Source organism: Vanacampus margaritifer, chromosome 4 (genome assembly GCF_051991255.1).
Source record: "Vanacampus margaritifer isolate UIUO_Vmar chromosome 4, RoL_Vmar_1.0, whole genome shotgun sequence".
Classification (NCBI taxonomy): Eukaryota; Metazoa; Chordata; class Actinopteri; order Syngnathiformes; family Syngnathidae; genus Vanacampus; species Vanacampus margaritifer.
The window spans coordinates 22,361,261-22,505,439 of NC_135435.1; the positions used below are offsets into that span (position 1 = coordinate 22,361,261).

The window sequence follows — 144,179 nt, forward strand, 5'->3', positions numbered from 1 at the left end:
GTTATTTCTACCTATTCTGCATTCTTCACAGAATGCATTGTGTGGTGCCGTTAATGAAGTTATAAGGACGTTAATCCTTTTCATATGTGTAGTTGAATGTGTCTCTTATTCAGCACGTTTGTGTTTGATTTATGTTGGTCTATGTTTATTTTTAAAACAAACTAACTTTAAATTGCATGTAAAATAATGACATCCAGAGCAAATTTGTGTACACGTTGTGAAATGACGAATTTAGGCCCTATATGCTTTGATTGTGGCCGGACGATTAATTGGTCCGACATTGCTCTCTTTTTGTTTAGTTTTTTTACTTTACAAAATAATCTTGCTAGCTTTATTGAGCGAAAGACTGTGCGTTAGGTTTGTGAGCAGTTATGGCCAGAACAGCTACACATTGGTTTTCATATGTCATTTCATGTGTCATTTGTCACAATTGTTGGTTGTACCGTTATAGTCTTAAAGTGACAGTGTGCATTATTTAGTGCCATCTAGTAGTGAAGTAATAGAATGCAATTATTTTTTAAACCACACTTCGCAAGTCTACCACAATTACTACCAATTTTTTTTTCCCCCAGCGATTGGCTGGCAACTAGTTCAGGGTGAGTCGGCGGGGATAGACTCCAGTGCCCCTAGTAGGACTAAGCGGTTAAGAAAATGGATGGATGGATATTTTTAAACCACACTTCGCAAGGCTACCACAATCACTACTGAAGGTATTAGTTGATCACTATATTAAGTGTAATCTTTGCGTGTTCAAAATAATTGGATAAGAGATCTGATGAAAAAGCCTTCTTTGCAAAGAGTTTATTTTAGAAGCTTCTAAAAGACACCAGAGAAAATGCTTACATTCGAAATTTGATGTTAAGCCTCGAGAGTGTCAATATGAAAACACACAGTCGTTTTATAGATGAAAAAAGCATACTCCTCCTCTGAGGCTGGACAAAGGGTTAGTAATTATAATAGACAGACAAGTGATTTACTGACATGTTTACTCCAGTTCCCCGTCCAAGCCGGAAATATATGATTAGACAGGTAATGCCATTAGACCTAGACTCCCTCAGCCCAACAGTGTTATCTACATGAGAACTTGAGAATTTTACTCCCATCACATTCCTATCTCACCAGCTGGCAGGGAGTGAAAAAGTTCCAATATACTTCACAACAACATCATCACAGTTATATTCATTACAATACAGTTATATTCCAATATATGTTTATAAGTAAATTCCTAAACAGTAAAAATATAAATTGAAAATGTTAAATGTCTTCACTACCAATTATTATTTGGAGTGGTCAAGCGAGTGAGCAGCGTAGCAAGCAGGAAGCGGCGAGCAATAGTGGCTAGCAAGAACTAGCTAGAGCTGCTAACGAGTGGCTAGCGGGAAAAGATAGCAAGAGCAAAGCAGAGGGAGACAAGCGGCGGGAGCCCGAATTACAGAACTCAGATCACCTGCAGGCCCCAGCTGTGAAAGGTAAGCGGCGGTCAACCCATTGTATCCAATATTAGCGGAAAGCACCACCAGAGGCTAACTACGTTTACAAAGTTCAAGTATCTGTAGCAGAAAGACGGTGGTCAAACATGTTAGCCTCTTCGAAGCAATATAATTAGCCATTATTAGACCTACGATTGTATAAAAAACGTAGGTTGATGTGATAGAAAATACTATTTGCCTCACGACTCTGGCTGGAAGTGTTCGGTTTAGGTGAACGGTATGGGATTTTTTAATAGGTTTTAGGTGAACTAATGAATACACACACACACTCACACGCACGCACATACATATACTCACCCACATACAAAAAAAAGAAAAAAAAGAGAGAGAGCAATGATGATGACCGAATGAACAATACTGAGCTCTCCAGGAAAAAAAAGAAGAAAATACTATTTGCATACTATTGGAATTAATATTGGATTTTTAAAATACATTTAAGTTCACCACTATATGGTGCTAAATAATACACACGCTATCTTTAATAGCAACTTCTCTCACAACATCCGACAACAATGTCGGAGTTGTGGTCATATGAAAAAGAGTCGGCCAAAAAAGCCACACGCAAAAAAGAAGAAAGAATCAAAAGTCAAATAATGCAGTAATCTTTTGATGTCAGCTAAAATTAGATATTGCAAAGCGAATCACACATTTTGACAGTTCAATCCAGATGACAATTAAACCTTATTTTTCTCAAGAACTCTTACATTGAAAGAGCTTCCGGGTCTTTGACTTTGAAGAGACCAATGTATTTATTTGCTAACCTATGTCTGACCCTCCAAAAGTTGACATGCAGTAACTCACATTAAAAGCCACGTCACGCAACATGACACTTATCCGTCGCGACGGACACAGGAGCTTCATCGCGACTCTCTCGTGGTGTGCCGTGAGTGTTTTCCACATTGGCCGTGACACACTTTTAATGAGCCGCCACCACGGCTTCCATATGAAAAAGTACAGATGGAGCAATTCAGCGGGGGATTGGTTGTGGTGATATATCACACGAGCGTACGAGATAGGGAGCCTACAGCCTTCAGTGTTGAGCAGGATGTTAGTCATTGAGGCCCTGTGGCCATTTCATTACCCTACATCTTCAACCCGTTTTGATTTGGGATGATATAGTAGCTGGATATTTATCCCAGAATACACTTTAAAAACACGGGCTACAAACCACTGCACCATGTGGTCATACAAATGAAAAAGTAGTGCAAATGCTTGGTGAATGGATGCGATAAGTGGTATGTAGTCATATAGTTGGACACCCAATTTCCCATCTGTCGCTTCCAGGAAGTGCTGTAATAGTCACAATTACAGCTGAATCCGTAAAATGAATCACCCCGAGTTTAAACAAATTGGAGCTCAACCAATATTTTGGGAAATATTATGTCTCCAAAGTCAAATAAACATTTTGAGTTTGAACCACCGTAATGCTTGGCAACAAAAGGAGACCTGCGCGTGAGGCATGAGCACAACAATTCTATTAATTAATCATTAAGAATTACTGCAATCATGTGGAATTGTTGATTAATCGTGTCTTCAAGAACCCTGATTTCCCATCTGCTCTTTTTGGAGTCACAATTACTGGTGGATACCCTTGAGTTTGAACAAATGTTAAAAACAACAAAAACTCCTCTAAAGTGGCATACAAATTCTCAACGGCTTCGAACTGCCAAATCGTTGAAATCACTCAAGCCCTCTTTAAATACCGGCATAACAGTCCTTTAATTGATTGTTAACTCATTCAAACCCAAAAATGTATAAATACGTTTTTATAATACTTTGTCCTTCACTTATACGTCATTTGTTTGTTTGTTTGTTTAGTTGTTTATGCTAGCGCATAGAGAAGTCTTTGATGCAACTTCTGACCTCAAGAAGTCGCGTCGCTTAAAGCAATGGTAGTTTATTTATTTTTTTTTTTTTAGTAGTATTTATTACAAAAAACGGCCAGCATGTGGCAGCAGAGTATAAGAGATCAGCCAGGGTCATGTTTCTCCGAGCTCTTTTCACAGGTTTGTGAATAATGATGAGACTTAGCTGTATGCTAATGCTAATTGTTGCAAAACAGAAACAGATAGAAATATACTTATTTTCCTGATGAAAGAAGAGACTTTAATCTTTCTTTTGGTAGGTTCCATGTTTTTATAGCAATAGAATATAATATTCTGTGGATCTTGCAAAATCTGTCTAAATCCAGTAAAACAGCCAGGAGCGAAGGGGGTTGCTTTAGTGAAAATGGCTGGGAGTGAATGAGTTAAGAATCTTCTCAATTGTGTGTAGTTGTTGATTGTTTATCCTGAATGCTTTTATTTTGAAGGTCTGAATTTTGGCATGATTTTACGCAGATGTTGCCTGAGCGATGCAGGGCAGAAAGAGAGGTAGTCTTCAGATTTAGACGGGGGAAAAAAATATGGAAAACTGAAAATTAGGTCACATAAAAACTGAAGTTCAACTGCATTTTATTAAGCCAAAAATCGTCGCCAAAGTAAAATCGAAAAAATAGTCTCATCATTAACACTTCTTCAGACCTTTAGGGTTTGTTCTTTATCCAAGCCGGAAGATATTAAAAGTGACCCGAGGTGCTTGAAGGAGCTGGGGTGAAATGTCAGCGCAGTCATTGCTTTTTTTTTCATCACTGCCAATGAGCGATGGGCTTGCCTAATGGCTGCTTTGCGCTCACCTCATCAAAAATACATTGTGTTGTCCATGCTTCCAAGTTATCTTGTCGGGTCAATACGAAAATGGCCTCAAGAAGACTCGCAATGACCTCTTGCTGCAATTAGAATTCGGGAAGAGCCTCCATTAGTGCCCTTTTGTTATACGCAGTGACATGCTCCCAGTGGAGACGGTCTGGTTTGTCAGGCACTTTTGGAAGGGCCTCAACCTCTTGGCTTTCAGTAATTCTTAACTTTCGTATAACTCTTGAAAATATTTTAAAAAGCTTGAGGAGACAGGGTCAATCCAATGACTTGCATGCCATATGCAGTTTGAAGAATGATTCACTATGTTATGGTTTACTTACGATTTTGATGTATTTGCTTGACCAAGCTTGTAAGTCAATTTACTTATCTATGCTGTACAATCAATGCTAGTCATGGAAAATAACTCAAATACCATTAATTAGTTCCAGCATCCCCAAAACAGAATATAAAGAAATGAACTGATTTTATGCATTACTGTAGTTTGGAACAAATTTAGTCACAAAAACAACTTTAGTGTTGGATGTGTGCCTTTAAGGGGTGTGTGGTCTAGTGAGTGATGTCAGGATGTGAGTTTGGTCCACTGTAGCTACAAAATGAGCTTTCTCATTTTGTATTTGTGTGTTTGACTGTCTATATCTTTGCACAAATGGCTGAAAATGCATCAGTGAGTGTCGCTCTTCTTTTTTCAACTTCACTCAAGTGGCGGCCTATCTGACGTCTGCTCATAACTCAAATTTTGTCTCAAAGCGAACATTCAACCAAGTTAGATTTCTGAAGTCAGCTTTTATTTATAGATATTAACATCATGATCTGATCCACAATTTAGGATTATTGTAATGAACCATCGTACGTATATACCTGGGTTTTAACGACTGTTGCATCCTTTGGTGTGGTTTTGTCCTTTGACTCCATTAATTGTGACGTGAACGGAAGGTAGGGATGTAACGATAACGGCCATATCGTGATATCACGATATTAAAACTGCCACAATAACGTCATCGTCATGTCACGATATTAAAAGCAGCATATCTGTTAACATTTTCATTTGTGCAGTTCTAGCACCTTCTGGTGGCTAATTTTTAATTGTTAATTTTCACAAGGCATGTTTGGCCCTTCTATGTTTAAAATCCACGCTAATGGTCAGATGAAGGGGAACGTAATATGCTTGTGAACCGAGTCGATGTGTGCATGCATTAGTATGAGCTATTCTTTTTACAATATTGTGACCTTTTTTTATGTCGCCAACTTCTCCACAATATCGTGATAATTACCGTATTGTGACATTCAAGCCAATCAAAGAAGTGTCCTGACTGAGAAACAAGGAAGTGGCCATACATAAAACAAAATAATAATTAAAGAAAAAACTTTTCCTGCCCTGTTTGTATAAAAATGGGTTCACCAGTCGGCAAGAAATATTTTTCATTGATAGTCCTTTTTAATGACATCATTCTACAACACTCCGGTCTATGGTGCCTTCGGAACTTTACTCAGGAAAATCAGCACAACATTTCCGGTAGTTAAAGTTCTTCGTTTATGTTAGATCACATGGGATCACGGGCGATTTCTTCAAAGTCATTCACCAGAATAAGAATGGCAAGTAGAAGCGTTTGCAACCGCACAGTAGTTACCAGATAAGCTAACAGTTAGCCTAGCTTCTTCTATTTCTTCTTCTACTTCTTGACTTTCTTCACCTTGATGCCACGCTGCCTCTCACAGGTCAGTCTTGATACTACAACACACATTTTGGTGTGCCGAGTACACCACACACTTTGAGAGCAGTAAGAACGTACATGGTGATTTATTTTTTTTAATCATGTGTGGTGTCCGTTTTTCAAATCAGTTAAGATGTTAAAAATCGGTATGTGTGTACAGTAGCCTGTTTAAGACCAATCACTATTATTGAAGCTTTACATACATGGCGTTGGAAAGCTGTAATAAATTACAGAGGCCCACATTGATCCACAATCGAGTGATTTCAGCTGGAAAAAATATGACACAAACCCCCACTCTACATGATGAGGCCGCCGACCCTCCCAGGCCATGAACATGCCCCCCCCCCCCCCCCCCCCGGGACTATCATTCGCCACCGTTGGGTTGGAGAACTAAATGAGAAATCAATCAAACACTTAAGCCTCATTTCATTGTGTAAGAGAACTGATCCATCACGGGGGGGGGGGGGGTTATGGTTGTAGGCAGTCTGCGGCTCGAGCGCCGCCAAAAAAATGCAAACATGCGGGATCTCAGGTGGAAATATTAAAAGGTCAGCAGGCATGCAAGAAGTGTCCTTAACGATCTGTCCGACCACTGGCAGCTTCAGTACATCTGGCCATGCAACATGCAGATGCCAGCTGCGCTTTAGCCTCGTAAATCACTACTCTCAGTGAGCCAACATTTGTAAAAAATAAATAAATAAATAAATAAAAAATATGTATATATAAATATATATATATATGTGTGTGTGTGTGTGTGTGTGTATTACCATGACAATGAGAATAAAAAGTGTGATTGTGAGCGTACTCTCGGTGGAAATTAGACACATTTAGTCATGAACTGCATATGCATTCAAAATGGAAATGAATCCTTCTTTGATCATTTATCATGTTATCTTGGGGGTTCCTCAAACAGTTGGCTTGTAACAATAAACATTTCTGAACTCTGCTTGAATACGAAAGAACAACCCTCCATCCATTTTCTATAGCCCTTGTCCTAGTTGATTGATACACGGATTACCTCGGCCTGGTTGCCAGCCAATCACAGGGCACATAGAAAATTACAATGCATCTGATATTGTTATTGGATTTACATTTTTCATTGGAACCACTTTCCATAACACGATGGCATCTCTCCAAAGTGGAACATAATGTGTTCTGTTGGCTTCCAAGTTGTTATGGTTTTAAGACAATTTTTATATAGGAAATATTGTAAAATAAAATGACATTATTATAAAACCTTTGCATAGTTTAGCATACTTTATCTTCGCATTTACTTGGTAAAATGAATTTCTGCATGTTACGTTATGTTGAAAAACAATTTTGTTCATATTTTATACTCATCACCAGAGACAGTTTTGCTAAGTGCCACTTGCTACTCTATGGTCCTCATCACACTTGGGTGATTGGTGATACTGAAATGTTTTCTTGACTTTTGATTGTGTGTTTACAAATGCAGCGGAGGACAAAGAATTATTAAGCAGGAATGTTTGATAGCACTTTTTTTCTGACAAATATCGATAAATACTTTTAATACATAATATTTATAGATAATTTCAAAGAAAGACCTATATCCCAATATTGCATTTTCCTTAAAAGTAGTGGTACCTCGGCTCACGAACGCTTCAGCTCACAAACTTTTCGCCTCACGAACATTAAATTCGTGAGCATTTTGTCTCGGCTGACGAACTAGTTTTCGGCGGACGAACCAAATCTCGCGACACGAGAAATCACGAGAAGCTGACGCACGCTCACGGCGTCCCAGTTCGTCGCCCCCTTTGTTTGACGTGGTTTGTGTTCGGTAGACATTTTGGATCATTTTGGAGTACTTTTGCTACCATGGGACCAAAAAAGACCCCACAAAAGGCTAGTGTTAAGCCTAAGAAGACATTGAAGAAAATTACGGTCGAGCAGAAGAAGGAGATCATCGACAAACACGAACGAGGTGCGCGTTTGTCAGCATCAAGTGAGAGCATCAAGACCATGTTAGCAAAGTGGAGTGATGTGCAGGATTTTGTCAAACAGTACCATTCAGAAAAGACTGTGGCTATGAGAATCATCAACATGATGAATGATAATGATGATGCCTCAGTTTCGTAAGACCTTACAACTCAGAAAGCAACAGGTGTCAATTAAGAGGTTTTTAGTCAGCAACAAGGATAAAGAGTCTCCTAAGAAGCAAAGAAGAGAAGCCACACCGGAGGACTCTCCTTCCAAACAGTAACTCCCTCCCTCCCTCCTCCTCCCACTCCATTCCATCAAGCCTTCAACTACTGTACCATCACAAAGGCAAGTTGCAAGTTTTGCAAATAAAAACACTTTATTATACAGTACAGTGTATTTCTTTAATTACAATACAATAGCACATTTATTATACATAAAATAAGGTATATTTTGTGTAGTTTTAAGGCTTTTTTAGTAGAAAATTGTGTTTTATGGGGACCTGGGAACGGATTATTCTCATTTCAATGGTTTCCTATGGGAAATACTTGTTTGGAAGACGAACTTTTCGGCTCACATACTCTCTGTGGGAACCAATTAAGTTCGTGAGCCAAGGTACTTGAAATTAATGGCCATTTTCTATTCTTCTAATTTCCCATTTCTAGTTCCTGATCATAAAATGTCACTGTCGCTAGTATGGACACCTTGAAATCAGGTGCTTTACCTGGTAAATTCTAAATCCTTTTTTTTCTCTAAAATTTTTTTCCCCTAGCATCCATGCTAGTCAATCCTTTTGAAAATGTAGCCTACAGCTTAACAATAACAATTTTTTCTCTTCTTTGTGACTTTAGGACACACTTCCACGGTTAAAGCTACAACCATTTCAATGTTTCTACTGCTGTGTCTGGTTGACATTGGAGAATCAGCTTATGAGCACTTTCTTTTTTTTTTTTTTTAATGAAGGGTCCGAGCTTCTAGGGCTTTCAACAGTCTTTTGGGAGGTAATTGATTATATTGAGCATTAAAGCGAAGAGTGATGAATTGCTAGAGAATTTTTTTTGTGCTGGCTGTGTACCAAAAAAACAAAAAAAAACAGTGAGTGCAATGCTAGATTTGTTTTATATTTGAACAAGTGAAAATCCTCAATAAATTGATTGACACCAAAAATTGAAGAAGACAAGTAAACACATTCATGCTATATCTTCTGAAAGAAGTTAATATTTTAAAATACATTGATGTAAATGTTTAAAAAGCAAGTCTGTGTTTCGATGAATGAAACAAGTGCATTTTAACACCAAAACTGAATTTTCCTTTCACTTATGACTGACAAATATAAAAATAGGCTAATACTGCTGTGTTTTGCTAGACTGTGTCAATAAACACAGCTGAATAGCCTAAGCGTGATAATCTTCAATGTGGGTCAAAAATAGTAAACGAGTATGACTGTGATTGTGAAGACCATTCACAAGAAGGGAAATCTAGTCTGTTTTAATGAAACTTTCATTTTACTTAGCCATCCTTTCATCTATTTTCTTATTCATTTGTCCTCATTATGGTCTGCAAAATTCAAACCTAAGAGCTGTACACTAACCACTCATCCACGGTGCTGCCCTCAAAATTACTCTACATACATATTTTTTTTGCTAAACAAATGAATTGTTCGACTTGAACCGAATGAACGGCAACGATATAGAACATGTGACCACAAATGCGCAAGTCTTTGGGTGGAAAAAAAAACAACAACAATGAGAGATATGCCATCGCGAGGGGGCTGCACACAAAAGGCGCATCCTGAGCTTTTTTTTTGGGCGGGGGGTGTAATTCTTTGCCTTAGGGCACATCAACAGCAACCAGTACTAATTTCCATCGTTTTGGTCTGTGGGTCTTAAAGCACAATCTGATCCCTGACTGAGATACTTCACACTCCCCTTTTTTTTGTTTTGTTTCGGAGTCATTGTATAAGGATGCATGTATGATGTAAGGATCTATAGTTTGTAAGCTCTACACATAAATCAATCTGTACAGCGATTTAAACCGGCTTTATCATGTGAATACATGAATACATATGAGTGGAACCTTTAAGGTTACATGATTTAGAATTCAATCCAAATCTTTGAGGAAAATAAGACTCTAAACAGAATATGGAAATAATGTGAAAAAGCTAACTTTGCCAGTACTTTTGAAAATTGTTTTCGTGATGGGGGACAGTTTGACACGGGAACATTTCTTTTTCCATTTTTGCCTATGGGAGAATTGTTTTGACATCAGTTGAACGTCTGCCGCAGATTATTTCCGACCTAACGCTTTCCCTGTAATACAGTCCTACCTAGAAAAACAACAACAAAATAATAATACATCAAAGAAATGGCCCACTCAAACGTATTATTTTTCAATGTTGTTAGAAAGTGTGTACTTAAAGTCTGTCTGCCCATGTAATCAAAGGCTGCATGTTGCAAGAAGAACATCTGTATTGATTGCTGGCACTCGCACTCTGTCTCCATTATAATACAAAATAAATCCTCTGGACATTTTGTTACAGTGGCTGCCAACCCGGTGACTTTAGTGAAGTGAAAGAAAAATCATGTAAATAAAAATCCTCAGTTCTTTATCTATCCAATTCTCTATTTAAAAGTGGAGGTATTATCACTGGCGGAGCCAGAGGGGGAGGCCGGGGTGGCACTAGCCTGGCAAGAACCACTGGACAGGCGTCCGTAGACAGAGATTCGGCACCGACCTAAAACAGGCCGGCCAATCAAATTTGTCTATTTGTGCGAGGTTGTCTTCGTGAGCAACGTCACTCTTCAAGTTTTTCCCGCAACAACGACATAAGTCATTCACTACTGTCTTTCTTCGGCTAGTAGCCATGTTGGATTTTTACTCCACCAAAAAAATCAAAAAAAAACTAGTCACTTTTCTGACGCCACGTTCGCTCTTCGCTCATTGGTTCATTCCGCTGTCTGTTAGCTCAGGTTTGCCCCGCCTCAGAAATGCGACTGAGAGGGCGGTTGACCAGACTCTCACTCGGCAAAGCCACAAGTGGGTCTGGATTTCCAGGCTAGGGTAGCTAGGTAGGGTTTTCCCGTGAGACGTAATTGACTGTTTAAATTTAAATAACTTTTATGTTCAGTCTTGTTCAGTTAACGTTTTGCACAAGTCCAAAATGAACAGGAAACAGGAGTATGGAGCGGCCTTCCAAATTAAAAGCATAGATTTCAAAATAAGATATTTAAACATCACACACAAAACAGCTTTAATAACACTTAGTATATACTGTATGCCCTAACGTTTTTAATCTAGAAATTGGGGATTTAATAACATTAGTAATATTATGTGGCTTTTATAGTTTATTAGTTTTTTCATAGGGTGTGTGGACAATGAAATAAGGTGACAAAATATTACTTGTTCCTTAAACAAATTAAACTAAACAAGTGCATGCGTGCAAATATTATTCATGTTAAACACTGATGTTAATTGTTCCATAGACTTGTTTTTGTACATTGTTAATTGTGAATGATGAAGATCAACCAGGACGTAAGAATGATAACTGAGAAACGCCCATTGCCTGTTGCAGAGCACACCAGGTCAACAGATACGACTACAATCTTGAACCACATGCATAAATTCCAGCTTTTGCATCCCCCCCCATCGCCCGTCACAACCAACACTAGTCATCTGGAGTAGACCACACATTATAAGTAAGAGCAGTGAGCTCACATGCTTTGTTATTCGTTGTGCAGAGTCTCACATTTGAAAAATCGACTGAGATGTTAAAAATTCATATGTGGGTAACCCACTTTATATCAGTACCCAGTAAAGCAGTTCCCAATGTTTGTGCTCTAATGTTTTTTTCGACACTTTTATGCTTGTTTATGAGACCCGTGCCCAACTAGAAAAATTACATTCCATAAAAAAAAGGCATGGCGCAATCATTCCAAGGAAATATTAAGTGCAAGCCATATTATTCTGGACCCAGTCCAGATTCCGTGTAATAAAGAAAACACACCAGACGGTATGACCTTAACATAAAAGAAAAAGATTTTACGTGAGGGAAATAATCAATTTCCCTTCCCCATGAAGGCGTCACTGGCATGAAGCTATCTGCGCTGTGCACCTGGGTCTTTTCCACGGGGATGTCGTTTAGTCGTAAACGCCCTCTAATACGGGCTGCTCTGCTAAACACGACTTGCAAAAAAAAAAGCACGAGAAAAAGGTTTTGCAATGTCGAGCAAAAAGAAAACGGTTGTCATAAAAAGTGCCAAAGAACGGAGCCTCCTCGTTTGATGCTGTGAAGGTGGAGGAAAAAAATGCTCAAGGACATCTGTTTCTCGCAGTCACATGAGCAGCCTGTCTGCAATGTTACACTCGAAAACCAATACTTCATAGATCACACTCTTTGTATGTATTTAACAAACCTAACTTTGAATGTAAGTTTGTTTTTTTGGTGAGGATCTCTTCGTTATTTAATAGTCAAAGGAAAGATACATAGGGATTTGATTGATTGCAAAATATTCAATCCCCTCCAATTAACCTTTCTGCATCAGCACAGCATCTGCGATTCTAGGACACCAGACCAAACTAATCTGCATAGAAAATCCACATAACCTGAATCCCACTTTACAATTATGCTAAGGAATGCACACAGCCTCTGGCTGTTCTGCTCGGTTATCTAACAAACAAACCCAAAAAGGCCACTGGAAAGGAGCATTTATTTTGCTAGAAGTTATTATTGGATGTTCTATCCATCCATTTGCAAACTGCTAATCTCTTTCAGGGTCACCTATGATTTTGGAGTCAATGCTAGTTGACCTTGGGCGAGAGGTGGGGTACAGCCTTGGACTGGTCACCAGGCAGCACTTGACATTCTCTACCATACAATTGTGGAAGCCAACCACAGTCGCAAAGTTAAGGAATTCTTTTAATTTTTGTAACCGTTTCTTATTGACTTCACTACTGTGTTAACATAATGTCCGCTAGAGTCTGTTCCAATTTATGTCAAACTTCTGGTTACAAGTTTCATAGGAGCAGAACTCTAATGTAAGTCGAGGATCCCCTGTGGGCTAAATTGTAGCAGGCGTATCCTCCAGTCTGGTCATGCAGTCGAAACAGCCAGGACATGAAACCACGGTGTGTCTTGCCAACCCACTCGAAATAACTTAGACGACATGTACCTAAAACTAGAGTATCCGGTGAAAACCCAACATGAATGCAAGGAGAACGGACAAACTCCTCCTTAATTGGAATAGCCGTTAGAAAGCTTTTTTCAAGCCACTACATCGTGATAACTTACATTGATGTTTCTGCATTTGGCAATTTATTATTATATTATATTATTAGTATGGGATTTTTTTTTTAATGGGCTTTAGGTGAACTGATGAATACACACACGCACGCACATACTCACCCACATTAAAAAAAAAAGTGTGTATATATATATATATATATATATATATATATATATATATATATATATATATATATATATATATATATATATGTGTGTGTGTGTATATGTATATATATGTATATATATTTAAAAAATAAAAGAAAAAAGAAAAAAAAAAGAGAAAAAAAAACAATTTTTTTTTTAATTAATTTTTTTTAAAAAAGGAGAGCAATGATGATGTCAAATCGAATGAACAATAAAAAAAAAAAACAAAAAACGTTTTTTTAACAGTAGCCTCTAGAGCATCCATGCAGAGTGAAAACTTATCAAGAAGACCCAACACAAAACCTGCCTTCAATAGCAGAGATGTGAGGCAAGCTGCGTCTTGATAGCCCCGCGCCTGGCTGGGTAGGAAGACCTCATCCTGAGAGAAAACATGGTCTAAGCAGGTAGTGATTTTGGAGGGAACCGGAGTACCTACTGAAAATACAAAGGAACCTCAACTGATGCTCAAAGCACAAGTTTAGTGCCGTACTAGATTGTGAAGACGCAGACTTTTCTATCTCCAAGCTCCTCAAACACAAAGCTTCTTTGTATATCAATTATTTTGGGTACCCTCTGCCATTCCTGGCAGTACTGGAAGTCTTCATCTACAACAGGTAAAAAGGAGTGTTGGCGAGACTAAAACTTTCTAATGAGGAGGACATTGGCAGTCTCCAGGATGGGGTAATCAAAGACCAACCCGCCTTGTAAGCAATGATTTTATGTACTCTGGACCTTGAGACCACTAAATGTCCTGATGTAGAAAGTCTTTATCCCAATTCAAGTGAGAATTGCTGACAGAAGAGCCTTCACGGTGGGGTTGGAGGACCCAAATGCAGGGAGGCAGGAGAACCACGGCAGGGAAGCATGTTATACTGAAAACGATTTATTTAACTAAAAACACTAACAGGTGTACTGGGTGAACAAAACCAACAAAGATCTGAAAAGACCACAAATCAAAGTAACAACAAAACACCAGTGGTGACAGCCACAATGATGCAACAAAGACTGAACAAAACCAGGGAACTAAATACAAGCCAACTGACGAGACAACGAGAGACACCTGGCTGACACAAGTGGCTGGGGGAGATGATTGGCTGACACAAGGGAACAGGATGACGAGTACAGGTGCAAACAAAACCTTACAAGTCAGACAGGACACCAATCATAACATTCGATTAGCCAAGTGCGCATGGTTTTGGAATGTGGCGGAAAACCAGACTACCCGGTGACATCCAAGCAAGGAGAGAAATAGGAACTCAACACAGAAAGGTCCGAGCCAAGATTTACACACTAGGCCGCCTTATTGCGGATTGACTTAAGTGTATCTCTACCAGGTATACAAACACCAACCAATCTTGTATACCAATGTATTTTGGAGATCCTCCTTCTTGAGATTACCTAGCCTAGTAGTAAAGGAAGTCTAGTAAAGCAACACTCTACATACGCTATAAAACTGCCACAACAGTAGTAGTGGATCATAGGATGCGAAAGTTAAACTTTCTAATCAAGAGGACATTTTGTCTCCCAGGTGAGGTACTCAAACATGAACCTGCCTTTTGCACACCCGACACATTGTGCCCGCCAGGCCTTGCAGTGTGACTTCATCCCGATCTATTCAGGAGACAGAAAGAAAACTTCCACGGCAAGCTTCAGATGCCGGCAAAAGAGGAGCCAGGTAGAGGTGCGAGGGTGTAAGATCTGCGCCTTTAAAAGCACCAGACTCCTCCTCCACTGAGTGGAAGCGAAGAGCCGAGTGGTGCTGGCAGGAGTCTGAGCCACATGATAAACTCTGGCATCAGCTTGCCTTCATCCGGCAGCCAGAGAGGACACGGCTAGTGTGCAGGGGGCAGAGAGACGGTAGAAAGAGCAAGCGTGACAGAAGGCGGGGGGAGAGAGTGACTGAAAGAGAGAGAGCGAGAGAGAGAGACTAGGGTGTTCGAGGTGGGGGTCTTGGTGGTCAGAGCGATGAGACGAGGCGGATAGACGAGCGAGGAGAAGCTGTCATCTGCGCGCAGCTCCCCTTTTTTTCGCAGCTTTTGCCCCGTCTGTCGGCTGCCTCGCGACGGCAGGCGAACGCCAGCGGGGGATGACGGGTGGCTCGTTTTCAGTGGCTCGGTTATTGGAGTGACGCTCGCAGCGGCGCTGACAGCATCGGAGGCGGCGGCGTCTTCTCTGGCCACTTCGGGCTCCGTCAACAGACTGCCGATTGCTCTCTCTCGCCTCCTCCTGCCCGTCCTCCACACAGCCTCATCTCCCTCTTCCTGATGAGCCTGAGAGTGAAAGACCCCTGCTGATAGAGGCTTCTCTCTGTCAAGACAGTAAGTAGGGGGAGGGAGGGAACTGTGTGAGAGAGAGAGTGGTTGAGAAAGTGTGCAAGAGAGAAGAAGAAGAAGAAGAAGAAGAGAGGTTGTGTGTGGCTCTGAATGCCAAGGATGTGCATGGACAGTTTGCTCCGGGCACAGCAACAGTAACGTGATGTGCGGAAAAGGTAAGTCTGTGTGTGTGTGTGTGTGTGGGTACATGTGTGATGATGCTTTCTGACACCAGCTTCTAGTTAATCCCTTCCGCTTTTTGTCCTGTTCACTCTATCGCATGTTGAATGTGCTGAGAGAGAGTGAGAGAATAAGTGATTGTTTATCCCCACCCTCCATCCCTGTCTCTCCAGGTGTCATGTGCGGTTGGACGGCGCGCCCCGTGGCAGCGGCGTTGCCCCGGATCTGGTGGGAAGCGCTTCCCCTTGCTCATTCTCCGGGGCTCCGCCGGGAATCTTTTCTTGGATTTAACCCATCCTGTTGGATGGCGGTGAGCTTCTTGCCTCTCTGAAAGAAGAGTCCGCATAGGAAACCACACGGATAAGAAGTAAAATAATTATCCAATCACTGCAAGGGGAGGCAGACCCGGTTCCCTTAGCAACAACTGAGGGAGATAGAGGAGAGTCACTTTCTCTTTTTGCTCTTTTGGGTTTTTATGTGTTGGAGGGGGGGGGACACCCCTGTGGACTGCCGTTGGCATCAAGTGCCACCCAGATTCTCAAAGAAGTCGCTCCTTTGCCCCAGAGTCTCCCGTAACTGTGTCTCATCCATGTGATTTTTTTTTAACCAGTTTTCACCACGAGTCACGTATCGTAGGGTCAGGAATTAATTCATCCTGATCCTACGCCACCTGGAATAAATCCTTCTTTTGGGAAGAGGGATTGGATTCTCTAGGAAAAGACCTCCAACAGGACATTTACCTTCTCCCAGACAACAACTGAAATACGTCATTATTAAGTTATCATCTGCAAAGAAATGGAGATCTCAAGTTTATTTTGACATGACCTCTGACGTCGAAGAAAGGAATATCCACTTTTTTTCCTGTAACCAACATTAAGCTCCCTTACAAAATCCATAAAAGACACTAATTGGGGGAGTTGTATTTTTCTATCTCCATAGGAGAGTGGGTATGTATCGACTTTTGTAATGGTAGCATGACTATGTTTTTCAAGTGCAAGAGGGAAAAGCTCTTTCCCAAGTATAGAACAGCGTTTTAAATAGCATCTCTAGAACCATTTGAATTGTACACACTGACACATCAGATGAGTTGGCTCAGTGTGATTATGTAAGATTTTTTTTATTCCAGCTTCGGCACATGTTTTTTTCCAGTTTTTTTTCCCTCTTCAATTTTCCATGGATTTATCGTGTTTGACTTCTCCTGCGCTCACTTTGTCCCCATTTTCGGACGGACGGCATGGCTGCCAGAGAGTGACCCTGTGCCGAGCGTGCGGGCAAGGAAAGGTGTTTTGGTCGTCCAGGTGCTTTTAAGATGTTGAGGTCTCCCTGCGTGGCCGGGGCCCCTGTTCGGATCAGTAGCACTGAGGCTCCTCGTAGCCAAAGACATGGACCCCGACTCGGCTCCCCCACGCCCTCAGCCTGTTGGCCACTGGCCCCACGTCACCTTGTAAAGGATGTCCCTCAGCAGAGCTCCGGCCCGGGACACCTCTGAGACCCCCAGCCCGAGAGAACTCATCCGCAGCCACATGAAGATGGTGATCGACCAGCTGGAAGGAATTCTCAGAGAGCTCAAGGATGTGGCCAAGGAACTTCGGGAGGTGAGCTTGACAATTACACACATGTTCGGCTTTAGGGCTTTGAGAGGTTGTGGGAGAAAGTGGGTTCTAAGTGGGTGTGCTGCCAAGGAAGAGTTCATTTAATTAAGCGTAACATTCCCCTCAAAGTGTGGAGATTGTGATTAAGATTTGAACGCGGGAGCTGACTTTTTTGTTGTGCAGCAGGAGGATATTGTTGATTAGTACCGCAGTGAGGGTGCCGTTCTCCTCATCAAAGATGAGGCAATTACTAACACTACTCGAGTGTTTAAGTTAAGGGGGGGGGGGGGGGTAAACTTGGTTCGAAAACCCGATGAGAAGCAGCAAAGCCTCGCTGTGAGAGGAAAAAGGGCTTAGATAAGATCCAACACTTAGCACCGCAACAGTTATGTAAGCATTTTGTTCAGGATCAACCAGATTCCTGTACTTTTGCAAATGCAGCGTGTCAAGGATTTTTGAAAAGGAGTCAGCAACAGAGAGATTGTTTGGCATTTATCGGGTTGAGCAACTTGAAGTGATGGCGCTAGGTGGAAGACAAAAATGTGTCTTGTGTCTGATAATCGAAGCCGAGAGTACACAATGGCTCTCGTCATCTCTTCCGGATCTTCCCCCTAGCTATGAGCCCGTCTTGTTCAGCTCCTCCTAAAGAGAGCGATAACAGCAGCCGGGGAGACAGAGACGAATGGAAGCTCCGCTAAACCCATCTCGTGTCCTTCCAGTTATTAACCTCCCACCTGTTCCCAGGGAAGCGGAGGAAGGGAAACATGCTTTAAACATGCTGTAAAGGGCCATGCTGGTGCACTGAATGTCCAAAAGACAAGGCAGGGAGGTTTTAAATAGATTTTTCCAAGCTGCCAGGCCATCACATCACAATCCCTTTGCACACATTCTTTCAGACTCCCACCTCTTATGTACTCGGAGGCGCAAGGGCACGGCTCACAGCGAGCCTCCTCTAAAGTGGGACGGAGCGGCCGTGATTGACGATTATGGTGCTACAGCAAGTGGAGTAATGCCGGCCGGAGATATTTATGAACAAACACGCGCCTTGTGCCACTGCCAGCCCCTGACGCCTATTACCATTCTCGTCTCAACGCCCATTAAGGGAGCACGATGACTCGAACGTAACTTTGCAAGAATGTCTCAATCACATATAGACAGCTGGGCTTCATATTAGCCGCTTGTAGTGGGGGAAAATATCTCGATGTGTTGCATCCTCAATTATCCTCTGCTTTTGTTCACCTCTGGAAGCTTACGGATATAGACCAAGTGTAGCAGTACAAGCAGAAACTGTGAAAAGCAGTGTCCACATTCCGAGTGAATCATTTTTCACAAATCACAATCAATTGAGCTGCTTACTACGCTGCTTCCGATTTTGCCTTCTTCTTAACTCATTCACTCACAGCCATTTTCACTGAAGCAACACCCTTCGCTCCCGGTTGTTTTACTGGATTTTGACAGATTTTGCAAGGGCCACAGAATAGCGTGTTCTATTGCAGAATTATTTTTGCTGTGCTTTGTCTGTGTTTGTGTCAACAGATGTACGGAAATAACGAAGGTTGAATGTCCCCAAGGTCGTACGATTCGGAAATCCACCCAAATTTTAGAACGACAAGTCTTTAAAGTTGTAGAAACTATCTGCATTTCAATTGTTTTTGTTTTCAATGTCAGCGTATCATAGCATAGAAGACTTTTCAAAGCATCAAAGGATTCATTCTTTGTTTTGTTTTTCGTTAAACTGCTAAACGTCATGTCTCGAATAGACGGCTACATTTTTCCGAAAATATAATAAGTGTGTTATCCATTTGAGTAAATAAAGGCTTTAACTCATTCACTCCCACTTTTTTTTACTGGATTTTGACTGATTTTGCAAGGGCCACAGAATATTGTGTTCTATTGCTATAAAAACATGGACCTACCAAATGAAACATTATAGTCTCTTCTTTCATCAGGAAAAAAAAGTATATTTCTATCTGTTTCTGTTTTGCAGCAATTAGCATAAGAGTATAGCTACGTTTCATCATTATTCACAAATCTGTTTAAAACAGTGGGGGAAAGAGCTTTTTGCAACATGGCCCTGGCTGATCTCTTATACTCTGCTACAACATAAAATGATGACTGAGAATTTCTGGTATTCTGTCATTTATGTTGTGTGTTTTTTTAAACACTGAGCTTGTGCCTGAAAAATTGTCAATTAGGTAATAGTGTTCCCTCGCCACTTCACGGTTCGATTCTTGCGGCTTCAGTCTATCACTGCGTGTTGTGCAGGTTTACCTCACTATTTCATGACTTTTTGTTCTACTAAGACCATGATCATCACTCAGACTGTTCGGAAACTCGGAACATTGTTCAACTGTGTCATTCAGTCATCCAGAGTTCCCCAGAAAACGGAGTACTCGAACCCATTGTGTTAGGTAGTACAAGAAAAGTAAACACCTGAAGCATGAATTGTTGATTATAGGCTGTGTTGAGAAATTAATCTGAACGGAGCTCGCTCTGCCTCCTGTAGCAGACGAGCCCGACAAAACATACTCTTAATAACTACATTGAAGTTTTTCTTTTTAGTTCAAAATGGCTTCCCTAAACCAGAATCTTGCATCGCAATCAATGTAGTCAAAGGTACAATCCTGGTAGGTTAATGCTCGTTTGGTGCAGTAAATCCTTGTAGTGGAAACCAAAAGCTAGTTCCCATGACTCTTCTTCTTCTTTGGCATTCTTCTTCATCTTTTACATGTAATGGCTTAATAGAGACATAAATCCCACCCCATAAAAAAGGCAACCTCTGCTTAGCGTAAATTCACCGTATTCTGTAGTTTCATGTTCAGTGTTTTTTATACAGAATGTTCTTGGCTCTTGGCTTTACATAGATATCGTGATGGATGCCAATGATTTTCTTCCCAATGATCGACTATCACACAATTGCTATCTTGACCTACTGCAATTTTCACCTATTAGCCACTATGTTATCAGTATCAATATCATGCAATTAACCGACCATGCAATTGCGGATTGGCCGAGGAAACACAAGAGTCACACTCAGATGCTGGATGGCTAATGTTGCGTAAAAAATCGCCCATACTTGGTCTTGTGAAGGGAACAACATAATAGATAACAACCGTCACGTAAATAAATGATGAATTGCCACGTGAAAGCAATGAAATAAATAATTCGGTGAGGGAGCAGTAATGACTGATTATTACCCAGTAGGTCTTTAGGGAGCTGGTGGAACTGCGGCGTTCTCGGGAGTCAAAAGATGACATTCCAGATCACATGCTGCACTGTACAAATGCGGCCTTTCCAGTTTCTTCTTTTGCCTTCCTGACTCGGGCAATTTTCCATGCTCAAAATAACACGTGCAGCAAAGCAAACATAAAAAAAATCTCTTCATTCCAACAACATCAATATTCCATTCAGCAAAGCAATCTGCCTGCAAAACATACTTTGCTTGTTTCTCGTTTTATCAATGTGCACTCATTTCTTATTCCAACCTTCAATCAAACCATTTAGTCGGAGCCTCAACACGAATGAAAATATGAGCTTTCGATTTGTGTGTGTGTTTGTGTGTGTGTGTGTGTGTGGGGGGGGGGGGGTACAACTTGCAGCTGTAATAGCCTTGCACATCAACTCTGAGAAATCAAAATGTTCTGTAGACATTTTAGAGGCAATTCCAAATGTACATTGTACTTTTATTGAATTTCAAGGTTCAGCAAAGTCCAGACCATTTTTATTTCACTTTTAACATAACATGGGGCCAAGGCAAATCTATTCATCACTATAATAAGACCTCACAGAAAATAATTTGGTACACTCTAAAAACAGTTCCGATCAAGAATGGACCGATCCACTTTATGGGTCAATTTGACCCAACTTTCTGCGTTGTTTTATACAAAATTACCCTATTTTTTGACTCAAGTAAAGGATCTGACCAATATTTATGAGTTATTTTAGACAAAAAAATAATAATTCTTGACTCAAAATTGGGTCAAATTGACCCAAGTGGAGGATCGGTCCATTTTTGACCCATGACTGTTTTTAGAGTGTACAGTCTCCCAAGGTGGAAAAGATTACAGTTTACATATGAACACAAGGATTTTTGGCAGGTGTATTCATTCAGAAAAATCTTTTGACGGCGCCCTGCCTATTGATCAAACACGATTCGGAGTAAAAACACAGATACACTCTAATAAACTGTTGGGTCAAAAAGAACCCAACTATGGGTAAAAAATGGACTGATCCTCCACTTGAGTCAGTTTGTTGTTTTATACAAAATGATCCAATTTTTTGACCCAAGTAAAGGATCTAACCAATATTTATGATTTGTTTTACAATAAAAGAGCCATTTATTGATTCAAAGTTGGGTCAAATTGACCCCTAAAGTGGATCGGTTCATTTTTGATCCATAATTGGGTTACTTTTGACCGAACAGTTTTTAGAGTGTACCATTTAAAAAAACAAAACACAAACTAGGGTAGGGGTGAAGGCTCACAATCATTCTCTGGTGATATTTTAACTTGGTACAGTTCCAAACTAAAAATTAATATTAATGAATTCTTAGCTACAAGCAATTTTAGTAACTACGCTTACTGGTTAATTTCTGAGTTGTTCAAAACTATTATTCCCATATGAAATAATGTAAACCTAATTTATTTGTTAATGGATCAAATATCAACAAAAAATCTGGGAACATGGCTCAACAAATAACCTATTTTGGCTGCGGTTCACATTAGACCAAAATACAATTTTAATTCCGTCATTTTCCTTCTAGCCAGACCTTGACCTCACCTCATCCTTTTCCCTTTAGGGGGTTGCTCTCCTCATCGTCTGAAAGGAGGTCACGGAGAGGGTCTTGCCTTCTTGTTTGCCAGAATTCATCAGTCTCATTAGCAAAAGCCCCGTGCCAAATGCGTGCCCCCTAAATTTTTCCAAAGTTCAAACCGCAGAGCTTAATTCTCTTACAAGCTGCGCTCTGTGACGAACCTACGGAGTCATCTGCTATGAAACATTAATCATTGGTGCGCCCCAGTAGCCCGTCGATGGGAAGCGTGCCACGTATCCACAACATCCTTGGCTCTCGAGGTCCTCTGTTGGCTTTCCGTCGTTGCAATAACAGTTTTCAACCATAAAATGTAAATGACGCATCATTCATACTGATTCTGGTACAAACATTCTTTTGAATATGCTGGTACAACAGTACAACGTATGGCTGTGGATAGACTGCTGAATCTATCCTGCACAAGCCAATAACATAATAGCCTCGTGCTGAATAGAATACAATAGAATGCAGCCGTCACAATGACCAAAAATCAGTGATTGGCAGGAGAATATAAACTATAATTTTGTCCTTGCTATTGAATTAGATGACTGTTGAAAACTCAAATTTGATTCTTGGCAACCAGCACGGTCTCCAAAGATTTCAAATAAGAAAGCCTTCGCTACAACAGTTAGTGTGGAATTTTAGATAGCGTTCCATTAAGTAGGCTGGTCGATTGTGTTGAATAGCATGTTGATTAATCACGTACTAATACTTTTGGGCTCAAAATAGAGTGCAGAGTCCTAATTTCCTGTTTAAAAAAAAAAAAAGGAAAAAGTAATGTAAACTATGTCAAGTTGAACCACAGTTAATTCACACTATGGCAAAAAGTCCTTAGGGCAGCATTTTTTTTTTGTACAGTAGGACACTGGCAAAGCGAGATTACAACATTCAGAAAGAAACACGATATTGGATTCATAGTGCCTGGGGTAGATTGCTTCTGACCCCTTTGCTGTTTAACAGTTTTCTAAATGTTGCTGAATGGTGGATTTCATCTGATAGTATTGATTTGATGTATTTTTTTTGTCATTAGTTGTACTAATTATAAAAAAATTCCATCAACGCTATTAATTAGTAGCACATATAAGCTACAGTGGAACCTTTAAAGGCAAGCACCGTGCATTTTACGACATAGTTCAACCACTGATTAATTCATGTTGAGGTTCAATTGGCCTGGTTTGCTAAAATGTAAGACTTTTCTTAAATTGTTCTAGGATAAAATTCAACTTTGAGCTTAGATTTAAACCACAATGTGATGCAGACATGCTAACTACTACTGAAACCAAGACTCATCTAGTTTACTTCCAACACTCAAAAACACTTTGAGACAGGGGGTTTTATTATAATTTTTTGGGCATGCTTCTGTTACGGATTTACATAATCAACAGATGGTTGTTTTACATTGTTCTTGCTCAAATTTTCAGATTGCTTATTTTTAACCTTGAGTTATTTGCGTAAAAACTCAGTTCTTCACTGTTTTGTCACTGTCAAATTTAAAAGTGTGTGTGGCATCTATAGGCATTTTTTAAACTTTTTAAGGGTTTGATGTAAATTACTTGATGACTTTTGCTATTCAAAGTATTCGCTATTTTTGACCTAACCATGTACAGTACGTGATAAAGAACTCGGTAATCTCTTACAACTAAATGCTTACTTTGCGCTTTCTGCATGACATTAATATTCACTATAAGGTGTTGCTGCTGTCTAAGTAAATCTCACGCCCTGTGAAAGTTTTTCCGCCGCGACTGTCGTTGAAAGTCAATTTGGGTGACATACGGCCCCCTCGTAGTCGTGAATCGCATGACAGTCTTTGTGACGAGTCCAATGAGAAGGACATAAAGGAAGGACATTGGACGGTAATACCCCACGATAAAGCGCTCCATTTGTAATAATCACACTGGCAGGAGAGGCGACTCCGCTGGAGAAATCAGTCATTGAGTTGCAACATCAACCTTGGATAGAGGATAAACAAGAAACGTTACATGAATGTTGCGTTGTGACATTTAGATATTCGCTCCAACTAACTTCGGCAGAATAGATGGCATCTGATGGAAGACAATACTTTTTATCGGGCACGTCCAGGCTGGCAAATTGAAATAATGTGATGAAGCACCGAGTGGGGGGGTGGGGGTAGTCGAGATATGCAAGATGAAGCATTTAAAAAGAATAAAAAATGTAGGGAAGGAGGCAGGGATGATGGACTGTTATGACGGCCATTATGCAGACGCATTCGACGGAGCACATCTGTGTTGGGCGCAAGACAAATGAACACGGGGCAGGCAATCAGGACTCCTCAAATACAATAAAGCTCCAAATGAGATGAGGTCAAAAGACGATAAAGAAAGAGCAATTATCACTGGCTGAATGCAGCACATTGGAGGACATTGCCCCTTGACAGGAGGCCTCAGGATAGATTGAGGCTAGTTTTCTCAATAGTTGTCATTACGCTAGACCCTGCCGCTTTATAAATGAGAATGGCCACCGTGCAGGGTGGGGATTATTTAATTAATCTTTGGAAGTGTGTCGTGAATCAAAAACTAGCCGTAGTTATTCATTTGCGAGTGGCAGCAGTTGCGGCCATTTTACCCACCCTCCGTGTTCCATAAATCTAATCTTATAATCTTACCGTACAAAGGAAGCACAAACACGATTGATCGCAAGACTCCAGTCCATGTTTGATTCAATTGTATTTAGTTTTTTGTAGTATGTTTTTTTTTTTTATCCACCCATTTTCTTTGTCACATTTGAGGCATTCGCTTTGACGAATGAGATGGAGCCTCGCCAGCTGACGTTGCACATGGCTTTTCTAGTTTTCGAATTATATGACATGCGGTTCTTTAAAATGTTTAGCTCTGAATGTATTTCACTTATGACACAAACGTGAGCATTAGTCTTGTTTTTTTTTCATTACAGTCAAATTAAGTTGACCATATTTTGATTCCCAAAAAAAGTCCTGCCTCAAGATATTTAAAGGATCTTTGTGCAGTTTGTCCCTTTTTCACTCGAGACCACCTCGCCACCTCTGGCCCAAAGCGTAACTGCAACATCTGTGTCAGGCTCGTTCATGGTGTGTGTGCGAGTACGTACACGATCTTAAAGATTAGGACCGCCCCCTCATTTGAATAACATTTCGATCTGACAGAGCGTCTGCAGCATGAAATAAATCAATGTGAGAGCAGAGCGATTTTATTTATTGATTGATATTTAATTCTATTTATATATTTGTGTATTTATTTCGACATATATTTTTGGATTAAATTTTTTATCATTTTTTTTATTTTTACTCTTATTTATGTATTTAGAGAGATACAATATATATTGTTGTTGTTTTATTTCCATTTCCATTAATTTTGGAATTTTATTATTATTATATTATTAATTTTTTTTATATCCATTTTTATTTTCACTTTTAGTCATTTATTTATTTATTTAGCCATTTTGTTCTCTTTTTTTTATTTTGGCAGTTTTGGTCCTCCATAGTTGGCCAACAAGCTTTATTGTGCACAAAAAATAGCGTAGCTCATCAAAAGAGCTATTCTGCACATGCTCAGCATCATCTCTATTTTGGCAAGTATTAAAATACTTATCTTATCACCTGTTAAAACAGGGTCTTCTTCTTGAAATAAGTGTTGCAAAAAAGTTATATATTTCCATTAAGCCAAATTGAGTTTCCTATTTAGTTTTTTTTACTAATTTCAATTGAATGGCATATGATCCTACTGGCAGCTGTTAGCATAAATCAAGAGATTTATACAAAAAAATGGTATCTCGTCAAATGAGTTGATCTGCTCCAAGTGCAGACGGTCCGCTAAATGCCGGCATTGTTGTTCAAACAGCTGGCCCAGCATCAGTCGTTCTGTTCGCCAGCAAGCCAGCCAGCCAGCTAGCTAGCACCTCCTGTTTGAGACTGACACCAGTTACCACACGTTTCCACGTTTAGAAGGTCCCTGCTGAAACCATCACACTCGGCCCCAAACCAAATTTGTTCCGAACCCAGAAATAGCCTTGGGGATACCAAAATCAAAGAGCCACTTTCTATCTTCAGGGAACTCTTCTTCTCCTTCTCAAGCTCCAACCTAAGCCCTCCCTCCGATATGCAGGGCAGAGCTGAACACTGACTCACTGTGAGAGACATTCTCGTGGCTATATTCAACATTATTAATAAGGACAATGAAAAAATGCCCCGCTCTGTAGTTGGTCATCCAGTGACGAATGCTGTTTACTTGTTTCCAAAGTTTGTTTTGAGCCAGATTTGGTTGATCAAAACACATTTGGCCCTTTCATCACAGCAAGTTTCGTAGAAGTTTTATAATTGTGTACTCATGCTAACAAATTAAATAACTAAAAACAAATTGGTATCTAATTAAGATCTTGCCTTTTGCAATTCGCTTCTTAGTTAGAACTGACAATTTGTAGCCACGGCTGCATGGCAGAATGAATCGTCGAGGTGTCCACATGCATTACCAGAGAGAAATAAACCTGAACTTCCTTAGCATGAACTGAAAGCTAAACCCAAATCAATTTACAGTCTGTTTACATCCAGCACTCACAATAAGCAACTGGGAGATTGAGACGCAGCTAAAATTGTTTTTCTCCCCGTAACGTGGTCTGGAGCTTCATTCCCTAGCAAGTATGGAACGTACCGTGACTTGAGTACTGTTCCATCTCCCCGTTAAAACTCAAGAGAATATAGGTCAGACATCATTAACTGCATGCATATAAATGCTTAGATGCTATATGCACTCACTGTCAAATATTTCCTTGCAAACTTGTTTGAGGCAGCTGCTTGGATCGGTATACTTGAGGGTGGATTGTCTTACTGTAGGTAAGAACATTTCCCCCCTAAAATATTGGGTCCAACTCCACATTTTACAGCAAACACAGTGTACATGTAGACAGTCTAGCATTCATACTTGTATTCAGTCCTACGGGCAATTTAAAGTATGCATGTTTTTGGAATGTATGAGGAAGCCAGAATATGGCGAAAACTCAGGTAAGCATGGTGAGAACATGCTAAGTCATGTGATGCAGTGTTCCAAAAGACATTTGAACTTAAACTCACAAGCCAGATTGATAATTGTGATTCACTCAAAGAAGTTTTCTTCACATTATCAATCTGGAACTTCAACTCGTCAGATCTTGCTGCACGATACTTCGAGCTGATTGGCAGATGCGGCATCTTTGCATGTTTGTTTTGACCAAACAAGGCGACGGATGAAAATGACCGTCTTCGGTCTCGTCTTAGGGGGAGAAAAACAAGCACAAACATCTTTGCCGGATAAAAAATGCACAAAGCGCCTCTCGCTGTTCAACATTCACAAGGAATGGTGAGTAATTTTGCGAGAACAGAATTAATTGCAGCATCTGTTTGTCTGTTAGGTTTGTTTGTTTCCCCCCCCGCCATCGTTGTTTCTTGGTTTCTCAGTTGCAAACGTATCAGCGGGAGCGGTACAAGATGTATTCTCCGGAGTTTGTGAACTCACAAATACCGTGAGAATTCAGCTTGCTGGCAAGGTTAATTTGAACTCAGATCTTCTAACTGTGAGGCGGACTTCCAAACCGCCTAGAGTCTGTAGGGTGACCAGATTTTCAAAATTAAAAACTGCGAGACTACAATTTCTCTGAAAATCAATTATACGATAAATTCTCATCAATAACAAATTCAATCGTTAGTCAATCTGGTGACAGTTAGCTCATGCTAAATGGTATCTTGGTTGACAGTTAAACAGCGCTAAACACATCGATGCACTCACCGTTATCCAACCTCCAATAGCTGGCTGTGCGGCGACCGCAGCATTAGGCTAGTAGGACTACATTTCCCATGACTCTTAGACACGGAAGCAGGAAGTAGTTCTAGTTCTGGTATGACGAAAACACGCTAGCGATAAGCTGAGAATGAGAATTCAAATGTGAAAGTAATTCGGAAGGATTTTAAGAGTTACATTTATTTACATTTAATTGGTTTTTCGTAAGAATCGCTATTACAACTGTGTGATTGACATACACATGGCCCAAACAATTGCCGTAAAAGTCAAACAATTTGCCGGAATCCACAAGGATGTGGCACACGAGGCTTAAAAAATTTGGGACTGTCACATTTAAACGTGGATGTGTGGTCACCCTAAAAGTATGCAGCGTTTCACAATCACATCTATTGCTTTTCTTTTTTTTTTTTTTTAAACCCAACACGTCTTGACTGTTAGGCAGACATGCTAACCACTAATCCACCCTGCCGCTGCAGGGAAACCTCTGGGGAATGTTATTCACACACTCCTCTTACCACTGTCCTCCAAGAAAAAGTTTTGCAAGAAGACAAGGTTAAAACTTTGATGCTGGCTGAAATGAGGTCTACTAATGTGTGGTGACGGCTATGTACAGTCATCCATTTTTTTTTTTTTATAGTGCTTGTCTTTATTAGGGTCAACCCTGAACTGGTCAGCGGACAATCGCAGGGCACCGAAATGTGTACAATGAAGGCATATTTTTTTTTGTTTGAGCTACACACTTTAAGAGCTTCGGGGCATTAAGGAGTATGCGCTGCGCTAGCACTTCTCGCTACAATGACTCAGTATCTTGAGGAGCGCTTGTTAGCTTGCTCCAAGTAAACAATTCCCCTCACCCATTTGACGGGAAACATTAATGCTTCCCATGGCTGAGGTTTTTTTCCCCCGCATTCTAATTTGTCTTAAGAGAGTTGCTCTCTGGTTTTGTCTCATGGTGTTAAGATCTCACAGGCCTCCGAGCACTCGTCGAGGGGGTCGGCGCTCGAACGCAGGCAACACACCGATCAAAGTGCTTTTTCAGCCAAAACACAAAAAACTGGGCCAAAGGGCTGCTTCTCATTAAAAGCCATTTGAGAAGAAGAATGACAAGTACCTGCCTGCTGTGTCTTGTCAATTTGCTCCTCATCGCCTGACCCCATTTTGTGTATGGAAATTAAATTCCTAAATTAAAGCTTGGTGTCGCGCCTCCAGCGCAGTTCTCTTTTCTACGGGGGGAAAAAAAGACAACAAGAACAAGGCACCTTAAGCCTTAAATGTTTTCCGAGCTGAATACAAAACAAGCCTGCCATCTCGTCAGCCCCGAATCACACGCTTTGTTTGGGATTTAATTCAAACTACTGGTTGAAGTCATGCCTTCAGACAGAATTATTTTTGCTGTGCTTTGTCTGTGTTTGTGTCAACAGAAGTACGGAAATAACGAAGGTTGAATGTCCCCAAGGTCGTACGATTCGGAAATCCACCCAAATTTTAGAACGACAAGTCTTTAAAGTTGTAGAAACTATCTGCATTTCAATTGTTTTTGTTTTCAATGTCAGCGTATCATAGCATAGAAGACTTTTCAAAGCATCAAAGGATTCATTCTTTGTTTTGTTTTTTGTTAAACTGCTAAACGTCACGTCTACGACGGCTACATTTTTCCGAAAATATAATAAGTGTGTTATCCATTTGAGTAAATAAAGGCTTTAACTCATTCACTCCCAGCCATTTTCACTGAAGCAACACCCTTCACACCCGGCTGTTTTACTGGATTTTGATTGCTTTTGCAAGGCCTACAGAATAGTGTGTTCTATTGCTATAAAAACATGGAACCTACCAAAAGAAATATTAGAGTCTCTTCTTTCATCAGAAAAAAAAGTATATTTCTATCTGTTTCTGTTTTGCAGCAATTAGCATAAGAATATAGCTACGTTTCATCATTATTCACAAATCTGTTTAAAACAGTGGGGGAAAGAGCTTTTTGCAACATGGCCCTGGTTGATCTCTTATACTCTGCTACAACATAAAGTGATGACTGAGAATTTCAGGTATTCTGTCATTTATGTTGTGTGTTTTTTAAACACTGAGCTTGTGCCTGAAATTTTGTCAATTAGGTAATAGTGTTCCCTCGTCACTTCACGGTTCGATTCTTGCGGCTTCAGTCTATTTCTATCTGTTTTTTCGTTTTGCAGCAACTAGTGTTAGAATATAGCTGCGTTTTATCATTATTCACAAATCTGTTTAGAAGTGTGGGTAAATAAGCTTTTTTTTTTTAAACATGGCCCTGGTTGATCCATTTTGCTCTACTGTCATCTGCTGACCGTTTTTGTAACAACTATGATTTTCTCAAACATTCTCTGCAGTTGAGAGGCTGCATCAAAGCCTTCTGTATGCTCTAGCATTAAAAAAAAAAAAAAACATTAAATAACATGTAAATCTGTCTTTGGGACACTTAAAACATTTAAAACAGAACGTATTCATACGTTTTTGGGAACAAATGAACTAACCTAACAATAAGCCTTAAAGCCAATGTCCATGCTGAGTGTGTGTCTTGTATCAAATGCATTCGAGGATGGACACAGCTTATGTTTTTTAGTGCAAATCCAACACAGTGACGTGATCAACTAGTAGATAAGCAGATATAAATACAACTCGTGTGCGTATCTGTATGCAGTATCATCGCTCAGAGTGTTTTGAAACTAGATTATCAGTCTGAACAGCAAGTAGAGTACACGGCTGGCTAATGTTGCGAGCTGTGCAGAAAGTAAGAGTGTTGCATTCCCGGGAGGCTTCCGCTTTTGGGATGTGGCCCCAACATATTGACCAGCCCATCATGCTTGTAAGACCCACTGGGCCTCCCTCCAGGAACCGTGCACTCAGCATAGACTGTAATGAGGACTCTGCTTTCGACCTCTGCTGAGGTAAACACTCCAAAAAAAAAAAAAAGTGCTAATCTTGCTTTTTGGCTCATTATATATTTACAATAAGGGTACTTACTGTATATACTGCATGTGTTCTGTTATAAACACACAAAAGCTTTATAACTAGTTATTGACAGCTGACTTTCAACAATTGGTGTTAGCTCACTACTCTAAAGCAATGTAATATGTTGTTAGAAAGCAATAAAGAAAACATGTTTTCTCCATTTAAAACAGTTCTTAGGTGTCTTAAGATGTCTGTGACTCTGTAGCGTTCCTAAAGAAACAACATGCAATCGGAAAAGTCACCCTCGCCTACGCCGTGCTCTCGTCATTCACCAGACGCATTCAAGAGTTTTTTGTTTTTTCTCTTCCTGGAGAGCTCAGTATTGTTCATTCGGTAATTTTACCGATTTGACATGTCATCATCATTGCTCTCCTTTTTTTTTTAATATATATATATTTTTTTTATTTTATCAAGAGTTTTGATCGTCTAGTTTAGGAACGCTACGGAGACTTTCCATGCTTTCTTTATGGGCGTTTCACATTGCTCGTCAGAGAGCCATCCGCCATTCTACGTCACACGTGTTGTGACGTAAATAACAATGGCGGCGTATGTCCAAATAAAGTTTCTACGAAATGTATTAAACTAGAAATGATTTTTGAAAAAAAAAATCTCATAGTTATTTTAGTAACAACCAAAAAAAGAATATAGAACAAACTTGTCCTTTTCCACTGGCACTTCGGAAAGCATATCTGCCACCTCATTGGCGGAGAAACCCGATGTGATTATGTAAATGATCCCTCAATTACGCAAGAGTCATGTAACTTGTCTGACACACTTCATATATTAAAGCATGTTTGTATTTATTTAGTTAGAGCAAACATTTACTAACCATTCCGAAGGGTACCCTTGTTAATGAATGGTAATATTTTCATATTGATATGCGGATGTTTGGACTTGGAATTCCGTCATTTTCAGTTGATGAGGGTGGAAAAAAGAGTTTGCCACAGACTGGGTGTAAAAAGCTTTAGATTATTCGTTGCAATCGCACGGGTTCGTGGGCGTGCTGAGAATTGTTTTTGGGCCTATCATTGTGCTGTGAATAAAGCTAGTAGGCAGTAGGTAATGGTGTGAAAAATGGCACCTGTCAAAGTGCACAAGGAAGCCTCCGAGAATAGTTACATCATTTTCATTGTGTCAACGCGTACTGTACACGTAGGAATGGCCGACTCTCCATTAGTTGCCATCAGGCACTTTAAGCAGGTGTGGGATAGTCGCTCAAGCAATTACAAATACAAATGTGATCTGATTTGTGATGTTTCCCGTGTACAGAGCGGCGCTCAGGGCAACGCGAGGCCCACCGACTTCTCTAGTGGGGAAGCTTAGTCTTGCTACAATCTTCATCTGTCTCATTCTGAGGGATCATCTGGAGGCTTTTTTTTTTTTTTGTCCTTTCTTTTATTTTTAGCCCTAGTCTGCGATGCACCATAAATCAACCTTAATATGGAAAAGGTTGGAGACATTTATCTAGCAGAAGTACAGAATACGGATAAGAATACATACAAAATAATAAAACAACAGATTCAAAGATTTTATGTATTGCAAATCCTGCACTTTAAGCTACTGTGAAGTGGCTCCCGCTGTTAACCGATGCCACATTTCAATTAATCAGCATGTACTGTATGTCATCGGCTTGAAGAGCCATATGCAACGTCTCTGCAGATGCCTCTTGGTTTCCCCTCAAATAACACTCTTAACCATATCAATAAATAAATGCCACATTTCAAATCAAAGCCTGCTTTTTTTCCCCTGAAGTAATGTAAATGCCACACCTCAAAATCAACGTCTGCATTTTGCCAACTACAATAAAAAAAAAAAAGTGTAACATTGTATATGCCAGATAAATATGTGAATACCTAGCTGTCCTTCCCTTATTTAGGAAATGTTACAAAAAAAAGCTTGAAAAAAATTAATGCCACACCTCAAAGGTATGCCCCCATAGGATATACAATAATATTGTTTTAAAAAAAAAATTGCACCTCAGATAGATGCCTCCCTTTTTTTTTTAAAAGTGTATCATCCACATGAATAGCGAAATGCCACACCTCAAATAAGCAGTTCTGCCTTTCCGAAGAAAAATCCACTTAAATGAATTCACAAAGCCACACTTCAAACAGGCCACTGTCTTTTTCCTCAGGACAAAAAAAGCAAGAGTGTTCTGAGCACTTGAAAAATGAATGCCACACCTCAAATGTATGCCTCCCTTTTTTCTTCGTATGGAAAAAAAATAGCATCATCCGCAACATGAATAAAAAAAAATGCCACATCTCAAATAGAAAGCTCTCTCTTTCCCCCCAAAAAAATAAAACCCACCTCCAATTGACCCCTCCTCTTGTTTCAACCGCTTGAAAAAACGTAATACCACACCAAAAGCATGCCTCCCTTTTCCCCGTCAGAAAATACAATAACCATGTGTCATTTTTCCTCTCATAAGAAATACAATTGTGTCATCAACTTGAATGTATAAACACCGCACCTCAAACACAATGCTGAAATAAACCGTAAGTTTGACTGACACCGGCTTGTGTCGCGGTATGCCCCCATAGGATATACAATAATATTGTTTAAAAAAAAAAATATGAACCTCAGATAGATGCCTCCCTTTTTTAAAAGTGTATCATCCACATGAATAGCGAAATGCCACACCTCAAATAAGCAGTTCTGCCTTTCCGAAGAAAAATCCACTTAAATGAATTCACAAAGCCACACTTCAAACAGGCCACTGTCTTTTTCCTCAGGACAAAAAAAGCAAGAGTGTTCTGAGCACTTGAAAAATGAATGCCACACCTCAAATGTATGCCTCCCTTTTTTCTTCATATGGAAAAAAAATAGCATCATCCACAACATGAATAAAAAAAAATGCCACATCTCAAATAGAAAGCTCTCTCTTTCCCCCCCCAAAAAATAAAACCCACCTCCAATTGACCCCTCCTCTTGTTTCAACCGCTTGAAAAAACGTAATACCACACCAAAAGCATGCCTCCCTTTTCCCCGTCAGAAAATACAATAACCATGTGTCATTTTTCCTCTCATAAGAAATACAATTGTGTCATCAACTTGAATGTATAAACACCGCACCTCAAACACAATGCTGAAATAAACCGTAAGTTTGACTGACACCGGCTTGTGTCGCGGTATGCCCCCATAGGATATACAATAATATTGTTTAAAAAAAAAAATATGCACCTCAGATAGATGCCTCCCTTTTTTAAAAGTGTATCATCCACATGAATAGCGAAATGCCACACCTCAAATAAGCAGTTCTGCCTTTCCGAAGAAAAATCCACTTAAATTAATTTACAAAGCCACACTTCAAACAGGCCACTGTCTTTTTCCTCAGGACAAAAAAGCAAGAGTGTTCTGAGCACTTGAAAAATGAATGCCACACCTCAAATGTATGCCTCCCTTTTTTCTTCGTATGGAAAAAAAATAGCATCATCCGCAACATGAATAAAAAAAATGCCACATCTCAAATAGAAAGCTCTCTCTTTCCCCCCAAAAAAATAAAACCCACCTCCAATTGACCCCTCCTCTTGTTTCAACCGCTTGAAAAAACGGAATACCACACCAAAAGCATGCCTCCCTTTTCCCCGTCAGAAAATACAATAACCATGTGTCATTTTTCCTCTCATAAGAAATACAATTGTGTCATCAACTTGAATGTATAAACACCGCACCTCAAACACAATGCTGAAATAAACCGTAAGTTTGACTGACACCGGCTTGTGTCGCGGTAGACATCTATACCGCGACACAGATTGTCCTCAGAGCAGACGTGACATCTGTAAAGCTGAAGTGTGGTTTCAATAGAAACTTCTTTTTTCTGCTTTCAGTGACTGATGCTGGCTATAATAGTTTTTAATTAAGTTATCCTTTGAAAGAAATAAACAAGGATGGAGGCTTACTTTTGAGTGTACGCTGTGGAGCATACTAATGTTTAAGAGCGTTGGTGGGGAAAAGAGATAAACAAGCAAAATGGCGGTAATTGAGTTTTTAAAGTCACTGAGCATTTTGCCAGTTTCATAATGAAGAATAACTATTGCCTCATGTTTGATGATTAATGCTGATCTTATCTCGGCAAAGGTAAATACGCAATGATTCTTTAAAGAAGTTGTCAGGAGTATAGATTAGCCTTCCCTCCCCTGACCCCCCCTCACCCCACCCCCCTCCCCCAAGTATACTTAAGTTGCAAATCAACACACACTCAAAGACAAATTGCCATGAAAAAGTCATTTTTAAAAGCACAATCAATTTTGGCACATCTGCTCAGGTTGGGCCATCTTCATTAAGTCTCAGCTTATTGATTGTGTTGGAGATCCGGCAAAAAAAAAAAAAAAAGGCAATTAAAACTGAACATTCATTCACATTCAAGTGACGCGAGGGCTGCTGTATGAATTGTTTAAGTAGTTTGAATGGCTATTAGGGCTTTGTTTTAGTTTGATTAACAGGGTGGAGATAAAGTGCCGTACAGGCCAAGGCTAACAATGTTTCAAAGCTTCTAAATGAGGTATTTTGCAAGCAGATATCAGAGCAGCTGCGGCGTTATCGAGGCCACTGTAAAGTATCAATTTGCGACAGATGCTCTCTGCAAAAGAATTCACGTCTTAATTCAAACAACGGGAGTGAATCGGCTCATCAAATGCGCTTGTGCATAACATCCATGCAGTCGGCTGTCGGGATGAACGTGTCTCTTTTTGCATCTTTAGAAAAGTTTCAGAAGAACTCAAATTGTGACAGTGCCACACCGTATTTCCTGCACTACTGGTCGGGTCCATGTCAGTCACTGTCCCCCACTGAAGACATATAAATGCCTCCCCCTCCCATCAGGAAAAAAATTGTAAGAACCCATAATTATCTCATAGATGCAATCATTCACACAGAGGGCCCTCTTTTTGTCAACGACGTAAATCCGGCACAGCAGGTGGGGTGCAACTTTGTGACAAAAGCGGGTGAGGCCGGTGTTGGTAATTTCGTGGCGCGGTGGATCAGTGGGTGGGCGGGCTGCGCCACCGCGGGAGTGTTTAAAGCGGACTTAAGTCGTCGCCGATCAAAGCTTGCTCCTCTCTTTGAACTTGTGAGCCTGTTTGAACTTGTTACTCACCAAAACAGCAACGGCAAAATCGGCAATTATCACTCAGTGGACTCTACAAATAAAGGCTAATAAATGTCATCTCCCAAAATATGACTAAAAATGGACCACTATTTACAAATGTTGAATTCTAAGCATGTCCGAAATTGTTGCTAACCAAAACAGCAGCACCAGAGTATTCAACACATTCCGCACTTTAAAAACAGTAACCCAAGTATGGCTCAAAAATGGACCGATCCGCTTTATGGGTCAATTTGACCCAACTTTTTGGGTTGTTTTATACAAAATGACCCAATTTTGTGACCCAATTTAAGGATCTGACCAATATTTATGAGTTGTTTAACACTAAAAGACCCATTTCTTGACTCAAAGTTGGGTCAGATTGACCCAAGTAGAGGATCGGTCCATTTTTTTTTACCCACAGTTGGGTTATTTTTGACCCAACTGTTTTTAGAGTGCAGTACAGTGACTTGTGATTGTTTTGCTATGTGCGCACAAATAAAACCTCATTAGATCTTTCCGCCAAAAATCTGCCTAATTTTTTTGCTATTTCTCGGTAATAGTATGTGTAATGTATCACCTGTCACATTGTTTGTTATTATTATTCCAATAATATAGGGGGCTGCACTTGAATTGAGACGCCCCCCCACATGTTTACACTGCACCAACCTGAAGAGTGCTTGTGTCGAGCTTTTCGGAACGACTAAATAAACCGGCTTGAAATAGACCAATAGATTTTTTTAAAAGACATTTAGGCCAGCATTATTGCGGCGGCGGCGGCTCACAAAATGCATCAAATAGTGCAAGCCACAGCATTTAAGCGCCCTGGCAAACACGGGGACAGTTATTCGGGCTGTCAAATTTGCAATTATCCCATTATTGTGACTGAAGAGATTATGCTCGTGTGTCAGGAGTAATGGGCTAATGCAGGACTAATGCACCTCACTATGATTTGCGAGACCTCTAGAAATGCCAAAAACATTGGATTCTCCTCCTGATATTTGCTTCTAATCCGCCTAATTAATGCCAATAAGACAGAGATTTATTTAACATTTAAATGTCATTCATTACTTGCCTCCGTTAGGAGCCTTTAAGGCTGAATATCTGAGCGGAGTGTTTGTGATGGTTCAAGGCTAATCTTCTTGCTTCTGTATTATTGAATTCATATTTTAGTTTTTCCTTCACTTGTTGTTTTGGATATCAGCTAAGAGGATGTGAGTTGTTGTAATGATACAAAACTTGGTTTTGTGTGTGTTCATCCATGAGTTTTTATGGGTATAATGGCAACACAAATGCTTATTCACAATGATCCGTGCTACCACTCCATGGCTTTATTTTTTTTTTTTTAAGTTCTGGCGTCAACAATATTTGAACGTTTAAAACCACAACTACATAAAAATGCCTTTTTCCTTGAGGAAACAAAAGTGTATCAATCACTTGAATAAATAAATGCCTCACCTCAAATATACGCCGTGTGTCAGCCATTTGTATAAATAAATGCAAAAAATAAGAATGTGTATTTACAGTTAACTTAAATAAATAAATGCAAAAAATAAGAATGTGTATTTACAGTTAACTTAAATAAATAAATGCCACACTTTGAATAGACAACTCAATTTATACCATTAGGAGAAAAAAAAAAGCAAACCACAAGAGTAATAAAAGCTCGAGCTCATATTGATGCTTTCCTTTTTTCAATCAGAAAAAAACTGTTATCCACATAAATACCTTGAAATACAAATAAGAAATACAGTATATTCAAATGTAAAATGTAAATGTTCAAATATTAAAATACCTCACCTCAAAGTGATGCCTAAGGAGAAACATTTCTATAGAATAACTAAAGGCTGTACTGCGAAGAAAGTTCTTCCTTTTTCGCCGAAGGAAGAAAATAATAAGATTGTGCCGTTATAATACCTTCAGTAAATAAATTCCACACCTCAAATGATGCCTGCCAGTTCCCCTCAGAAAATAAACTGTCATCCACCTGAACAAAATAACGGCGCAACTCACAAGTCTCAGTTTTCCCCTCAGGCAAGAAATAAGTATGCCATTACAATAATTTGAATAAATTAAGTCCGCACCTCATAGTAACACCTTCTTTTTTCCCTTTGGGAAATAAATAAGTGTGTGATCAATTGAATAAATAAAAGCTGCACCTATAATTTACTCCTCTTTCCCCTCGAAAAGAAAGTGTATCAATCACAAAAATACGGTACCTTGAATTGAAGTCTCATTTTCATCCCGTGTTGTGGTCCACTTGAAGCAAAAAATACCGCACCTCAAATTGATGCCTCCTATTTTCCACTTGAGATTGAACTATGTGTGTGTGTGGTTCACTTGAATAAATGTTATTTTTCTTCTTCAGTTTTTTTGTTTTGATTTTTACACTTAGAAAGTTGTTAGAAAGTCTTTATTCACATAGAGACGAAGGCTATTGAAAAATGCTTTGCATGCCAAGTGTATCTTGCATCGTGCTTGCATTATAGTGTCTACATATGTTTATTTAATATTTATTTTTTGCAGGTTCACTTTATGTAAATGTCTGCGCGGTTGTTGTCGTTTACAGTATACCTTGCTTAATGTTTGCGGAGCATATGTTGTCAGTTGAAATGACAATTACGGAAGCATTATGTTTTGCTTAGCTGCGTTAATGTTTATACGTTTTCCTCACCGTCACTCAGTTGGTTATCACAATGTACACACCGTATGCTCTAACGGGCCACATGTGGCTACAACGGCGTTGTCACAGCGTGTCAATTTCCGCTCTTTACTCCTGCAAATGAAGTCACAGGAGGCTTCGGAGGGAAAAGTATCATCTCCTTACCAGCTGCAGACACAAAGACAACGCATTCGGTAAATGATATACAGGCCAGCCTACCGAAAATATTGCTCTGCGCAATTACACTTTTATATTCTTCTTCTTCTTCTTATTATTATTATTATTATTATTAATATTGTTATTTTGCCCCTTGTTTGTCCTTAAACTTCCACATCTCTTTACAGATTACCACTCTATTAAGAAAATACCATTAGAATGAATGGAAATGTTTTCAAAATGCAAATACTCCTTCCAAATTTGTCTATGGATTCAATTATTTTTCAAATCATTCCAAATTTCAACTGTTTAGCTCATTTGTGACAGATTGGAAACTAAGTAAACATTTGTCCACATTTCTCGACCAGCTTCAACCTGTTCAGCTCATTCAAGACTACAGAATTGTTTCACCTTCCCCAAATTCCCACTTTTTCAATTTTCCACATTTTCCAAGAAGAACATTGAATTATTAGTCCCACATTTCATTCCGGTTTCATTCTGCTCATTTGCTTCCCATTCTCAGGTTACTATTTAGCTGCATGTTAGCATGCCTACTGTTAGCATGCTAGCCTTTGAGCCATTCTCAATAAAAAATAAAATAAAAAAGTACTTAAATAAAGGGCAAGATGTAAAATTTTCATTGATTAAAGTTTCCATCTGTCTTTTTCACTTTCCCAAACATTCACATGTTCTCTCAAAGGTTGCTAACATGTCAAAATGTCGCAACTGACATAGATTCACTGCTCAGCGGGATATGGCTTTTAACAATTCTCATTATACTTAAGTGTTTAAAAAAAATAATAATAATTCTCACAGTCTACATTCCCTACATTTCGTGTAATTCTATCTTCTAATTGCATTTGCTAGTTGTTTTTAACGGGGCTTGAGACACAAAAATACACCACAGTTCCAGTTCTTGCGAATCAGGGTTAGGCAGCCATACACAGAATTGTCAGGTTTGTGGACGGACTTCATTCAATAGTGTTTGTGATTGATTGGTACAGTTTATGGGGCCATGCATTAGACGCACTGTATGGATTGTTTCGCAAAATCCATGTAGGAAAGAGCCAATAAAACAACAACACTGTGACTGGATGAAGGCTTCGAGTGTCACATGCTTTAGTGGCCAATCAGATCACCGAGTAAGCTTCACAGCGCAAGCTTGACAAACGTCTCTTTTTGAAACCAGTCAGGAGTCAGAAATGAAAACGTCACCTGTCATTCTTTATTCGTCTTTTAATGAGCAAATGTCGCCGCAATGCAATAAAAGCTGACGCGTAAATCGAGAGCTGCCGCCTTTATGTACTCAGAAGACTCTGTCATCAACATGTGTATAAAATTGAAACGTAATAAATCTTTTGACAAACTGGAGCCTCACAAGGTTACCCTGACGTTACCTAATTTCCTCTTGGTTTATTTAGACAGATTATATTTTTTCTCTCTATTCTATAGTATTCTATACAGTTAGAGGGCACCTTGAAAAGTGTGCGCCTCGAAATCGCAATATGTTGTTTAAAAATATATCGATACACTGACGGCAGTATCGATATTTTATGACGGCACACCAGCGCAAAGCGCATAATGAATTTACCCCGTCATTCAGACCTGTCAATGAAGTTGGAAACATACTCAACGTTACACGCCGCCTACACCAAGGCTAACTTAAAAAATAAAGCTTTACAAAACGATACATTGATGCCAATGCAATAGCCTTGGTGGGCTTTTACTTTACTTTACGACATGACCGCCGGCTTGACTTCCTTTTTCGACCTGTTGGCTTACATATCAAAGTTTTTATTTAAATTGCATATATTTGACCAACATTATCACAATGCCATCCCGAAAGTATATTTATTCGCTAACTTCGAACGCTAAGAAATCGCCAGTTAATTATGTTGTCATTGTATTCGACATTAGTGGCTAGCAGCTAGTGTTAGCATTAGTGCCTCGCTGGTATGGTGGCCCTGAAGTGCATAAAAGGGCTGGCAACAGTAATTAGTGGCCGCTACCTTACTTGCTTTCTTTACTTTTTCTTGACTTTTTCCCAGGCTACTTTGTAATTCACTCTCCATGTTTAAAGTGTTTTAAATCGCACGTTGTCGTTTTCATTATTTGAAAAAAAAAAAAAGATAATAGAAATTTGTCTTCATTTATTTTATAAAACATATTTTATAATAATAAAAACATTCAACTCAAAATTTCAAATATTGACGTTTACATTTTAGGAAAACAACGTTAAGCCATTAATACCTTGTTTTTTTTATACATGGACCAGGTATAAAATAGGAATGTATCTGTCTCTTATTGCACTTAACTCTTTGACTGCCAAAAACGTTAAATAACGTTTAGTAAAATCCTAGGGAGGAGTGCCAAAGACGTTAAAAGACGTTTGTTTCAAAATAGGTGAAACTAACCATTTTCTATTGTTGATTACTGAAAAACGGAATAAGGTAGAAACAAACTTTTTTCTGATGAAAGATGAGAGTCCAATCTTTCATTTGGTAGTATGTGTGTTTCCATAGTCCAAACACATCATTTTCTGTGGACCTTGAAAGATCAGTCAAAATGCTTAAATCAGCTGGCACCCACGGCATCCCTTTTCTGAAAACGTCTGGCAGTCAAAGAGTTAAAGTTGTGTTCCTAAATCCTAAATGTCCAAATTAAACATTTTGAGTTGATTTTTTAAAGGTGTTTTGTCAAATAAATCAATATAGCTTGTTTTGTTTTCTGATCCAAAAAACAATTCGATCTGTGACTCAAATCCGTGATCCAATCTGAACAATAACTTTTGTCACCGTCAGTACTTAATCTTTCCTGTCCTGCTTGTGGGGGCGCCAATCCCCTAAATGGTGGTAAAGTAGGCAGGGTGGTAAAGTAGGCAGAAGCAGTCACGAAGAACTGGTGTCTAGACACTATTGGCGAAGAACAGTCGGCGAGTTTCCACATATCATTACAGGCCATTTGCATAATGTAAGAGTACTTTGCAATAATATTACAAATATTTTTTAGGGGTGAAAAACTCATTTTTGATTTGCCTTCAACTGTGTTTTAATGTTGGTCATGATGGTAGTTCTTGGAGAGCTAAGTATTTTTATAGGTGGTCCTTGGTGTAAAAGGTTTGAGAAGCACTGGCCTATTCCATTGTTAATGCATCCATTTTGAGTATTCACACTAAAAAAAACCGTCTCAGTAAAGCTTCCTCCGCCTCATTTGTTTCCCTTTTTTTTTTTTTTTTAGCTCGCATGTGCACTTAGCATCAGTCATTGGAAAATACAGCATGTAATGCAAGGCTGGTTGGGGGGCAGGATGAAAGGCAAGATAATTATTATTATGACTCGCAGCAAAGAGCAGATGAGGACAGTCGGTGTCAACAAAATGTTTGGTGATTAATACCCCCCCCCCCCATCACCTGTGCACTTCATGGTCACAAAAATGAGGCTCCAGACGTGTACGCAAAATAGATTATACAGCAAGGGCCGCACTACTGAAAAATGTAATTAAACTTTTTATTTTTTTTTTGTCTTCTCAAGGATATTAACCAGGGATGGCACTCAAGGTTGATGTGGGTTGCGGCAATCTACAGAATGTTCTGCAGGTTCTGATTAGTGTGGGGAAAAAATGAATCCAGAATATAATTAAGTTGAAAAAAAAAAATGTTTGCACATTTGCAACGACTAATAATTAATAATTGCTCTGGATGATCTTAGATAGATGACTTTGCTGCATTTATCCATAAATCTGTTTAAATTTGTATTGTTTTAAACTTCACTTTCCTTTGGGATAAATTGTGACATGGTTTAATATTGTTCTAAAATCCATTGCAACGTGTCACACATAAAGGCCTCCCTCCCCTGTAAAAGATGTCTCTAAACACCCCTGGCCACTATTTGCATAAATACTGCGTTTGATATATATAATAGTGTCAGTGGGCAAATCATGTCCACGATTAATGGCTACTAGTTTAGGGTTGAGCACGGACCCGAGCGAATGCATGTGGGAGGTGCGCGTCAAGTTGTTCTTCTCGTCAGATGAATGTACGGGCATTAAAAAATGGATTTGATGGAGGGCCGAAAATTGCTCGCAGCTGACGAATAACCGCCGGCCTCTTAGCAGCTCGGTTTATGTGCCTCTATTTCAAACGCTGCGCATGCAACATTAAGGTGCAGACAATAACTGTGAAGAGTGCACTATATTAAACGCCAAAGGAATCATAGGAAGGCAAGACACATCTCAATCTGTGCATTTTTCTAATCGAAGCACAAATTCATGCATTTAGCATGTGATGAAGTTCACGGAATTTCGGCCAAGATGTTTTGGTTGTTGGCGTCCACCCATCTTTTGATCCTAAAAAAATACAATTATAATTATAAATTATTTATAAAATTGATTATAAAAATAAAATTATAAATTATTTATAAAAATTGATTATAAAAATAAAATATTTTTTTGTTTGAGTTTTGTAGTCTGTGATTTATCAAGATATTCTACTTAAATTCAATAATGACCATTATTTAATAGTTAAAATTGCAGGATTAGCATGTCTCCGGTTTAAATACTTGGTTGAAGCCTAACCTCATCTAAGATTGTGCAATCCCTCACTAACTGGCAGAGGAGGCTTGTAAGTGGCTGTTTTGGTTTTTCAGACATGTTTGAAATGTACTCAAATTTTCCAGTCAGGCTCATGTTAATGTTTGTGTGTTCGACTTGTGTTTGACTACACAGATCTGATCGGCTGGATCAGATGTGCAGATATTTTGCATTTTATGTAAAATCGGTCATCGGTTTTAATGTCATCATTTGCTGATCGATCAATTACATACCGTATTTTTCGGACTGTAAGTCACACTTTTTTTCATAGGTTGGCTGTTCCTAAGAATTTGCACAGACAGCCACAAACAGGCACTCTAGACTATAATATATTATATATACTTAATGTGACTTATACTCCAGTGTGACTTATGTCTGTTTTTCTCTACCTAATTATGCATTTTTGGCCTAGTGCAATTTATACTTATAGTCCGGAAAATACGGTAATTGATTGGATCGACAAAATAAGACGTTATAGCAAACACAATCTCGTTCTCTCCGGGGACATTCTGTGCTGTCATAGCTAATAATCAAAGGTTTCTCAGCATATAAAGTTGGATTTGTTTGTTTTCAATGTACAGAAAGTTGACATCCTAACTTGAATTTCATATTATCCCACAAATTGATATTAACTCATTCACTCCCAGCCATTTTCACTGAAGCAACCCCCTTCGCTCCCGGCTGTTTTACTGGATTTTGACTGATTTTGCAAGGCCCACAGAATATTGCGTTCTATTGCTATAAAAACATGGAACCTAGACTATATTAGAATATAGCTAAGTTTCATTATTATTCACAAATCTGTTGAAAACACTGGGTAAAAGAGCTTGTTACAACATGGGCCTTGATGATCTCTTATACTCTGCTGCCACCTGCTCGCCATTTTTTGTAAGAACTACCATTGTTTTAAGCGACCTCTTCCGGTCAGAGGCTGCATCAAAGCTTTCTGTATGCGCTAGCATACAAAACGTACAAATGCGTTTTTGGGACCATGGCAAAAATTTTAAATAGAACGCATTTATACGTTTTTGGGAGCAAATGACTTAAGGGTCAACAATCATTTCACTCAAGCTGTATTGTCTAGTAAGTATATTTGTGGTTTAAAAGTGGAAAAGTAACATCATGAATATATCCAACTTGAATTGAAGCCAATATACGAGCGAGAGAAAGTTTAAGTTCCCAGGGTGAGTGAGTAATGTGCTGATCAATATATAAAAAAAAAAAGTTTGGCCCGATGAAAGGAAATAAGTGCTACAGTGCGTATCGACCCGAGACTCACAAGTTTATCATGACTACAATGACCCAGACTGGCCAGCTCTATTCTGTACTGTAGCCCGGCAGCATAAATCATAGCGAGCCAGGATGCACTTTGGGCTTTATTACCAATTCTTAGTACATCTGTGACTTGCCACAAGCGAACTACAAGATGTGACGATTCATCTGCAGCGTCCTTGTTTGGCTTTGTTGCCACTGACACGGATTAGAAAAAATGGAGAAAACCGAGCTGTTTGTCGCCGCGCTGTTGACCTACTGATTGCTTATCAAAGTTGCCACAATCACGAGTCCTTGAATCAGCTCTTCTTCTTGGCGTTGGCAAAGAGGCCAGCGTGATGGAATGCTCTGCACACTGTCATGACTTTGAGAGGCAGGCGAGGGTGACGCTTCCCCGGTCATTCACTGTCACGTTTGAGAGGGGGCTGCTTTAGTCAGCATAAAAGCAAATAGGATCAGGTTGGGGTACCGACTCAGTTCAACGATGACATTCAAAAATGGCTTTTGCCAGGCCGTAAATACACATCTAGACAATTTATAGACAATTTAGTCTACAGTGAACCTCAAAGTGCATTTTTGGGGAATGTGGAAAAAAGCCGGAATAGTCAAGTCCACTGTGCTGCTGTCATTTGATGAAAATTATGTACGTTGATGGTTTACTTGTTATTTAAGAAACAATCCCGTTCATCATGGCCGTAGCCAGTAGGGATAGACCGATTATCGGCCGGGTCTATTATCGGTGCAGCTATTCATTGACATTTCGACAAATATTGGCATTTACCTTTTTACAATACGAAGGGCGATAAAGCTGGTATCCCACCGAGCTGTGAATGCTTGCGAACGCAACAAATTTACGAACCCTGACAAAAAAAACAAATTAGCTAAATGCATTTGTCACTCAATGAGATGCAGGGAACTTTTCATTTATGGATTTATTTACATTTCCACTTTATAAAAAAAAATATGTTGACACTGGGAACTCCCTACACTTTTTTATTAAAATAAATAAATTACTTTTTAGAAAACTTTATTTACAGTAGAATTTTTTAGGTAACTATTGCTTTTTTTTTTTAACTTAGCTTAACACATGCTGATGACCCTGGACGCTCCCTGCAATTTTTGTTATATTTTTTAAACAAAGCTGTCACTTCTTTATAGGTTTGAAATTAAAGTAGCACTAAGGAACTTTTCAACCTTAATAAAATATTTTCTTCACTCTTCTGATAAAACATCGACTTAAAACGAATTGAATGGTACCTTTGTCATGGCCTGATGGGGTCTGTATCATTTTTACTGGCACTAAGCAACTTTGAGGAGGATGGTAGGAACACTGCCACACAAAAAACTACAAATGTGCTGACTGCTTTATGGCATACGTCACTTCCCACTTTCCCCATTCGTTACAAAGACAGAAGTCACTTTGAATGTTGACGCACGATTACTGCTTTCCTGGCTGAAGCTGCAAAACAACTGTAAAGTTTTGTCTGAGGAGACAAAAAAGAAAAAGGAATCTACCCGAATAAAAGAACAGTCAAGGATCAACATTGGCTTGGCTTTCGCTCGCTGGCGTGAGCTGAAAAACGACACGATGTGCTTGTCTTCATGGGAAATGTGGTCTTCCTTCAGGCATAATACTACCACTGCCATAATCAACATAAACTGAAAGTTCCTTAGTGTTGCTAGAAAAGCAAAAGTACATTTAAAAAAAAAAATAATAAATTGACGCTAATATTGTCTCTTTTACTGCAAATGAATATCAACTTGAAATATCGGTTAGCGGCCTCCTTGACTACTAATACTTAGTATCGGCCTTGAAAAAAACATATCGGTCTATCAATACATGTCAGTACCCCAATGTGGCCAAGGTTCCGAAGGCACTTGATAGCTGCTCGTAGCTCTATTATTTGTATGTTTTTGTGTCTAAACCAAACCTTACCTTAACCCCAGTCCAAGGCGTGTAATCTAATTATGTTTGCAACACTAATTCATAACGGCAATGCTTACGTCCCAGAGGGTCGTAACAGACGACTTTTCCGCTCATTTGGACTGGACTACGTGCTCCTCATTGGGGGAGGAAATCAAATGAAAGCAACAGAAGGAAAGAGGACTTATCTGCGGGGCTGCAGACGAGCGCTATTTTTCAGGAGCCGGGTCCCCCCTGAGCGCGGATTGCCTTAGGAAAGCGCACTTCTCTTCGGGGTGAGTAAGCCACAGGGTCAACAGTTCATCCTTGTCATTCTTTATAGCCGCGAGTCAATGGCAGACGCACAACGGTTCCAGAAGCACGTCTAGCTGTTTACCACCTGTCACTTTGGCGTTTGTGTAGGGGGGAGTGACGAGAGCGGTCCCGCTGGCCAGGCCGTATATACGCAAGGGTTCACGTCTGAGCCTCGTCCGTCCATCTGTGTGCACTCATTAACGTTTTTTCAAATTTTTTATTTCACAATATGCGCCTTTTGCCCCAACGAAAGGCCACATTCATCTGTCCCGTGTCAATATTGCTTTGCAGAGTCATTTGTATCAGTAAAAAAAAAAAAAAAAAGATCAGCTTTGCCCAGGTTGGAGTCGATTACCACCATGGCCTAAACTGAGGCATCATTAAATGGGCTGTCAGTTGTAGTAATGAAACGGGTTTCCTTGAAGGGAACACGACCCACAATGCTGAAGAGCCTCATGTAATGTCAAGATATCAACTGCTTACAAGCCAATATTTTTTGGTTGAGTTTGAAGTCTATTTCCAACGTGTATTTATAAAACAAGAACCGAAAAAACAAAAACATAACAAAAATCTATGAATATTCCAAATGAAAACAACATGTACTACTAGTCCAAAAAAGGAAAAGGAAGAAGTCACACCTAATTATTATTTTTAGTATTTTTCAAATTTTTGTATTACCAGTAGATATTTTTTGAAAATTTTGGTAGTTACAGTATATAATCAATATGTAATGGAGAAAAAAAAATTCAAGCTATTATTCATATTTTTGTGTTTAATTTTAACATTGTATCCTATAATTTACTGTACATATATTATTATATCTTAATATATTATTATATTTCGTATTTTGTTTTGATCATATTTATCAAATCTAATAAATTGTATCATATATAAGTGTCTCTCATTTATTGTAATAATGAATCATGATATTAGTAATATGTATTATTAATAATAATGAGAATAGTACTTTATAATAATACTTTATATCTGTATAATATTATAATAATCTGACTATGGCAGGGGTCGCCAACATGATGCCCTGTTCCAAAAATAGCTCATCTGCGATCGGACATTGTGATTTTGAGTGATCAAGTGATCATTTGAAAATGTAAACACTGGCAGACTTTCAATAAAATAAAGTTTTGCATATTGATATGTATCTGTTTCCTAAATATTGAAAGATAATTAACATAAGTGTTAATGTTTATTTAAAGGTAAGTGGAGCAAATGTGCTATTTCAGAAGTGTGTATCAAACTGGTAGTCGGTCGCATTAATTACTACCCCAAGAATTAGCTCTCAGTTTCAAAAAGGTTGGTGACTATGGTGCAATCATAAATAAATTAAAAAAAAATAAAAAGTTATTTTTTAACAGTTTCTATTTGCATTGACTATTTCTGTATATATTTACTGTATATGCATTTGAAGAATTACTTTTGAAATTAAATGTATCATACCATGTACATTTACTTCAATACATGTAAAATATATATTGTTTTAATGTTTAAAGAAATCATCCCAAAATTAACACACACTTTTTTTTATGCTACCTTTAACATAGCCTGTCCATCACAGCCAGAATCTTCCATCATGCATTGTTATCTTTCATATTCATTCATATTCTTACATTATGAAGTCCATATTTTCTGACTGCCTCAATATACCAATGCCTCGTTATTAGGTGCTTTCACTGTGAAAAAGAATAGACGCCTATGGGGGTGACATTTACGCTTCTTAATGCCCATTATTCAAATGTTGCAAAGCGGCAACATCCCAGACATCCCTGTGAATATATTTCTGGACATGTGTTACATAAATGAAAACCTCCTATTAAAAGCCTTTTCTCGGATCAGGGCGCCGCCCTCTCTCTCTCTTTATCGCTCTGTCATGTCCCACAGTGAATTGTTTCCGTTGTGATGGTCCACTTTGATTCCTTCAAAAAATAAAAATAAAAAATGGAGAGGGGATTTCATCTGATCGAAGCTTCATTTCCTTGCGAATTGTGTTTAGAAATTCACACAGTGCTGAATGGATGGTTTAATAACACGGATCAACTCTTTGTGTTGGCTACTCTTTCCAGAAGTCGGCTAAATTGGGGTGTTCATTAGGGGATGTGTCATTAATCAACACGGTGACATATCATTTACTGCCTCTTGGCTACGAAACTCTGTTTTTGGTACTCGACTTTGACATAAGCAGCAGATTGTTTGAACTCAGTACAAGATTGAACAATTGCTACAGTATCATACCCCACATGTAGTGCTCTTTTTTTGCAGTAGATGCCATTGAGATATTATTTTAACCCTGGAGAACCCACGGGGTCAAATTTGGCCCCTATAAATTCTGCTACTCAAATAACAAAGACCTTTTTTTTTTAACAAATTTAACTTCAAAAGTCCAGAGTGCCACTTCTGACCTTTGCATGGGGCCATCTAGTGGATGAATATTGCACTTACATGAGCCAGAGTGGTGGTGACAAGATGGCTGGCAACATGCTGTTTTGTTGAGCTGGAAATCAATTCAAACAAAACCATCTTCTCAGCAAACCATCAGATGGTAAAATTGTGTTTTTTTTTTTTGTCAATCTATTTCGTATCATGTTGCAGAATGCCTAGGAGTATGTTATATATATATATATATATTGATAAATTAGCAACTTTGAGCTAGTTAAAAAAAAAAGGGTTAAAATTGAAAAAACATATATTTTGGTGTTCAGTGAACTTATAGCAGTCATTTAATGTATAATTCATAATTTTCCAAAGAAGAAAAGGGTTCTTGGGTTCTCCAGGGTTAAAATGTGTGAAGAAGCTGTTGGAAATGTTTAAAACAATTAGCTCACCGTATGCCTTGGCCCTACACGCCGCAGTATTAGACTCCACAGTCTCCACTTTTCTGCACTTGTCCATTTCCATCCCGCCCCACATTTTCCTGTCGAATAAAATTTGTCTCCTTAGAGAAGTAAATAAAGGAGGACCTTGTTCTCATCCATTGTCTGCTACTCAAGCGTTCAAAGTGGTGTGTTTTTTGCAATTTTCCTCAGGGGCATTTCGATTTAGAGGTTTCACTTGTGCTCTATTTTTACATCTGTGGATTAAGCACTACATTGACCTACTCCAGGTCCTTCCTCAAAACACTGTACACAAATGGCGGACATATCGAGTGTGCACCAGCTTACCGTTTCCTCTCGGGTACAATTAATCTTGAAACGGGAACTTTGGCTCACCTATACTAACTTTGCTTTGGCCATGTAATAATACGTGACTCCACAGTCTTAACTGGATTCAACTAGTAAGCCAAGCAACTAGAAATGTCACAGCAATGCAACGGCCTAACTCAAGTGAAGTCACCTATTGGCCTAATCTAACAGCCTCCTTACAGATTTAAATACAGGAGATACTGACTACGCTAACTTGCAGGCAATAACCCTCTTAAAACCCAAATATTGGCAATATTCGGGTTTTGTAAGGCCATGTAAACACGCGCAATATCCCGAATATGCTTTTTAGAAACCCAAATAAGACCCCTGGGTTACTCCTTTCATAACCGGAATTCTTGCCCATATAAACACATTCGGAATACCTCGAACGATCAATGTTTTTTTGGTGTGCGCATGCTCACTAATCGTCTTCGTCTTCTTTTCTTCTTCTTCGCTTATTTGACTCACAAGGAATCTTGGTCTTTGTAGTCACGTTCTGTCTGCGCAGCTCCGTCCTACTTGCTAAAGGAGCCTCCCTTGAATACATTGATTTCTCCGCGGCGTTTTCCCGTATTTTGTGTCTCTACGGCAAAAATGCCAGTTTGTGCCTAAATACACATATAGTAAATACAAGTATATAAGTCCGTGCTTCTGGCGTGTGTAACCCACTGGAAATACCCAAACCGTTGTCAACAAACATGACCGCACTTCTGGAGCGAGGGTTGGAAACCGACTACTTTATTTAGCGTGGTGAGTAACCGAACGGGTTACTCCAATCCAGCACAAATGAGCATATAAACGGGAATAACTCTTTGCGCCATGCATGTAAACGTGTTACCTCGATTATTTAAGAAACCGGAATTCTGACCTTAACCCGAATGTTGACTGCATGTAAACGTACACTCTAAAAACAGTTGGGTAAAAAATAACCCAACTATGAGTCAAAAATGGACCGATCCTCTACCCAATTTGAGTCAAGACATTGGTCTTAGTGTAAAACAACTCATAAATATTGGTAAGATCCTTTACTTGGGTAAAAAAAAAAAAAGGTAATTTTGTATAAAACAACCCAGAAAGTTAGTTCAAATTGACCCATAAAGTGGATCGGTCCATTTTTGATCCATAATTGGGTTACTTTTGACCCAACTGTTTTTAGAGTGTATACTCACTCTATCGCCTGTTGTTGTTGTTTGTTAGCATTTCTCGTTCTGACTGATGTATTCAATGCTGCGTGTTTTTTTGCAACTTGCAGCAGTATTTGACTTCACCAACCTTTACCCACACCTTGCATTAAGTTCCTCAGATATTCATATTGACTCTGGACTTCCTCCAGGGTTATAGCCATCATTTCAGAAGCAGGGAGGACACATTTTAGCAGTAAACCGACTTTTTATGAGAAAATTATCATCTCGCCGGAGTGGCCAAAGACTTGTCAAAACTGTCAAGCTCTGGTTAAGTAAAAACACAATGACAGTAAAGACATGCGCAGTCAGATAATTAACTGCCCAATGGCGACACTGTACACAAAAATTCAGCAAGACGTCGAACTTGCCAGCAAACTTATTGCACACAAATTGGAAAGGAAGTCGAGTGTATTTTGAACCATTTTTATTTTGATCTTAAAAAGTCCAAATGAGTTTGGGTTTTGAGAAAGTCTGACTTCAATATGGCTGCTGGTGTTCCGGGCCTCATACGCGGTACAAACGCAGCGGCGTGCTGTTTAGGGCTGCTGAAACAGAAACAGCCCAAAGTCTACAGAAGCCATTTTTCTATTTGGGTTCTTGTAATGAATTACAACGTGCGGCCATTTTACATCATTTGCCAGCTAATGTGCCCTTAAACTAACATGTGACATACTGTATTAATTGCCCTCATTAGTTCTCAAGTTTATTGGCTTGGTAGCACAGTCTGTTGCCCTCTAGGGGTTTGTTCGGCTGGCGGACAGGTTACAACAACTGCATGGCCCTTAGTTGCAGTTTATTTTGTGTTTTAAACATTATTTAAGGCTTTTTCCTCCATGCGGTAATTAAGGTAGGGCATAAATCATATAGATGCACGTCATTTGGTGAGGTTGACGGAATTATTAGTGTAATATTTATTATTTATGTTTCAAGATGAAGTCCTTTCAAAATATTGACTCATTTAAAACGAGGGGCGAAAATTATTATTTTTGTCATTTGGCCCTCGAGTGTGCGTTGTTTTTAATTATGAAGGAGACACCGCCATTAAAAAAAAAAACATACATTAAATTATAGGTTCTCAAAGTGTACGTGGGCGCTCTCGACTGTCACATAAAAGAATCACTGCTCAAGTACAGTTAGTTGTATTCAATTTTAAACGTTCAATACATTTTTAGTTCATCTGTAAGGGTTAGGGTATTGAATCATTATTTATGTACTATACTTTTTTAAAATTCCTCTACCTTTAAGTGCAGTACTAAAACTGCATAATGTTACAGTGGCTGACAATAGTTATAAATATATTTTGTATTTTGCCAATTAATTATGGATTTTAGTGCATAACAACAACAACAAATTACTGTTGTATAACACAAACTGGCCTATATATAATAATAATAATAATAATGCATCCATTTAATACCGCTTATCCGGGGTCAGTCGCGGAGGCAGCAGCTGTAGGAGGGAAACCCAGACTTCTCCCAAGCCACTTCAACCAGCTCCTCCAGCGGGATCCCAAGGTGCTCCAAGGCCAGCCGAGAGACATAATCTCTCCAGCGTGTCCTGGGTCGTCCACGGGGCCTCCCGCCGGTGAGACATACCCGGAACACCTCTCCAGGGAGGCGTCCAGGAGGCATCCGAACCAGATGCCCGAGCCACCTGAACTGGCGCCTCTCAACGTGGAGGAGTAGTGGCTCGACCCTGAGTCCCTCCCGGATGACCGAGCTTCTCACCCTATCTCTAAGGAAGAGCCCGGACACCCTGCGGAGGAAACTCATTTTGGCCGCTTGTATCCGGGATCTTGTTCTTTCGGTCACAACCCACAGCTTGTGACCATAGGGTGAGGGTAGGAACAAACGTAGATCGACAGGTAAATCAAGTGCTTCGCCTTTTGGCTCAGCTCCTTCTTAACCACAAAAGACTGATAAAGAGCCCGCATCACTGCAGACGCTGCGCCGATCCGCCTGTCAATCTCCCGCTCCCTCCTGCCATCACTCGTGAACAAGACCCCAAGATACTTGAACTTCTCCACTTGGGGCAGGATCTCCACCCTTTTCCGACTGAGGACCGTGGTCTCGGTTTTGGAGGTGCTGATCTTCATCCCAACCGCTTCACACTTGGCTGCGAACCGTTCCAGTGAGAGTTGGAGATCACGGCTGGATGAAGCCAACAGCACCACATCATCTGCAAAAAGCAGAGATGCGATACTGAGGCCACCAAACCGGACCCCGTCAACGCTTCGGCTTTGCCTAGAAATTCTGTCAATAAAAGTTATGAACAGAATCGGTGGCAAAGGCCAGCCTTGACCAACCCTCACTGAGAACGAATCCGGCAATGCGGACCAAACTCTGACACCGGTCATATAGGGACCGAAAAGCCCGTACCGGGGGGCTCCCCGTATTCCCAAAGCACCCCCCAACCATAATAATAATAATAATAATAACTGCTTCACTAGGGACAAATGAGGACCGCTTCAGAATTAAAATGATTAAGATTGTTTGCTGTCCGAAGAAGTGTACGCAACATCTCCTGTGAAGTTCAGCTACATCCACGCAGTCTTCATGTTGGATTGGCAATTAAAAGTGAAAAGTGGATGCGAAATTGAAGAAACATCCCCGCTCCACCTCGTCTTCTTCCTCTCTTCCTCTTGCCTTTCACGCCGCATTGTTAAAATAAGTGTCCCGCTGCTACGTGCCTCAGAAACCGCCAGAATACTTGTCGGACTTTGTGGGAGGTGGTGTGTGCTCACAGTATTAGGGAACTACAGAAAGAAACAATTTGGCATAGCCGTTTAATTTAGAAATCTCATTTACTTGACGGAAAAGCACTCCGGCGAGCTGCCCGCCGAGTGCACCGTCGCACAGCGGGCCTAAACAGCACTTGATAGCGAGACTCCATTTTGGAGCAGGAGAGAAAATGTTCTCATGATAAACTCACTGTGAACTTTTGGTGACAGCCACTGGCAGTATTCTTTATCCATTTTCGACATTATTGGATTTCCCTTTCCTTCATCTACTATTTAGCCATGATTTGCGGCAAGAGAGAAGAAATAGACCGTCAGATTCTCTTAATTGGCTGCAGTCATTGTTGAAACGACTGATGTGGAGAATTTCAGATCATTTTTAAGATTTGGAGACGACTTGATTAAGTTGGGCAGAATAGTGTACCTGTGTAGTGATTCCCAACCAGTTCCCAGTGAGAGATCGTCTGTTGTCCCACTGGAACGTTTTTAAAGGTCTGAAAATTAATATTTATTTACTACAAATAATATATATGTCTTTGCTCAGGTACGAGTATGTCGTGACAAGCGGAACAATTAAAAGTTCTTCCACTAGATGGCAGTAGGTACAATTAACCTGTGTAATGTGGATCCTACCAACTTGTTGTCATTCATATGACACAACACTAGCTTTGTGTTCAACTAATCACCCTCAGGGGAGAAAAAAATGCCATGTTTATCGAGCCAATAATACTACAACGTCAAACAAGCATTTTTAATACTCTATTGGTCAATAATTAAAAAAAACACACAGACACAAATAAGGACTAACCAATAGTAAATTAGCTTCTTACGCTAGCCGCTAACTAGCCTGCCACTGACTGCTGGTCACTTGAGTTTGGAATGACATCCTTGTCGTTTCCACTGTTGAGTGTGTAGAAGGGATGAGTGATACACCCTCGACTAACCGCTATAGCACTGCCCAGTTTTACAATATAATGGAATTTCCATTACTTTGATGTCTTACAGAAGTGACAATTGTCTCGCAACCATCCTCGTAGCTACAACCGAACCGCAAAAGTCAATACACGTATGGATAGATGGCAAATAGTGGTCCTGTAAGGCTCAGTTGTTTTAGTACATTTTAAAGCTTTTGACAGTGAGAATCAAACAACTCTGTTGCTTGATGGAACCTGGGCTTTATTCATTTGTAACTATATCTGACACTGTGATAGCTAAGACCAAGGGTCACGTCAGGGCAAAGCTCTTGCTTCAACCCCTCCTCGGTCACAATTTTCAGCCAATCTTCCTGGGAATTCTAGGGATTAATGTTCTATAACAGGACAACCATTTGGCCACTGATGGCTATGTGAGCTAAGGTCACAAAGTCACACATTGCCCAAATCATGATCCTTGCGTGTGCAATCTGCAGATTTACAGGGATTTTTCCGTTTTATAGTCAAGCATGGACATCATTTCACAGGACAGTACAACACTCGCTGAATTTTCATGCGCATGTTGTCATATCTCATCGCAATGTTTCTGCCAAACTTTTCGAGATTATTTGTCATGGTCGGAGAGAAAACTCATTTTTCTCCCTACTATTGAGTGATCGTTTCTCCGCAGCCCCTTTATCACTGCCTGGAGAAGCAGTGAGGCTGTTCTGAATAAACAGCAGACAGAATTGGAGCATGAAGTCAACTTTGGCCGTGTCCCGGCTTCGGAGGCAATATCTAAACAGTATTGAAATAAAGACGGGGTGGCGCCTGTGTTTTAGGGGATTCCAGAATTTCTTTCACTTTAAAATAGTTCTCAGATATCTTAATAACATTTTCTGTGCTATACTTTAATTAAAATATCCCAAGGATCAATACATACTGAATACTGTTGCAGCACAATAATGATGATGATGTCATAGTTTGGGTTGGGTTTTGGTTAGTTTTGTTGTTTTGTTTCTGTCATGGGTTGGGTTTAGTTTGGTTTTTGTTTGATTTTGCCCTCAAGTCTCTTTAGTTAGTCATGATCTGTGATTTGTTTTGTTATCCTGGTGTGTCTGCCCCGGTCTCGTCAAGCTTGATCATGTCCACCTGTGTTTGCCGGCCCTTCCTCGAGTGTCAACCAATCAGTGCCCTCAGCCACTTATATCTTCCCCAGGTGTGTCGCGCTTTTTCAATTAATGTTTGTCTGTTCTTGTTGATCCCTTTTTGTTTCCTCTTGTCCCGCTGCAGCTAGTTTACCCTGTCGTGCCACACTGCCACCACGTCTCGCCTCTCTGGCCTTTTTATTTATTTATTGATTTATTGTACTTTGTTGTTTTTGTTTCCCCAGCCAGTACCTTGTTTACTTCCTCATTTTTGTTGTATTAAATATTTGGTTGGACTCCACCTCTGCTTCCTCGCATTTGGGTCCTCAACCACAAGGTAAACTTGACAGATGATGATGATGATAGTAGTAGTAATAATAATAACCCAAAATTGACCGGCCGTTCGGGAAACACAAACACAAGCTGTATGGGATACAGTATTCCCTCAATATTATTGATTATTTATTATTGCCTATGAATGCAACAAGATGGCGGTGGAGCATTACATTTGTCAAAATAAAACTCTTCAAATAACTTAAGCATAGGTCCATTAGATGGCGCAAAAATAATATATTGTTTTGGCTATAAACAGCAAATAGTGAGTATAAGTTCCCAAAAATAAGCAAATGGGTGAATTTGCAAATGCCAAACCGTTAATATGCGGATGCAGTGTATGTAAATCCAGCTTTACTCTGCAGATCTGTGCATGTGGTCCATACAGTAGACACATCTGCAAACAACAAAATACTCCCTCTCCTGAGCAGGACTTAACTTGTACATGTTTGTTTGTAAATGAATTTTAAAAAAAAAAGCCCTTTTTACAACACGCATTGACCACTGATCTATTCATCCCGACATAAGTGGACAACTAATTGCATAGCTAACGACAGAGACATTTTCAGCTCTTGGTACGAGGGCTCTTGAGATTTGTGTTTGTTTCCATGTTTATTCATACCGCCGATTAAAGTGGCCTTGCAACGCCACACAAGCACTGAAAGTATCACTCATGTGGCGTCCAAGAACGGCCTCTTTGCCAGCCGCTCCATGGCATGTCATTAGAAGCCCGTACGCAGGACTTTGACTCCATTGCCAGAATCGCGGACCCGAGGCAAAAATAAAAAGCCACATATTTCCATCTCCTGATAAGAAGACATCAGTTTGGGTCTGGTCCACTCTGTTTCCAAATTGGAAGAGTGACCCCCTTTTTCTTTTTTACCCCCTCTTCTGCTGGATAAATTTAAACCAGCGTCCTCTGTGCTGTAAATAGAATATTAATCAGGCCAGTGCGGAGCCAGTTTTGCAAGACTTCCACTCCCCCCCCACCCCCCACCCCACCCCTTCCCTGTTCTACCGCATTACAGCGTCCGGAACTTCTCCTGCCATTCTAAGCCGCGTTTTACACACCCAAGGCATTTTGTGACAGATTGAAGTCCGTTAATGCCATGCAGGTTTTCACCGAGCGTGACCAGTAAATTAATACAGCATGCATTGCCTTTTAACTTTAGGCTCTGCAAGTATTACTTATAATTCATTGCCCTGCTTACCTTCTCACATTTCCCTCCGTTCTACATTCAAGAGGGGGGAATACATTTGAGGCCCAATCCATCATTTGTTTGGCTACATACAGTAAATTATTGAGCAGAGGCACTGTTCACATACATAATTAAGGACTTTTTGCCTTTCGGATGGAAAATCAGCATTTTGTGTCTCTCAATCAATCACATTCGGGAACATTTTGAGACATTATTTATAAAGATTGCTCATGTAGAAGAATCTTACTGAATGAGTAAACAGCATATTAGTAAATATTTCAGTAAAGTAGTACAGAGCTGTTACAAGCGATTTTTTCCTTGTTTCCGTGACAAAATGCCATATTTCCTCCATAATGGTCGGCCCTCAAATAGAAACCCTCAGGAAGGAATCAGCTAGTAGCCAACAGTAACTGCAATCACATTAGGTCATAGATGCTATCACTGAAGGGGACATATTACGGAAAATTGACTTTTTAATTGCTTATACAATAGTTGGGTCTCTGGAGTGCCTGCCCGACCCATCAAGAGAAATTACACAACCAAGGAAATATTTTATTTCCTCCTTATTTCTGAAAATATGTGTGGGTGAGATGTGCTGAATTTTGTCTGATTGTGGCATATCAGTGGCTAATTTAGTGTACATACTGAAATACCGCCATCAAATCCAGTTTCTTTGATCCAGACCATGCGGAAGCACTGTGATGCTATATCTAAACGGTAAGAGCTGAGTGCTAACACTGATTAGCATTAGAAACAGCATTATCAGCATTAGCTTCTGTTAGCTAGCATCTACTTGATTGGTAGGCTACTGTTGTACTTTTTGGTTTGATTGTATTATATACTGTATGTGGCCTTGATTCATAAAAAAAATATATTATTATTTTTTTACTGTTATTATGATTTTACTACTGCATTTGCGTAGGTCAGTGATAGACTACGGCACTTTCTGACTTACGTAGGAAGTCTTAGACTAATGACCCACTGTAGACGATTTACAGTGTATCTGTCTGTGAATTGTATTGTTCCTTTAACTAAGTTTTTGAGTTAGTTTGTTGTTGTACACTTTTGGGTTACGTGGAGATAAGGAAGCTGTGTGGCAATCAAATATTGATCAGACCATGCTGTATGGTGGCTCGTACTGACTTACAGTTTCCCAACACATTTTTAAGAATTTGTTCTGATCCAAGAGAGGGATTTTGGAAAAACATTCTTACTTAGTGATGCTTTCACCATATCCTTGTTCAGTTGTTTTTTGGTTTGGATTGTCTGCCATTAAGCAGAAAAATGCATGCCCTATAGGGTTTATGTCTGGAGAATGACTTGGGTGCAAATATTTAACAAAGTCAATGTGTCACAGGCTTGATGCAGTTATTGTAACAAAAGTCCTTAGCACAAGTCTGCTTATGTGAGTGATAAACGACTACGTATTCTAACTTATTTACAAATTCAAAGGAGGTCACTGAAGAGGCATCGCAAACTGAGAAGCTACGGGATTTTATTCCTTCGTTGAGTCTTCAGATGACCCTGGGTCAATGTCTTTTCTAAAAAAGCGAGACAGAAACCAATTGAAAGCCAAATCTAAAATAAGAAGAAGCGGTAACCGGGACACTCTAGGAGGATATTTAGGGCATCGCGCTGCGTATGTTTTGGTGTGCTAAGTCACTCTAGGTCAGGATGGATCATATCTGTGCTTATGCAGTGATTCAAATTGAAGTCGAGCGTCATGGCAGAAGCAGCCTCTTGTTTTTTTCCAGGGAGCTTCTTTCTGTCCTCGATCACTGGAGCCCCCCTGAGTCAATAGAGACGCTTCACTCGGGGGGCTCTGGAGTCTGCCAAGTCGCCCCCCCCCCCCCCTCACCACCACCGCCGCTGCCACGTGTCAGCACTGTACTTGTTTTGGCCTTGGTCGAGAGTGAGGAAGGTTAGGATAAAGGAGGAGGGGAGGGGAGGGGAGAGTCAAGGTGCTTTATCATCTCCCGTGACAACTACACAGCCTGCGAAAGCGAAGTGCATGTCCACTTACGATGTGCAACCTTATCCCAGCCGGTTGCCAGCCTAGCGGTCACCTCGCAGACGTCTGGCCAAACCCCATCTATTAACCCGTAGCAGCTGGCCGGTTTCCAGACCCATCCGCCGGGTTTTTAATTGTGTTTTTTGTACGGGGGTGGGGGCGACAGGAAATAAGGGATTTTCCCCAGTTACTTTAACTATACTATACTATACTATATAGTGGTGCTACGGATCACAAAAGTCACGGTTCGGATCGGATCACGAATCTGAGTCACGAATCGGATCGTTTTTCGGATCAGAAAATAAATAAAAAAGGAACACTACTTTAAGTGCAATATGAGGCAGAAACATTCCTATGTTTACATGGTCCATTTGTAAAATAACAAAGTATTAATATATATATAAAATATATACTTTTTATTTAAAAATAAAAAAATAAATACAATTAAGAAATTATGTTGAAATTTTGGAAAACTTTATTTACAGTAGAAAACCTTAGGGAACTATTTACTTACTTAGGTTTTTAATTTAACTTAACACATGCTGATGACCCTGGAAGCTCCCTGCAATTTTTGTTATCATTTTTAAACAAAGCTGTAAATTCTTTATATATTAAAATTAAATGAAAAGTTTTTTTTTTTTATATATATACATAAATTTATTTTTTTTTTTTATTCCGACGCTAATATGTTCTCTTTTACTGCAAATGAAATATTGGTTATCGGTCTCCTTGACTACTAATAATTGGTATCGGGATTGGCCTTGAAAAAAACATCGGTCTATCATTACTAAATATAACTTTAACTATACCCTCGGGCCCCATATGTTTTGTTTTAGACTAATTCACTTCTTACAAAAACTGTTAAAATGTCATTTAAAACCTTGTCTGTACAGTTAAAGGTTTTATGAAAGTGACATTTTGGGCGAGATGGATTATTCCAAATATAACAGATTTCAATGAAAATATTTATTTTCAGTCATTCAAATGGAGGAAGATGATGTTGTTTTTTTTTACTTTAATAACCTTGACCCATTCAAAGGCTGACTGCTGAATGCTGTCTATGCAGCAGAATGCGTCACATCTACATTATACAACAAAACTAATTTCCCTTCCTCTATTTTTTTCCCTCCAGCTCGGGGAAGATGGAAATAGTCACACAAGCCTTTTGTCCTGAACACGGCATAATCATCCAGGATTTATGTTGGGGGGTGAGATGGAGCACTTGTATCAAATTAATTGTGCACGGAGCGAGAGGGTATCTCATCGGAATGGATGCCGCGGTGTCAATCGCGTAGTTGCACAAAGTCTGCTGAATTCTGAATAGAGCGCGTCGATGTTGAGCAGCGTTACATGGTAGCTCATTTCCGAGCTTGTCAAAGGAACGCCGAGTTTATATTCAAGCTCACGTGTGGGAACGCCGCCTTACGAGGATTGGCTGTAAGTGGGATCACTTGTTTGCAATTAGGCCTAAAAGAATCATTTTGTTTCATAACCTCCAAGGTGGACGACTGGTAAGTTTTTCTAGTTTCAAAGCAATATTTCCCATAGGAAATAATGGTCAAGTCCGCTAATTTGTTCTATCGCTATCGTAAACCTTTATTAACTGTACAGTTAATGTTTGAAAGTACTGTTTTGATATGTGATATCCAAAGAACTTAACAGTGCAAATGTATCATTATACTATTTCACCCTCCTTCGGGACGCACGTTTGAAAAGCCCTGCTTTAGCTACTGAGTTAAAGTCTGCTGATATAGGATGTTGCAAGTCTCCAGCGGAATAATATCGAACGCGGGTCAAGATGCACCGCAGCCTCTTCTGCAAAGGACTTGACAGAAAGCAGCCATTGGAGTAGAGTGACCAGGTCAGCGTTGACGAATGGCTCGCGTCGGAATGAAAAACGAGGAGCGGTTGATGGTAAACCTTGCGTAAATCCATTTGAGAATTTTTTTTTTTTTTCCGAACATGGGAGGCGAGCAGAACTGACAATAGCTGGAGGGTCCAGAGCGCTATGGAGTAAATAGCAAAGCGGAGGAGAGCAGAAATAAATAAAGAATGTGTCACCTAGCGGTAGGAGCAAACCAGGTCGGATCTGTCAGAACTCTAGTGCTGTCTGTGGATGAGATGGAGAGAGTGCGCTAAACATCCTACCCCGATGTGAGTGTCCAATACAGGCATACTGTACATTATGATGAAGGTCACGCGAGTTTCAGGGGAGTTTCCTAATACCAGTTATGTCAACCTTAAACATTTCTTGACAATAATGTTATATGTATCCTCACCAGTCTAAACATGACATTCTGATTAATATTACATTTATGGAATGTGAGTTATGAAGCAAAATCCTGCCATTTTTATCCATCTCACTTGCTGTCGACTGAAGATGACATCACAGTTGCTCAGGGCTCAGGCAACGACCAAGCACAGCTCACCTGTTTTCTGAAGCTGCGCTGTGATTGGTTGTTACCTGAGACCTGAGCAACTATGGTGTCATTTTCACTCGACAGCAAGTGGCAAAATGGCCACCTTCTAATATTGATAGAAACTGCTGGATTTTGCTGCTTAACTCAGATTCCACTAACACAATATAATATAACCAGAATACCGTATTTAGACCCGTGAGGTTACATAGAACATTTTATTGTTTCCCCTTAAACTCATTGACTCGTAGCCATTTTCGCTGAAGCAACACCCTTCGCTCCCGGCTGATTTACTGGATTTTGACTAATTTTGCAAGGCCCACAGAATATTGTGTTCTATTGCTATAAAAACATGGGACCTACCAAAAGAAAGATTAGAGTCTCTTCTTTCATCAGGAAAAAAAGTATATTTCTATCTGTCTATATTTTTATCTTCTCATCATTATTCACAAATCTGTTTCAAACTGTGAGGAAAACAGCTTGTTTCAACATGGCCCTGGTTGATCTCTTATACTCTGCTGCCACCTGCTGGGCGTTTTTGTATTAATTACAATTGCTTCAACCATTCTCTACAGTTCAGAGGCTGCATCAAAGCCTTCTGTATGCTCCAGCATAAAAAAAACAAAAAACTTGTATAAATACGTATTTGGGACACTGGTAATATTTAATAATTTAATTTAATATTTATGGGACCAAATGAGTTAAATTTCGATTAATTTAAGTCATCAGTGGGGAAACTCTGTATTAGGGTGGTTATTGTGTAAATTAGCCCCACTGTACATGAGAGTGGGTTACCAAAAATGGTGTATTTATGTTATGAAGGAGGCGTTCAGGAAAAGCTTGCGTGCAACTATTTTGAGGGAATACGCGTGTTGTGTGTATGACACTTTGTTTATATTTGAGTCAGGGATGAATATAAAAAAAAGAGCAAGAGATTGATGCATGCACGGGCTAAGTGAGTACTAGCGAGATGATATGAGACTGGAGACACAGTGTGTGCGTTTGAGCGTCTGCGGGTGATTACCGTGGGTGTGTGTGCGCTCTCGCCCGAGTGTGCGTTTTGTTTGCGCACGCCTCCCACATCGGATTGATTTGATGGAATGCCAGCGGCGTAGCCCTACCGCGGGTTTTCGTTCACATTGCTCCCGACTGCCGGCGGTGTCGCACATCTCAAATGAAACGACATTAGCTTGTGTTTGCTTCCCGTACGTGAAGGTGGAGATGTGTGCGCTAGCAAACTGCAAGCTAATCAATACCCTTGCATGCATACTTAATGTAAGGTATTTTCTACCAAGGAGCATTAGGGACATACTGAAAAAAATGATATACTGAACATTTCTATAGAGAGTAAAACTGAAAACATATTTGCAGTTTGACATTCATAAATTCGCCATTTCATGGATTGTAGGAGGAGGAAACGATTCCCTGTGCGTTTTTGTGCTCAGGCCAAAGCTGTGTCTAATACAATTTTTACTTTGCTGCCATCTAATGGGAGGAGCTTCTTTTAATAAGATTGCTTTGCCTAATACAAAGTTAGTACTTTGCCACCATCTTAGAGGTTCACTATATGCGTAGTAATATTGCAAGAGCAAAAACACTGTTATGAGGAAAAACAAAAAAAATGCTTATGAAATAAAACATGACAAAAAAAAAATCATGTTTTGTTTTCAAACATGTTTATTTACTGTATCGTTCGGATAATGAATAAATTACCTAGAAAGGAGTATTAGAACCACAGTGAAGAGGAAAACAATTATGAAAGGTTTTGTGTGATGCCTGGTTAATTAAAAATAGAACAATAAAATAAGAAAGTAAATTAGTGCTGCCAAAGTTAAAGTGTTAACTAATTAATTAAGCACAAAAAATATTGCATTAATCATGTATTAACGCAGAATAATCACACTCTTAATTTTGACCGCAGATAATTCTTTAGCTGACAGTGGATCGTAAAGCAAAGCATTTAATAAATGTTTGCATATGACATTCAGAATATTTGTTCATGTCAAACTATAGGGGTCAATTTTTTGCATAAATTATGCAAGTAATTAACTGATTAGGAAAAGGAGGATGAGCATGTGCAGTGTATAAAAACTTTTGAAGACGTCCGCATGACATTAAATGTAAAAAAAAAAAAAACCATAACAGACACAAATACAAAACATGTGCACTTTAAATTTAGGTGGGCAAAAATGTTGATAAAAAAGCGTTTTTAATTAAGCGATTAATCAAAGTTCTAAAATGTGATTAATCTGATTTTAAAAAAAGTATCGTTTGACAGCTCTAAAATAAATAGGATAAAGATTACGGTTTGAACGTGTGCAATGATGCAAATGCAGCGAGGTAAGAGTGCAGAAGAAATAGAAATAAATGTTTGCATATGACATTCAGAATATTTGTTCATGTCAAACTATAGGGGTCAATTTTTTGCATAAATTATGCAAGTAATTAATTGATTAGAAAAAGGAGGATGAGCATGTTCAGTGTATAAAAACATTTTTGAAGACGTCCGCATAACATTAAATGTAAAAAAAAAAAACATAACAGACACAAATACAAAACATGTGCACTTTAAATTTAGGTGGGCAAAAATGTTGATAAAAAAGCGTTTTTAATTAAGCGATTAATCAAAGTTCTAAAATGTGATTAATCTGATTTAAAAAAATTATCGTTTGACAGCTCTAAAATAAATACGATAAAGATTACGGTTTGAACGTGTGCAATGATGCAAATGCAGCGAGGTAAGAGTGCAGAAGAAATAGAAATGCAAGAGACTTAAATTGCGCATGATATTTGCAGGGCCTTTCTAATTGGAAAAAAAAAAAAAAGATGAATCAGCTTGGGGCAAGGCTGCAGAGCGCACTCTACAGTCTAACAGCTTCCAAAAAAATGCTCAAATCTGGCCTGATTTTGTGTCCCCCGCTTTAGGCCAAAAACAATCAACCTTGCCACCCACCACGACAATGACCAACACTGGTCCAATTTTAGTTGCACTGACGTGTTTACATGTATCATAACAGACCCGTTTCTGTGGGACCAGCCCAGTAATTCAATTCACTCTCACACCATATAAATATACTGACTGTTATATTGCCCAACACTGTCCTCCCGCGCTCTCTTCCTCCCGGCTAACAGCAGAACTCTCTCGGCCCGGGCCCGTTATCTCCCCATCCAGCCCTTGTGTCATCAATCACAGCTTAGCCCCGCGAAAAAAGATCTCAGGAAGAAAAAAAAAACAGTGGCCGACTGAGGACACGCACTTACAGCTCGGCGCCGCATTTACGCGCGAACACGTATCGCATGGATTATTAATGACGCGCCTGTTCAAATGTTTCCAGGAAAAGTGCGGCGACTGCCTCTGTAAACATTGCATCATCCAGACAGAGGAAGTGATTTGTTGGCAGGCGGACCAGATGAAGAGTAATACCCAATAAGAAATCAAACTTGATATGGTACACACTTTTCCACATTAACATTGTGGAACATTTTTAGAGCAGGGTTGGGTAACCTACAGTACGGCCCGTGGAAATCATCGAAATGGACGCCCACAACATTATACATTGACTTGGTGTCAGGTCTTACTACACTGTTTTACAACCTTTAGAGAGCCAAGGCATATATTTCACATTAGAATAATCTCATGGCAAACCACTAAAGAAAAAGTATGAATATGGAATTCAGGATGATCTTGTTTCCATTTAATCACAAATGTCATAAATCTGTGCCTGTTTATTAAAACATGAACCTATTACTATGTTGCATGAATGATAACAGGTGGACACAGAGGTTAATCGTTCCTCCTGCCATCTAGAGCTATACCGTGAATTGCCCCAAAAAAAATTGACGCCTACCTCAAAATATTTAGTTTAAAATATACCACAAGACTTAAACAGTATTTCAAACAGCCATTTTAGAGCTCTTTTTTTTCACACAGATTCTACCAAATGAAAGAATACTCTCTCCTATGCCTTTTTCCACTGTTTTGAATGAGCAGGAGAACAAAGGTAGGTTTAACAAAATGCAACCGTTTCTCCCAGTGAACTCCCAAATTACAGTACAGACGCTCCCCACCTTACGAACGAGTTACGTTCCGGACGATCGTTCGTAAGGTGAATTTGTTCGTAAGTTGCTTCAGTGCTATATTTTGTATTATAATTTATGTTTAAAGCCTATATAAGTATATTGAAGGTTTATATAAGTATGTTTAAGGCTTGTACAAGTAACCTGCAATGGTTTGTACTGAAAAAAACTTAATAAAATGGAGAGAATACGTACAGTACTGTACTGTACTACGTATGTTAGAGAGAGAGAGAGACACACACACAGTATGTACATGTACGTAATAAGATAAATAAAATGAAGTTTAACTTACTTTTGGAAGATGTACTCGATGCTTAAGGAGATGATGGAGGAGGAGGAAGAGGAGGATTTTATATCATGAGAGATTCTTCGTCGTCGCTGGAATCGGCTTCAAAAGTTATTTCCTGCTTCGTGGGGACCGGCGTTTCTTCCTCCTCCTCCTCGCCACGTTGCTCAGCCTCCAATGAGCTCTCACAGCGCCAATCGTCGGTATTAGCGGCGGAAAGAAGCACTACGCGCAATACAAAATCGAACTTACAGCATTTCTTTCCAAACATTTTTCGACATACTGTACGCGCAGAAATGTTCGTATGTACCGTTGTTCGCAACTCGAATGTTCGTAAGTAGGGGAGCGTCTGTATGTTGATCTCATATCTAAGATGGGGCATAGCTGCCATCTACTGGTGGTTGTGCATCAGTAAAGTTGTTTTAAAGTTTGAAATTGACATCGGAGCAGCATTAGAGAGCTCCCCGGCACATTCCCGTTGAAAAACACAATTGACAAGTATACTCGTCAACAGATGTGAACGGCTAAAAATAACTATTTGAGATTCTTTCAGGATCGAAAGGACAGAAGCAAGAAGTCATAGAGGCTGTTATGCGTCTACTACTGTGGGCCAAGCCATCTTTAATACAGTACTTTGGCGCCTATTTTAGGAAATACGTTATAACTGTCGGCTTTGGGGTCACTTGTCATTTCTACAGTTCTGAGGTTCGGGGTTCAAATCTACGGTAAAGTTGCATTCGACTTGTGTATTCACGAACCTCCTGTATTCGCTACCCTCACTACAAGAGAATCCTTATAGTGGAAAACTTTCAAACCCGTATCAATAGTGCTTCTTCTCCTAATGTTACATTTTATCTAAAAGATGAATATGCACTACATAGAACCATACATCTTCATAGCTCAGCCGCTTCTATTGTAACAACGACACTATTCATTTTGCCCCTAGTTTAACCGCCAATGATTTAGGGGCCAGAATGTAAGGGGATGGAGGGAGCGTAGATAAGGCTGGGAAAAAATGTCTTGTTGTTGGCGTTCACTATGCGGTGCTCGTTTGTCTGCGCTAATTAGACCTTTTAATTCTCATGGAGGTGGTAGGTAGAGAACCTCATTGTTTTGCTTGTAACAAGGCGGCCCGAGTTGAATGTTGATAATAGGTTGCCTTTGTAACTTCCGCCATTTTCCAGTTTTATTACATTATGTATTTTGGATTTTGAATGATAGAGAAACCTAGAGTTAGTCGGTCATATTGATAGTTTTAACGGATATCGTCAGGCTGTTACAACCACATATCAATTTTCTATAGCACATGCTTTCTTCCAGTTGTGGGTAACTGGAACCCGACCAAGAAGCGGGTCGCCAATCAACCAGCTCAGTGGCCTAGTGGTTGAGTGTCTACCTTGAGACTGGGAGGTTGTGGGTTCAATCCCCAGCCGGGTCATACCCAAAGACTATAAAAATGGGAGCCATTTGCTCCCCTGCTAGACACTCAACATTAAGGGTTGGAATTAGGGGGGTTCGATCACCAAATGATTCCTGAGCGCGTCCCCTGCTGCTGCTCACCGCTCCCTCAGGGGATGGGTCAAATGCGGAGAACGAATTTCGTCCCACTTAGGTGGGTGTGGCAAACAGTGGTACTTTAATCACAGGTCACATAGAGTCAGTCAACCAATCATACTCACATTCACACTTATCAACAATTTAGAGTTTTCAATTAATCTTACCTTCACGTCAAGAACATGCAAACGCCACACAGATCTTCTATAAAATTCTTAAAACCCAGCTCTCCTGACTGGATTGTGACTGGCGACCAGTCCAGCGTGTAAAAGTAGTCAAAGTTAGCTGGGCTAATGTCCAGTTCAACCACAACGCTGATAGGATCTATCCATCCACCCATCCATTTTATTCCCTTTATCTGAGGTCAAGTCGCGGGAGTAGTAGCTTTAGCAGGGAAGCTCAGACATCCCTCTCCCCAGCCTCTTCACCCAGCCAGCTGGGAGTTACTGATAAACTATTCTCTTATTTTCTTGGTCCTCCCCGGGACCTCCTCTCCATGAGATGTGCCTGGAACACCTCACCACAAAGGCATCCAGAAGGCATCCTAACCAGATGCCCTAACCACTTCAACTGGCTACTCTCGATGAGGTGGAGCAGCAGCTGAACTTATTTTTTTCCGAAATATAACCGAGCTTCTCACTCTCCCTGACAAGATAAGCATAAAAAAATGAATGGATGGTTGGATTGACTTGTTTTTTATGTAGTCAGTCATATTGTACTGAGCAGAGATGCATGTACTAAAGGACAAGTAGCGGAGCTAATTCGCATCAGAGACCAAGCCAACTTTGTGCAGTGTTCCTTAACTGCGGTCACACACGGTGAAGGTCCGTTTTTGTCATTATGGAAAATGCTGCTAAATTTCAGATGTTTTTCTTTTGCACTGACCAGTCCGGATAGTCATGCCGATCTACGACTTCCACTTGCCTCGGTTCCTCAATCTCCAAAGTAGCTGGGGCCGGCTCACAGTTCTAAGGTCCTACGTTCAAATCCAGCCTTTCTGTGTGGTATTTGCATATTGTGCCCATGCTTGCATAGATTTTCTTTGTGTACTCCGATTTCCTCCCACGTTGCATAAACATACGTTTGGACGGTGAGTGAGAACATTTTGTGTCTGTTTTTAAATTATAGTGTTCTGTATGTATGCACTCTGCCCAAAGCCAGCTCATTTTTCCTGAAAATGTTCACATTCCAAATTGTACATCTCCATTCAAATAAGAACCTTTTTGTAAATAATGTAAAACAAGAAAAGGTAAGAAGACATCATAGCTTTTTTTTCTATGGAATTTAACATTACTGATTTATTTTTGTTTTAATACCAGAGCCTGCAAGGCTCCACAATGTGAAATAAGATGTTTGTCTCCTTTTAGACTACTCAACTAACACTGCTGATAATCTGGGATGAGTGGGCGGTGTGTATATACAGTATGCGCGTCTGAATAACTGTTAGCCAGGCAGAGATGCGGCACCATAATAACACACCTGCCCACCACTTTGGCATGCTAATGGTTGTCTTCGGTTCTGGATGAGCACTGCGAGGAACTGACTTTCTCTCGGATACAATGTTGATTACTTGCTTTAGTGAGCTTGCTTATTCTTGTCGGAAGGGCTTTTTTTTTTTTTTTCAGGCGCGAGGTCACTCCTCTCCTCACACATCGCTGTGTTTCCCTGCCAACGCTGCGCACACTCCATAATAATCACCGCACACAAACACACACTAAAATACAAATCAAGAGATTTGTCAGGAGTGAAAACGTTCTGCGCGGTTGATCTGAATGGGGAAACATGCGTTTTCGGCATATTTCAGGGAATATGCAAGCAATCAATATGTTTATGAGCTTTTGAGTAATAACTCAATATGTAATTATTTAGGTGCTGATCCATGCACATTGACTAATTGTTCCCACGTTGGGATGACTGGTGAAATCCATCCCTAAAAGCGAGCGAGAGAGGCTTTTATAGCACCTCAATAGAGAAGTGTGCCAGCACATCTGCTTGCTGATGATTTTACTTCATCAAAAGCTGTATTTTTAAATTGGATGAAACCTTGGCATGTTTATAAAAGCAGCGGAATCTTTCGTTTTCATTTTTTTTTTGCAATTATTCTTTGGGGAATCGTGACATCACCAGCAGTCAGCTATGGCCACCGTTTGTATATGAAACGAGACGACTTCTTTTGTTCTGCTGGTGATGTACTTTTATTGAGACGTGAGAACGCTGCGGCGTTAAGATAAGACGCCTGCTTTGGGAGTGCACGTGAGACTCTCAATTCCAATATAAAGAGTTTCAAACGAATGTAAGGAATTCAGAAACAAAGATGCAAAGGAATGATGTCCCAGCTTCCCTTTTTAGAAAACCGTCATATTTATGACGGGGCTGTATTTTGTGCTTGAAACAACCAATCAACCAATGCTTTATCCCATTTATAGCTGTCATCTTAACCTATCATAAATCACAAACAACTAAATTGAATGTGCCTGAGGTTGTGCAATTAAGAATTTGACAAATATAGCATTAAAGTACAGCTGGAAAGTTGCACAAAGGATCTTGTGAGACTTCATTTTGTGAGCTTCAAAACCAAAAGGATTAAAACTTCGCTTTTTCTTTGACATTCTTTTATGTGTATTGAGACTTTATTGACAGTTCCAGTCAATGAAAGGGCAGAAATTTCTTATCTCTGACAGAATTTTGCTTTGTCTTGAGGTGCTTTCGTTTTTGTTACACTTATGTCGCGTTCCAGTCAACTAAAAAGCTTGCTGCTTTGATTCATCTTGTCTATTAGTTTGTTTTACATTGAAAATTTATTGTGCGATCTAGACAAGGAAGTTGGAAATTTCTGTTCTTTGGTGATGCTTATGGTGTATAACAGACAATTAAGATGGTGAAAATGTTGACACTAATATACATCCAATGAGGAAAAATGTACTGAAAGAGCCCCTCAAATTCAGTATTCACCAACTAGCAGCGCATCGATGTACGCTGACACAACTGAGATGAACAAAACTAATGTCAAACGTCAATTAAGAGCACTGTGGCACCTGTGGTAAATGGTCTCCATGGGAATTTGTGTCAAGATATATCACAATATCACCTCAGTACGAAGTTATTTTGTAAAATTATGACAAAAATGTGACGGGGCTGTGCTGAAAACAATTTGAATAGTTCAAAACAAAATGTCCCAGTGAGATTAATTAAATGTGGAAGCTTTTAGTAAAGTGCACAGGCGGTGTTTTTACGTAACATTCTAATAGCACTAGGTTTGGTGTCAACTACTTTTCATTTCATTGTGTGACTAATAAAGATGATCTTATCATAATGCTGAACGACACGCTTATTGTTGAAATCAATTATATTAATGATAAGCCATTATATTCAACAGTAGCAGATGGGCTCACTGATAAGGTATTCATTATTTTTTACTGGCTAACATGCATGGTAAAAGCTGCCACCATCTGCAATGGGCTACAAAGAGATGATTGTGATTTATTTACTTTTTTTAAAAAATTATTATTATGCATGACATCATCCTTTAAAGCCCTCAGCTAAGCGACTATAGAACGATTAACTCTTTGTGCGTTTTGCTTTTTTGACATTCATTCCCAAATTTAAGGATGATGCAAGAACTCTGCATGTCATGCAAAGGCTTGAAGGCTCTACGTGTTTTTACTTTTTCACAAGACTTATTCCCAAGGAAGGACCAGCCTCAACAAAGGCGATTAAGTGTAGAATAATGTGAGAAGGGAATTATTTACATTCTATGGAATGATTTTGTCAAAATCGGTTGATATTAATGGTAAGCCATTATTGTCAATAGAAACAGAGGGGCCTTGTGGCTTACTGCTAAGGTATTCATTTATTTAACTGATACATTATATATAAGATATATTTCACCTCACTTGAGCAATGGCGTATCTGGAGCCCACTCTAGTCAAATTTTGGCTCGCAATGCAAAAGCAACCAAGCGACAACTCATGATTCAAAATACTTGTAAGTTGGAGCAGGCATAAGTCAAGGTATCACGTACCGTAACCTACTGCATTGCAATTCAAGAAAGATTTCAAGAGCGACTATAACCGCTGTGGACCTTATCAAAAATGCAGCAAATGCCTAACAAGCTTGCAAGTGCACGTCTCTATTAGGGCCTCTCAATATCATTCCCCCTGGCTGGGGAGTGCCCGTTCAATAACATAATAGGAGTGATGAGTATTCAGTCAGCACCTCTCTGAGATGAGACTCTAATCACTTTATTGAAAAACCCCGATAACCCGCTGCGGTTCACGGCTGACATCAGCTCGCATTCTGCGGGTGTCGACGTGAAATATACGAAAACGTTGCCGCCCTCGCGAGCCGATATAAGTCAGTGGGGATGGGTTGGATTTCATAACGAACACGAAAAAGACATCAAATGATGTCAAACAATATCACTGGCGGCTTTTCTCTGGCAAGGAGTTGGCCCGTTCTGATAGTCCTACAATGCATTAATCGCCTTTTAGCGGATTTTTCATATAGATTTTGGTTGCTGGTTTTACAATATTAAGGCCTGACCGAATAATCAGCCGCCGATTATTACCCTTCAAAACTCAGTCAAAATAATTGGCCAATCGGGCTAAATGACTGATTGTTTTCCTTTTAAAATGTTAAACTGTAATAAAAAAAAAAAAAAACAACAGAAGTTTCCGACGCTGGGAAAGTACCTTGAATGCACCATTTTGCTTGCGTAGCATTAGCAACTAGCAAGTGTATAAGATGTAATTCTGCTTATTCCGTATTTTCCCTAAACTCCCTGTAAACTGTTTAATGACACCAAAGTTGGAGTTAACTGTAAAACTAAACACTCGACAATAAGAATAACATCCACAGTATAGTTAAATACAAAACATGCTTTGTTTTTTAAAACATCGCTGCCTCGCGCTAATGCTAAAGTGAAGGGAGGATCCCATTCAAATGCTAAGGGCTTCTTAGCATCGACTTCGGGAGTGTTTTTCCTTCAAATAACGAATATTCACACACAAATGTTGTGGGAATACATAGGCCTACCCACCAATCTGTGAAAAATGAGTTATTTTAATATAATTCAATCGCATTATATATTTCCAAAAAATTATCGACAAAAAATGCATATCGGTCAGGCCCTTTACGACATACATTATAGGACAATAATGAAACAGATAAAAATAAATGATGGTTGCAAATTAAAAATGTTTATACACATGACGTTTCTGTGCTTCAACCAACCAACCATTTGTTTAAGTAACTTGTTTAAAATTTCGGACCTCCAGTTGAACGTCAAACTCGAAAGTCACTTCTATTCTGTGTTCTATCATCTAAATTTCTATCAAGATATATCACTCTATCATTTTTGTATGAATTTATTTTGTAGTAGAATAAGAAAAAAAGTGGATCAGTCTGCCAATGGTGATGTTTGTTGTTTCACCATACATGGAATCTTTGGCGTATGACGGTAAGGTTTCAAAATCGGAATATGCGTTGACGGATCACCCGTCAGCGCATCCTTCAGGTAGATTTTGGTTTCTGTTTTTACAAGATGCAGCGTGGGGGTGGCGGACACGAGAGCGTCTATAAATAGAGGCGCTGGTGATGGAGGCAGGTACATGCATGAGGCAGCCAGATGGTGCCTGGTGGGGGAATGTCTCCTGGTGATTTTGTTTGCAAATAGGTCTCTCCGTTAAGAAAAATGCAGCCCGGCATGTCTCCATCAGACTCGCCCATTTTAGCATTGACTTATAAGGAGACGGCACTGGGTATGTCCAAACGCCAGCCGGGAAGAGAGTGAAAGTGACACAGGGTGACAGCTTTTGTCACTCACTGAGGCAAGCGGCCTACAGGTTGTCACAGATAGAAACAGCAGAAGCAGTGACAAATTGTTTTGGGAAGGCAAAAGCGGGAAGAGCGAGTCTCGCCAATATCCGTGGTCTAGCTCTGCAGAGGGAGGAATATTGTAGTTTCCAGGTATCAGGTCAGTCACCCAAAAAGAAGACATTTTGGAAACACTTGGGTAAGGGATTGCAATGCAGTTTTTCTACGGTTTAAAGTTGACGCCTTTTGGATTAAAGATGAAATGTCTTCAACAAACAAGAGCCCAGTTTTCTTGATTCAACTTTTGTGGATCTCAAACAACAACATTATTCAAAAATCAAAACATTCGTTCTCATAAAGCCCTGATTACTAGAATTAACTGTACAGGTCTTTTAACAACCGTTTTTAATATGACCGTGCAAAAAAATGAGAAAATCCTCTTCAAACACTCTCAAATATTAATAAAGGTGATGCACATCAAACGTTTCGTTTTTTTAACTGTCACACAAGATTAGGATGAAAATAACCCCTAATGTGATGAAAAAAACCATACATCAAACACTCTACTTTTTATTCATAAGTGACGAGCATATGGCAGATTGCTAGCATGAGAGTCTACGTCTTCACTCACAGTTCTCCTTCTTGTCAAATGGAGTCAAATGCGTGACACCGGTTTGATCAAAGTTGAAGTCATTTATTCACACAAACACCGACTAAGAGTTCTATCAGGCCACCAAGGATGAGAACAACACGAATAGAGCCTTTCTAGCCTTGTTACCATGCAAAGTGAAGGATGGGTGATTTCACAATACTTTTTTGGACCATCACAATCATCCATCGGAGAGAGAAAGCTTCATGTAAAACCAGAAAGTTCTATCCATCCATTTTCTATAGTGAGTGTCCTTTCTAAGGGTGGGTGAGCTGGAGCCGGTCCCAGCTGATTTTGGGCAAGAGGCAAGGTACACCCTGGGCTGGTAGCCAGCCAGTTGCAGGGCACATATAAACTAACAGCCGTTCCGTATCACATTCACACTCTAGACAATTTAGTCTTCAAGTGAACCATTCATGTTTTTGGAATGTGGGAAGAATCATGGAGAAACAAACAGCACACAGAAGACCCATCATCACATTACATTACAGTAAATGAAATGAAATGTTTGATTGGTCCTGCTGGTTGGCCCTGTATCCCGCAGGGTGCTGTCCGCGGAGTCTTCATGGTGATCAGATATTACAGATATTGTGAATGTGTTGGTGGCATTACAGAATCTGTCGTGAGTTGTTTTCATTCCTGGCTGTACATGTCGGAAAGTTACGGCGTCCCGCAAGGGTCTGTCCTTGGTCCACTTCTGTTCTGTTCACTGTCTTTACACGATTCCCATTCTAAAACACTATATTAATTTGCATTGGTATGGTGTAGGACTGGGCAATAAATATAACTAATTTGATGAATCGTCATTTTAAAAATTGAATCGTTGAAAATTTGCTAAATCGTGAAATTGAGTTTTGTCTTCTGGATTATTAAAAGCTGTTATTCTTATCTTCAGTTCCATCCAATTGTTTTTGTGAGTTGTAATTTTTCCTAATGTGGGTGGTTTACAAGACATGTTTACAATAGCTACCAACTACTTAATTGTGGCATTTAAGCACAAATAATTAATGTTAAAAGGAACCTTGAACGTAATGACAAGTTCGCTCTTTATTATTTATTTAGTTGTTAATAACATAACTATGAGATTCATTTTTCAAAAATAATTTCAGGTTTAATACATTTTGTAGAAACTTTATTTGGACGTACGCCGCCATTGTTATTTACGTCGCAGCGCATTCAGTGTGTAGTGACGTAGAATGCCGGCTGGCTCTCTGCCGAGCAATGTGAAACAGTAAGCAAGGTAAGTCTCCGTAGCGTTCCTAAAGGGACGATCAAAACTCATGAATGCGTTTGGTGAATGACGAGAGCACGGCGTGAGGGAGGGTGACTCTCAAAATGACAATAGCTGTGAAGTACTATAACAGCAATTGTGTTTGTTGTTGTTTGTTAGTTGGAGATAACAAATAAATAGGCAGCGGCATTAAGGATTCTGAATAGTTTCAATAATGCCGTAGTGAGTGGGTTCTTCTTTAGCCTATCTGTCACCCTCTACAAAGTTAAGTAGTAATCCCATTTTTGTTTCCTTGCGGGAATCATTATAAACAGCACTTCTCTTTTACTTGCCTTAGCTTAAAAGGTGTTGGTGACAAGTTGAAGGAGACCAAAGTCACAAGTATGTGCTTGGTGCAGCAACTTTGTGACTCTTGACAACAGCAGTAAACCATACTGGCTTCGGGTACACTTGTCAGAATCCAATTCTGCTGTATATTTGATCTCCACAGATTGTGCAAGTGTGTCTAATGCAGCGACAGTGAGCGCTGATATTCGGCAGAAACTGCGGGCCAGCGCCAGACGTACTTTTATTTGAAATGCCAAAACGCATCACGGAGTCATCGTTGCCGAGCGGACGCGCCGTTGCTTTTGTCTTTGAGCCCGCCGATGCACCGCGTATCATTTCAAGAAATCTGTCCACATAAATCTGCGTCTCTGCCCGCATCACCCGGCCTCCCCTTAATATGCGTCCCGTCATCTCTTTCCTATGCTACGCTTCATGAGGATTATCACCGCTGAAAACGTTATGTGACAACCAGTCATAAAAAGAAGCAGGGTGTCCGTGAACGATAAAAGTCTGTATTTATTTTTTAAGTTACTTCTTATATTACTATTTTCTGTCTTAATTATAAGGAGTGCTATTTTCATGTTGCTGTACATTGGTCCAAATATACAATGTTTGTAGGTTGCAAACGGCACATGAACTATTTTGCCTCGCGGTGTAAAAATGTACCGTCACCCGGCACAAGAATGCACGCCCAGTTACTGCCTTACTTACTGTTTTTCGTTGGATTGTTTATAGCCTAGAAATGTTTTCCATCCAAATATTTACTGTAATTATGACTTTACACTGGGGATTCACCCAAATGAAAATTTGGGGCTGAAACAAAAAAAAACGAAAATGAGAAACGCTTTTTCATCAAGTCAAGTCAAGTCAAGCCATATATATATATATTGCATCTCTTCCAAGTCATGGATGTGGGTGAATGGTCGGTGTAAAATAAAGGTATATTAGTGTATTAAATTAGCCAAATTTTGACATGATAATAGCACTAAAAGTAAATATCTTGCTTAAAGACACAATACCAGAGAGCTTGTAAAAAAAAAAAAAAAAAAAAACTTGGTTGTGTAACTTCACACTTAATGGGAGGGCAGACACCCCTGAGACCCGAATAGGTGTATACAAGCAATTGAAAAGTTCCCTATAAAAACGTACACATAACCTGAGAAAGATGGACCTGAGATAATGCAGCAATGGTTGTTGTCCTACTCAGGGTTAAAAGTAAAAATGTTTATCTTTTATTCAGTCGCAATATCTCCAATTCATTTAAGATCAGGTTATATATATTTTTTGTAAGCAATGATATATGGGTCCACACAAGAAAAGAAAATTGGAGCACACTGCCATTAAGATAAGCGCCACAGCCCAGAGGAAGCCCAGAAATGCCAGCAGCATATTGATTGTGTGGCCTGTATTAATAGAAGGGGGCCAGCCGCTGCTCTCCCAGCCTGGACTTCTTATCCCAAAGTCACGGCCCAGCACCGATCCTAATGAAAACTAAGCTCGTAGCAGAGAAAAATTAAAAGAAAGTTAGAGTCATTTTTCTGTGGATTGCTGTGAAATCGTAAGTGAATGTTGCTAGGTAGCATGAGAACCCCCCACAATCAGGACGGCACTAGAGCAGGTGCAGTGATTATTTATTAACTTTAACTACTGCTCAGTCATCACACCGGGCCATCAATATTGGTTAATTAGCATCATCATCTATGAGTTACTGCGAGGTAGGGAGCGATAACTACTTTGGCCAACTTGCTTTTCAACCGCCTCCTGGAGTTTAAAAGCTTTTTACACATCTGAATCGGACACGCCAGATGTTCGTTTTGCAAATTCGTCTGTGGTAAGAATTGAGGCTCTTTGGGAAACAACTTTCCAAGAAATTCAAATACAAAAAGAACAAGCGGTTAAGGAAATGAATGAATGGATGGATGGATAAATATATATATATATATATATATATATATATATATATATATATATATATATATATATATACAGGGTGTCCATAAAGTCTCTTTACCATTTCAAAAAATTATTAAAAATGCAATTGATTAGATATTTTATTCAGATTTGTTCTGTTGTATTTAGCGTTTATTAAAATTTTTTTTACATCTTTTAATACACTTCTACATGGGCACCATTAGTTGCACGAAGCACATCAATCATTTCTTCCGTACTTAGTTCTGTAGTTTCGCTGAGTCTGCCTATCCGATTTTGTTTCAAAAAACCATGAGACACATTGCGCCTTCTCTTGAGGGTGATAAAAAACTTTAATAAACACTGAATACAATAGAACAAATTTGAATAAAATATCTAATCAATTGCATTTTTAATAAATGTTTTAAATGGTAAAGAGACTTTATGGACACCCTGTATGTGTGTGTGTGTATATATATATATATATATATATATATATATATATATATCCCTCACAATTTTTTAAACACATTAAAGTAACACTAAGGAACTTTAAAACCTTAAAAAAATATTTTCATAACTCTTCTGATGAAACATCAACTTAAAACTAGTTGAATGGTACCTTTGCCATAGCCTGAGGGGTCTGTATCATTTTTACTGGCACTGAACAACTTTGAGGAGGATGGTAGGAACACTGTCACACAAAAAAACTACAAATGTGCTGAATGCTTTATGGCATACGTCACTTTCCCCTTTACCCATTCGTTTTTTTTTTTATTAAAGAATTATAACTGTAATTCAACAAAAGATTCCTCTGCCTAATCTAATATTGGGGTCTAAAGAACTTAGCGATAAAAGAAAAAAGGGGTCTTCAAAGCAGAACATACCGTTCACTTGTTAATTATTTTTTCTTTATTTTTATTTTTTTCCCTTGTTAAAAAATAGTGACCACCCCGCCACAAAACCCACACCCCACCCCCGGCCTTATGCTAACTGCCTACGAGTATATGTCTCTTCTGTACGTATACCGTATAGTTTATACAGTAGTCTGCTGGCGAGTTGGGAGGAGCAAGATGGCCGCTATATCGGCTATCCAGTCATATATTCAGGTCAGTGTATGCCGCTAACTGAGTCACTTGCAGTAATAGTGAAGCTCTTCTTCGTTGATGACTGGATTTTCCTGCTAGCCACGGCACACACAGCTACATTGAATGAATCACGATACACAAACACATGAATTTTTTATCTTCTAATTAATTATGTCATTACTGAATGTTTTTATAAAGTTCAATATTATAGAGCGAGAGAGGTATAGAGAGTTGTTTATTTTTGAGGGGGAGTGGCAAGAACAGATTAATGGCATTTTCATTCATTTCAGTGAGGAAGTATGATTTGAGATGCACGCTTTGAAAACGAGCGAAGAAATTAAATTCCTATCTCAAGACACCACTGTACGTTCCACAAAAAATCATAGCGGGGAACACCGGATTGCTTAAAGTAATAAATGTTGCATAGTGTATAGAAAGTGTATTTACGATGTTTGCTGAACTGAGGTCTTATAAAGTGTACTGAGGTCGCGCAACTTTACAGGTGGTTGTCACCGGTCGCTTCCATTGTCATAACATTTAGTCATGGTTAAATTAGCAAATTGGATCAGTAGCTATTTGGAATCTGACCTCCTCCGTCCTCAACGTCTCCTCCTTTTCTCGTTATTACCCCATTAGCTCGAGGGGCATCTGTCCCATGAGGGTAAATGGCCACATTCATCCTTCATTCTGTCATTTATCTTCGGCAAGACGGTCTTGGAATGACAGCATGCCGCACGGAAGTATCGTGTCCATCGCCAAGGATGGACGCTAATAGAAGCCGTAGCTTTGAATCTGGATTAATGACTTAGGGGGGAGAGAGAAAAAAGAAAGCTTCGCTATGGTAACCCTAGCCACGGATAATGTCTATAAATAGAACTGGCTTTTGGCTGGAGAGGGGTGGGCTAATGGAAATATTTTGCTGAGTTTTGCAGTTCCCTTCCTCAGTCATAAAAGTTGCCGCCAATCTCTCCTTCTGCCCGGGCTGTCCACCTCCTTCTCGCTATCTGCACATAATCCTTCCCTCTGGAAGAAAAAAAAATTCAAATTAAACCTGCGAGCAGCGATGAACAGGCCGGATAGAGGAGCCGATGCGAGTAGGGAGAGTTGGGAAGGCGTTATTGCGTCATCAAACTTTGCCGTCATGCTATGGCCGCACGTGATGACGAAAGCTAAAAAAGTTGAGCAATTCAGGGTGTGGTTCAAAGTTGATTTCGTTCAAGGACAAGTTCGCGTTTCAAGGAGTCGTACTGACTGTAAAAAAGCCCCTTCATTAAAATGGCACACTTCCTATATTCTGGGATTTTTTTAAATTCAGATAAATAATTATATTAATATTTTTGTCAACTTACCTTTAACGCGCCAGGTAAACAATGAAAAATTTTAATATTTTCACCATTTAGCATTATCCATCTGTCGTCTAGTAAAGATGGTTTAAATATGGTGCTAATCGGACAAAAATGTGTAGGGCAAGTTTGCTTTAAAGAGACCCCTAGAAAGGGACAAAATGTCTAAAATGACATCCTCACAACAAAATGTGTCTCCCATTTCTTGGATGGGTTTTTTAGACTTTTTGGTGGGTCTATTCTGTCTATGTAATTTAGCAAGGGTTCTTGAGACTTTTTTTTTTTTGCGAGTCTGCTCATGATACCAACTGTCATGTTGCTACTGGCTTCAGCTGGTCTTAATTTTCTAAATATTCTGGGGTGTGTTATTGAGCCAATCGAATGAGGTGAATATTTTATTGTAGGACAAGCATCGTCATTAAAACCAAAACTGAATCATTAAAATTTTAGAATGAGCACAACAAAAGCTCTTAAATTTTCACAATTTAGGGTCACCCATCTGATGATTATACATGGTTGAAATTTGGTAACAAAATCTCTATTTTTGTCTTTGAAGATGTGTAGAAATGGCCCAAAATGACCTTAAAATGGCCACCTCAAAACAAAATGGCGGATTTCATGTGTGTTTTCGGGCAGGAGTTCTTGTGGGTTTACTCATGATAGACATGAATGCTAAGTGAAACTACCATTGAGGGCATATTTATTTATTTGTTTGTAATACCTACAGAGAACCAAACTATTTTCACCAGCATGAACATGCCAGTGAAATTTAGTACATTTGTAGCTATGCGAAAGTGCTCAAAATGGCGATTTTGACGCTAAGCAGACTGAACATTTAAGTGTGTTAAAATGTCATCCTTATTCTTTTTTGATATGGTCGTGAGTATTCAGGACTGGCACAATCCCTCAAGGGTGTCCTTCCTTTTCACCCCTCACTTTCACGACAGCCGTGCATCACGGCTGTGACGTTGATGAGCGCCCAGCATTCTCTAAAGTGTAATATTGGGATTAAACAGCTGCCCCTCGAAAAAAAACAGGAATAAACAAAATGTTCATATTGCGGGTCAGCGCACACACAAACACACAAAAGACAGAATGAATGTGGCTGGCGTTATCGGCGTCTCTGTGGCTGCATTGCAAACAATCAGTCACCCTCAGTAGACCTGGATGTAATGAAAGCAGCTTTACTACGCCACTAAATCACTCGACCTTTAGTGACGACCTGGAAGCACACACACGTTATCTGGTCTCTGTCGAGTCAGCTAGCCAACTAATGTTTCACTTACTGCGGGCTTTCCCAAAACGAATAAATAGCTTGCGCTGATACGCAAAATGGTTTCACTGGCGCATTCCGGCGCTTTGCTAGCATTGCGTAAAAGGACCTCTGATCCCGTAGTAATCTGTTTGACCGGCATAAAATCCTTCTGAATTGTACAGTCGTGCTTTTTAGGGCTAAATAAATTTAGGGATGCACTATAATGCTATTTTCAACCGATACCGATAAACCAATAATTTAGAAAGTGCCAATGTCGATAACCGATAAGTCAGCCGATATTTATTTGCTGTGTGTATGTGCTGCTTGTCAAGGTGACAACCGGTAACTCATTTTGAGTTTGCCAAAACAAAACAGTCATGTTTTAAAAATGCAACAAAAAACTGCGAGGGTAACAATTTAGGGAGACACAGTAAAGAAAAACCCACACTGGCGACTGCCATGTCGCCATGATGCATCTTCTGTCAACACAAGGTTACGCGCATTATGATGTCACAAATATGCGACACTAAAATAGGCGAAATAGGGCACAACTTGAGCGACAACCACTAGAGATAGACCAACGTGGAATGTCTATTATTATTGGCGGATTTGATAATTGCCGATAATTATCGGCAGATTTTTTTTATCTGTTTGACGTCGAATTGGCCGATAACTACAGATAATTATCGGCCACCAATATTATCGTACATCCCTAAAATAAATACATATATAAATACGAGTAAATCGCATTACGACTATATGGAAGGTACCTTGTTGGAGGTTTAGCTTAAATACATTATTAGCAGTCTAGACTGGACCTCAACATCTCGACCTCTGATCCCATAGGGAACGACGGAAATAGAATTCATTCAGTAGTCAACCTGTGACCAAAAGTGAATACAGACAACCGGATGTAGTCCGTTGGGACAGGGTTCAGATCCCTATAACCCTAAAATGAATAAGCGGTAAAGAAAATGGATGGATGGATGGTACACTCTAAAAATTGATTGGTTAAAACACTACCATTCTTGAGTGGTTGTTCTAACCAAAGGATCAGTCGGACACATAGTTAGCTGGATTGGTCAATTTAACCTTTTTATTTTTTTTTTTGTGGTAAATTTGACCAATCCATTTTCAGGGCCTCGACGTGCTTTTTATACAAATATTTATTGCAGTTATTACTTTACAACTCCATTACAGTAGGTTAGTGCCTCATTCTGATTTAAAAATTATGCTCTTTGGTGGCTCAGACTATTTGAGTTTTCTGGCAATCCTTTCGCAATTTCTGATCCAAGAGGGGTTTTAAAATAGCATTCTTATTTTGTAATGTTTTTACCTCAGCTTCTTTCAGTCTTTTTTCATTTTGTTTGTAAAAATAAAAATAAAAAATGCATGCACTATAGGGTTTAAGTCTGGAGATGATCTTGGGTGCAGAAGTCGGAGGATGTCAATGGGTTTGAGGCTTGATGTAGGTATTATTGAATAACATACTGTAACTTCCTTAGCATAGGTCTGGAAACACTATTTTAGGCTATGAGTGGTTTTTCATACAAATATTTACTGTAATTATGACTTTAGTACTGCATTAGCGTTAGAAATACTCTATGACGACTCTATGAATTTAGCAATGTTTTTTTCCCCTTCCTAAAAGATTCTTCCCAGTGCAGGTACACCAAGCGCACAGAATCACCTCATCATTTTCTACCGTGGTTTCAGACTCACCTGGCTTTATTGGGAAACATCCTGTTGTTAATCTGCGAGGCGAGGCCACGAAGACCAGTCCTTTTGCTCCCGGCATGTGACCTTACAAGATTCAGGTGTAATCTCATGGCTATGTGGAGGAAGTGATGCTCTAGCGTGACATGATCTTTTTTTTTTTTTCTTCCTAGTGATTCCTAGATAAAAGCAATGAAGGACAACTATGAATAAATGCTCATCTCGCATCCAGAAGACCAATTCTATTCCTTCTGTGATTGCAGTAACGTAACCTCTCGGCAAAAAATGCTATTAAAAAGTTGCTTCTTTAATGACTCCAGAAGCCCACCTTCCCTTCCTATAAAGCCCCCAGAGGGATCAACGAGGCCCATTAAGCAGCGAGATTCCCTAATGATGCTTTTGATCAGCGACTTGTCCTCGCGGGCATCACATCGCAGTTTAACACTTTGAGCCCGAGACGAGCTTTTGGAGATGAAAAGGGCAGCATGTGCACGTCCTGATGAAGTTTAAGGCTTATAAAAGATGCTCGTGACAGGATCATTACGACCCTAAGCACTTCAAAGGGACACCTCGTATACGTGCTCGCACCCGTCGTCTGCATCGCACCCATTAAAATGACTTAAATCACGTCACAGGCTTCTTAACTAATGCTCAAGGGAGTCAACGAGATTTGATTCCGGGTTTCGACCAATTCATAAAGGGGAAGTCAACCTTAAACATTTCTTGACAATAATATTACATTTGTAGAATATGCGTTATGCAGCAAAATCCAGCCTTTATCCATCTCAGGGGGCGGCCATTTTGACACTTAAGATGACATTCCAGTTGCTCAAAACGACCAATCACAGCTCACCTTTTTTAAAGCTGAGCTGTGATTGGTTATTAACACCTGAGCAACTGTGATGTCATTTTCACTCTACAGCAAGTGGCAAAATGGCCGCCCCCTGAGATGGATGAAAACTGATGGATTTTACTGCTTAACTCGCTGGGGATTGTTGTCAGTAAGACCACATTTGAACCTTGTGTACTGGACAAATAGGTGATGCTAAATTGCTAAACTTTTGAGTTATTGTCATTACATGTGGCTGGAAAATAAAAAAGAACAAACTGTGAATATAATCTGTCTTTTTTGTATTCAGTCTCTTTTGTTTTGCTTTCCCTCCCGCACAACAGAAGAGAATGCAATAAAATCCAATGACATCATCTGTCGCTCAAAAACGCTCCCAAAATGCAGTTGGAAGGAAAGGTGTTCAAAAGCGAGGACTTTTGTCTTTTGTTTTTTTTTTTTTTGTGGCGAAAAAGTCGGGGATGATAAATGAGCTGCCGGGGGATGAGATAAATCACAACAGCACTATGTGAGTGCTCTATTCACATGTCAAGAATGCGAATGAGGATAGCCAAGACCTATGGTTGTGTTGAGAATACAGCAGTGTGTTGAAAAAAGTGACACTGCATATTGGATTCTGCTGCTCCGGCTTCTTCCGCTCACATTTTAAAGCATGCATATTAAGTTCACTTAAGACTTTAAATTGTCCTTGGGTGTGAATGTGATTGTGAATTGTTGTTTATTGATACAGTATGTGCCCTTGTGGTATTGATTGGCGACTAGTCCGGGGTGTACCCCACCTGTCGCCCAAAGCCAGCTGCGGTAGGCTCCAGCTCACCTGTGACCCTAATGGGGACAAGCGGTATCAAAACTGGGTACATTTTACATTGTATTGTTGAAAAAATAGTGTCGGCTTACTGTATATACTGACAGAAACTATAGGCTGCACTACTTGCTTCTCAAACCCCTTCTGGCCCCTCCCCTAAAATTCCAAAGCACTGTTACTTATTAATAAAAAAAAAAAAAATGGGGGTTGACTTCCTCTCCAAACAGACCCCCCAAAAATGACAGGAGGTTAAACTGTGAACATAAAAATACATTGAAAATGTATGCCAAAATTTAACAGCAGTGTTCTGTAGTGGTGCGTCACGGTTCGGATCGGATCACGGATTTCAGTCACGGATTGGATCAGCCAAAACCCACAAAAAAAAAAAAAGGATAAGTAGTACTTTGTACAGTGCTTTTTCCATAAAAATAAATAAATAAATAAATTCAAAATGTCAAATATAGCCGTGTAGGATTTAGTGTCTTCATTTATTTTGTCAAATGCCTTTTCCCTTAACACAACACAACTTTTAAGTGCAATATGAGGCATAAACTTTCTTGTTTTTAGATGTTCGTGTGTATAATAATAAGGTATTAATGGCTTAAAATTGTGTCCCTATAATCTAAACAGCTACATTTGACATTTTGAGTTGAATGTTTTTCTTTTTTTTTAATGGGCAAAAGTGTTTTATAAAATAAATGCAGACAAAGTTATCTTTATCTTTTTCAAAATAATAATAATAATAATAATAATGAAAAGACCTCAACGTGCGATTTAAGGCACTAAGCTTACAAGCAAGCTTACTTATCAGGCAGCAGTCGTTGGTCATGCTAACAGCTAGCCGCTAGCCACTTACGTCGGAGACTTCTGTTGTGTCCTACAATTACAGTGTGATTAAGTAGTGGTTTCTTAGCGTCCTAAATTAGCGATTGAATATGAGTTTGGGATGGCGTTGTGTTGATGTAGGTCGCTATAGTGTCAATCAACTCTGATAAAGTGACGTCAAAAAGGGAAGTCAAGCTAGCCATCACGTCACGTTGTGGGCGAACTTCAAAGTAAAAGTGTACTAAGTCTACTTGCTTTGCCGTCAATGTATTACTTTGAACGACACTCCACAACTTCTTATTTTCACCTGAGAAATCGCTTCTATAGAACTGTACTAAACTACTGTTTGCAAATACTGTAGTATATTTTCACAATTGTAGGCAATCACGGTGGAAATCAACTACAGGTGCAGCGCCCTCGACACACCGAGCGAGAAATAATGATGCCGATGTGTTTGAATGGCCCCCAGCAAATGCATTTTTCTCCATATTTTCTTCCCCAGGAACCAAACAAAGAAGGCACTAGACGCCGGATTTTTTATAATTAACAAGCGAGCACTACAGAATCTGTGAAAATGACGTGTAGTGCTGGAACAGATGGCGCGGGGCCACTCGAACACAGTAATGAAGTTCACTCCTATGGTGTTTTTTTTTTTTCTGAAGCATTCAGCGAGGGCGTTACGTTTCATTTATCCTGGCAACTCACACCTGATTTATTTACACATGTACCAACTGCGCTGCCAGCAGAGGCCATTTAATTTGCCGATAAATGCTCAAGTATTCAACATTAAGCCCTAACTTGGGAAATGTAATATTCGCTTCATAAGGATCATCTACAACATATTGAAGTTTATTTTTTTTTCATTTAGGGTGGGAATACAAGCCATTTGTGGACCAAGCAAATAACACGTTGCTATACAAGCTGTGCCTGTTTAAAAAGCAGAACTCAAAGCACATTTTGTTTTTTATATATAAACTTGCTTTGCTTGGGGGTTAGCCTAGAGGCTGTAACTACTGTTGTGAAGGTCGGGCCAATTTCTCTGGTCTACGAAAAGCTGGAAATATATAGTGTTTTCCCACATAATCCTAATTCTCGAATCGTTGATTCACATATTTGGACAGGTGGGTGTTTAATCTTTTTTTAAATCAGTGATAAAAATAAAAAAAATTCTAAATATCAGGCAGGTTGAAATGTCAGTTAACTACATTTGAATTATTTGCAACTGATGTGCATGTTCGAATTAAGTACATCCAAAGGAGGGTTTTCTTTTATTATTATTATTATTATTATTATTATTATTATTATTTTAGTGTACGGGCATTTAATTCAGTCAGACATGACAAAAAAACAACAACCTCCAAACCATTGAATCCACACGTTCATAATATATAATAGTAAAGATTTCCCCATAATGATATTCATAGACTTATGCAGTATTACACGTGATCACATTTCCCCATGCTTAATATCCTGTGGCTTTGACACCTCAGGCAGGCTTTAACAAATGCAAAGATTTGCTTTTTCGCAGCTACTAATAGATCTTCGTTTGCTTTTCCATCACACCACTTTGCAACCATGAATCCTTAATGGCGTTTTTTTTTTTTTTTTTTATAACTGTTTTTAAAATGTCATGTAGGCAGGTGTTTAAAAACCTCTGCGGAAAAAGCCTTCGGAAGATAAACGAAAGAAGCCCCCAGCGAAAATCGCACCGGACGTTGTAGTGTCCATGATGCCGCTCTTTTGTTGGCCTGCTCCATGGGAAGCGTATGATGTCGAAGCGTTTCAAACAAGAGTTAACCTCTGCCTTTGTGATCAGCATCCATTGGATGTTTGAGGACGATAGAGCACTTGAACCGGAATCGCACCGCTTTGCCACAACACACACTTGACATTTTGGCACCTTCAAATCAGCCTTGTGCTCTCAATGACAATCCATCGCGAAAATGAAAACACTCAGCGTTCATGTGGTCGTAAATTATGCATCTCTGCTCAGCAATTAAAGCATTTAAAGTATTGCATGTACAAAAAAAAAAGTGCACAATCTGTTCATTTTCACATTGGGTCAGGGAGAGAAACAAGTTTTCTGACAAATGATGTAGATATGACTTGTGCTTGGGACAATTCTGGTCACTAATGCTCCGTAATTAGGCTGACAAATTATGCAAATTTTTTCGCCTAAAACACTTACCAGTGGGTGTTTTACGCCAGGATTCCTGTATGGGATAGTGAGAGCCTAGCAAAGAACGAACTTCATCGTTTGCGTCAACCATTCAGAGTATCATCAATCGTGACTTGCAGAAGTTCACATTTCACAGCGGTTGTTTTTTCTTGTGTCCTTTGCCTTCATTTCTGATTACATGATGCAGACCAACCTTTGAGTAGCACTCGAAAAAATAACTCATGAGAGAAAATTTATATTCACATTCTTATTGATTAAATATGCATTTAGAGCTTCTCCCGCACTTATTTTATACTTATTGGTACAACCGTACACCACACAGGGTGGTATTTTCACTGGAGAGGAATAACGTGAAAATTCGCAATGCAAGATGGCCGCCGCCGGCTTCACTTCTTGCTTCAGCACAGGTTATTATTATTTTTTACCCCCATGCTGTAAGCCTGCGAATCCACCCCAGAGTCTGTGGTCTTTTTGAAGCTTTGAGCCAGGATAGCATGGTAGCGTTTTTTTTTTTTTACCAGCGCTCACCAGAACAGCTTTTTGGGATCAAAAAACATGTATTGTCAAGCGTACCTGAACGCTGACAGTGCGTTCTTTGCAAGTTGTGTTCCGGCCCACTTAAAACACTGACTACTACTACTTTTTGATGACGAGTGGCAGGCAAATCACACCTAGCTAGTTATGGCTAGCTAACTAGCATGGCAAGCTAACAGAGCCCTTTATTTATCTATTTACCTTATTGAATGTGACCTCCCAGATGTTTTAGAGAGTCAGGATGTTCCCACAGAAAGTGTGTGCATCTGTCGGTTCTTAGATATTTACTTTAACTGTGACTGCCAAACCTATCGATCAATCGATGCTATGATATGTGCGCAGTCAGTGGAGTGTCTTAGAAGACCGAAATCAAGGCAATGAGAGGCATTTGAATGTTTCCCAGCCTTGTTTCAATAGGCAGTATAAGCTTGGAAAACGGTAGGTTCACGTCCCTTGGCAAAGACATCACACTGTTCTGGTGATGGTGCTAATGGCATCAACAGAGCCAGGGGGCGCAAAAGAATACGTGAGTGTCTGGTGTTTCTCAATACTTGATTTATGTCTTTGAAATTCTTTACATTTACTAGCTTACCTAGTAGTTACCTTGTTTTCAAGCCCCTGAGAAAAATGCTTGGCTACAGATGGGACGACTTTTTGTCAAACAATCAGCTTATTGGGAAGACCCAAATGGGGCTTGTAAAGATAACAAAGACACTACAACTAAACTTCCTGAAAATGCTTTGTCCCTGACCTGACCTGATCTTCTACTGCATTTGCGAAAGCAACCAGACACACCCTACTGCAGCAGTCTCAATTGAAATGTCCACAGTCCCCAATATAACGAAGGGTTACTAAAGGTGGGCCAAGTGGTTAAAATGTCTCCAGCAGCTAAGTAGACATGTCATTCGTTTTGTTTACCTCCCAATGCTAAATCTGTGGCGTGCAGCTGGAGGCTGGGGTTCAGTGTTCTGTATATTCCCCCCGTGGACTTTATGAAGCCGTCACTCTATAAAGTTTATGAAGCATTGACAGCATTTCCTGGTGACTGAAGAGACTTCATTTGCAACACAGTTAAGCAATATAGTAAAAGAATGGTAGTCAATAATCTTTTATGACATTCTTTTCTGCTGTAAATGATGTCTATGCGGAAGCCGCCGAGAACAATAATATTCGTGATTGCGCGCGAGAATTATCATTAAAATTCCATCAAGCACATTCGATGTTAAGCCAGATGTGATTTTTTTTTTTTTCCCCCTCCAGTGCCAACTGTCAAGAGTCAACCATGGTCAATGCACCTGATCAACTCAGAGTCAGGTCACTCCGCCACTCTCAGAGAGTCGCTTTAATGGAGAGGCAGGCCGAGCAGCGTCAGCCGAGGGTTTATTACTGTACCTCGACACCTGTCAGAGATGATTGGGCTGTGTAATTGAGGGTCAGAATGAAAGAGGCCACTTGCGGCTGCCTCGTCTCTGACATGACGGCGTGACGCGGAGAGATGGTCAGTAAATGTAAAAAGTCTCCGGAGAGCTTCTCCTGCTCGGCTCGAGTAGTGATTTGGGAAATGGATTCCATGCGGTACGTCATTACAAGAGTGCTTCTCTCTCTTATTCAGCTCCACCTGCTATAATGATTTATTTATCACAAGTGGGAACCCGTTCCTGCTCACCACCACCATCCCGAGCGAGTCCTCTGTTCGTGCCATTTGTAAATGTGTTGGGACATTAGAGAAGGAATAAATTGTAGCTTAACATACATAGCACAATTTTAGCGCACCAGATTGCTGGTGGGCCAAGCTGTGCAAAGCTGTGCAAAGCTGTGAAGCCATGTGAGGGTAAACACAGATTGACCACAGTGCGGGCCAGAGTGGCGGCTACATCAACAATGACAAGATATGTGACCTTATTCTAATAAATTCCTTAAGTTTTCTTTGGTATATACAGTCTTGGTCACGATACACTCTTGTCTTAATGTCTTAGTTTTGGTTGGTGTGGTCTTGACTATAACACTGTGTTTATGAATGGCAGTCTGCTTCTATACGTGCCCAATGATTGATTGGTGACCAGTTTACATTATAGTCCACCTCTTACCCAAACGTTAGTTGGGATAAGTTCCAATTCACAGGGACCCTGAATAGGATAAGCAGTATAGAAAATGAATAGCCGGAACTAGCGTTTGCTCTTTAGCTCAAAATAATCATCTTGGTACCTTAAATTTATCACCACGTACTGTAACTTACCATGATAAACTCCACTAAACACCAATGTCATTTACAATGACTGAACAAGAACCGTGACTTGCTTTTTGATTTCCTTGTCTTGACTTGCAAGTCATGTGTGGAGCTCGACAGGACTTGCATCATTTTTGCCGCAGTATCTTGAGACTTGCTAAAAACTTCCTATGCCTTACTCCCTGTTCTGCACTTTTCCAGGTGGTGGGCCAGATCGACAAACTGACGTCAGACTTTGACTTTGACCTGGATCCGGATGACTGGACGGTGGCGACGGCGAGCAGCACGTCCAGCAGCGAGCGCGGCCTCGGGGAAGCCTTCCGCCTCGACTTCCTCAACGCCGACGTTCTGTCCGACAGCTGGGAGTTTTGCGGCTACCTGGAGTCGGCCAGTGGGGCTTGCGCCCGCACGCCTAGCGAGCCGCCGATGGGCTACTACCCACGAGCGCCCCCGGGCCGAGGGACAATACCCACCCAGACGCCCACCCTAGCCCCCGCCGCCACCGCTTCAGTCTACTCGCAAATGAACGGCGGGCTTCCCATCCCCAACGGCCCGCGGATCATCACGCCGGATTCATCCAGCGAGGAGGCCAGCAGCTCCACGCACAGCCACAAGACGAGAGAGAGGGTTCGATTCAGCGACAAGATCCTCTACCACGCCCTGTGCTGCGACGACGACGACGAAGAGGAGCAGGAGGACCTACCAGATGACAAGAGTGGCCGCGCCACGCCTGACAGCGACAGCGAGCCGAGCCTCCTGGCCGAGCCACTCCCCCCCAAACGTTCTTCCTCCGAGCACTCGCTCCTCCACAACTGCCTCGACCCCTCTTATGTACCCCCGTCGGTGAGAAGCATGACGGGAGCACACACGTTACCCAGGAAAGGCCTCCTGAACCCCGGCTGCCGTAAAAAACTCCTGCGAAACAGCAGCACACAAACTGTGTCGGATAAGAGCACCCAAACTGTACTGCCCTATATTCCAAACAAACAGAAAACAAAGGAGCACTGAGCCAGCCGGAACCTTCCTCCGTTTATCATACAGCTCACCACAAGAACTGTGCATTATTTAATATTAAATACATAGCTAATAGATTAATACACAAATAAATCAATTACTAAATAAAGAAATGATATATGGGGAAAAAAATCACTGGGCTCCCTAAATTCATTCCAAAACTCAGGTTAGGAACGTGCATTGAATCTTGGTTATAAGAATGAAATTTGGCTTTAACCCCTAAACCTTAACCCTTACCCCTAAACCCTAAATCTAACCTAACCCTAATACAAATCCCTACCACTAACCCATAACCATAAATACCCCCCCCCCTCGTTTTCCTTTTTTTATCCCCCCACCTTTCCCTTCATTTTTGTGTTTTTAGACTTTTTACTATATAAAATGTATTTCTTGAAATCAGTGCCTTACTCCATGGACCTAACCCCGATCCCGAACACTAACCCATAACTTCCCTGCAAATCCATTACCTAAACTCCAACCCTTTAACCACTAACCTCCAAACCATAACATCAACTATCATTCCATTACCTACACCCCAAAATTAAACCTTACCCTGCAATGCAACCTCTAATTCTAACCGTAACCCCAAACACAAACCTTTAACATAATTTGAACCTTAACCCCTGATCCTAACAGCATCATTGCATCTGTGTTTTTCCACTTCAGGCTGTTGTTATTGCGACGGTGAAGACACAATTTTACACTTGCTATTGTGGTTTGAAGTCTGGTTTATTTATATAGTGCTAAGTCACAACAGAAGTAAACTCAAGGCACTTGAGGTCTCGAACAACGCTTCTCACACGTTAAACAAATCCACCTGAACTCCACGTGAACAAGCACTACAGCAAGGAACCCAACTAGGATTCAGTGCGGGGCGGCCGGAGAAGAATTTGGAGAAAAGTGAGCTGGAGGTGAGTCACGTTATTCATGCTAGTTTTCATACTCAGTTAGCATTAGCATTAGCCAGCTAGGTTGACCATTACTCACTTCTATTTGAGTCAAAATGTTTATTCTTTGTCTCCTTTGTGTTTAGTGAATACCAAAGATGAATACAGGAAATGCTATTTCTCCTCCATTTTTGTTTTTTAACGTCTCTTTCCGATTAATGCATTCAATGCAGGATGGTTTTCCCAAACAATAATTCTATCACACCTCTCAGTCTGCAGTCGACAGAAGCACATATAAATTCCTTATACAATGCGTAACATTTCCTAGTTTCCCCCTCCTGTGCGTCCAGCAGCGGTGGTCATTAAAGGCGTCGGCTCGGAGCTAAATGATGGAGAGAAAAAAAGCCGCAAAGGATTTTGTCTCTCCATTGAGCGGCCCAGTGGAGAATAGAAGTCGGTAGGAGAGTGTTTATACAGAGGGCTAATGCCAATAGCCATTTCGGATCAATATGTCCAAGGGAGGGTGCTGCCGGAGGGAATGGCAAACAAAAAACTCACAGTCAGACCATTTACTTAAACTAAAAAGCACTTCAGCCCTATAGAAGTGACATTTACAAAAAAATAAGCATCCAAGAGTGAGAGCTAAAAAGAGAATGTTACTGTTGAAAGATTTTTTCTTTCTGTCCGCGGGCAATAATCCACCCTGTGGATCGGCTTTGTACGCCCGCTACTAGCTCGACAACACGCTAGCTTCCAACCAATTGCCTGTTGAGTATGAAAAGAAAAGTGAAAAATATTGTAGACTTGGAGTGAAAAGTTCGCTGACACCTGCCAAGTTGACCTTTTTGTGACTTTTGTGATTTTTTTTAAGGGCCTGCCTTTATAATCCTAACTCCAAATAAACATAATTACTATTCATACAACTAAAAGTCAAGGACACATTTTTTTTTATGTTTAACGGAAATATTCATGATCTGTTTAATAGAAAAGGAATTTAATCAAATTAAATTGAACTCAATATTTAGCAATATCGATATTTTGCAATCATATCAGAGCTTTTAATTAAGTCAAAGCTATTTTGGGGAAAAGTAATTGGTTTAGTATGTTTTGTTGTTGTTGTTGCATTGGTCCCACTATGTAAGTACTGTTTTGAAAAATGATACAACACAATAATGTGGAACCTCAAGATATAACCACATGCTTTGAAAAGCACTCCAATTTTTACTATAAAATCGTATCATACCTCTCACGTTCATTTAGTGCCAATGGTGTCGTCCGAATGTGACGTTTGATCGGATTTATTCTATGCAAATCAAATGCGGCTCTGCAACAAGCGACAGTTGTTCAATAGCTATTAGCGGCCGTAGCCATTTGCATGAATGAAGAGCCAACAGACGACCCTGACAACATGATGTTGATTTCTTTGTAACCATTGCGATTTCCGGTTATTATTGTAATGATCCATTGGATATATTGTTTTTATTATTGTCATATTTAGAAATTAGCATGAGGGATTGGATTGCTGTCCTGAGTCGCTTTACTGAGATTCCCTTTGGTTCCCTTTTTGAATCATGTTTCTGTTCACCGTTTGAATAGTTCACGCAAAGTAAATTGGATTATTCCCTTCCTATTCAACCTTAGATTTGTTTCCAACCAAAGGAAAAAGAAACAATCTATTCCTCTTCAATATTCCAATGATCGCCATTGCATTACAATGAGGTACAAATAATCTCGCTCAAATTTTGCCCGTACGAAATAACAGAAATAGAAAAAGCATTTGTCTTTGTTGTAGTTCACATATAAACAGTCTGTCATTGTTCCTGTTGAAGAAGAAATATTCCATTATGTTCCTGTTTAACTTTCGATTTGTCCTCATTTTCAATTTTCCTCCCACGAAATCATGGAAATTGAACTAAACTGCTCCTGTTCAACCTTCTATCCAGCAATTACGATGGCCATCATTCATTCTGTTTGCTGTTGATCGCTTCCTCCTGACCTGTGACGAAAGAAAGCGAGGAAGCGTTGAAGTGAAGGCAATGGCTGCTTCTTCCCCACAGCAGCGGCTGCCATTTTGCAACGAGATTGCGGAGCAAAGAGGTCATCGCAGTCATTAGCATAAACAAACAATGCCGGGCCACCACACGGGCAAAGCATCAATTACAGCAAAAAACAAACTAAGCCCTCATTGTGATGCCCAAACAGCCTCCAGACGCCAGCATGCCAGAGGCCTGTGTGTGGGTTTTTTCCCTGGTTGGTAAAGATTTTAAAAGTCATCTGTGCTATGAATCACCAATAGAACGGGCAGATTTGAAATGTTTGGGCAAAGCGCTGTCTCTTTTGCCAAATGGCTCATTATTCATTTCCATTAGGAAAGGAAGCTCCGTCCTCACCTCGCGTCTAAGTGCGGCAAATTTGCATCGACGGTCTGCCATCGGCAATACTATCATGCACATAAAAAGCAGATGCTGCATGTTGTTTTTTTATTTAAGTTCTTTTTACTGGAATTTTCTAACCAATGAATACCTTATCTTTAAAAGGAACCCGAGTTAGCGAGAGCCACTACATCGTGATAACTTACATTGATGTTTCTGCATTTGGCAATTTATTATTATATTATATTATTAGTATGGGATTTTTTTTTAATGGGCTTTAGGTGAACTGATGAATACACACACGCTCGCACGCATGCACGCACACACACACACGCACATACACATACTCACCCACATACAAAAAAAAAAAATATATATATATATATGTGTATATGTATATATATATATGTATATATATAAAAAAAATTAAAAAAAATAAAATAAAATAATAAAATAAATAAATAAATAAATAAAAACATTTATTAAATTTTTTTAATTTATTTGTTTTTTAAAAAAAAGGAGAGCAATGATGTCAAATCGAATGAACAATACTGAGCTCTCCTGGGAAAAAAAAAAAAAAAGCAACCCCGACTGTAATAACAAGCTTGCTTTATATTACTTTTTTGGTTGTTACTAACATCACTATGAGATAAATTTTTTCAAAAATCATTTCGAGTTTAATACGTTTTCATACCGCCATTGTTATTTACGTCATTTCAGTGCGTGATGACACAGAATGGCGGCTGGTTCCCTGCCGAGCAAGAAAGCAAGGTAAGCCTCTGTAGCGTTCCTAAACGATCACAACTCTTGAATAAGTCTGGTGAATGACGAGAGCACGGTGTGGGGGAGGGTGACTCCCCCGATCACGTGTAGTTTCTTTAGGAACGCTACGATGCTTGCTTGGCAGAGAGCCAGCCGCCATTCTACATCACTACGCACTGATTGGCGTAAATAACAAGGGCTGCGTACGTCCAAATAAAGTTTCTACAAAATGTATTAAACTGTAAATGATTTTTGAAAAATTTACAACCAAACCAAATAAATAATATAAAGCAAACTTGTCATTACAGTCGGGGTTCCTTTTAAAGCTGTCACCAATCAAAAGAATGAATGTCCAAATTTTGTGACAGGAAAAAATATCTCAAATCTCGTGATCAATGTGTATGGCTTCAAATTTTCCGACCAATGAAAAGCATGTAGGCTACTGTGGAGCCTCGATTTAATGGACCCGGAACCAACAGACTCACTTGTGTGGGTGTACGCATTATGTATGCAGCACGTCCACAAGGAACGACTTCGACTCGCTTGATTTGTCAAATAATTGCAATGTTGAGGGCCAATCACGGGGGGTGGGAGGTGGACATCAAACAGGTGAGTGTGACACAAAAATAGCCCCTTGCCCACCCTTCATATGTAATTACAACACTTCAGTCTCATTGCCTCCATCATCACTGTATACGTGTGTGTGTGTGTGTGTGTGTGTGTGTGTGTGTGTGTGTGTGTGTGTGTGTGTGTGTGTGTGTGTGTTAGTAGAACAAATGCGCTGCTGATTGGTGAAGCTCGTTAAGCGGTGAACTCAATGCGGTGCCACTGATTACTATGGATTGGCTCGCATCCCTCAGCTTGATTTGTTTCATCTTTTTTGGGGGACCATTTATATCCTGCATCAACGAGAGCAAATGATTCATTTGCCAGATCCTGCTGCCATGATTTGCGTTTATTATTTCATTCTTTTGGAATGGAACACTTAAGGCTGTTCAAAAAGTCCCCGGTTCATGGACCAAATTTTCAAAGAAATATTGGCTAGGTTCACATACTCTACTTCTACTAGTAGTTATGGCGTGTATGTAGAAGGCTCAATTGTGCTTTTTCTCGTACTGCTTGTGTGTCAGGCTTTTTTTTTTTTTTTGCTGTAAATTAGCGCTCAGTATGCCCGCTAAGAAACTGAATCAATAAATAGTGTTACTAGAAAGCTAATACTATTGAAAAGGAGAAAAAAATAAGTAATAGGTAAGCATGAGAATTGTTGTGTTTGAGATTTGGAGAAATCTACCTTCCGTAAATTTGCTCGTCATGCCTAGAGAGTTAGCCGCAAGTTAACGTAACACAACAATCGTCCCTCTACAGTATTGCGTTTGCCTAATGTTAAAAACAAAGAGGCATTAAATTACTGTTTTAATGAAGCAAAGACCTCAGAAGAGGTAGGAAAATTATTGGTGTAGATAAATAAAGACCATACAGGTGATAGCGTTAGCAAAACAGGATAGCTATAGCCTCTTCATTTGACAGCTAAGATGTGATTTTCTCGCAAACGCATTGTTATAGTTTTGCATAACTAAAGTGTATTTTCACTTATTTCGTCTTCGGCCACCATGTTGGAGGTCAACACAATGTTTTTTAACCATTGCTTATTGAGTGTTTGAAAAAATGTAAAAAAAACAAAAAAAAACACCAGTTTAGCTTTCCTCGCCATCTTAACCTCCATTATAGCGGGCAAAGAAATACCGATCAAGTGGTCAAAAACTCGATATTGTACTGTATTTTTTATTTTTGTTCTGGAGGAAAACATTCATTGGGAAACAGTAGTCAGGTTTCTATTCAATTGTTTCAAATTCTTTAAACGAATTTACTGAAAATGCGCAAAACGGACATGCGACTTATGCCCGTTTCCATCTCTTCTTCTTTTGCGAATATTGAGAGGGGACTCCCGCTGTATACACCACAAAGATGTGATCTACCAGTAATTTAAAACAAGAAGCAACTGCGCCGTGCGATGACGTCGTATGAATTGCGCTTCTTTAATTACTTCCAAAAAGATTTCTGTTTTGTCGTCCTACCTTACTTTATCATCCGACATTGCTTTGGGACTACAAACGTACGTGTGACGTAATATCCGGTCAAAACGTGCGACGTGTATCCGGTCTCGCCAGCGGTTATTCGCAAAACCTGTTTCCATAGCCAAAATTCACATTTTCCTTTTTTCGATATGCTTCAAAATCCACCCCCTCTAAGCGTAAAAACTTTTTTTTTACGAATTTTGGGCCCTTTTTCAAATTTATAGCGTTTCCATTCAATTTTATTTTTACATTTCTTGAAAATTCGAATAAAAAGGGGTGGATATAAACTTTTTTAGAAATCGCAAACAATTCAATCTGGAATGATTCAAGTGAACGATTCAAGTTCATGAGCCAAGGTTATTCCGTCCGACAGGTTGCCGTTTCCCTCGTCAACGGAATGTGTTGATGTTGTTGTTGCCTCAAAAAAAGCAGCCCTTATATGGCACACCTTTGTTTATACAGGGACACCCATCACCTTCACGATCCATATCCCCCCTTTTTTTTTTCTTTTTTTTTACTGAACCCCACCCTCTACCTCAAGCCCAGAATGACTCCCGGTAGCTGAGGGATGGCCCGGACAAGGCCGCGTCAGCCATCAGTCACCATTGGATTGGGCCCGGGAGTGATTAATGAAGAGGCAAGCAGCAGCCGCAGATAAGATGAGACCTTCACTGGTTGATGAAGGACGGGCACCGTGTGTCTGTGACTGTGGGGGTTGCTTTTTACTTCTTGAAATAAAAACACTTCCTGTTATGTATTACTTGGCACTCTCTAATTAAACCTAATGAGAGTCACGGTCAGTTTTAGGTGCTTCACAAGTGAGAAGGTCAAGCAAAGAAGAGAGGATGGCTTTTTCTGTGTTAGCCTAATAAGCAGCTGGACCACTCCCACAATTCATGTTCTGCCGTACTGTATGTTGTCATTTAAAAATTACCTCTCGGGAAAATTTGGGACAAAGAAAAATTTCTGTTGACCTCTTTGTTTGTTCTCATTTTCTCCATGAGAACTGTTGGAAAAAGAACAATCCTGTTCATTAGATTTTTTTTTTCTCATCTGAAACTTTTGAAATTATAATTATGATTTTCATTTCCCCTTTGAAAATTAATGACAATTGGACTATTCATGTTCTTCTTGTTGATTGGTTCTAATTTTAACATTTTCCAATTAAAAAAAAAAAAACATTGTATTGTTTCTGTTTAAATGTAAATATCTTCCTGTTTCTATTCAACTGTCAATTTGTTGTTTTTTCTTCTCAAACTTGCAGCAAAATAAGGACAAAATGATCTATTTCGATCTTGTTCTTTTCAAATAGAAAACCAGTTCTTGTTCCTGTTGTATCTTTGACTCTCATTTTGAGGTTACCTAGTCAGGTGTAATGAAAATAGAAATAATCCATTGCTCTTCCTCTTTAAACATAATATGTTCTTGGTCTTATACAGCTAAGTATCAATTTGTTTTTATTTCAAAATTTCCTCCGTGAGAAATTATGAACATAAAAATAATTCATTCCTGTTCCTGTTCAACCTTCACTCAGTTCTAATTCCCAGTTTCCCCCTATATGAGAAATCATGGACAGAGGGACTAATGGAATTGGAACTAATTTGTTCCTGTTCAAACCTGTTGCTTTTCAACCAATTTGTTCTCAATGTTTTCCCCTTAAGCATGAACGGAAATACAACTAACCTGTTCCCGTTCAATATCTAATTTGTCCTCCTTTTAAAAGTATTCCCATTGAAGTAGTAGTTGTTTTCTTTTTTTTTTCTTCCAAAATATGAAAATAATAGAATTATCTGTTCCTGGTGTACGGTTGATTTACTAGAAGAAATAATGGCAATAGAAACCATCCATTCTTGTTGCGGTTCAAATTCTTCTGGAATAACAAACTCAACCGAACAGAAATGTGAATATAAATAATCCATTAAAGTTTCCACTCAATCTTTACTTAGTTTACATGTCAAATGTGTAAGAATTCATTAGACTTTGGGTGGATTTCTAGTTAAATGTGTCGAATGAGGAATTTATTTAGTAAACGAGGCTTACTAACAAACGAATTTCAAGCATGAATATTTTGTTGTTGTTGGTAACAGCTTGGCCTTGGCGGAGGTCTTCTCGCTCCTGTGTGTTATTTAGTTGTTTTCATCCTCTAAATAACACACGTTTCCTGCTATAATGTACGTATGTTAGTATTTACAGTAGACGGATTCAATTTGTCGCTGCTTGTCTCGGGGTCGGTACGCTCCACCGAGTACCACTTGTGGTTAAGATTTGTATTTTCCAGCACTCTCGTGGAAAAACACATCTTTACAGGCGGAGCCATGTAATACGACGAGCATCATTGCCAGAGGAAATTACCGCGGTGGCGTAACCTCGTTGCGCGGCGCCGTAAAGTGCACACAAATGCTGGCGTGTAACAATAACACGCTCGGCCAAGCGAGGAAAACTCCCGACGATAATTGAATCCTCCCCAAAAATGCACAATTACATGAAACATCCATACAGGATGGAAATAAAAATAAAAAAGTAGAGAGCGACAAGCAAATGTGTTGATTAAAAAAAAGAAAAGTGCTGTGCAATTAATATGCGCTTGTACTTTGACAGCACTTTGAACATTTTACTTGTAAAGAGCGCAGAAGTGCTGACACTTAAGAAAGAGCTACACATCAGAGGAGTGAATGATAATAAGACAGTTGAGTGGCCCTTATTTCACCTTACAAAGGGCTTTCCCCATCACTCATATTTATGACCTCCTCCGCAGCCTTTGTGCTCTACACTGTGGCACACACACACACATACACGCTCTCTCTCTCTCTCTCTCCCTCAACTCTGGAATGAACACAACACTCCAGCACACCGCAGACGTCTTCATCAGACGATGAAATGTGCAAGGACAGGTAAGAGTTCGCTGAGTTTTTACCTTCTCAACCAGTGCCGCGCAAACTCCAAAGCACAGTGCATGCCCAGGCCTAAAAACATTTCATTTTTTTTGTTGAATGCAGACAGACTTTGGAATTTAAAGGGATACTTGACTCATTAAGCCATTTTCAACAGAAAGAAGATATTTTGTCTATAATTAATGTGAGAACTTAATACTATCCATCCAGCCATCATCTACCGCTTATCCAGGGTCGGCTCGCGGGGGCAGCAGCTTTAGCAGGGAAGCCCAGACTTCCCTCTCCCCAGCCACTTCAGCCAGCTCCTCCGACGGGATCCCAAAGCGTTCCCAGACCAGCCGAGAGATCGTCTCTCCAGAGTGTCCTGGGTCGTCTCCGGGGTCTCCCGCCGGTGGGACATGCCCCGAACACCTCTCCTCTCTAGGGAGGCGTCCGAACCAGATGCCCAAGCCACCTCAACTGGTTCCTCTCAACGCGAAGGAGTAGCGGCTCGATACTAGGTCCCTCCCGGAGGACCGAGCTTCTCACCCTATCTTTAAGGGAGAGCCCAGCTACCCTGCGGAGGAATCTCATTTCGGCCGCTTGTATCCTGGATCTTGTTCTTTCGGTCACGACCCACAGCTGGTGACCATGGGGGAGGGTAGGAACGTAGATCGACCAAATCGAGAGCTTTGCCTTTCGGCTCAGATCCTTCTTCACCTCAACGGACCGATACAGAGTCCGCATCACTGCAGACGTTCCACCGATCCGCCTGTCGATCTCCCGCTCCAACCTGCCCTCACTCGTAAACAAGACCCCAAGATACTTGAACTCCTCCACTTGGGGCAGGATCTCATCCCCGACCCGGAGAGGGCACTCCACCCTTTTCCGACCGAGAACCACGGTGTCGGATTTGGAGGTGCTGATTTTCACTGTCGGCCGCGAACCGCTCCAGTGAGAGTTGGAGATCACGGCTTGAAGAAGCCAACAACAACTGATACCTATAAAAGCTAATTTGATTACATCACCTGTGCTGATGAAATAGGTAACGACCAATCAAAACAGGTGCGCCATTGATTGGTCGTTACTTATTTCCTCAGCACAGGGATGTCCTCTTCAAGTGGAAAATTGTGTTTTTCAAGGTATTAATTGTCCATGAAAATTGATCACGTTGTCAAATTAATTCGAGACAAAATATTACCTTATTAGTAAAATGGCTTGAAAATGGCTCAATGGATTAGTCAAGTATCTCTTTAAGTTATAATTTATACTAGGGCAGTGCACGGATGGGTGGTGACTCGAATTGATTCGCGAATTGGCTGTTGAAAACGAACACTGAATCCGACTTTTCCCATTTAAATCGGACCGCATTATAGCATATTATTGTCAGAGAGCACTGTTCAGATGGGCCTTATTACGTTTCCTTACGTGTGACGCATCTACATTGGGAGTCGTGAAAGCTAAGTATATATATATGCGGTTCATTCGAGCAGACGTAGTTATGGTAATATTTGGCCGGCTAACGCCTTGCTAGTGACAAGAGTTTTCAAACTTGACACCGGTCCTGATGAACTAGCTTAGCGTTAGCGAGGATGAGGTTAATAGCAGCGTAGATGGAAGAGAAAAAAAAAATCCTTTACCCTACAAACAATTATTGGTTTGTTGGGAACGTTTTCTGAAGGATACGTTTGGCTGCGATTTGGGCGCTCCATGCAAAGTTTTTCTTTACATCTCTGGATGTTACGTGTTGGTTTGCGCTAACGTTCCTTAACCGTTCTCTAAATGTGTCTCTTTTTTATTTACGTTCCCTACAAACTTTAAAACAGCTCTAATTTTTACAAATTAATTATTGTACAAAAAAATTACAATAAAATTTTGCCAAAAGCAAGAATCGAACCCACTCATGAAGTGCACATCAGTATAACTGGGTTAGGGTTAGCTTTACCGCTAAACTGAATATCAGCTGTGCCGGTCACCCTACAAATGTTGTACTGTCTTGTAGATTCTTAGTAGTGCTTAGATTCGCACCAGTTGACACTCATATTCTCTACTCTCCAACCATCTTGCTAAATTAAATAGCTAACACTACTATAAAACTGCAATATCTATTATTTCTAAATATTGTAAATCCATGTAAACTACCCTTAAAATATTTAAATACTACAATTGCGCAAGAAGGGGGTACGGCCTGGGTTCCTGGAGCTTAAAATAAGTTATAATAAACTAAAAAGGTTAGGGTTAGGGTTAACCTTTTTATGTGTTGATCGACTGCGTGAACGCTTCCATGTGCGATATACTACTTAAGTGAATATGGCTTTGTAAACAAATTATATGAGTCCACTGCATTTACCATTTTTGATCCAATTGGATTTTTCATTTGTTGAATTATGATACGTTTTTTTCAGCAGAAATATAGTGAGTAACCCATTCGAGTTGATACGGCCATTCAGTGGCTAATGTCAATACGTGTAGGATGATCTAATATGGCTGTCAGGAAATTCATAATGAAACCAAATTGAAACAGCAATAGATGAGTTGTCATTTTATTCATTTTAGTTTGAACAGAAACAGTAATGGTTTAGGTGCAACAGAAAGGGATTCGTTGCTAATATAGTTCAAGTTACATCAGCCAGCACCACCGATTCTTAAATGCCCTTGGCAATGGTAACACAGGACAAAATGTGATTGGACAAAATAAAACTACCATCCACCAATGGCGGGGAGGATTAGAAATGAGAGCAATTGTTATGCACATCTTGTATGTCTTGTTATGGTTTATGAATGATCGCTGATGGTTTTGTTTTCCACTTTAGGCACCGACTGTGCCAAACTCAGCATATTGCTTAGTTGCTCCAACAGAAGCATTAAGTCGAGGTTAGCATTGGGATGGATTACGGTTGGTGGCGTGCCAAGTCCGTCACATCACCAGCAAGCAGCATCACCTCCTCCATTTCCCCATTCACCGGGATAGCTGCACGGCCAAAGGCCCCCGTAATGTAGTTGGGATAAAAGGCAATCAGACCACACTTTGAAGTTATGGCGGCTCGGCCCCGTCCAAGTGGTCAATCAATGTTCTCTTTTTGCTTGTGTTCTCAGTGCATCAGCGGGGGCCGTAAAGCCCACAAGGCTGTTAAATGGGTGCGCTCTTGTCCGACAATCTGGACTTCCTGGCAGCCGCCGCCGTCGTCTCAGGATTCGAGGAGCGTGTCGGGGCGTAAATCTTCTGGTCGTGACGGCGGCGGCCGGTGCGCGCCGAACGGAGGGGCTGATCAGCAGCACATTTACAAGGTAGGAGGTAAAAGGAGCACCATGTCGTAAATACGCGAAACTCAATGAGGACGCACTCTCAGTCCGTCCATTCCCATACATGCATTATGTAAACTGTCCATTGACGTTCATAATTACAACTATCCCACTAAATAGGATCATTTGTCTGTGCATTAATATGCATGCATAATGTAAACAGGCTATTCACAAGCACACACCTGAGGCAATATATTCCGAGACGGGCGTAGCTGCGCTCCAGTGTAAAAAGTGGCACATCTTGATTTCCGTGCCGGTGCGAGCCTCGTATAGCGTGTTGGGGATTTGTGGGAGATGGCTCGGTGCCATGCTGGGCATTCCGGCGTGCCGAGAACATTTGCTTTGACATGCCTTGTCCCACCTTGACAATTTGGTGGCTGAAAGTAGACTAAACTTTGAAGCAGCTTGAACCACGTCTAAATATTGGCACAGGTTGTGAGCTCTGCAGATGTGTGTGCAGATGCCATTCAGAAATCAATTTACATTATCTGCTGTGGGTGTGTGAATGGATTGTCAGATATAACAAACAAAATGCATGTGACTAGCCTAGACGTGTTTATAGTATGTTTACAGATGTATGTGAATGGACAGATATGTTTACATTATTCCCACATGTGAACGGACTGTCCATCGCAAATGAGGACCAGACCATTCATATTCAATTGTCCATGTTTTTCTTGTTCTCCAGCTGTCTTACTGGTACACTAGTCCAGCCTATCACTATCAGTATCACTGTAAGTGTGTGTGTGTGGGCCTCATTACGGCGAGTGGAACCTGTGCAGCCAGCACACTTGTCTGCCAGTGTGGCTGTCAGTGCCCGCAGCGCAGTGCTTTTAATTAGCATGCCATTAGGCCCGTGGCTGCGGGCACATGTCGCAGCACAGTCACGGCGGTGAATCACGCGTTGCCTCGTACACACGCGCTCGTAATTGAGCCGCTCGCCACTTTTACACAACACGCGACATGTCGACGTAGATTAAAAGACGATTTTTCCTGTGCGGTTTGCAATGCTGGTTTGCAAATAGATGACTAAAAGTGAAAGTAAAAATGGATATAAAAATATAATTCAAAAATTAAATCAACGCCGGAGTCCGATCCAAGAAACACTTAGGACCGCCCCCTCATTTGAATAACATTTCATCCTGACAGAGCGTGTGAGCATGAAATAAATACTGTAAATGTGATTTTTTTTATTTATTGATTGATATTTAATTTCTTTATATTTATTTTTGTATCTATTTCGACTTTTATTTTTATATTTATTTCTAGTTTTTGAATCTCGTTTATTTTTGTATTTATTTTTACTTTTATTTATGGATTGTAATATATATATATATATATAAAAAATTATTTTTAAATTCCATTTATATTTATTTTTTGTATTAAATTTTTTAATTATATTTTTTATATCTGTTTTTATTTCCATTTTTAGTCATTTATTTATTTATTCATTTCTTTATTTCTAATTGCGGCAGTTTTGGTCCTCCATAGACACAAGGCCATCAACATAGAACTCTAGTGATGGGAAAATGAAGCTTCATGAAACACTTTCGATATGTTTTTACTCCTGTAGATGGTGCTCTTGGTTAAAAGATAATAAAGATATTGAAATGGAAATTGATTACATTTCCATTGTATCTTTAACTTAAACTCCACCCATGCTAGACTTGTGCTGGGAACGAAAATAGGGCCCAAATATGTGTATGTGGAGAGTGGACTGATAGTTTACGTAATTGTGTAAGTTGAATGGACAGATATTTCTATATACTTGAGAATGGGCAGACAGATCATGCAGCAGACAAATGTTTACTTTTGTTGTGTATGTGAACGGACAGACAGGCACTGTTTTTCCAGAGCTTTTTTTTTCCTCCCAGCTAATCAGAGTTGACAATGTGTCATATTCCACAGGGGAAGGTGATGTTTTTCCAAGAAGCCACCATCAACTCATAAATACTTTGACTGGCCTTCTTTTTATTGCTGCAACTCCCCATTTCCTCCTTCACTCAATCATCATCCAGCCAAGAAGTAGTAGTGAGTTGAGTGAAGGAGAGCGTCCTTTCCTCAGGTCATTAGCGTCTCCCCGCCGGAGGTACCCAGACGGCATCGCCCCGCGCTCTTTTTACACACTGTAAGAAAGACAATTGGCAGGCTAGAAGAATACGTTTCTGCTTAATTAATCCCACTCCTTCCTTCAGCTATTTAAAGCCAACGGTCTGTTTAACAACTTTCAGTGACACTAAACGGGTAATTAGTCACAAGCCAATCATATTTTTTCATACTTTTTATGACCATGATCAGCTATAGTTTGGCCAAAAGTCTAAAGGTTCACGTCCAGATGCCATTGTCGTCAAAGCCATCCTCAACCTGCAAAAATGTCTATAATACCCTTTACGGTTTTATCAGAAATCACCTTTTGAATCGTCTTGATTGCCAAAGATGTCAAATTGTTGATGTTGACGCAAAAAGGTGTAACGCCACAAGATGGCAGCAAAAGCTATGGCCTACCAAAAGGAAGCTCCTCCCCTCAGTTTAACATAGTTGCTTGGCACAAAGTTGGCACCAAAGGAATATTTTGCTTAAGGCATGACTTTGGCCTGAGCACAAAAATAGTGAACAGGCGAGTATTTCAGTGAAAAACGGAAAATTGGTTCTGGAAAAAAATGAATAGGAAATTTAGTGAATGCCAAACTGCAAATAAGCTGTTTGCTGTATCATCGTAAATTCAAACAGACGACCATTTTTAGTGTCTGCACCAGAACGATAAAAAATAAAATATGTAGTTGCTTTTAAAATATTCATATCCATCCATCCACCTTTCTTTTAAAAAAAAAAAACAATTACAACACAAGAAACATTTAAAAGCGTATTTTTGTAGTTTTGACTCTATTATAATATTTATAGACTTTATATTAGTTGTTGGAAATGTTAAGTGTTTAAATGTCAGTAAAAATATATATTAATAAAATTATTTTACTTATTCAATTTTTTTGTTTTTAAAAAATGTAATGTAATTTTTTTGATCGTATGTCTTTTTTCTTTAATTCAACCTTCTTTTTTTTTTTTTACTTAAAACCACATATTTTTGCAATATTTGTATAAAAATATTTTTCTTATAAATTAACTATCATAATGATTAACATATTCTTGTAAAATTCAGATTTTCTTTTCAGAAAACTAAAATAAATATCTTGTAAAATTACAACTTGTATCTTGTAATATATAAACTATGACTTGGGGAGTTTGGGAAATTTTCGTAAAATGTTTGCTTTCTCGCATAATTTTGGATTTCATTAAAATGACTGTTGTCACCCCCCCCCATTTTATTCTTGTAATTACATTTTCATTTGTAATATTCCATATTATGTTGATTATTTTTCATTTTTATTTGTAATAGTCCACCTTTGATGTCGTAAAATAAAATAAATTATTAAAAACTTTGTTCTAGCAGTATTTTGACATTTAATAAAAAAAAATGTTTACCTGAAAATGTATGTTTTTCTTCTCATAACATTTCAGCACAATCCTATTTAAAAAATATATATATATATATATTTCCCCCATACAAATAAGACGTTTCTAGAAATGTGTTCTCAAAACGTGTCTATACTTTGGCCTTGTAAGTTACTCTTTTCTTCCTACCTTTAGTGTGTATTGTGTAACCCTTTTTTGGATTTATGCTAATATGTTGGGTTTGATCGTGAAAATTAGTGAACGGCAAAGATGACGTGGGAATGATGAAAACTCGATGTGCCCTTTAGATGGATTGATTTAATCTTAAGCCTCTGTTGCTGTTGTCGTTGGCGGCGCGGGATAAAAATCTATCAGTTGTGACGTTATTCTATTTTAAACCTCATTCTTTTGAACCAAAAACCCCCCCGAGCGACGCGTCCTTTTCCAAAGCAAAAAAAGCCAGTTCAGAGCTTATGAACAGCTGCGCTTATTTAGAAAACACAGAGCATTAGTGAATTCATATTTACACCTGGCCAATGGGAGCTCTCAGCATTTTAATGATTTCCCATCACGCTAGCATTTGAATAAATGTCACATACAGGCCATTCAGCTTCAGCGTTGGCCGCCTCCAAACTGCTGGCAAACGCTGAAAGTCATTGTGCCACGATGGAGTGATCCCAGGATCCCTCTCGCGTTCTGTCTTTTATTCCACGTGGCACCAAAACACTTCTTTTATTCCAACACATGGCCTCCAGGCAAACGATGTTGACGACGCTTATGAGGAAAGGATGCAAACTATTGGATATGCAGTGTATTTGTGTGGGACTGGGGACATCAATTTACTTTTTTATTGGAAACCTTTTACAATATTCCTCCACATATTCACTACTCACAAATTTCCCTTTTTTCGGACTTATGTTTAACCTAGTTTCTGACATATGCTGAAAAATTCATCTATTTGCTGTATTTTATTAAATTTTTTTGCTAAAGCCCTATCTAATATAAAAGTATTGCTTTGGTGCAATCATGTGACATCTTATTGTGTCATCTCTATAAAAATATTTAGACCGGTGTCGCTTACTTGCGGATTTTGGCAACAGAAAACAATATGTCTAGAATAAAGTCCAAATATTCTGACAATAATTTTATTTTTTTTTAATGCCAAAAATGTGTGTCTAAATGACAAACAAGTCAGAATATTAACTCATTCACTGCCATTGACGGCTATAGATGTCAAAAATTCATTAGAACTATTTATATTAGTTTAAAAAATTTTCCACTTTTAAGTTTTTGTTGTTGTTGAGTATGAAAACCTGGGGGGGGGGGGGGAATTGTACATTTAGAACAGATATAAAATGTATGATTAAACGTGAGTTAACTAGTGAAGTCATGCCATTAATTACGAAAAATTGTAATCGCCTGACGCCCCTAATTTTTAATAATCTTTTCTTTTTTTTTTAAGTAATTTTTATTATTTTAGTTTAATTTTTGAATAATCTTTTCTTTTTTTAAGAAAAGGCGCAAAAACATTTTTTAATCATAATTAATTGCATGGCTTCACTAGTTAAGTGAAAATTAATCACAAATTTGTTATCTGTTCAAAATGTACAATTATTTTTTTCCCCCCTAGGTTTTCATACTCTTGTTAACAAAAGTGGGCCAAAATGTTAAACTAAAAGAAATAGTTCAAATGAATTTTTGACGTCTATAGCCGTCAATGGCAGTGAATGAGTTAAAAGAATAATATTGTTATTTAACAAGAAAGACTTTACATATTTTGAAATTGACGCCAAAATATTACTTTGAAAATTGACAAGTAAAAAGAGGCCATTTTATAAGAAGAAAAATTGGAATATTACAAGCGTTAATTAGTCAATTTTAATTAGGAAATAAATGTTGTGAATGAAGGTGAAATATAAAGACAATACTATATAAATATAAAGTAAACACTTCATGAGACAAAAGATGACATGTTGCTAGAATAACAAGAAAATGTGTTATATTATTAGAATTAAATCATAATATTCCAAGATTATAGCAGTAATTTTATGAGAAAAGACTTTGGTGGAAACAAGTGGAACATTATCAATATTGATACTTGCAATTCTCTCCCCTTGTGTTGGGATTCCAATTCGGAATCCATTTCAACATATCAATCACCATGCAACAAGCTCTGACCTGGATTGCTCGCTATTAACCCGGAAAACGCTGAGGTCGAAGGCAAGCCGGCGGCGTCGCAGCGTTTTCCATCGCGGCATGGCCCCGCGCTCTCCCCTCTCCTTTCCTTTACAGCAACTGCGACAGTTACACTAACGTTAGTCCTGCGTGTCAATTCGTCCCTGAACTCTCGGCAGAATGGGTCGACAAATCCGGGGAAGCGTGACCAGCTGTGCGAAGAGGCAAACGCCACAGATGGCACGACCGCACAAACGATGTCGAAGTAGGTGTATGCGCTATCAATGTGGCGGACAGCAAAGAGTCATATGAAAAAAAAGGAGATTGCCTTACGTTGAAATTTGGAAAATTGTGAGAATAAAGGTTAAGTGCTATGTTCAAAAAGTTTGAATTTTATGAGTAGAAAATAATTAAGGTGAAAAATGACAGCTTAGCTTGCGAACATCACATGACCAAATTCAGGATACAGGTAAGCTGTGAAATTTGCAAGATGAGCCCTTAGGCACTGTGATGTCATCAAGTGGCGATGCAATGTAAAATGGACGCCACCTGAGATGGAAAAAAAAAAGGGTGGATTTTGTTACTTAATTCATATCCCACAAACACAATATTAACTCTTTGACTGCCAGACGTTTTCAGAAACGGGTTGTCCCCAGTGCCAGCCGATTTAAGCATTTTGACTGATCTTTCAAGGTCCATAGAAAATTATGTGTTTGGACTATGTAAACACACATACTACCAAATGAAAGATTGGACTCTCATCTTTCATCAGAAAAAAAAGTTTGTTTCTACCTTATTCTGTTTTTGAGTAATCAACAATAGAAAATGGTTAGTTTCACCTCTGTTTTGAAAAAAAACGTCTTTTAACGTCTTTGGCACTCCTCCGTAGGATTTTACTAAACGTTATTTAACGTTTTTGGCAGTCAAAGAGTTAATCAGAATGTCGCGTTTACGGATCATGAAACTTTTGGACTGGGCTTCCCCTTTAAAGGATCTTTGTGCAGTTTGTCCCTTTTTGACTCGCGACTGCCACCTCTGGCCCAAAGCGTAACTGCAACATCTGTGTCAGGCTCGTTCATGGTGCGCGTGCGAGTTCGTGCATGATCTTAAAAGCGACAGCCACAGTTGACAAACGAAGACATGGCTTCAAATGAGGTAAGAAAAACTCCAGCCCTCCCCTCCCAAAAGAAACTGAGATGGGTGCAGTCACAGTAAAACAGTCAGGGCTCTTCGTACTCATCTGAGCTTTGGTGGAGCATGCATGATGTAGAAAAAGCTTTAAATATTATCTTTTTAAACTGTACAAGGAAAACATCAAATATTACATTTGCTTTATTTTATTTTATAGGAACAAAGACATAATTTTAAAAATGTAATCAGACTAGACCATTCATATGAAAAAAATATTGTAATTTGCAAAAGGAAAATTTTTTGTCAAGTCTTCATTAGAATAAAGTGTAAATATTATAGTATAGTATTTAACATGTTTTTCTTTTCAATGTGACCCTAATGCACAATTAATACAAAACAAAGATACACAATATGACACAACAAATCATTATAATATCCACATTTACTGTAAGATTGAAATAATGTATCTCCTGCAAATTTGAAGTCATATTTATTTAACACAAGATCTGTTTGAGCGAGCACCCAAATGCATGTATTAATCATGGATGCTTTTTTGGAAACATGTCAGAGGCCCCCAATGCACCCCCCCCCCTCCCCTCGCCCACCTCACCCCAGTCTGCTGTTTACTGCTGCCGTTAATCCCCTGGCATTTAATTAACATAACAATATTATTAATGTCTCATTTTTATCACCATTATCATGTGTCTAAATCCTGTTAGCAGCCGAGAAGCGTGCCTAATTGTCAGGGAATGTGTCGATTGGAGCTTGTTCCTTTTTTTTTTTTTTTTTTACTCAAGTAAAACTCATCCAAGGCTGTTGCTGTGTATTCATGCCATTGATGACGTCAAACTATATAAATGTATCTAGTTTTCCGATAAAATAAAATTATTGGACATTAAACTGCGATATGTCACAATATTTGTATTTTCACACCTTTAAAATTCTAGATCCCCCCCCGCCGACCTTTTTTTTTTTATTATTGTACATTTCTCCCAACAGTTGTACATGAACAATACCTTCATCAAAAAATTGAATTAAATTACGAAAATAAAGTCAAAATATTGTAAGACATTGCGAGAGAAAGGTGTACTTTTTGGTAATAATTCAAATGTTTGGATCATGAGGAGAGTAATTCATAAAAATAAAAAGTCAAAATATTACGGAATAACATTTTTAGAGGGAAAAACGATTTTATGAAAACATACTGTATTTAATGAGAACAAAGTTTTATTTTTGTAAAATAGAATCTAATACACAAAAAATGCTGCAATTTCATGGGTGAAAAGGTCATACAAATTCAGAATATTACAAGAATAAATTGTAATAGGGCAAAACAAAATCACAACTAAATCAGTAGTAATGTCACATTAGGTTGTGATGAAGAGTAAAGTCAAACTATTGCAAAATCTTTGTTACAGCTGGATTTGATGTCAAAGTGCTCTCGAGATAAAGTAGATTTGAATTTGATTTCATTTCACATTTGACGTAACTCATAACTTTTCACTGCCGGCGCAGTTCAAAAATGAATCTTTAACGTATATAGCCGTCAGTGGCATTGAATGAGTTAAATGCTAACTTTGGTGACAGTTTTGCCAAATCATCTTTAATCATCTGTGTGAAACAAGGTGAATTTTAAGATATTTACATCCGGAATATCAATAAACAGAATCCAGTGGTGAATCAATTTTTGACCCAGGGTTGGCTCCCGATTGCAAGAAGACCAGACAGCAAAATTTGAGATGGAATTGACCCCAATCAGTCTTCTAAATGTGACACTGTGCCTTAGTTTCTTGCCGTTGCCTTGGACAGCCATCCACGAAAGGATGATTGAGGTGGAATCATAATAAAAGGCAGTAACACAATGAAGGGACGGGAGGGTGCGGGTGCGAGGGGGGGTTCTATGCAAGTCTCACTTGCTTGGCCCTCAATTACCCTCGTGCTTTCAACAGCGTTCACACGACACTGCGGCGCGAGCGCGGGGAGAATTTGCCGTTCAGGAGACATTGATTAATTATGCCACACACAATTAGCCCGTCAAATTGACTGTGTCCTTCTCTACGGCAGAAAGGTGATGTCAGAATTTTATGGGGCATTAAATAGCCCTCCTTGTGTTGTCTTTAGAGATCCACGGAGAGCCCAGAGGAACGCGGCGGTGTATTTTCGGGTGAATAGGGCAACGTTGAGGCCAGTCAATGGATTTTCCTGGACCTGTGTTGACCGCTGATAAGCGCTCTCAGCGGGGGTCCATGGCCTGCCTGTGTGACATACAGCGATACTTTGACCAACTTTGCCCAACGAAATAAAAACAAATGCCATTAATCTGTTACAGCGCCCCCCCCACCCCGCGGGGCACATAAACACACCATATGAATTCTCGGGGAATTGAGTCGATTACAACTGGCATGCTGGCACATTTTGTTGCTGCCTCTGATTTAACCCTATAAAACCTAAACCATGAAATATGAGCTAAAATTCAGATTCTTTGTAAACAGAGTATTTATTAGTCCTTTTGAACAAAACATTTTTTGAAAATCAACTTCCACATATGACTTGATTTGTGTCATATTTGATACATAATGCTTTAAATTCCTATATTTATAACTGTCAACTATCAAACATATTAGTATTTCCCAAAATCAGAAAGAACATTTCCCACTATTAACTCATGCACTCCCAGCCATTTGCACTGAAGCAACCCCCTTTGCTCCCGGCTGTTTTACTGGATTTTGACTGAGTTTGCGAGGCCACCAGAATATTGTGTTCTATTGATATAAAAACACGGAATCTCTTATTTCATCAGGAAAAGAAAGTATATTTATATCAGTTTCCGTTTTGCAGCAGTTAGCATTAAAATACAGCTAAGTTTAATCATTATTTACAAATCGGTTTAAAAAAGAGAGGAAAAAAGCCTTTTTGCAACATGGCCCTGGTTGATCTCTTATACTTTGCTGCCCCCTGCTGGCCGCTTTTGTATTAACTACCATTGCTTTTAACTTTCTCTTCAGTTCAGAGGCTGCATCAAAGCCTTCTGTATGCTATAGCATAAAAACAAAACAAAACGTATAAATACGTTTTCGGAACCATGGTAATATTTAAAATTGAACGTATTTATACGTTTATGGGAGCAAATAAGTCAATAAGTAAAGGCGTCTCTTCTTTCTCAATTGGGGCGATCTTGCAAAGTCTAATGGGGGGAAAAAAATATTATACTCATGAAATAGCTCAAAATGTCTTGGATTTAATATGATACGGGTTCAAATGGCTTTTACCAGGATACCTTGCTATATCGTGGCCAAAGGTAGAACCTGGTTTGGTTTTGCTCTTGGCAGTGACGTAATGTACGGAAAAAGGTAATTCCTTGTTGCTGTGCATTATATTTATTATACCATACGAAGTTATTTTCTCTCTGGAATTGTTCTCCGTGGTGGCTTTGCCATCCTTTATTACCCACCATGCGTTTCATTTACCACTTCCCCTTTTCATATGATTGTCATCTCGCTTTGGATTTTCAAGGTCGACGTATAGTTAATTGGCGCAGGTCCCACTCTGGAAAATCATTTCCATGACAACCGTTTTCTCGGGGACGGACCGTGAATACAAAAGATAACTCCAATATTGGTTCCACATGATGGTGGTGGGGGAGGGAGGGGGGGGGGGCTAAAAGGTCATTTTGTTTGTGGAAAACGTCATCATTGCCTGTGAGGGTTATGTTATGTACAGTCTCAACTAAAGTAGGCAGATGATTGCCAATTAAAGACTCACAATCCACTTCAACTCAACATGGTTCATTAAAAGTACACGTAGCGGACACTTCATTGGGTACAATCTAATTACCTCTGATACAAGAGCTAAAGTAAACACTGCATAAATATCACGGTAATACTTAATTTTTATTATACTAAGTTAGTAATAGGGTTTGAATGACGACAATAAGAAAGGCCTTAATCGGTAACATCACTGATATTTTTTTCGGCACCGTAGTGGTCTCAAGCATTTTTTTGTTCTTCAACGATTCGGCTGTTGCGATAAAAGTGCTGTGATGTTGGTGGGTGTGTTGTATCATACTACTTGTATACCGAATAAAGTACTCTTTAACACACAGAAGTTGCCCGCGTATGATTTTGGCGACGAACATGGAGCTTCACTTTGTGCACGTTTTTTTGCTGCCAGTTCTGTGGTCGAACTGCCACTGGCCTACTGGTATGAATATTTTACAACTAGCGAATATCCAAAGCTAGTGAGGCTAACCGGTATTCTCATCCACAGTCAGTTTATTTTTGTCCTCTTGGCTAGTCATACATGTCAACCCTAATTTGGTCCCACCTGTATTACAAACCCATAAAATCCTTATTTTCCCATAAAAATCCTTATGTCAGTTTTATCAATACTCAAGCTGTTTCATGCAATAACATTAATCTTACCTTACTTTCTTTCTTATATGAAGACATTGACAGTATCTTGTTCCAAATGACATTTTATTGCACAAAGAAAAAACAGATTTCTAAATATCACAGGGACGGTTGACTTTTTTGTTGCTTCACATTTCTCTCGTGCAACTTTGATTTCAAATGTTCTTTGACATCGTAAATGCCAGATGCCACAACCTTAATGTCCCGTGAACAAAGCGAACATGATGCATACTCTTCTCCAAGTTTTGACGGACCAATTACCTTAAATAAATCCGTCCATTCCGAACGAAAACGTCCGGTGTATCTTGTTTTTTTGGCCGGCCTGTCCCCCATTTTCTCAACCACTGCGAACGACTCGCAATTTTCGCGCTAACACAAATTTCTTAACTGCGCATGTCAGGAAACTGTTAGAAGTCTCGCGCGATAGACGAGATTTTGTGACCGGTTGTTGTTTAAATCGAGCTTATGCACACGTGTAGCACGTAGCCGACAGTAAATACTAAATAAATTTAAAAAGGGTAAGCAATATATACTAATATTATTATTTTCATGAAAACAGTTAAATCCGTATTCATTTCCAAATACGCCCGTATGCTTTTGCAACACTTAAAAATCCGTAAGAAATACGGACAAACCTTATGGGTTGACATGTATGGCTAGTGACCGGGCGATACCAGACAATTTTGATTTGATATGATACCGTTTACTCTTTTGGCGTAAGAAGAAAAAAAAAAAAAAAAAGAGTACAGATATCAAAACTTTAGATTTTTTTTAACCCAAATAAAACGTGACGATAAGTCATAATTTACGATACGATACGATACGATATGATATACTTTTATTTAACAATTTTGATTTTAAATTAAAGATAACCAATTGCATTATTTTTTTAAAATGGAGAATACTAACAAGAATGTTTACTGCCTCTAAAAGCACACATGAACTTTACATTGAAAACTGTGAAATGACAGGTGTGAATAATGAATACACAAGTAATTAACAAATGTTAATATGAAAAAACTAATTTTTTTCTTGTCAAATGAAACATAGCTCTACCTTAGGGACCAGGATTATTCACCAAAACGAATGTCCTGAGAGAAAAGCAAATAAATACGTAATGCTCAAACGATTTATAATTAGAAAGTGTTCAACATAATAATTGACACATTTTTATTTGTTTTTACTTTTACAATGCAGGACTGGTGTTCAGGAACAGCAGCATATTCACATTAGTCATCCATACTGTAGTGAAATGTCCTAACAATTGTGGTAGTAACACATTTAGTTGTTTTTTTTAGGGTGCAATTTGACACTCTTAACTCTACCCTTTGGAAATACAAATACAAATGATTTGTTGTCAAACATCCCATCAGCCCATAACCCTCGCATCTTGCTTGTAAAGCTACCAGATGTGCTAACGCTCAATGTTACTTGCAGGGTTAGGTTTGAGTTAGGTTTATTGTTATCATTTTGGTTGGTGGTGAGCGGATTAGGTTAAGAGAGATTACGTTTGGGTTAGATTAAATTAGGATAGGGTTGTTCGTCTGGTCATTGTCAGGATTTAGGTGTTTTGCTCAAGGTTTAGGGTTAAGGCTATGGTTAGGATTAGGGTTATGGTTTGGATCGGTGTTAAGGTTAGTTTTTGTTAGTTTATGCATTGAAGTGTGAGTGTACCCAAAGTTTTGACTGCCATTGACATTCTTTTCACTGCTGACTTTAAAACTCATTTGCTGTTATCGTAAAAAAAAAAAAAAAAGTTTTTGGGTGGGTGGAGGTTACAGACAAAACAGCTTCCCATCAAACTTTGATGTCTTCACAATTCCAGCAGCAGCGCGACAACACAAGACCCTATCAGTTTGCTCGTATTCATTTAGCGCAATAATGATGAGCAGGCTGCTTCTCCAGTGGCAGCTGGCTGGTCGTGATGCTCCCTCTGTGCTTGTCACATTAGAGGCGGCTTGGACCCTCAAACCCCCGCCACTATTTTTAGACGCCTAATAAGAATTCATTTAAGGCGGTGCCCTCGGTCGGAGCATTATGTTCAGTCGTTGCGGGAAGTAGCAAGCAAAATGATAGATCCTCTCCGATGTGGGAACATTTTTAAACATTAATAGGACGCTGTGGTTCTCACTGTACGATGGTAATCCGGTAAATATTTCACGCGTCAACACGATAAGGCTCTTTTTCCTGTGTGTTGCCTCTCCGTTGCAACGCTGTGATAACGCGACGTTCGTTGGCCACCGACGCCAGCTGTCGCGTGTCGTCCCATAGAACACGTCTTGAAGCATGCAACATTTATGCTAATATGCGCTAAGGCGTGCAGACACACAGCTAGAGAGCGAGCAGGAGAGCGCGCCGCTGTAAACTGCTGTCACGACCCCGCAGTGCTGGAGGTGCTTTTTGGTTCGATTGTTAACAGAAAAGACACATTTTCAATCAAAGTGACAGTGACTGTGTGAATGTACGAAACAGTACGGCCGCCATAGTTTTTTTAATAATGTTGATCATGTTTATTTTATGCAGTATAATTAGCGTTTTGTTTTTTTTAATTATTATTCTAGTTGTGAAGTAGGTAATTACGATGGCGTATTAGGGCTACGTATAAATATATTTTTTAGAGGGAGGGGGCAATATTCCGAGAAAAAAACTCGCAAGTCTGTCACTTTATAAAGTAGCAGATTTGCGAGAAAAAAAACTTACGAGAAATACACATAGCGTAGCTATTTTCTAATGTGAGGATTTATTGGTGATTAATGGGGCACTATTTATAAAATGAAAAGGCAGGATGGATTCATTCTTAATTGAAACTTTACTCGTCGTACACGGTAGCTAGAGCGTCAACATTTCCTGATCCCCTATCAGCTGACTAACACTAACCAATCAGAAGCTAGCATACTTTAGGCAAATGCAAGTTAATGGCGGAGAGCAGCACATTCGACACATCAACTTAGCTACTTGTACAAAAAAAAAAGAAAAAAGTATGAATGTGTAAATAATAATTCTGGAAACAAAAATTTAAAGTAAATATTTATTTAAACTTAAATGCTTGATCCTCAGGGTGTGGACCTTCGCAAAGCGAGGCGTCTTTGTCGCTTGCAGTACCCAACGCTTCAAAGTGCGAATGCTTAACATGATACCCATTACTAGGCACAAACATCCGAGTAGTACGCTATGTGTATTTTTTGTAAGTTTCTGAGTTTTTTTTCTCGCCAATTTATTTATACGTGGCCCTAATATGCCATTCATTATTAGTATTTTATCAAATTCAGGTTATTGTTGTGACCACTATGGCTTTTTCTTTCATTAAGAGACAACAATTTTGTCTACATTTGTATAATTTTGGTTGTGTGTAGTTACTTTCACACATCTTGTAGAAGTATGTATAGAGAGTGTCTTAGATAAGTTTTGTGAGTACAGGGAGCGGTTGCCATGGTGACGCTGTGGCGGAGAAGGCTGAGGAGAATCGAGCGGAAAAGTCTGCAGGCCACAGGCCCTCAGAAAGAAAGCCAGGCAGGCGAGGCTTGCGCTCATTGACGCTTACGTCATTTATGCAATCTCAGCTGCAAAAATCTTACATGGAAAAACTAATACATATAATGATAATAACTATGGGACTGAGATCATATTCAGGGAGCTTCTCTTCATATGCTGATGAGCTGCATTTAATCGTGGCGTTGCCTGATTCCTTGCGAATGAAAGGCAGGAGGAAACGCATCCAGAGATGTGCATTCAAATGAAATATTCAAGGCCTCTAATGAAATATTCTGTCAGTTTCTATGGGCAACACTACAAGCAATGCTCTAAAAAAAAAAGAAAAAATGAGAAAGAGGCTGCTAATGAGTTGTACCAGCCAGCCTACTAAAGTGTTTAGTGGCCTTTTTCTCAGTAGAGTTTTTATTCATAGCAGGATTATGGACCAGTCCACTTTTCTGCGTTAAACATTATGCAGTATGGTCATCATCAAACATGTATCAAGTCTATGAAAGTGGGGTAAGTCAAAGAACCCATACTTGATGAAAAAAAAAAAGTGGGGGTATGATGTGTTGTTTACTGCTTTTACTGTGTTTGTCATACCAAGACTGACCTGTAAGAGGCAGGATGGTGCTACAGAGGATTCGGACAGTCGCAAAATACAGAGCCAGATATAGAAGAAGCTAGGCCACTGGTCTGAATATATGACTGGATAGCCGATAGCCAATACACGCGCGTCGTCCGTGCAAGCCGTTGAAGTTACAGGGCGGCCATCTTGCTACTCCCATCTCGCGAGCAGACTACTGTATAAACAATACGGTATACGTACAGATTAGACATATACAGCTCGTATGCAGTTTGTATGTCACGGTTTGGTCACTATTTTTTAACAAGTAAAAAAAATAAAAATAATTAGCAAGTGGACGGTATGTGCTGCTTTGAAGATCCCCTTTTTCTTTTATGGCTCAATTCCTTAGAAGCAGAAGCATCTTTTGTTGAATTTGTTATAATTCTTTAATAAAATATACAGAAATTTCCTCCTGCAAACATCATTAGGCATATAATGTATATGTTTAACAATTTAAAACATCATAAATCAAGTACTGTCTCAAATGTTCTCCAATTTCAATACAGTAAATGTATAGGATCGTATGCCGAGAAACGTTTCTTGGGAGAAGCAATATGGCGGCCTCACGATTTCAAAAGTCTTAGCCTATCGGCTATACAGTCATATATTGTATTCAGATCAGTGAGCTAGGCTCAATGTTAGCCTGTGTGGAAGCGAGCTACACACATACTACCTGGCTAATTTTCCCTTGCTTGCGGCAAAAGTTTTCAAGAAGAAATGGAATAAGCTAAGCTAATGTTAGCATTTCTGGTCAAATGGGTTATGCTCATACTCACTGGCTAAATTTGAACAATTTCCCTTCCTTGTGCTAATCGTCTAGTAGAACAAGAAATAGAAGCTAAGCTAAAGTTAGTCTGTCTGATAAAGCGGGCTACACATATACTAACTGGCTAAATTTGAACAATTTCCCTTTCTTGCGGGAAAAGTTAACATAGGCCTGATTTTAAGATGATGAAAAAAATATCCTAAGCGATTATCCTAATGTTTGGGGGTTTTAGAGTTATTTTTAACTTCCAATTTGTTCAGAAACAGTTGGGACTGACATTCGCAAATGATAAATGTGTTCATTATTTACAATCATAAATCCTTACTTTGAATGCTTGGTCACAATTGGGTCGGTCGTGCGTCGGTAGCAGTACCAAATCACAGATTTTGTCACACAAGTGATCGGTCTCCACTTATACTTTACCATCCATTTACAGTAATGTGAGACTGGTTTTAATTATTGAACAACTAAGCACAAAAAGACACAAATTTTAGAAAAATAGTTAGTGGAAATAAATATACTGTATTCGTTTTTGGGCCACAGTTCACAAACATCAAACATTCCCCCCAAAATAAGGTCTTTGTACCATTGATTGTTCGTTTTCCCTGGAAACAAACACACAAATTGGTGATTAGGATTTAGTGAACGAAACGATTCATAGGGGAAGCTATTAAAAAGACTTTCAATTGGGTAATCAGAAGTTGGTTTGCCACATACCCACCAAGAATGATTATTAAAGCTCAACAGGAAGTGTTTGGTAGGCAGCATTGATAAGAGCCTCCCCAGAGTCCGCATGCTTCTCCCACACTGCGCTGTTTTACCTCAGGATACAATCAAGGCCGCTGTTTTTCTCGCTCTCTTTGTACCCTCATGATTACATTTCAAACCTTTTAAAAAGCCTACTGGATGAACCGCAGCATTATGAAGTAATTTAACACTCCAGCTACTCTCTGTTTGCCATAATTAAAATGTCATGTGAGTTGCGGTTCAACTCATTTGGATATGAAAATGAGAAAAATAAGCACTTTAATTAGTACGTTTTTTTTTTTTAGTTAATGGCGCACCACACGCATCCCACCTATGCGGTGTAGTGAAAGTTTGGCAGCAATAAAACACAATCTGTGCAGGATGGGATCGCTCTTAAATTTCTTATTATTGTGATGGTCCCTAGTGGATGACAGCTGAACAGATTGGAAACATTTTTGGTTGATGTCATGACATCGTTGCTGCATTGCTGCCTTTCAATTAACATGAAGGGATAATGTCATGATATTTAAGAGGTTTAAGATTCCTGTTGCCTAAAGAAATGTTGGGCATTTTATTAAAACACCTGGGAACTGTTTTAAATGGTGGAATATTTTTCAGAATATTGTCTCATTATAGACACGAACTTGTCGAAAATACAAAGTACATGCGATGTGCTTGTTTCTGTCTGGGCCAGCGACTGCGCACAATGAAAATATTTGCCGTCCAACCAACCGCATGAGTTCCTTTTGACAAGTCTGGGAATTACAAAGTGTTCTAGGAGGTATTTCTGCAAAACTGTTTCTGACAGCAACTTCTTTAAAGTGCTTTAAAGAAATTGGAGAATCCATTCTATCTGGAACTGTATCTTCCCCTCCCATCATCACAAGCGCACTGCGCAACCAAAAATGGACATTATCATTAATTTGGAGCGGCGATTCTGTCCAACGGGTCAATGTTAATCCAATCATGCTGCTTTTTCTTTCTTTTTTTTTTGCAGTTTATCAGCTCCGGAGGGAATGTCTGGCAATCCTAAACATTCCCTATGTCACTTGGTATTGATGTTTCTTCAAGCTATTAACTCATTCACTGCCATTGACAGCTATAGACGTAAAAAATTCATTTGAACTATTTTTATGAGTTTAACATTTTTTTTCCATTTTTGTTAACGAGAGTATGAAAGCCTAGAATTTTTAGAATATATATTTTTTGTACAATTAGAACAGATATAAAATTTGTGATTATTCGTAAGTTAACTAGTGAAGTCATGCGATTAATTACGATTACAAATGTGCCCCTGATGCCCTTAATTTTTAATAATCTTTTCTTTAAAAAAAAAAGCATTTATTTATTTATTTTTAATAGTGTTTTTTTTAAAGAAAAGATTATTAAAAAATTAGGGGCGTCGGGCGATTACAATTTTTAAACGTAATTAATCGCATGACTTCACTAGTTAACTCACGATTAATCACAAATTGTATATCTGTTCTAATGCAAAACAATTCTATGTTTTCATACTATTGTTAACAAAAGTGGGACAAAATGTTAAACTAATAGAAATAGTTCAAATTAATTTTTGACGTCTATCGCCGTCAATGGCAGTGAATGAGTTAAAAAGGGAGAAAATCAAAACACTAAATGTAAGATCATTAATGTACTTTTTTTTTTTTTTGCATATACTTACCAACATGGGCAAATCATAGCCATTCTCGATGTACATGCTAGTTTTGAGCATTTGGATAAAGGAGTGCACAAAACGACAAATAGCTCATCCAACCATACCTAAGTATCGAGAGACTAATGCAGGGATGGGCAAACTCGGTCCTCGAGGGCCGGAGTCCAGGGGCCCCAAAACTGGGCTAATGGCTAAAGTAAAACAATGAGCTGTTCCGTGTTCTTTCCATTACATTCCCATTGTTGAATGGGAGTGAAAACTCTTGTGCCCATTATGTTCCCTGCCTCTCACCCAGTGTCAGATCGAATAGACCTCAGCCTTGCTGAGCAAGATAGAAATGGATGGATGGAAGTGCCACACCAGCATGTTACCAAAAGGCTAATTATCAGGAAGATAGACAGACATACAGTACAATATATGAACTAACATGTCTAGCAGATTAGCCAATGACGGCATGTTTAAACAATAAAAGTATAGAAGTTCAACATTCATAAGACTGCAAAAAGGATGAAGTAGGCTCAGACTAACTGAACCAATCTATGCAGGCCCTAAATTGTACATGCAGTAGAATATACAATTTGTAAACAGCTTGCTTTCATTCGTCACCACTCTTTATAACTGACCCAATTTTCAGTGAGTTTGAAAAAGCCTAAATATTAACACAAAAGGATTTTTAATGTGCGTTCTCTCATGTTTGATTTGGTTTGGAATGTTCCCTGTGTTTGTGGCCTTAGCAGCATACTGTTTCTAAGTAGCAACATGGAAGCCAATTAATCACTCGTAGAAAGACATTCTATTTATAACGTGCGGTAATTAGTATGGCACGCTGAGAACCAAATGAGTTAGTTGTTTAGTGATCAAAGATGATTTATTGGGTGAATTTCAAGAGTTAATACAAAACAATGCGTTGTAAAAATGCTGGCTTTTCATTCGAGGAACATTCAAGCAATATCGGCAAAGAATGTCAAGGTTCCAGTCTATAAAAATATTTTGGAAAAAAGTGTGGGGGACATTTTTGCCCTCAGGAATTGCTCATAAACATATAAAAATAAGTCAAGGTTACCGTGCCAGGCAATTCATCTTAAAAGTACTACTTTTGTAGCATATGTTACATGACATGAGACCGTGTGCACACAGTTGCCATTATTAGTCGCCTCATGCTTTTGAGGTTTGATGTCTCCGCTCCAGTATTCATGCACTAACCACCCCCTCCTTCCCATCCTAATAGGATTGGCAGCGACGAAGACGGAGTATTACGATGACGAGTATGACAAAAAAAAATCAATAACCGGGGTGCTGCCTGGTATCTCCCAGGATGCGTTTATAGATCAACAAATGTTTAATGTGTCTTACAGAGGACAGGTGCATTATACTCAGCTAATGTGTTAGGGCAAGGTTGATAGATAAAAGAACCAGATTGATTTTGAGTGGGATCCCACAGAAGTTGACTGAAGTGCTATGAAGTCTTCCGTGTGGCTTTTATATTACCGGTAAATCGAAAAACCAAATGGTTTTCCACATCTGTGAATAAAATACTACTGATTTTGAGTGACATTCAGAAGTTATATTATATAACCTCTGAGTCAAACAATGGGCTTTTTATGTGACATCCCAAACTTGACAGGGGTGCTTAAAAACATATGGAAAATCACATTTCTAATTACTTGTATATAAATAGTTAAGTCTCTGTGAAATGTCTGCCCAGTGCCGCCCATCAAGTGTGATATTAAACAACCAAGTCTTTTCCTTGTGTGTGAGGAAGGCAGGCAGTGAGACAGGAATGAAATGCAATATGAGGAACTTCAATGAAACATAGGGAGAAAGGTGAGCAGACAATCATGACTGGACGTGACTGGACCGGTCGCCATGACTGGACGGGGCGTGAGTGGGCTAGTCAGGATGTGAGTCGACTGGTCGCCATGACTGGACGGGAGGTGAGTAGACTGGTCGCCATGACTGGACGGGAGGTGAGTAGACTGGTCGCCATGACTGGAAGGGAGGTGAGTAGACTGGTCGCCATGACTGGACAATACGTGAGCAGACTGGTCGACATGAATGGACGGGGCGTGAGTGGGCTGGTCGAGACGTGAGTAGACTGGTCGCCATGACTGGACGGGACATGAGTCGACTGGTCACCATGACTGGACGGGAGGTGAGTAGGCTGGTCGCCATGACTGGACGGGAGGTGAGTAGACTGGTCGCCATGACTGGACAATACGTGAGCAGACTGGTCGACATGAATGGACGGGGCGTGAGTGGGCTGGTCGAGACGTGAGTAGACTGGTCGCCATGACTGGGTGGGACATGAGAGGACTGGTCACCATGACTGGACGGGACATGAGTGGACTGGTTGCTATGCCTGGACGGGAGGTGAGTAGACTGGTCGTCATGACTGTAATGAGTGTGACGTGACAGGACCTGATTTGACTTGGTTAGCTGCGACGAGGACAACTTGGTTAGCTGCGACGTGGACGACTTGGATAACTGCGATGAGAATGACTTGGTAAACTGCGATGGCGACGACTTGGTTAGCTGCGACAAGGATGACTTGGTTAACTGGGACAAGGATGATTTGGTAAACTGCGACGATGACGACTTGGTTAGCTGCGACGATGACGACTTGGGTTAGTTGTGACGATGATGACTTGGCGGTGACGATGATGACTTAGCTGTGACAAAGAGGACTTGGCTGTGTCGAAGACTTGACGCACGAACTTCCACACATAACATAGGCAATGCACCCACACCGACTGGACAAACACAACAGACTAAATACACCAACACTAATGAGACACACCTGGGGAAGGGAAGACACACAGGTGGACGTGGTTAGACATAATGAGACAAGGTAAGAAACCAGGAACACAAGACAAAAAACACCAACCACTGACAACAACAACAAGAACACCTATAACAAACAAAAACCCAACCCCCACAGAACCGAAACATGACACTGAACCATGGTTATGTAAAGTGTTGGGCTAAGTTATATAAGAATGCCCCCACAGTGAATTGTTTGTTTTAGAGGTTAAATTTGCCAAGCAGTATTCGTTCACAGTCTTGATGTTTATGGCGGGAGGATATCATCTCTTGGGAGTCTCCAGCAGTCTAATACAGCAAAAAAAATACCCCAAAAGGTGGTTTGATTTGTTGCCAATAAGTCACCAGAGGCATCACATGCCCTAGCTCTGCCCCTGGTCGTCATGGTAACAAAAGTCATACTCAGCATGAGACAGCCTCTTCTTACCAAACTTTTCAAATCCCTCTACGTAAACGCATAAGCTTTTTTCTTTTTTTCCCCTATTTTTTTTTGACGTCCTGTTTATTCAAACTGTTTTTTTTAGTCAAACTTTTGTGTAAAGGATAACCCCTAAAAAATATTTGGACTGTTTGAGGCCCTTTCCTCTGATAACTTCTAACATAAAAGCATCCCTCTGAGGCAGCCACCATTTGTTTACATCTAACCGCCCTCATCCACACTCACTGCTTTGCGTTGAGCATCTCAGGTGCGCCGACCTCAGCATCCCCGCAGAGGAGAACACGGATGGAAGGCTTCTACTTGACATTGATGCACCCCTTTTTTCATCTTTGCTATTGTATGCAAATTGCATGGGATCAAGGTGGTTTGAAGTGTAAATTGTGATTTTGGGGCAACATCACTGTCTTTAAAATTAATTACCTTCCCCGTGGATTGGATGGAGAAAAAAAAACAAGACCGTGTTTGCATAAATAGAGCGTTTCAACAACAGAACAATAAAGCATACTCAGCATTTATCACATTCTGGTATTGATAATAATTACATGAAGGTTCACGTCAATTTGGTAAGTACAGGCTACTGTAGTTGTTGCTTTGCTTTGATTTTGCATAATTACAAGTGCAGTTACGAAGCCATTAATGATTGTGCGAGTTAGGATTGGGTATTGATTCTAAGTTTCTAAATCGATTTGATTTCGATCCACAAGAGTTCAGTTTGATTAGATTTTCCCCAATTCGATTCACTTCAATCCAATATTGATTAATTATGGAACATCAATTCTTCTCAAACATCGAGGACATGATAAAAACTGCACAAACAATAAATTCCAAATTAAATTTTGCGGTAACTGGTCAAATGATTTAGTTCATTAATGAAAGTAACACGTGTTATAATCACTTAAGACATTGACATCAAAAAGGATGAGATGAGAAAATATTTTCATAATTCTAAATCAGTAACTGTAAATATAAAACAAATTTTAAAAAATCATGAATTGTCTTGGTCTTTAAAAAATGTAAGAAAATACTTTTAAATTCACGTGAACAGTAAATTTCAAGAAAACAGTAAGATACAATATAATACAAAAAATCCGGCCTTTAAAATTAGATTCTCATGAGTTTATTTAAAATGATTTATTATTATTTAAATTTATTTATTCATGTATTTCTTTTAAGGGTTGAGGTTAGAGAGAGATATTGAGGTTGAGATATTAAAATAATCAATTCATGGTTTTATGAATCGATATCAGGCTTAAAAGGAAAAATCAACTCAATATAAAAAATGTAAGCCCAGTCCTAGTGCGATTACTGCAATTCAAAATGTATAGACAGTAAATGCCTAAATATGAATATGATATGAAAGCTGGATACAGTCGTGAATCATAATTAATCTAGATCCGTAAAGGTACACAAACCAATAGACTGACTAACAAGAGACTGACCAACGTACATTTACTGTACAAGTGACAACCAACCAACTTGCGCATTTGGCAAGAATGTCAGAATTCTTTTCTCTTCCGGGGCTATAAAGGTGGTGCTTATCGATATATTTGAGAATATCACAAAATTCTGGAGATTGAGTAACAGACAAATGACCAACTGATAAGAAAGGCAAACAGACCAACTCAGACAAACGGACGCATGGACAGATTGACCTGTTGTCAAATGTCTGAATGAACCAACTAACAGATTGTACGAGTAATGCAAAGGCAAGACAAGATGGACATTGGACATACACTGAGAAACACTGATGGGCGGACAGATTGTTGGACAGAATAACAAATGGTTGGACCAACAGATGGCGAAACAGATTTGCCAGGTTGTATGGACCAGTTTTTGGAAGAACCCTCTGCTGGTTGGACAGGCAAAGACTAATGTATGGCCCAACCAGAAGACTGACGGTTCGACCAACAGACAAAACTATGTACTGATAAATGGATGGACACAAAGACAGACTGACCGACAGCTGGATGGATGGATGGCAGCATAATAGCCAGGCTGACTAACAGACATCTGAGGCATGAACGCACATCTGAAGCATGGACTGAGAGACCAAGGGACAGACCACTTAACAGATGTCCCGACCGACAAGATATATGGAAGGACGGTCTAGTAGGAGGACAGTATGACCGACAGATGGACAAAGAGGACGAAGCAAACAAAACGGGTGGTCGGACTGAGCGACAAGATTGATGACGGACCAAAGGACAACGTGAACTTATTTGCAACTTTCTAATCACTTTGCAAAGTCTCTGTACAAAGTCGCTGCCTTTATCTACTTCCATCTATTTGCCACGAGTTCTGGATGTGATCAACAACAATCCGAGATGGTAGATTTTCTCTCATTTGCATAATGTATCACCAGTTGTAGTCAAACCAGCTGTCGCATTGCAACGCAGCCAGCTCGTCCCATGTGTGCCGTGCACTAAGCAGCTCCCAGGCATGGACTATTCATCTGCTAAGCCTCCAGTGCAGCACCACCAAGTCTCCTTGCACACAAATCAGACGCATGGGCACCAAAGTGATGAAACACTACATTCATCAAGAAATGTGTTTGGGGGATTGTTCATTTCCTGGAGCCAACGGCAGACGCCGAATGAGGTTTTATTGGGAGGATTAAAGGGCTAGGCGGCGGGGATGGGAGGCCGAGGTGAGGCGGGAAAAGACGGAGGGGCGCGGCGGAATGAAGACGAGGACACAGCTGCGAACGTTATCAGTCCATTTAATGGCTCCGTTATTAGCTATCAGATGGGCACGAGTGCACTTACCAATGGGCTAGAGGGCGCGTAACGTTTACTTTGTATTAGTGGCGATAAACCACCACTCCGCTGACGTGCTGTGTGTTGTTAGGCCGCACACTTCCACGGCACTCATTTTGTTTGACATAGAACAATAAACAATAGGGCGGATAGGTATTTTCACCAATTACGGTCGCGTCAACGTAACCGTCCACCCTCCAAGAATTATAATGGCAATGGCGGTCTTGTTCCGTCATCCCTCACACACCAGGAAGTGGACCGTTTATAAACAGAGATGGACAAACACTCCACTTCTGATAGTTTTATGTACAGCACATTTGATTTCCTGATCCAACAGACACACTTATTTACAGCACATTTGATCTTCTGATCCAACACACACACTGCTCAGAAAAAAGTTGTTTGGTACGTAAGGAACATTAAGTACGTTATCCACAAAAAAGAAGACATTTTTTGTCCATTTCAAGCAATGACGCCTGGCTAGCTCAGTCGGTAGAGCATGAGACTTTGCTTTGTTGGGTGTTACTTTCTTACATGACTGTTGAGTGTAAACATTCTACAGGTTCGTAAAGCTCCAACACTGTTCATTTGGTTTGTAATTGTAATGCACAGAGATGAGGAGAAAGCACAACGTCCCTCCTCATCATCAATTGGACGTCTCCCGTTTACCACCGGCCCCTTATGTCAACTTGGGTCTGATCGTTGACTTTGGGCCATGATTTCGTACACTTCCGGTGACGTGGGACTGCAGCAACACGGCTCGTCATCATGCGGCTCATTCAGTGCCGACGGGTCGAATCCCGTCCCGTCAAGCGACTGTAGCGTGGTCTTGTTGGAGCACACAGACATGATGTGATAGCACGACTGCACGCTGCAAGACAAGCCAACATTTATTTGTACCGGCTGTGCAACTAAGTTTAAGCTGTACAGCGGCGTATTAAGGCCTATTAGAGAGGGGGTAACATTCTGAGAAAGTAGTTTATAACTGAGTGGGAAATTTGCGAGAGAAAAAAATCTGAAACTCGTATACACATCGCATAGCTATTGTCTAATGTGAGGATTTGCTGGTATTTAATGGGACACTTTATAAAATAAAAAGGCAGGATAGAGACTGATTCATTCTTAATTTAAACTTTACTCGCCATACACGGCAGCTCGAACGTCAACACTTCCTGATCCCTTATCAGCTAACACTAGCCAATCAGAAGCTAGCATACTTTAGATAAATGCAAGTGAATGACGGAGAGCAGCAGATTCGACACATCAACTTTTACCAAAAACAAAAAAAAGTATGACTAAAATGAATAATAATTCTGTAAACATAAATGTACAGTACAAGTAAATATACATTTTAACAAATTAATTTAAATGCTTGATCCTCAGGGTGTGGACCTTCGCAAAGCGAGGCGTCTTTGTCGCTGACTGTGCCCAACGCTTCAAAGAGTGAATGCTTGGTTAATCTCTGCAAAGGCAAATACTATCTCCGTATTTGAAAACCTGACTGAAAAGTATTGGCCGTTTTTTTTCTCTCGCAAATCTGCCACTTTATAAACTCGCAAAATTGCCACTTAATAAAGTGGCAAATTTACGATTTTTTTTCTGAATATTGCCCCCACCCTTTAAAAAAATAGATTGATACGTGGCCCTAATAAGCCGTCCTAAAACTGTGTTACTCTAGGATTTTTTTTTGGGGGGGGGATATTAGAATTAAGTGTAATAGCACATCCACTACAGTAAGTGGCACTCTCATTGTCAGAAACTGCACATAGAGTAAAAGGGGCGCAAAATATTTTTTTCTTCTTTGGCCTGACAAATAATTTGAAAAAATATAATTGAGAAGGACTACCCTATAGACAGTAATTTAATCTGCTACATCTTTTTGATGATTGTATACTGTAATCTATTCACACAGCGTTGCTGCACACAGTCAATAGTCTTTAATGGCACCTTTGGCAATAGACAACATTTACAATTCATAAATGTTACAGCTGTATTGAATGTGGCAAAGTGAAGTGTAATGTCACGATACCTGGTTAATTTGCTCCTTGTCTTCAGTCTATAATACATGCATGTTTTAGGAATATGGGAGGAAACCCGAGTAACGTTAATATGTGTATTTGGAACAACTGGACAGCGAGTAAAAAAAAAAAAAAAAGACTTACATGAGTGACAGCAGCACTTAAAGCAACAAATAGCTCACATTATCTTTACATAAAAACAATTTTTGTTTTCATTATTTAGACTACAGTCAAAGGCTTCCTTTTTTGTTTTGTTTTTGTGTGTGTGTGTGGCCAACAAACATATGGCAACATTTTTTTCCCCTATTCAAAGCATACAGCAACATTTCCCACCTTTTCATGTTATCTGCAGGAGTGCCTCACTACTAAAATTAATGTTGCAGGGTGTAAAATAAACAGGTAGGTGCATATGTGCTTGTCTCTCATGTCCAACTTCAGAAACCATTTGTCTTAGAAGCCCACATGCTGCGTTATTAAATAATTTCAGGCTAATTCTGATTATTTGATATGCATAGTTTAAAAATGAGTACTTCAGATGTCTATTCAAATAATGTATAAATTATAATTCAAGGATCTTAACAATTACCGAATTCCCCAGTGCAGACTTCCAAGAAAAAAAAAAGACTACATTGTAAAGGTGGACAACTGACTTATTTTAAGTGGAAACAATCATTTGAGTTTAATGAATGAGAAAAGTTGAGCTTGGAAAGGATTTCCCCTGCAAACACCATCATGGCTCCACCGTATTGACTTACTGAGAGCTGGTGTCATGATGCGGCTCCAGGTGACTCATGGTGCTGAAGTCGTGCTCCAGCACCTGGCGAGGCGTCAACCGCTGGCCGGCGTCAAGCTGCAGCATTCCCTTCAGCATCTCCACAAACTTCTGCACGTCCACTGTCTTGGCCGCTTTGTTGGCGATATGCCTGGTGTTCAAAATTCCCGGCTGGAACTAAATAAGGTTGCCTATGTCATACGTTGACATTGTTTTCAAGTGAATATGGTAAGACTGCTTACATGAAGAAGGCGATCAAGGGAGCGTAATTTAAAGCGTCTGGTCTCTTTGGGTACTGAGGTGGAGTCTTTCTGGTACTGTTCTGGTGCCTGAAGATACAAAGCTCAAGGCAAACCCGGGTTTCTGTATTCTTTAAGGAAAAGCCATCTGCGGCACACACCTTGAGCTTCCAGCTGAAATTGCGCTCCATCTGGAAGAAGCAGCTGGTCTGCAGTCCAGCTTCGAGAACATTGTCCGGAGGCTGGCCTTGAGTCTCCACAATGTACCTGACCTGAAAATACAACAACAAATTGAATATCATCTGGAATTTGGATCGATTCGTCCATCCATTCATCCATCTCTAGCATTTATTCTAGTTAACTTTGTGAAAGAGGCAACTACAACAGTGTGTGTTACAAAACATGGTGTACATCAGAAATTGTGACATAAGTGGACTCAAGTTCAAATTGTTTGTAGGGGTGAACTTTTCACACATTTGCAACACAAATTTCACTGTATTGTTAAGGACATTTTAAAGTAGGGTAAACGTATACTTACTTATACTTACCATGTCGTATTCAGTTTTTCCAGGGTAGAGTAGTGCGCCTGTGTATAAAAATGCAGCGATGCAGCCTACTGACCAGATGTCTATGGCTTCCGTGAATGGTGCACCCAACAGGACTTCCGGAGACCTGGAGAGCAAAATGATTAACATATTTTGTGTGAAGAGGGCGTAATTACCCAAAAACTACTAGTATCCCAATCTTGAGGCATTACACAAAAAATACCCCTAAATGGCTTTGTCAAGTTTATACTTTATAGATTTACACTACTTTGCACAGGTAACACAATTCCAAGTTGTATTCTTTACTGTATGTATTTCTCAACATTTTGGTGAGGATGTTCTTTGGCGTTGAGAGGAACCAGTTGAGGTGGCTCGGGCATCTGGTTCGGATTTCTCCTGGACGCCTCCCTGGGGATGTCCTACCGGCGGGAGGCCCCGGGGACGACCCAGGACACGCTGGAGAGACTACGTCTCTCGGCTGGCCTGGGAACGCCTTGGGATCCCGTCGGAGGAGCTGGGTGAAGTGGCTGGGGAGAGGGAAGTCTGGGCTTTCCTGCTAAAGCTGCTGCCCCCGCGACCCGACCCCGGATAAGCGGAATTGAAGACGGAACGGAACGGAATGTTCTTTGGCCAAAGAAATTCTCATAGAAGTGCAGAACTATGTATAGCCTTTTAATTTCAACATTGGTAGCATGCGGCACTAGTGGTTAGTGCATCGGCCTAACAGTACAAAGTTTTTTTGCCGGTTTGAATTTCTGCTCAGGCCGTCCTGTGTGGACTTATATAAATAACTTGCAAATGTGTGGCATTAGATTATGATAAATTTGTTTAAGTAGTGTTAGATTATGTTAGGTTTGTTTAAGACCAATTTGTCTACAGGTGTGAATGGTTATTTGGACAGGCTCTAGCTCACCCGCGACCCCATTGAGGACAACCGCAATGGAAAATTAACTGATTTCTTCTTTTATATGTAAACCCACAGAACAATTCATAATGATGATGTACACCGTGTAATTTATAAAGGCAGCGGTGTTAATTTATAATACATATTTCCAATAATTTGGTGAATCTCATAACTACATATGAGAGTCAGCGTATACTGAATTAATCGGACTCACCGATAGGGGAGAGTCTGAATGAGGGCGCCCTGTTTGACGGTGGACACCTGAGCGGCCAGGCCGAAGTCGATCACCTTGATCTTGTACGGTTGCTGCACCTGGTTGACCAGCATCACGTTCTCCATGTTGAGGTCCGCGTGTATGATCTGCGAGACCTTCAAGTGGTCCAGCATGTCTGCCAGCTAAAAGGTCATCCCAACAAGTCCCACATCACAAGATCAACATTACAAAAGTCCCCCCCCCCCCCCAACATACCTGATGGATTACTGGCCTGATCTCCTTCAGCTGGAGAGGCCTGAAATTTCGCTCTTTTACAAAGTCATATAGACTTTTGTCCAACAGCTCAAACTCGATGCAAACATGTCCGGTGATGCTGAAGATGCTGTTCCATTGCACCAGGTGGCATTTGTCAGCATCCATCTTTTTAATTTTTAACAGGGCAAGAATCTATGAAGACATAACATAAGTGGTACAGAACTTTAATGGATTTTGTATGAGATAATCATTATTCATTTAGTATGATCACTTCTTGAAGACTGATAGGGACTCAATCCCTTAGAGCAAAAGGCTTTAGCTTCTATGCCCAACTCCAGATGGCAAATGAATGACGCTTGCGTGAAGCCATCACTGGCCAATGTCCGATAAATTAAAAAAAAAAAGTCACTAGATTTGTTGCTCATCCTATTTTACTGTAAAACAACGTAACAAACTTGACTTTGAGAGCCAAAGTTTTCATGTGCACACCGGTTATAATTACAATAAATATTTGTAAGAAAAATATTCATAATTATAATCTAATGAAAAACAGTACGTTTTTAATGTTTTGTTGTTGTTTGGTTCAAACAAGCCTGACAAAAAAAAAAAAGCCACGACAAATGTACATGACCAGTTTCTTGCTGAAACACGTCGGGGGGGCAAAGTCGTACAGGTGGTTAATGGACGTCACCCACCTCATATATGGCCCGTTTGGCTGATGTTCCGTGGTTCTTGATGGTCTTAACCGCCACTGTCTTGTTGTCGGTGGTCTTCCGACATTTAACCACGTTCCCGTAGGCACCCCGACCCAGGACCGACAGCACGTCATAGCCAGACGACTTGGAATGAATTCGGGCTCCGGGTGAAAACTGGTTGTCCTCAGAGCCGGAAGAGTCCATCCTGGGGAGGACCCGGTGGTCGTCCGTGTGTACGCACGACTCTTCTGTCGAGGACATGGGGAGCCCCAGCCAGCTCGCCCGGATGTGAAACTGAGGAACACCCCGGCCGCGGGTGGAGTTATGGAGACGCTATCTTTGACTTTCAAGTGCTTTATGCCGTCGTCGTTCATGTTGTAACGTAACATTATCGTCACGGGTACGGGAACGAGGTGATATTATGTGTCGGGAAGGGCAACAAAGTCTCCACGGTGGCAGTATTTGCCTTCCGCCTTCAGTCGACCGGAGCCGGCTCTTGTTGTTTGTGACGAGCGAGCAGCGTAAGTGTTGTAAAAATCCCACGTAGAGTTTGGTTTTCCTTTTGTCACTTAAACCGCTTAGCATGCTGCTAACAGGTAGTTTAAAAAAAAGGGAAAAAAAGATTTAAACTGAGAGGAAAACGATTCAATCTGTGAATGTCTAAAGAGTTTTTAAATTATTATTATTATTATTATTATTTTTAACTAGGCCACTGTTATTGTCTCCATACATGTTGGGTTAGATTAAAGACCCAGTACGCTGTGGTTGATTTTGCCTCTATAGCCTATCTTTACAGATCCAACATTTAGAATTTAGATACTTTTTCAAGCCATACAGTGGAACGTGGACATTCCTATTTGTAGAGTTATGAAAGAAAACCATCCATTTACAGCAGTTTTTCACTTGTTGAGTGCAGATTTTGAGCATACTATAGACTACATTAAAATTGGACAAAGAAGACCTCACTTTATGTCAGCATTGTCAGAACACAATCACAAGTTCATTTGGCAAACAAGCAGGCTTTACATAGTAAATCCATGTCATTTGTGATTCATCATTATCTTCTCTTAAGATATCCCATTTGGGTATGGCTCTGCGTAATGAAGTGTGCACTTGGTTCAAGGCCATTTGCCCTACTATTAAGTTTTAACACTGTAATGGTTGGGGACGGGGGTTGTGTCATTAATCAGAGATTGCTATTTCACGATTAACTTGAATAAGAAATAACGTTTGTGGCTACTGCACATGTTACTCTTTCAAATAATCACCTCCACTAACCGAAACAGCTAGCCACTGGTATATGGTGAAGACCTTAATGCAATTTTAACTCACGAAAAATACTATTCCGGGACTCCTAAAGAGGACTGTAGAAACAGAGGCAATACAAAAAAATCCAATACAGAAAATTAGTCAAGTGATTGTTTCAAATACATAAGCATAAGCCAGGAGTAAGTAACCCTGGTCCTCGAGAGCAGTAGTTCTGCATGTTTTTAGATGTCAACACAGGTGATTCAAATGACCAGCTCGTCAGCAAGCTTTGGAGAAGCCTGATAATGACGATCCTCACCAGTGTTGGAGGAGGGAGACATCTAAAACACGCAGGACTGTGGCTTTCCAGGACCAGGGTTGCCTACCGTTGGCGTAAGCAAACTACATTTACAAATCAAACCAAGTTAGAAAAGCTACTGCCACAATCACTTGTGTTCTTTTAATCCTTGGCCTAATGTTATTTGGATTCTGGTTGTTTTTGTTGGACCATGATTTTATATTGTTTCAGGGCTTTGTCACCATGGGGACGAGAAGTCGAGATGAATCCTGTGCGGCTGATGGTTAAGAGATGCTCAACTCAGAGAATATGTAAGTTGACTGAATGAATATTGCATGATTGTGATTGTGAATACGGTGATGAAGAGAAGGGCACATTTCACTTGCAGCCAGGCCAGTGCTGTACACGTGGAGTTTGTAATGGCTCCTGTTGGTTTACACAGATGGATGGTTGTATTGGACAGTAGCGGCAATTTCTAAAAAAGTCTAATGAGAAGTTTTGCCATTATGACTTGGCAGTTCCTTGTTTAACAGTTGGGTATTATGTTAAAAACGAGTCAACATGCCAAATCATTAGTCGAGATAGATGTTGCTGCAGTGGTTAACATTCTGCACTTAGTCTCACAACTTTAATTAAAATGTCAGTCGTATCTGCTTTTGCTAGTTTCTGAGATGGGAGCTTGCATAGAAAACATGTCTGTGAATAATGTTAACTCATTCACTGCCATTGATGGCTATAGACGTCAAAAAATCATTTTAACAATTTCTATTAGTTTAACATTTTTCCCACTTTTGTTAACAAGAGTAAGAAAACCTAGATTTGTTTTAATTTTATTAGAACAGATATAAAATTTGTGATTAATTGTGAGTTAACTAGTGAAGTCATGCGATTATTAATTTTTAATATTTTTTTCGTAAGAAAAAAAAGATTATTAAAAATTGGGAAAAAAATTATTACAATTAATTAATTTTTTTTTAAGAAAAGATTATTGAAAATTAGGGGTGTCAGGTGATAATTTTTTAAAATAGTAATTAATCGCATGAGTTCACTAGTTAACTCACGATTAATCACAAATTGTATATCTGTATTAAATGTACCCCAAAATTTTTTTTCTAGGTTTTCATACTCTTGTTAACAAAAGTGGGGAAAAAAATGTTAAACTAATAGAAATAGTTCAAATGAATTTATGACGTCTATAGTCGTCAATGGCAGTGAATGAGTTAATAATCGGTCAATAAGCATTTCCTTTATCTTTTTATCTTATTTATTTCATCTCAGGCTTTCCCCCACCGTTTTATTAGCCAGTTGGCCCACCAGGATAAGCTCCTCCCCCAAAATAATTATTTTAATCTGTGCGCCCTGACTTCCCCCGTCAAAGAACGACTCGGGCATGTAATTCGTCATCCTCAAAATATATCAAAATTTCGCTCCCTTTGTCATACTTTGTACAAAAATAGAACATCATTTCAAATTGACGGTGTAGATAATGTTTGTTTGGTTTGGTCTATAACTTGCATTTTTAAGGAAAGAGGGAGTCGATTGACATGCAGATCACGTAGTTTTCCATGGAAATCGTCCGTTCACTATCAGGCCAGTCGACAGGAGCGCCACTAATTTGGACCACTACTACCGTTTTCGCTAGTCTCTTTTTGGGGAAAATTGTTGCTATAGAGGGGTTGGAAAAGTTACAAATATAGTAAAAATGTTGCAAAGTAGGCAACATTGGAAACACAAGTCAGATCTCTTGCTCGCTTGTACTGTCCACACATAAAATGAGAACATCACTTTTAAAATACAAGCAGCAAATATTTTACATCTTATTCATGAACACTGCCAGGGCTAGTTAGAGACTGAACGGGCTGGATGAGGCCCGCGGGCCGTACATTCCCCAGGTCTGCCCTAAAGCAAAGCAAGAACATGCTCGATACAATGTATATTTCTTCTGGCTAGTTTTTCACTGCCTTGGGCCCTTGTGAGTCGCTGGGATGAGGGCGTTGCTGGGGAAAAAATATGCTGGGTGAGCTTACTCGACCACCGATACTCTTGTGAGAGAGAGAGAGCATTTTTATCCTCGTGTTAGTTAAAATTTGTTTGATAAGCCACGGCTTCTACCCGTCAGCCCTTCTTTCGGATGTCAATGTTGCAAATGATATGATTTGATCGATGTAACCTGCGATAATGTGTCTGAAAGGAAAAAGTGAATAAAACAAACCAAAGAAAGCAGCTGTTTATACTTTCCTTCCTCTTACATTGATTGCATGTTATATAGTTAACTGTTTGATGTCAGGTTTTGACACGGATGATCAGCCATCCTTGTAAAAATGACCAGAATTATTCTGAGTTCGAATGTCTTTTTGGATGTGATACTGCAGTCATTTTTTCCCCGAGCCAGTCTAAATGAAAAAGCACTGCAGACAGAGAGAGGAGAATGAAATCTGCACCTAGGGCTGCTTTATCTCCAAGAGGTGGGCTTTAAAGGCCCTAAAATGTATCCAATTACGAAGAGGTCTTTTTTTTTTTTTTTTTTCGGAACTGTGTGTAATTGTGTAACCCTCATTTTCCTGGCATGGGGGCTCCGACAGAGGCCTCTCATCTCCCCTAAGCCTCCTCTCTCTCAGGCACAACGCTGAAATGAGATCTCGTCTTAGTGGCGGAATTGCTGAAAGTATTGCAATGGACACAGAGAGAACAAAATCACCTTCTTACAGAGAAATCCCTCTGAAAAAGATGCTTGCACTCCCATATCACCGTTGGCCTCTGAGCTGACGCGATAAAGTGAAGAGTTCTTTGTGATGTTTACTCATGGTTGCCTTCTGCACTCGAGAGGACGTTGGAAAGTGTTCATTTGACAGACATGATTGCTTCCATGTGATTTCCTTTTAACTGGATACAAAGATATCACCTACAAGTATGTGGTGTTGTGTAAAAATCTTAAGCTGTCATTGGATTTGTTGTTTACTGGCACTATTATTACTTTGATACAGAGGGTTACAAAATATATAATAGTGAAAAATAACTTTTAATTGACATCCATTATGAATGCTGGGCTGTTTTACTTTGACTGTCGTTAGGTTATTAGTAGGGGTGTGAATTGCCTAGTACCTGGCGATTCGATTCGTATCACGATTCATAGGTCACGATTAATCCCGATGCGAATCTATAAATTGATTATTGCGATTTTTTTTTTTACGCAAATTTGGAAAATACTAATCAGTAAACTTGTACATGTACACTGTAAAATTTGTATGAAAATGTATTTATTTATCAGAAAATTCACGCTTATAACTGAGCCACTGCATTTAACAAACAGGTTGCAGTCTTTTTCATGTTTGAACAGCACTGAAATAAAATATAAAGGCTTAATGTTCCATTAATATAACATTCTTCCATGTTTAATGTGTAAATCCTAACCCTAAGTAAGACATTTTGTTGAATATTCACATACACAATGTATGTTTAAAAATCGATTCGGCCACATATCGAATCGTTTCGAGAATTGCGCGCTGTAATATCGCGATATATTGCCGAATCGATTTTTTCCAACACCCTGTTAGATATTATTAACATTTAAATTCTTTATTTTCATATATTAACCATTGTTATACATTATTAACATCTTAATTCTTTATATTAACCATGTTGAAAGGTTTTATAGACGTGTAAAGCAAGTAGTGTTGAACTCAGTATAATTTGACCTTAAGCTGGGACATATTATTTGGTCTAGAAGTTCCTTCTCTGTGGGAAAACACATTTGGTCCTTGAGAACAGAATCTGTTTCGAACACGCACTCCTGACTCTGTTTTCGCCATCGCTCATGGAAAAGTACCCAGAGAGTATGTTTTGTCTACAAATGAAAGAGAGGCGGTCGGTTTTAACTATAAGAAGCCATTTTACATGCGGAAGAGTCACATTCGGCGCTCTGAATTCCACCTGTCAAGTGATGAATTGGAGTCTGTTACGATGTCCAGAGATCTCTGTTAGATTAAAATCATTTTTGCAAAGGTGTTTTTTCTTACAGTAAATCTGTCTTCAAGTTTTGGAACACGCAAAGAGGACAAATATTTCATTCCTCTTTCAACCCCTAGTTATTAGTTATTCACAAGACAAAGCTCCGTCTTCTCTTAAACTTTTGCGCAATACTGTATGTATTTCATATGTTAAAATCTAGAAAAGTTAAATACAGCAGTGTGTATTTAGGTTCAACCCTCCCAACCGCCACGTGTCTGGTGTCTTATCACAACTCGTAAGAATCAGCAGCAGCCTCTGTTAAGACACTCTTAATAGCTCATAAATGTTTTATAGTGGCACATTGCATGGCAATTGTGGCTTCCTTGCCTCTCTCTTCTTTGGTGTGGCGCTTAGACACTGCTAAAAAGATTTCTGTTGTCCTGTGATATCAAGATGTCAATTATGCCAACTTTGTGGTTTAAGATGAAAACTGGTGTTTTTAACTCATTCACTGCCGTTGACGACTATAGACGTCAAAATGTGAACTATTTCTATTAGTTTAACATTTTTTTCATTACATTTTTTTATGAAAACCTACAATTTTTTATTGGACAATTATAACAGATGCAATTAATTACGATTAAATGCACCTTATTTTTAATATATATATATTTTAAATTAGGCCCGTCAGGCGATTACATTTTTTAATTGTAATTAATCACATGACTTCGCTAGTTAACTAACGATTAATCACAAATTTTATCTGTTCTAAATTTATAATATTTTTTTCCCCTAGGTTTTCATACTCTTGTTAGCAAAAGTGGTAACAAATGTTAAACTAATAGAAATGGTTCAAATAAATTTTTTTTTACGTCTATAGCCGTCAATGGCAGTGAATTAGTTAAAATGTGATGTTTTTTTTTTTTTTTAAGAAGACAAAAAAACCTAGAGTCTCCAAAAGCAACATTGTTGTTTGCTAATTATTTTGCTATTATTAATTCTGTCACACTGAGTATGAGTAAAATGTAAAGGTAGATAATTGCTTTGCAAGATCTCTGTGGTCATATTGCAAAATAAAAAAATGATGATGATGATTATTAAATCATGTTGCATTTTTTAAAACAGGGCTGTTTTGTTTTGCCAAACTCAAAATGAGTTACTGGTTGTCTTTGAAGCAGATATATCAATAACATTCAGCTTCATGGTGCTTTACACAATGTTTCAATGTATTTGTACATGTTAGACTTATAGTAGGACTCGAAAGTATATTTGTATTCAAGTTAATTTTGCAAACAATTATCGACTTACTTATCGGTTATCGACATCGACACTTTCTAAATGATTGGTTTATCGGTATCGATTGAAAATAGCAATTTCTTCCCATGTCCTAGCTTGTTCTTACACTGAAAAGCACAGCAACTAATTTGTTAGTCAGTTCCTAGTTTAAATTTTCAGGATGCAAATTTATGAGTTTTACACATTCTCTATGAAAGTGTCAGCTGTGCACACACACAAAAACAACAGCCAGTGTAAATCACATAATGCATTAAGATTCTGTAGGTGTGATTCATGTGAGGTCTAAATTGTTCGTAGCTTAATCCTAAAACGTGACTTCATGATGATTGGGAGGTTTCTGGGGACCTTGAGGAACAAGCGTGGAATTAATCTTCTGTTGCCACATTTCATCACTCTTTACTCTGGTTGGCTGGGAGCCATTTTACAACATTCTAATGATGCTCTGTTTGTACATAAAAGGCTGGACCCCGACTGTTTTTAGCTCACATGCTTAATATACCATTTATTTCATTACGCTTGAACGCATTTATTTATTTCCGGCTTTGTTTCTTTAAAAGTCATTTGAGGTAAGGCCTCACACAATGCCTCGCTCCTGGTCACACTTCCATATTCATAGCTGTTCTGTTATGCCATGTGATTTTAAGAGCTCCGTGTTAGTGTCGTCGCATTTCTGCATGGCATTAATCTCAGCATATAAAAGAGTTGCGAATGTTTCTTGTATTTAAGCAATGCATAATTATTATTTTTGATTACATTCTTCTTTTATGACCTGATGATTAATTGACACTAATGCTTTAAAAACATTATAGATAATGGATGGATGGATCAATTCATGAAAATGTCAGTTTTTTATCAAGGGATATGGTAAGCGGAGTGCACCATGTTGTGGACTGCCCCCCCCCCCCAGTTTAGGGGGGAAAAAGAAGGGTATTGTGTGTGCGCGTGTTATCATTGCCTGTTTTGTTTTTCTGTTTGCCACCTGTTTTCTGGGTTTGTTCATGTGATGTACGCAAGCCGAGTCCTTATGCACTGCCATGTCATTTTCAGGACATAGCAAGTGGCAAAATGGCTGCCCCCATGAGATGGATAAAAACGAAGTGGATTTTTCTGCTTAATTCATATTGCACGGACGCAATATTAATCGCAATGCGGTGTTTAGACTAGTGGGGATGCATAGAACATATTATTGTAAAGACCTTTTTTTGTCTTGTCTCCCACTTTAAGGGATGTTTTTACTAGGTCAGTGTCAGAGGTTCTGAACATCTCAGGGTTTCTGATCATCTTGTACAACCTTCTAATGTAAAGTCGTCCAAATTGCTTTCCTGAAGATATAAACTGTATCTCAGCCTCACGCTCAAGCTTTACCCTTTATGGCTAAAGAATGCTCAAATTGGTTGGTTAAGTACACAGTACAGGCCAACAGTTTGGACACACCTCATGCAATGCATTTTCTTTATTTTCTTGTGTATTATTGGATATTGTCACTCAAGGCATCAAAACTATGAACACATGACTTATGTACTTAAAAAAGGTGAAATAATTGAAACATTTTTTTTTCTTCAAAATAGTCACTATTTGCTCTGATAATTTTTTTGCACACATTCTTGGCATTCTCTTAATGAGCTTCAAGAGTAGTCACCTGAAATGGGTTTCCAACAGTATTAAAGGAGTTCCCATAGGTGAGAATGCCGATTGTGTGCGATGCAGTAATCGGAGCAAAAATATTTTGAATAAACCAGAATCTAAAACTTTTTTTGTAAAGTACTTACATGTACACATGTGTTCATTCTTAGTTTTGATGCCTTCAGTGAGAATCTACAATGTAAATAGTCACGAGAATAAAGCAAACACGTTGAGAAAATTCCCGCCATATTTTGTCTGATACTAGCAATACACCCTTTTGGATGCATGCACAAGCTCGTGCAGTTCCATCACAATTACAATTAGGCCACGCTTCAGGGGACCAATCAGAGTGGACTTTGACTTATGGCGAGCTATGTCATACATTGCAATGAGATCAGGCCTGAAGAGAAGAAGTGTTGGCTTCATGGCAAGTTTAAGTACGCAAATGACGAGTCCTAGTGAATTCAGTTGCCGCCAGTGCGTGGGCCAATAGACTATATATATGTATACAAGTATATGTGTGTATAAATATATACGTCAGTTGGGCAAGGCTCCAGGAATGCAGCTATATGCATAATCGGGCTTCAAGCAGCTTTGTAACCTGCATATATCACCGGATTACAACCCGCCTATAAGTTCACATCAGGTTTATTCATCAGGTGCTGTGATGCGTGGCGTGATTTTCAGTGTCAGCACAACGTGTACAAAACAGTAAATCATATAGGCGAGGTGTCTGTTTGTGTGCTCGCGCTTGTGTGTGCGTGTGAAAAGAATGGCTATGCTGGGAAGCACTCGCTGACATTAAGTTGCAGAGGAATATGATTACAATTGATTAAATGCTTCTCTTTCCGACTTTGCTGCACATGGGTTTATGTTGTTTATTTAGACTTGATAGAGCATTTAAACTAGTAACATCACTCATAGAATGACCAAGAACCTCTGCAAAGTGTCTGTTCAGATATACAGTCCGTACAAAAGTATCGTAACTCAACGTACCGTGACTTCAACGTACCATACCGTACATACTCAAGGTATCCGTATCATAATGCAACATTTCAGAACGCACCTTGTCGTAATGCAACTTATTGGACAACGTATCAAAACATAAGCTATCATAACACAACATATTGTAACACAAAATAGCAACACAAACAATGCAACAAAATAGTCTAACACAAGAGTGTTACACCACATCAACGTCTTCTTAACTCATTCACTCACGTCAAAAATTCATTTAAACTATTTCTATCAAATTTGTGATTAATTGTGAGTTAACTAGTGAAGTCATGCGATTAATGATTACAAATTTTAATCGCCCGACGCCCCAAATTTTTAATAATGTTTTCTTCTTTTCTTTTTTTATTCATTGCCATTGACGTCTATAGACGTCAAAGATTCATTTTAACTATTTCTATCAGTTTAACATTTGTTTCCACCTTTGTTAACAAGAGTATGAAAACCTAGAATTTTTTTTATTGTACATTTGGAACAGATATAGAATTTGTGATTAATCGTGAGTTAACCAGTGAAGTCATGCGATTAATTACAATAAAAAATTGTAATCGCCTGTCGCCCCTAATTTTTAATAATCTTTTTTTTGATGAATTCATGGCAGTGAATGAGTTAAAATAATCGCTTAAGTCATTTTTTCAGATTTTTCAGGAAACACAAAAGATGTAACCGTTTGAATCATGAGGA

The 144,179-nt window shown here is 39.5% G+C and overlaps 2 protein-coding genes and 1 long non-coding RNA gene across 9 annotated transcripts in view; 2 read left to right on the forward strand and 1 right to left on the reverse strand.

Moving 5' to 3' along the window:
• The first annotated feature begins 14,886 nt into the window (after positions 1–14,886).
• Positions 14,887–92,837, forward strand: insyn1 (inhibitory synaptic factor 1). Of its 3 annotated transcripts, none has more exons than XM_077564866.1 (3): positions 14,887–15,582; positions 15,930–17,351; positions 90,881–91,924. In XM_077564866.1, the coding sequence occupies exons 2-3, from the start codon at positions 17,208–17,210 to the stop codon at positions 91,685–91,687; spliced, it is 951 nt and encodes a 316-aa protein (XP_077420992.1). In that variant the 5' UTR covers positions 14,887–15,582; positions 15,930–17,207; the 3' UTR covers positions 91,688–91,924. The 3 variants fall into 3 exon arrangements, with proteins under 3 accessions (XP_077420992.1, XP_077420993.1, XP_077420994.1); XM_077564867.1 differs by lacking the exon at positions 14,887–15,582 and adding an exon at positions 15,593–15,752; XM_077564868.1 differs by lacking the exons at positions 14,887–15,582; positions 15,930–17,351 and adding an exon at positions 56,177–56,391 and having other exon boundaries at positions 90,881–92,837.
• A 31,157-nt stretch (positions 92,838–123,994) lies between these two features.
• On the reverse strand, positions 123,995–134,329 carry LOC144050846 (homeodomain-interacting protein kinase 3-like). The gene is made up of 8 exons (XM_077564471.1): positions 134,069–134,329; positions 133,374–133,565; positions 133,119–133,300; positions 132,004–132,127; positions 131,617–131,727; positions 131,459–131,545; positions 131,200–131,393; positions 123,995–129,297 (listed from the first exon to the last, which is right to left on the reverse strand). The coding sequence occupies exons 1-8, from the start codon at positions 134,327–134,329 to the stop codon at positions 129,111–129,113; spliced, it is 1,338 nt and encodes a 445-aa protein (XP_077420597.1). The 3' UTR covers positions 123,995–129,110.
• Positions 134,330–134,437: 108 nt separating this feature from the next.
• LOC144050849 (uncharacterized) overlaps positions 134,438–144,179 on the forward strand; it is an 82,561-nt gene continuing 72,819 nt past the window's right edge. For 3 of the 5 annotated variants that reach the window (XR_013293952.1, XR_013293949.1, XR_013293951.1), the window contains exons 1-2: positions 134,438–134,589; positions 135,846–135,925. This is a non-coding gene — a long non-coding RNA (uncharacterized LOC144050849). The remainder of the gene's footprint in view (positions 134,590–135,845; positions 135,926–144,179) is intronic. The other 2 variants (XR_013293948.1, XR_013293950.1) reach the window with 2 other exon arrangements.

Bases quoted from the DNA above. Each gene is read 5' to 3' on its own strand.
- insyn1 (XM_077564866.1), top strand. From the start codon at position 17,208: ATGTCCCTCAGCAGAGCTCCGGCCCGGGACACCTCTGAGACCCCCAGC. The intron at 17,352-90,880 runs GTGAGCTTGACA...GCACTTTTCCAG, and splicing joins TGGCCAAGGAACTTCGGGAG to GTGGTGGGCCAGATCGACAA.
- LOC144050846 (XM_077564471.1), bottom strand. From the start codon at position 134,329: ATGTCCTCGACAGAAGAGTCGTGCGTACACACGGACGACCACCGGGTC. The intron at 133,301-133,373 runs GTATGTTGGGGG...ATGACCTTTTAG, and splicing joins TCAGGCCAGTAATCCATCAG to CTGGCAGACATGCTGGACCA. The intron at 132,128-133,118 runs GTGAGTCCGATT...TTTGCTCTCCAG, and splicing joins ATTCAGACTCTCCCCTATCG to GTCTCCGGAAGTCCTGTTGG.